The 122,681-nt window shown below is 41.6% G+C and overlaps 4 protein-coding genes and 1 long non-coding RNA gene across 10 annotated transcripts in view; 4 read left to right on the top strand and 1 right to left on the bottom strand.

Moving 5' to 3' along the window:
• Positions 1 to 10,062: 10,062 nt before the first annotated feature.
• Positions 10,063 to 63,691, top strand: cpne5a (copine Va). 2 transcript variants are annotated; one of them, XM_062564294.1, is made up of 21 exons: positions 10,063 to 10,897; positions 20,533 to 20,573; positions 21,373 to 21,419; positions 24,640 to 24,743; positions 25,815 to 25,854; positions 26,648 to 26,662; positions 26,816 to 26,892; positions 37,179 to 37,242; positions 40,168 to 40,271; positions 40,515 to 40,619; positions 42,123 to 42,164; positions 42,401 to 42,476; positions 44,773 to 44,826; positions 45,234 to 45,295; positions 53,462 to 53,508; positions 53,956 to 54,137; positions 55,070 to 55,197; positions 56,796 to 56,898; positions 59,361 to 59,418; positions 59,599 to 59,672; positions 60,511 to 63,691. In XM_062564294.1, the coding sequence occupies exons 1-21, from the start codon at positions 10,788 to 10,790 to the stop codon at positions 60,697 to 60,699; spliced, it is 1,722 nt and encodes a 573-aa protein (XP_062420278.1). In that variant the 5' UTR covers positions 10,063 to 10,787; the 3' UTR covers positions 60,700 to 63,691. The 2 variants fall into 2 exon arrangements, with proteins under 2 accessions (XP_062420278.1, XP_062420287.1); XM_062564303.1 differs by lacking the exon at positions 26,648 to 26,662.
• Positions 63,692 to 68,919: 5,228 nt separating this feature from the next.
• dclre1b (DNA cross-link repair 1B) lies at positions 68,920 to 73,086 on the bottom strand. Of its 4 annotated transcripts, none has more exons than XM_037479670.2 (5): positions 72,657 to 73,086; positions 72,370 to 72,583; positions 71,797 to 71,962; positions 71,456 to 71,638; positions 68,920 to 71,181 (listed from the first exon to the last, which is right to left on the bottom strand). In XM_037479670.2, exons 2-5 carry the CDS (start codon positions 72,565 to 72,567, stop codon positions 69,905 to 69,907), a joined length of 1,824 nt encoding a protein of 607 aa, XP_037335567.2. In that variant the 5' UTR covers positions 72,568 to 72,583; positions 72,657 to 73,086; the 3' UTR covers positions 68,920 to 69,904. The 4 variants fall into 4 exon arrangements, with proteins under 4 accessions (XP_037335567.2, XP_037335566.2, XP_037335568.2 ...); XM_037479669.2 differs by having other exon boundaries at positions 72,370 to 72,781; positions 72,942 to 73,086; XM_037479671.2 differs by having other exon boundaries at positions 72,942 to 73,086.
• Positions 72,472 to 93,021, top strand: LOC119222794 (uncharacterized). Of its 2 annotated transcripts, XR_009956874.1 has the most exons (5): positions 72,472 to 72,593; positions 79,312 to 79,410; positions 91,585 to 91,681; positions 92,080 to 92,369; positions 92,748 to 93,021. It is a non-coding gene; the product is annotated as an uncharacterized LOC119222794 (long non-coding RNA). The 2 variants fall into 2 exon arrangements; XR_005120828.2 differs by lacking the exons at positions 72,472 to 72,593; positions 79,312 to 79,410 and having other exon boundaries at positions 91,138 to 91,681.
• A 545-nt stretch (positions 93,022 to 93,566) lies between these two features.
• adora1b (adenosine A1 receptor b) lies at positions 93,567 to 98,113 on the top strand. The gene is made up of 2 exons (XM_037479672.2): positions 93,567 to 94,721; positions 96,108 to 98,113. Exons 1-2 carry the CDS (start codon positions 94,381 to 94,383, stop codon positions 96,907 to 96,909), a joined length of 1,143 nt encoding a protein of 380 aa, XP_037335569.2. The 5' UTR covers positions 93,567 to 94,380; the 3' UTR covers positions 96,910 to 98,113.
• An 8,760-nt stretch (positions 98,114 to 106,873) lies between these two features.
• LOC119222597 (uncharacterized) overlaps positions 106,874 to 122,681 on the top strand; it is a 19,181-nt gene continuing 3,373 nt past the window's right edge. Inside the window, exons 1-42 of the mRNA XM_062562440.1 lie at positions 106,874 to 107,075; positions 107,369 to 107,604; positions 107,738 to 107,886; positions 108,004 to 108,132; positions 108,245 to 108,418; positions 108,535 to 108,708; positions 108,805 to 108,978; positions 109,078 to 109,233; positions 109,325 to 109,538; positions 109,636 to 109,775; positions 109,866 to 110,016; positions 110,276 to 110,379; positions 110,500 to 110,555; positions 111,673 to 111,785; positions 112,866 to 112,885; positions 112,979 to 113,172; positions 113,281 to 113,557; positions 113,677 to 113,751; positions 114,062 to 115,162; positions 115,304 to 115,480; positions 115,598 to 115,762; positions 115,851 to 116,106; positions 116,200 to 116,377; positions 116,474 to 116,586; positions 116,670 to 116,688; positions 116,790 to 116,906; positions 117,573 to 117,649; positions 117,769 to 117,929; positions 118,029 to 118,252; positions 118,352 to 118,451; positions 118,975 to 119,063; positions 119,171 to 119,427; positions 119,514 to 119,628; positions 119,719 to 119,916; positions 120,202 to 120,344; positions 120,488 to 120,627; positions 120,766 to 120,863; positions 120,962 to 121,048; positions 121,146 to 121,229; positions 121,319 to 121,378; positions 121,461 to 121,566; positions 122,320 to 122,437. Coding sequence (XP_062418424.1) covers positions 106,938 to 107,075; positions 107,369 to 107,604; positions 107,738 to 107,886; positions 108,004 to 108,132; positions 108,245 to 108,418; positions 108,535 to 108,708; positions 108,805 to 108,978; positions 109,078 to 109,233; positions 109,325 to 109,538; positions 109,636 to 109,775; positions 109,866 to 110,016; positions 110,276 to 110,379; positions 110,500 to 110,555; positions 111,673 to 111,785; positions 112,866 to 112,885; positions 112,979 to 113,172; positions 113,281 to 113,557; positions 113,677 to 113,751; positions 114,062 to 115,162; positions 115,304 to 115,480; positions 115,598 to 115,762; positions 115,851 to 116,106; positions 116,200 to 116,377; positions 116,474 to 116,586; positions 116,670 to 116,688; positions 116,790 to 116,906; positions 117,573 to 117,649; positions 117,769 to 117,929; positions 118,029 to 118,252; positions 118,352 to 118,451; positions 118,975 to 119,063; positions 119,171 to 119,427; positions 119,514 to 119,628; positions 119,719 to 119,916; positions 120,202 to 120,344; positions 120,488 to 120,627; positions 120,766 to 120,863; positions 120,962 to 121,048; positions 121,146 to 121,229; positions 121,319 to 121,378; positions 121,461 to 121,566; positions 122,320 to 122,437 — 6,857 coding nt within the window. The 5' untranslated portion in view covers positions 106,874 to 106,937. The remainder of the gene's footprint in view (positions 107,076 to 107,368; positions 107,605 to 107,737; positions 107,887 to 108,003; positions 108,133 to 108,244; positions 108,419 to 108,534; positions 108,709 to 108,804; positions 108,979 to 109,077; positions 109,234 to 109,324; positions 109,539 to 109,635; positions 109,776 to 109,865; positions 110,017 to 110,275; positions 110,380 to 110,499; positions 110,556 to 111,672; positions 111,786 to 112,865; positions 112,886 to 112,978; positions 113,173 to 113,280; positions 113,558 to 113,676; positions 113,752 to 114,061; positions 115,163 to 115,303; positions 115,481 to 115,597; positions 115,763 to 115,850; positions 116,107 to 116,199; positions 116,378 to 116,473; positions 116,587 to 116,669; positions 116,689 to 116,789; positions 116,907 to 117,572; positions 117,650 to 117,768; positions 117,930 to 118,028; positions 118,253 to 118,351; positions 118,452 to 118,974; positions 119,064 to 119,170; positions 119,428 to 119,513; positions 119,629 to 119,718; positions 119,917 to 120,201; positions 120,345 to 120,487; positions 120,628 to 120,765; positions 120,864 to 120,961; positions 121,049 to 121,145; positions 121,230 to 121,318; positions 121,379 to 121,460; positions 121,567 to 122,319; positions 122,438 to 122,681) is intronic.

Genomic DNA, 122,681 nt, shown 5'->3' with positions numbered 1-122,681 from the left:
TGCTTTCTGGTCACACACTCATTGTGTCAACACACACAATCTTTAATCACATTGATTTTTTTATTCAAACACTTTTGAATGTAATTTCCCCCCCATCTCTTTTTCCTCATTTGAAATTGGTGAACTATTTGATTCCTTAAATGTCCTGCTGCTTCTAGGATTGCTTGTGTGTGTGTGTGTGTGTGTGTGCGCGTGTGTGCGAGAGAACATGATATCAAGTGTGAGCTGGACTCGTCGTTCAGATCCCCTGACAGACGAAATCCCGGTGAAATCCCTGCTGCTCCGACCAATACAGCTGCTATCGGTGCAATGACACCAGCTTCATGTCTGACTTGCACACACGGAGGAATCAGCTGGGGGGCAGGGACACACATGGCAGGGGGGTGAATCTCTTTCTTATTGTTATTCTTGAATCTTACTTTGATTGTGTGTGCCTAATATCAAAGCCCCCCCTGCCCCCGCCCCAGAGATCATAGAAAACATACCTAGGTTTTTAACTGTGATGTGAAGTGCCCTTTTGAAAATGTCACAATCAATATGTCTGTCAAATGGCCTGAAACGGAGGCAAGACACCACAGCTAAGTAATTATTTTACGGGTTGTCATGTCTTCACTTTTCGATTGTCTCTGCATGTGAGAGTGCATGAGGAGTGGCGCTCCAGCAGTTATATAACCTTGTAGCAGAAGCTAATAAAAGATTTTTTCTAAACACTAACATTTGGCGAGGCAGTGCTGTATGTGAGAGCTGTGCGGATATTCTCGCTGTTAATTGGACTGTTAAGGATCTCTGCTGCAGATCAGCTCTCTCTTCATGTCACTCTTCTTCCTCTGCAAGTTTACACTAGGGATTATGAAAGCCTTTGGTTTACAGCATCTCCTCTGTTTGTCTGTTTGTTTGTTTTTAATTGCATAATATACGTGTTTAAGTATGTTTAAACTGCAACATCTGGCAGACAATAAGCGGACAATAACATTTATATAGAACACTACACTAAGAAATGTATAGTGACATCGTATAACTCACTAATGTGTGATCATGAGTAAGTGGTGAATCCTTGAATCCTACAGTTCTTGTACTGATAGAGGAACCTTTTTAGGCTGAATGTATACTTCAGTATTCATTATGATGATACATAGTACATCCATAGTGGATCCAGTATACTTGTATAGTTAATATGAATATTTAGTGTAATTCCTTATTTTATAAAAAAAAAACTCTAGCAGCAGCATCACTGACACCACAGAGCACCCAGTGCTCCTCAGACAGGTTACCAATACACACTACAACATCCACAGCGTAATACTTCAATGGAATATGGCGAATTATAGAATTCAGTTGTATAATTCACCATCATTTTAGCATTTATAAGTCTCATATATGCACTGTAACATTTAACACTAATATTGTTTACATTAACACATTTTCCTATTTCCTTATCGTTGTGTGTAGCGTTTAACAATAATGTTATGACACATACTCCAAAGTTTATTTGCTAATTTCTTTACCTACATCCCAAACTCTACAAACTCTTGGAAACTTCTACCCTATTTCCCAAAACGTTGGATCACCGTCCTTCATGATATTAAAGTTTAATTGTTGTTCCTCTTAGATGTATTTCTGTTCAGTGACCATCAACAGCACACTAATACAGTGAAGAGAATTTACTCTCATGTATTTGGTTGTCCAGTGTGAACAGACCTTAAAACAGGGTCTGTGCAAAGCCTGCGAACACTTTTTGAAGAAGGCTGTTGAGATGAGCGGTATCCAAACAAACACTATTTGCATCAAACACTGACGAAACAGTGACTGATGATGACACCAGTTCATGTAAAACTGGGATGAGGGGGACTGGAATCGAGCTTCAAAGGTTGTTTCTGTGTATGCAAAGATATTTCCATTGAACTTTCCAACTTGCATAACATTGGGTGTCTCTATCTTTTCATCTGTGTGTTTTGTCTTCACTATATTCCCAACCCTATTAAATAGTATGTGTTTCTTTTTTGTTTGATGTTAAAAAAAGGCAAAATAAATCACTTCACACTGCGGTGGGTTTAGCCATAAACGGCTTCCGTGTTGCCCACAGAGACAAGGAGATGTGCTCCATCACACAGAGCTGTGGCTGCAGCTAAACACATGACAGCATGAGTGGAGATTTAATTACTTTACTGGACACTTGCCGACTCAGCACAAGTCTTCAATGTTCAGCTGTTTTAAAAAAAATGTTCCAATCAATGACAGGCAGTCGTTTGATTTCAAAATGAGTTCTTACGTCATCTGTTCTTCAAGTTGCTCATAGTACACACATGCTAAAGATATGTTATTCACGGGGGGAATGTGAAGCTCTGCCTATTAAGATCAAACTGTCAAACATTAGGTGGTAAGTATATGACAATAATGGAGGTGAGGGAGCTGTACTTTCTATGGAGATTATGACGTGGCAGCTGCTGCTGGTGGGATGATCAGAAATAGCCGAAGGGGTTAAAGACTGCTGGTGTTAACAACACCACAGTAAAGCCCGTATGGCTGCATACCCGGGCCCCCGTGATGAGGAAAACCATAATGGCCAATCCTGCTCGGAGCATCCTCTGTAATGACTGCACCAGAGGCCATGTGCATAGAGGGATGGGGGAGATGGGGGGGCGCTTCGGCTGGTAAGAAGCCTTTCTTCATTATCTAGATGTGAGCGCCATGAGGGTTGAATAATGCAGAGGGTGTGGAGTCTCATTAATCATATTGTCACATATGTACAGGGCTGCTGCAGAGACACGGGTTCATGCCCTGAGGTGCAAGTGCTCTGAGGATGACGACAACAAGTGTCCTCACTCAACCGCATCACAATTTAAGCACATGCCACAGGACTGGCACTCTGTACTTTTTCCATTTTGCTGACGGATCCCTTTTGATAATATTTTTGGTATTTGTGCTCCTTTGCAGCTCCGTCTCAGCGGTGCTCGTCTGCACTCTGCACCTGCATCTGATCTCTGTGTGGGAGGAACCCTGTTATTTCTCCAGAGAGCCATTGGTGGTGTGCTGTGCCTGCAGTGAGTCTTATCTAGCAATGTTCACATATAACTGCCGGTGTGTTCATTCCCAGCAGTACTGCAGCCAGTGCAGAGGGGATAAATCCCATGATTTGCATGGATATGGCTTTGAGGAAACCCTCTGCTGCCCACACTGGAAAGCAAACTTTGATTAGTGGTAGGAGGGAAACGTCTCCTAACCTCAAAGCATCGTAGGGGCAGGAGGCTGCAGGGTTGCAGCATTTACGATTAGACCCCACGCTTGCATAACAAATGAGGTCAAAATCCAGTGGGAAAGGCCTGCTTCTTCTTCTGTCCATAAAAGTGGGTATAATGCAACCCACTAAAGCACAGTTCTTGTCAGATCAGCAGTGGAGCTGCAGAGTTTCGGTCAAAATACAAACTAAGCTGCTTCAGTTAGCATCTTGAGGATGAATGATTAGTGAGCGTTTTGCTGCATGAAGAAGCTGAAATGGGAAGAAGCTGTGGCCAGGGATTCAGAGAATGATCAGATGATACATTTCACAACTCTGAGGTAATTCAATACACTTTTTTCATTGATTTGACACTGCTATAATTTAAAATATAACTTATGGGATAAGGCGTTTTTAGTGGCATATAGAATGTGAGTAGAAGGAAGTGTGCTACTCATTTTCCATCACATTAAAATGTAGTTGGAATCCCTTTTTTATGCTTAACAAGAAAACCAAATGTTTATGTTGGAGGACGAGGTGCAGTCTTAGAGTCAGGGGAACGAGGCTGTATGGTAAAGTATGGTAGTGCGGCAGCTGATACTTCTGTATCTCTTGCCAGATGGCAGTAAGTTGAACGGGCTGTGGCTGGGCGGGGTAATGTCTTTTAATATCCGTTGAGCTCCTCGCTGGCCCTTTTTTAATCACCGTCTGTGGGTTACTCCTATCCAGGGCTGTGCACATCCCATGCCAGTAATTTACGGTTTCCTGTCAGGATGCCTTCTGTTGCTGCGCTGTCAAATTTAACTAGAACTTTGCACAGAAATTAGCCTTAAATGTCCTTTTGGAATTATATTTTTTATATAAACCTGGATGGAGATGTCTGGTTGTTTTGTATGTTCATATTCACTGGCACCACCTCCCGGGCTGAGTGTTTACCTCCTTTTCCCTAAAATTAACAGTTAGCTTCCTCGTCATTTTGCAAGGTTGTTAATTTTTTACGCTATATGAAATGTCCTCATTGTTTTTGAATCCTGCCGATCGCAGTAGTGTCTTGTGCAGACGTCACGAGCTGATGAGTTTCAGGGGAAGCAGCCGTGGGTGGACAGCATGGGAGGGGGCTGAGCACAAAGGCGCTGGTGTTCAACTTGAGTTGAGGAGGTGTGGCTGCCAATCCAAACCTCCGGGGGTCTGTTGAGGAAATCTAATAACCAGGGACTCAAGCGCGTAATATCAATTATTTTCATGGGGGTAATTGTGTTAAGTGCTGAACTGAAATAGAACTGAAAAAGTTCTCACATTTATGTAATATTACATTTATGTCCTTGAAGCAGACAGCTTCAATCATGCACAATGTTTACTCTACCAAACATAGAACTAGGGTCCCTGTGAAACTCCTCCCAACCTTCATTTTACAAGTGACCACAGGTATGGAAGATGACAGTCAGCCTTGAACCTGCTCGAAAACGAATGCAGGAACACATAGGAAATTGTGGCAGGCAAGACAACCACAGCCCAATGAGCAGCTATTGGATGATCGCAAACTAATTAGAGAGTTTTCTCTTCTGCTCAAGGGGTTGTCTTATGATTGAGACAGCCCAATGAATATGTATATGTGAGCACAGGGATGGCTGGATCTAGGTCAGCTGCTGGTGGATGATGTGTTGCTGAAGCAAAAAGACGTGTGGCATGCACGCTATTCAGAGACATCCGAAAGAGGCTCACAGATGTGAGGCACCTTAACTTTTACAGATTATGTCTATAACTAATTTATGGGCCTTGGCATTCAAAGAGAGGCGGTCTCATAGCCTAAATGACTTCTCTAGGGACCATTCTGTCTGTTACAGCTTGGCATTTAAATAGAGCAACTGGATGCATTGATTGGTACATCCACTCACACTGCAAACAGAATATGAAACTGATATTTATAAAAAGAGAAGTGATGTCATATGTTTCTGGAGCTTAGACAGTCTTTCTTGTATATAATAAAGAGTTTGTAAAGAGAATATGTGTCATAGTGTGTGAACACAAACTCGGCCCGAAATAAATAAATCCAATGGTCTTGGGTTAGGTATCAAAACAACCCTTCCACGGTCGAAGCAAGAATGTTAAATGGTTGTTTAGGTGGTTCTGCAATCAATCTCTCTCTGGGATCATTAAAGCATCTGACAAATTGTACAGCTTATAATTTTGTAACCAACTAATTACTATTGCGACATGATAAGCATCTATAATGTAAATAGTCCAAAAAGATGAGCGCATGGTAAAAGTTGGCCTTGGAGATGATGTGGAAGAGAAAAGAGAGAAAAGTCAGTTGCAGCCAAGCTGCTACACAGCTGTCACACATGCTCAACCCGCCGATATGTGGGAGGATATGAGAAAAGCCCCAACTATTATATTCATTCATCAATGTGCAAGCTTCTTTTGGAAGACTTGCAATCACAGTTGGGAATCATAACGGGTTATAAACATGCATGACATCCTTGGTTTTTTTTCTTCTTTTTCAGGCAAAATGACTTAAATGAATTACCCCGTGTAGTATTAGCATTTCAAAGGGAAACCACAGAGCCAACTCTGCAAATCCTGCTTTTTTTAAACAATATAGTTGCATAACTTGCAACTCTACCTGTGACGATGATTCTCAGCGTTTTGTCAGAGATTTACACCACAAAAATGAACTCTGCAGCTGGTATCAGATACAAATCTGAAATATCTACAGTGTACTTTATAGTAATGAATGCCTTCCCTTTTATGGTGGTTGTGAATCTCTTTTTTTAACATAATGAACTCCCTGACAGGGTGGTGTCAGAGCTCCGCTGCAGTAAAACATGGCTGCTTCCTGTCACCACCACTGAAAACCGACACGCTCTGGTATTTTAGTGATGTGGGGCGGCTGACGACGTTATATTTCCTGATGCCCAATCAGTGTCAGTGAAGAGTCTCTGCAACACACACACACACACACACACACACACACATGCATGTATGCGTGATTAGCTGACCTGCAAAAGCACTCATGCCCTAAAAAAAAGCTCTCTCCTGTCACGCCTACACACCTTACAATTTTCCGTCACATTGAAGATAAATGTGAAAAATTTCACACACCCTCCCGCAAGCTCAATGAAGCTCCATCAACATCACATCAGTGCAGCTCAGTTGGACAGAGCAATTGAGCAATTGGACTAAACCCCACGTCCCTTTTGAGTTCAATTATTCTCTGCACTTCCCTGTGAGACTGTAGAGCCCCTCATTATCACTTGTACATCATCGCATCGGAGGGATTTAAGTCTCCCTGTTTCCTTGTCTTTGAGAAAGGGACTCGCTCGTCTCAAAAGTAGTTACAATTGTGTCTTTTCATCTTGACATCAGGGCATCGTTGAGAGAGAAAAGGAGAAAAGCAAAAGCCGCATGCAGTCAAACCTCTCAAAACGTTATCAGATGTAACCGCTGTATTCGAGCAGTGCAGAGTGGCACTGAATAACTAGCCAGTGGGGCGCGCACACACACACACACACACACGCGCACGCACACGCGCACACACACACACACACACACGCACACACACACACACACACAGCACGGGTATATTCATGCCTGTGCTGTGTGTGTGGGACTAAAACGCACACAAGCTTCTCTGTCTATCAACACTGAACTTTTTATAGTTTATCTAAAATCTTCAATGAAAAAGTTTTTTCTAAAAAAAGACAGACGAACGAAAAATGAATCGCTAGTAATGTTTAAAAAATCATCTGATGTTCGTGGGCTGCATATCTCTTTATTCTCAGAGGGAAACAGAATAAAATACAGAAAGTTACTTCAATCAGTCAAGTTTTATGCATTTTGTCACAGATGGCCAACTTGTCCTTGAAATATATCTGCTTTTCAAAATGTGAAAAACTGAATCAAAACAAACAAACTTACACTTTTAACAATACATCTCTGGGATAATTCTTAACCAGCATTTATTTCACAGTAAATTTACAGTATGTTGCTTCACAGATGTGAATTCCCAAATAGATGCCAGTTGTCAGACTGCACAGAAAATCTACTTTTTCCTAAAAACAGCAAACGACAGCAGCTTTAACAACACCTATTTTTTTCTTCCTTTTTTTCATCCTTCAGTGCAAGAACAATTACCCATACAGTAACTCATATGTCGCAGTACCGCCGGAGAGAGTGCTGTCCAAGGCTAATCTCACATTCCGCTCCACATAACTCCACATTATTCTAGGTGCCGAGTTGTAGCTGTATTCTCAAGAGCCTCTCATGGTTCTGGTGACTCCCACTCTCTCAAAACACCATTTACTGCCTGTCTTACGCTTTCATTGACTGCCTGCTCCACACTGGCCAGTTGGGGCCCGTAGTGATAACACGGCTATGTTCATTTGCAAACCTTTTGCAAAATGGGGAAAGCCATTTAACGTACGTCTATAGGGACCACTTCAACGGAACTGCACGCGCTGTTCTGCAGCCACAGACTCAGTCACCACACGTGGCAGAGATCTGCACTCTAGTAAGTGATCTGGTTATCATTCTAATTTATCAGATGACTGTGTCTGACAATGGGGAAGAGGTCTCTTGTAATGATTCACTCGATGTGATATTTCACTCAACTTTGCAGCCCAGGAGGGTACGTAAACTCATGGTTTTGGTTTCATTGCGCATTTACAGTAAATAAGAGCAATATAAGTTGTAGTAAATTATTTACTACATCCCTTTCTTGTCCAGCTGCTATCGGCAGCAGCGCCGTGCTCTCCCTCGGTGAAAAAGCTGTGATGCACTCATGGCCCTTATCTGCCCTTTGCTGTCATACCAGAGCTAAATATTGAGCTTTCATTTGTCAGGTAGCCAGTAACAGACTCCAAAGGAATGTTAATTGTGTCCTGTGAATACAATACAAGCTTTACAATATGACCACAGCCATACATGTATATAACCTTACCTTCCAGTAAAGCACAGAACTCTGTGAACCACATATAAAGCTGTTCTTTGTGCTGTGTTTATAGGAGAGAAAGGTAAAACTGTGGTGTTAAGTCTGGTTCTCAGAGAAATTAACCTTGTGTTTTTGTTGGCTTTTGTTTGCGGGTCTACAATGCTTGCCAGCTTTTTAAAATGTAACATTTACTTGTAAAGGCTGGTGGGAAATGAATTTTTGCAAACATGCAAAGTTCTGGAGAGAATATAATATAGAAAGTTTTGTGGTAAACGGCAGTGGAATAACTTAAAATGTAACACAATTTAAAAATGTTTTGAGTTGAAGTCCTTCATTTAAAATGTCAGTTAGCTGTTAGCCATGTGTATATTAGCAGCAAAACATACCTCAAGTAAAAAACTCAATTATGTAGAAGAATGGGACAATATATAATACTAATTATTATTAATAAAAATGATATAATTTTGATCAGAATATTAACCTGTGAAGTGACAAGTAACTCAATATTATAGATATACTAATGTAGAATTACAATGTTTTTGTTTGATATTTAGATATATTTACTTTACTTGTACCTCAAAATGTTTTTTGGGAGGGTATAAAGTACAAAGTACCCTCTCAAATCCGATTGCTCTATCCAATCCCTGTAATCCTCGATAAGACGTTCTTATTTTCAATGCCATTACTGGAGGTATTTGCCACCTGATTCAACCCCATCATGATTCACGTGTGACACATGCAGTGCTACTGTCCATCTTAATGAGCATTGAAGACTTTCATATGTTGCAATTACGACTGTTTTTTCTCCATGCTGGTGTCTGCATTGACAGGTGGCCAAGCACTTCAGCTTTTATCTCAGGCTGTCTTAATTTCGTTCTTCACACAAGTTTTCATTTGTATAGATAAGTGCATCCAGTGAATATAATAAATACCTTGGAAGTAACACACTTCTAAGCTTAGCCCAGTTTGAACAATATCATATTTAATATAATTTCATATACAGTATATATAAAATATATATTCAGAAAAATATAAAATGTTTGAGTAAATGTTTGTACGACTTTCAAAATCTTCACTTGTTGCCGTAGATTTCTCGTCGCAGCAGAACACCAGTGGTGTTGGGGTTTGTACCCTGTCATCTGGCCTCCACCCTCAGCTGATGCTGAGGCCTGCTGCTGAGCAGGTTTGGGTTTCATCACCGCTCACTCACAAACGGACTCCCCGCAGAGAGGGTCCATACAGTCATAATTACACTCCTGCCACAGCTACAGGAAGTGGGGCGACTGTGGGAGGGAACAGTGGAGAGCCTCACAGCAGGCGGCAGGGAACAATGTACCAAAGGGAGCTAAAAATCAAGCCAACCCAGGGCCACCACCGGGCCTAATTACAGAGAGAACATGATTAAGTATGAAGCATCACTCTGGTAGAGCTGTGTCCGAAATGCACTGACCTCATCAGCCTTGGTCTCACTGTGGGGTGTACAAATGTAACTATACCATTCAGTTAACAATAGACCTTCCACAATGCTTGCTGCTCAGGAACGAAATGTAATATAATGCTTAGACTATAAAATGCAGACCTCATTTCCGTTTAGATGGCTTGTGACCCATGGAACATATGTGCAGGTGTTTCAGTCTGAGGGAGTGGCGGCTGGCCAATAGCAGGAAATGGGATGTTGATTTCAGGTGACGTGGGGAGTTTTTTTTATTGTGATTTCCTAATAAGATAAACATCTTGCCAGAAACAATGCTTCTGTGCAAACACATAGAGAGGAGTCACACACACACTGTACCAATGTCTGCAGCATGGTAGCCGTCCTCTGTGAATTGGTTGAATTGACGAATGAATACTAATATTAGTTAATATCGGTGAAGCGTAAAAGGGGCATGACTGCATGCAATCTCTCAGAGATCAATATACAACAGGGCTGGCAGAAAAACAAAGCAGAGAGAAAAACGTTGTGACTGAAGCTGCACGAGTTCGAGGAGCTGTCCAGATGCTGAAAGCAACGTGCAGCCCTTCAATTAGTAATACAAGCTGGTGGCTCTGGAGGAACTGATGTGCTTTTAACATTATAGATGGAAATAAACTATTCATCCATTGCGTGTGACTTTAGGGTAGAATTTGAGGCGGCAATTTAACTCTGCAGAAAACCCCCAACCAAGTAAAAATTGTACTCTATATTCACGGAGCCGGGTGCTAATCTGATCGTTTTGTAAACGGCTTTGGAGCGAAACGACGACCCGTCCAGCCCATGGAGCCACAGCTTGAATCTGCAACGAGTTGTGTCCGTCGCAGCCCAGCATGTAGGAGAATGCAGACAGGAGGGGTGGAGTTCACAGCTTCTACTTCTCAAACGCTGCTCCGAAAGAAGAGCTCATTCTCTGCCTGGTGAACAGCGGAGTTGGCACTGATACGTCCTGGCATGTGATCCCACTTTCGTCAAATCCACTGCTTTGCTGCTGCAGCCTCCCATTAAACTTCCCATGCTGTTGCCCGTCCAGTGGACAGCACTTAGGAGGTTTGTCTGGACCGTATCTGCTCCCGCTCGCTCGCCCGCCGCGCTGCGGCTCTCCACGGTCGGCTCTCCGGGTTCGGAGGGACTCACGCGGCTCAGTGAGCTGGCCCGTGTTTCCTGCACACATGGAGGGAGACGTCATGGACAAAGTGGAGGCCACGGCGACGGTCTGTGACTTCGATCCCAACGGCGGGAGCATCCCGGCCACCAAAGTGGAGATCACCGTGTCCTGCAGGTGAGTCCACTCCGGGGCTGACGCTGTGTTTGGGGAGCCCCGTGCGCCACGGTGCGTGTTGCCGTGAGAAGACGGGACACCTTTTGTAACAAGCAACGCGTGCCTTTTGACAATGTAGATCTGAAAAGAATCTGCGTTAAAAATGTCAATTTGAATAATAAAATAAAACTTTAAAACACGGGAAAAATTACTCTGTGCGTAAAATGTTGTGTTGTAAAATGCTAAGTTCAGAGCGGACACACTGTGAGATACACAATGTGCTTTAAATCTGACAAACTCTTCTATTTTCATGTTTGTTACTGTGTCCTGTCGAGTTTTGTCTATTGAGATGCATCAACGTCTCTGTCAGCGTGTCTCGCGGGTCTCCAGCACTGTGTGTACGTGTGACTCTTTTTGTGTACTATCGACCCCCCGTAGTTTGTGCCTGGGGGGGTTCCCTCCTGGCTATTTGTTGTGTGCGAAGCCGTTTGACCGCTACAGAGCAACACACAACAACACTATTTTTAGTCACAGGAACACCAATTGTGACTAAATATTTTCTTCTTCGTTGTCCTTTGCGCTTTAATTGAATCTCAGCTCTCGTCGCCCCTCCCAAAATCTTAAATATCACGGAGATGTCCACAGCCTCGGCTGGATAGGGCGGGGCGGCGCTGCTTGCAGGTGGAGTCCCTTCAGTGTGCTTCTGCAACATAAAGGACGACGACTACAGTCGGTACAGTCGTGGAAATTGTCGTTCATTTGCATTTCCCGAGACTCCCTATAGCTGTGCGACGTTTTGCCATAATCCACAGTGTTTAAATCGTTGCCATTCCTGGCTGCTCCAGTTGTGGTCCCACTGCATCACGTGGAAAAGGGACACACACAGCAGTGGTTCTCAACCTTTTTTTAGTGATGTACCACCTAAAAAAATACTTCTTTCAGCCGAGTACCCCCTAAGAAAAGAATTTAAAAAGGATTTTTGAATGGATGCTCATTTTTAATTTATTTAAAAAAAAAAATCTCCCCCTGAAGTGCCTTCGTGTCCCCCCAGGGGTTCACCCCCCATTTGAGAACCACTGCCATAGAGATTTCATTTTATGTGCGTTGAGCCACCGGCGAGAGATTCATCAACCAAACGTTCTGCAGCCATAGTTTTCTTTCCTCTCTTTTTAAAATATGATATGTTCTTGAAATCTGCTTTCACTCACTATTGCTGCAAACGCTGCTGTGTCATCCATTTTGGCATTCTCAAGATTTTCAACAAACCCAACGTTGCGGTTGCCATCTAGGAAACCCTATAAACCGCTTTAGATATAAGTCATCATTCAGGACAAATTGGTTAACCTCTTTAGAGATGACAGGCTAGAGCACCTCCCCTCATAATGCAGCTGAGGGGAGGGGGGCTGCTTAAAATAAATTATCAGCAATAAACACAACTAAGGCCTGTGGTCTTGTTTTTGGGTAACCAAAACATATTAAATCAAATTGTGTGTTAAAAGAGTGTGTGTGTGTGTGTGGTGAGAACGTGTAAGGTTTGAGTATGGAGCTTTGGTTGTGTGTGGGTTTTTTTTGTCCATTTTAGTGCATGACCAGAGAATAGCTGCTGGACTCCCTGTTGGTACACACTTATTTTTTTAGCCTCTGACTTTTATTCTTTAATCTGCAGTTCCCTAGTCTGTCATTAATGTCCAAACAAAGGCCTGCTCAAGGGCACAGTTTGATAGAGCAGAAAAAACTCTTACTTTCATTGAGCCTTGAAACACTTTCTGTTTTGGGAGCAGACTTCAGGTCCTGTCCGTTCTGCTTCGTGACTTTCTGTGATATGGCTCATGCCGGACCTCACAGGATTTCTTCAGAGATCAAATGGCTTAAAAGTTCAACACATGGCCATAAAGATCATACTGATCTTCAAGTATTTCTGGCCCATCCGATAGAAGCAAATAGAAACAATGGGTGTGACGTGGGTGAGGAGCACGGGCCCCACAGCTCTGGGTAATTGATTTAGTAAGCTTGAGAGCTGTGAGATTGCGGTACACACGGAGTTGAATTGTGGCGTGCAGCCCTGCAGCCATTCTCATAACCCTCTGCCAATATTACAGAAAGCTCGCCGACAAACTGGAGGGACTCAAGCAGACAAAGCCTCATCAAAACAAGCGCATATCACTGTTATAGCACATTGTTCACAGTCTACAGCCGCGATTAGTTTTGCTCACAGGTCAGCCGGTGAGCATCCGAGCCAAGAGCTTCTGCTTCTTCGCTGCAAGCTCCAACTCTGCAATAAGATGGCTCTTCAATCTCAAGTGGCCTCTATTTCAACATCTGCCTTACCAAACAAATGGCAGCAAATACAGTTAAGGGGTTTAGGCCAGTGGTCCCCTGCGGTTTGACAAGCGTGATCACACCTCCTATGTGGCTGTTGTGAGTGGGTTCATTAGTTACTGTAGCAGTTCTAATGAAGTGTCTATATGGTTAGCTACATCATGCTTTAATTATGAGCAAAGCAGGAAATATGGGTTCTGCTGCTTTGTAAAATGTGCCTTTTCTTTATATCAGCTCACTAGACCGTCTCCGAGTTGCCCTGTACAATGACTGAAGGGGAACTGGGACTTCATTGTTTTCGATTCCACTGTGAGGCACAAGTCTGTAATGGTTGACACGTGGATGTTCAGTTCATGAGTAGTTCTTTGTTTCTATTATTCTCTGGTTTGTCACAGTTCCCTGTACAGGGTGTCAGTAACGATTTGTAACGCCACTGTTTACTTTATGTGGCCACAATGAGGGAGCAGAGCTGATAAGTCTGACAACCTCCCACAAAGGTTTAAGACCCTTGTCAGAGCAGAGCGAGGGGAAATGATAACTTCCTCCCGAAAGATAAGCTTTCGGTATGATATAAGTTACGAAATAGAAGAGATGTTGGAGTAGAAAAAAGCCCTGATTTTGACATTGTTTCACTGCAAGTACATGATAAACCCCAAGCCCAAGGACGTAGCTTCACATTATCATATCCCTCCTGCTCGAAAACATGTTGACAGAGGACATATCGGAAATTGATTGGTCCTGTCAAATCACACCACAGGTATACTGTTAAAAGTGCACAGCCACTCTGGACTTTATCAGTCTCCATTGCACATTTAATCAAGAAGAAGAAGAAAATGCAGCATGTCCATCTCCTCCTGTTCTCTGCGGTTGCTTCTGCACTCGCATTCATTTGCTGTGATAGATTGGTCAGAGTTGCACTGCATCCAATCAATGCGCTCCAGTGCTTGGGGTTGAGGGGGGGGGGGGGGGGTCGATCTAAGTCAACAGGGCCACTTTGCTCCAGAGGGATTCATTACCTTGTGGAAAACACAAGAGGTCACATGACGGCCAGAATTCTGTGACAAATGCTTGCATGAGAGGATACATGGCGGATAAGGCGCTTCTCGGGGGTCAATCTTGAAACATGGGGCATGTTTCCTGATCCGAGCTCTTCCGGCCGCCATCACAACGGAGGGGGGAAGTCTAATGAAATCATCAGGATTATTACTGTGTGTGGAATCGCTGCTCAATCTGTCACAAACAACTGCCCGAGTAGAGCAATTGGAGTTCAAGCTGTGCGGAAGCCTTTTTTCATTGCAGTGCTTTGTTATGGCCTGCGACTCTGCTGTTGTCGTTTTGTTACTTGCCGTTGTAGCCGTCGATCTAATTCAGTCTTGGTGACCCATTCAATCAAGCTGTGACCTTTGTGGTTGAAACATCCCGGTGCCTTTCTCTGGCATAAAGCAAGTTCGAATTGAACCTGTTTGCATTTTACAAGAGCATACAATGTTAATAAAAGTTAATCTCAAAGTAAAAAAGAAATTTCAATTTGCAGTGTCTTCACTGTGCTGCTCTTTTCATATCGTTTTCTGGGTTAAGACTGACCTGGGGCGAATTGGCAGCTTTTATCTTGCAGGAGGGTTTGTGTGTGCGCCGTGTGTTAGTGATGTATTGCATCTTTTTGGGGGATAAAGGCTGAGAGACACAAGGGTACCAGGAGGAGCTAGATTTCTTTTTTTTTCGTTCAAATTTGGGTTGTTAAGATTGCATGAGGCGATTCTCACAGGTCGATGAAGCGGATGATTATGCATGAACCCCTGACACAGGGAAAATGAGTTGGGATCACAGACACTTGGCTCGTGGTGGTGTCATTGTTTTTAAAATATTCTTATTTAGGATTAATGACAGCAGAGGGGGGTCCTTTGAATACACCGTTGTGATGCTGTGTCAGGGGTGTGTATCAATCTGCATTTTGGGCTGCCATGCAAGTCTTGATTGGAATGACGGGAAAAGTCAAGAGGGTGTTGCCGTAGTAACAAATAAAAGCGGCCCCTGTTGGTATACAAGTACGACGCTGTGGCAGATCCGTACAAAGCGCAACAATTTGCTCTGTGATTTTCACACCTTTTTGCTGCATATGTTTAAGTCTCATCTTTGTTTAAAATCTAAGCCACAGAGCTAAACAAGATACTCATTGTCAGGTTATGTCATTCATGAATTCATCTAAGGCAACATTTTTTTTTGTGTTCAATAGGTTCAGGTGGATGATGTTAATATTTTAGCCAAAGGAGACGTCTCTGTTGGAGAATATGTCGGGTGCATACAATTCATTTTCCTGCAGGGAAGTGGATTATCAATAAAAATGCTGGATTTATGCAAGATAAATTTAACCATAATCTACAAAATGATTCGAAGCTGTCAGTTATTGTAATTCTACTTAGGCTTTATGGAGACGAGAAGAAGACTTGATGTAACGTCTCATTCTAAAGCGTTCATATCTTGTTCATATATTGTTTGTTTTCAGGTGACAAATACACAAAGGCCTGCTTATAAATAATATATTCATTTCGGTCAATAGATCCCCTTTTTTCAATGATTGACGGAATATCAATGAACACAGCAGACTCCTACCCAATACAAATAACAAGCTGTGTCGGTATTGTCCCTATTGTGTCCCTATTTGCCCTATTCTATTGCATTTACCCTGTACAGTTTTATCTGTATCTGAATTCAGATTGATGAAGATTATCCTTCAGCCCCATATCAAGGCCTTAAATCTCTGTAAACCTCATAGGATGTATTTTCTGTCGGATGTGTTGTAAACCAGGCTCCGGACCTCTGGTTGCACTTCATCTCATGTTTATTTGGTGGGGACAGATTTAATATACATAGAGATCTGCTCTACAGTTTTTCATTACAATGTATTGCATTTATAGCTGCTGTAAATTTACAATACCTGTCCCTACACGGGCCTTTAAAAAAACAAATACACGGATGGCAAACACATTTAGACACATACCCGCATATACACTGCAAACACATAACTTAACCTAACACCCCCCCCCCATCCCCCCCCTACTCCCGCATGAGATACACATGATTGAGTACATGATTGTATTAATGGGTCAGAAATGGTTGACCAATGTAAAAAAAAAATAATAATAATAACTTATCCGACTATTGGTTGTGAAAATGCATAGTACATATGGAGCTTAAGCGGTAGTTCTAGAAGGAGGACTCCCTCTTTGCGTAATTTAGACACGCTTCAGCTGGTCTCCCAGAATTATCCAATCAGCGGCGATTGGCTGTGGCTCTAAACCAATCACATATTTGCTGTCAAACCTTTTAAGGGGTTCTCTCTGTGCTGCTGTCAGGTGTCATTTCAGTGCCAAACCGGATACGACTCTCCTCCACCCTCCTGCACCCCAGGCACCTCCAGCAGCTATCAGGCATTCATCAACTCCCTTCTTCACCACCACCACCAGTGTCTAGACCCCAGGGGGGATTCGGCCAAGCAGAACTCGGCATTATGGCCCCTTGATTATCCCGGTTTAGGATGGAGTCCAATCGCCAAAGAATCTCCACGATTGCAATATTATACGGTGTAATAAATGTTTGTCAATTTAGTCTGTCCTGATTGAAATATTTTTAGCCGAGTATTCACATGTGAGATGAGTTGAGTGAAGAGGTCTGTGGTCACGATGGCTTACCACCACTTAACCTGCTGCTTTCACTTCTGCTATCTCATTCCTCACTAACACCAATGAGTGTTTCTCTGAGAGCATTATTATAATGGACACATCGACTCTGCTCTCTCCATTCCTCACTTGACTGAATCCAAGCAGAGCTTACTTTTGCAATCTCAGGTTAATAATCAATTAGTCATTTCGAAGCCAAAAAACGTAAAAGATATTTGCAGCTTGGGTTTTCTAACAGTAGGCAGAGTGCTCTGCAGGGTCATGGCACACATAGTATCAGTGTGTGCATCCCCCAAAGGCTCCTCAGAAAAAAAGACCGTTCCCTGTGCATACCCTTGGCTGTCACACAATGCAATTAGTGGTGATATTCTACCCTGGTCAGACACCGAAAGCCACTGTAAAACAAGGAGTCACAGAGTACTTGAATTCCCATCTATTGTACCAGCAGCTTTACGACTGGGATTTTGTCACTGCCTCCACGACGGCTGACCAGGGAGTGCTGTCCTGTAGGTACTGTCGACTTGGAAATTTCCCAGGTTGAACAGAAACGGAATAATTAGACCGATGGAAAAGAAGGCACCTGGTGCCATCACAGTGAAGGTCAGCAGACTGGTCTGCCACTAACAAAAAGAGCAAGTGCACGTTGAATAAAAAGGACAAATCAACATGTGTGTCATTATCTTTCACTATTCAGGGGATTTACGTAAGCAAAGCAGGCAGATGTCAATTACAACATGAAATGCAGGAGGGCGTTCGATTTGATCACTTGTTGTTTTCATTTGTTTGCTTTAGTCCCAGCCGTAGTGCTCCCTGACACATGTACAGTATGTGATGGTGGATCCTGCATATTATAAAGTTATTTTCAAGAATTATAAAACACCCTCAATTCAGTCGAAATGATGGGATTCAGCCAGTTTGTAAAGGGTCAGCTAACCTCTGCTGCAGCGTATATCTCACGTGTTTGGTTCCCTGACCCCTGAGAGGCTGCTCAAGGCCTATCAGACAAATGTTTGACCTACTGCCCCTGTGGTGTGTAAGTGGAAAGCAAATGTCTGTCCTCAATAAAAAAAGGGGGCCAAAGGGCGATAGAGAAAGTGATGTGACGGAGCAGACTTGAGAAATGCAAACTGTCCTCAACCTTCTCCTTCCACAATCTCTCATTGTCTCTACTGCAATAAAAGACTTCCTCTAACCGGGTCAAAGACTTGACTTTCAAGCTTCTATTTGTTGTGTCCTTTTAAGACAACCTGGCGCCAGTGCATACAAGCCAGATCCAAGGCAATGCAATTCACATTTTGTACAATTTTAAGAAAGTGGAGGACTTCTGAGAATAAGGCACTGCAGGTGCAGCAATTATTTCTCAGTTTAATAATTGGCCACATGGACCAAGAAGCTGCTAAAATATCCCCAGGGAACTGACCAAGAGAGAGTGTCCCACATAACACTCTTATAAAATGGACTTCAGCAGCCAGCCATGTTTTAGAGGTCAAATCTCCTTTACTTTTGTCCTCTAGGGGAAATGCTTTGAATATTTAACATTTATTAACATCTATACAGCCTGAGAAAATTGCGGATTTGGAGTTCATGCATTGGTTGGGTGATATTAATTCATCATTGTAAAATGTTCCTGGAAGTGCCTTAATAATTAAAGTGTGCATAACCAATAACTACAAGCTTAATTTGCTAAAAAATAAAAAAGTGATTTTGCAGGGTATGATTAGACAGCGAAAGTAAGCGATTTAGAGTATGCATTTCTTATTTTCACGAAATTGTATTTAGTTTAATTTCTTGGCATTTTGTTTGTTCCACATTTAATAATGCACTGCAGACTCTCTCTTCACATTTGATAAAATATTAAATTCTCCAGTGACTTAAGGAGATTCTTTTTTTTCCACAGTTTTAATGAAGATGAGATCAAGAGGAATACGAATTGATGTTTGCCATTTTCATTCAAGTGTATCAAATGAGATGATGATGATGCTCTACAGTATGAAGAAGTATGACATGTGGATGAAAAGCAACTGGTCTAATAAGTAGAGTCCAATTACTTTTGTCCTACTTTCAATGAACTTTCTCTTCAACTTACCAGCTTTTGGGATAATGGTCTCTGCTTATCCCGCTGAGAATCATTACGAGAAGGAGTTAACTTTTGAAATAGGCAGTGAAAGCAGACTGATTATTTGAGATGTTAATGCCTGTTACGTGGCCCCATGTGACGAGTAAAATGGTAGGTTAATATGCCTTGGTGTGTAATGCTAATCATTTAAGGGCAAAGTGAGGTTCAGCAACCCAAATGAAGATCATTATGTAAATGCAAAAACAAGGCTTCAAGTTGTTCATTTAGTGCGTTCTGCGCTGAGAGACGGGAGGAGGGGATGGACAGGCTAATTGTTGCCGCATAATGGCTGCCAGGCGGTTACAGGTGGATGCAAAGAGGCAGTTAGTCATGGATGGCTCTGTTATCTCCAATGATAATTACCCTGACAATGTTCCAACTGTAGTCAGGTCAGCCCAAGGCTAATACCTAGCCAAGCTGCATCTGTTATCCGCTCCGTATCCCTGTGACAGAGATTGTGTCCAGGAATGCAGGATTATGAATGACGCCCCCCCCCCCCCCCCCCCCCTGCTCGTATTCAGTGTTCTGAGCTACTTGAAAGCTATATATTGACTCTGCTTGCAATCAAAAAATACATGTATAGACTCATCATGCTGATGTACAGATAAGATCTCTAAGGTCTTGAAGGAGTGGCAGATAAACGCAACAAAATAACCAGGGGGGGTTGTAGTCGTTGGCAACGGCAAAAAAACTCGCTTGGGTGGCGATCGGCCGGTGCTTAGGGACCATCTGGAAAATGTCCCACATTAAAAATGGCACATTAATTGATTGATACTCACGTGCATAAACAGCGGCTTTAGAGGTTGAAGTTAATATCTGCTTGGTTAGATCTTATACAGTAACAGAACGACACACTAAAGGGAATGACTTGAGTCAAAGAAACACACAGAAAATCCAGTCTGATAGCCGTTCTCTTATCTTGAATGAGAACAGTGTGCATGAAAAGGTGTTGGATGGTGATCAGCCTCAGGGAACAGCGATTAAGGCGGTGTTTTATTGCAGGGTTCGGAGCATGTGGCTGTTGTAGGTATCCTCTCTTTCGTAGAGTTTTTCTTTGATTGTTATTCAACGTGAGAGAACCTGAATGGAACTCGTCTGGATGTGTTTGACTGCCGGATCGGACTGATAATCATAATGCAATGAGCACACTTCCATGAAAACCCAACCTTGCTCATGGATTTATCTGATGGACCTGTTCGATGTATTGATCCAGGTTGCTGACAATTCTCAAATCCATCTTCATGTGTTATGACTCGTTGCTTTCTCAGACTCCTCATCTTCTCTCTGCAGTACCACTGAGCATCGATAGAGCTTTCCTCTATCTTGTCATGGGTATATTAAGAGATCACCCAAATAGTCCAGTGTTCGTTTTGATACAAGTTTTTCATGGGTGTCAGAAAGATTTATTGGCTCATATACAAGACAGAGAAAAGCTGAAAGCTTTCACATTTTAGATGCTGCTACACTCAAAGGTTTTCCACTGTTGCTTTAAATATTACTTACATTATCCGATTTTAATGTGTAACTGTTTCCCTCTCATACAGAAATCTTTTGGACCGAGACACTTTCTCCAAATCCGACCCATGTAAGTTCTCATCTTTTTACAATGCGAATTGCAGTACGAGTGATTCTTGCTCAAAAAATGGGAACTGACACCAACTTTGCTTTTGTAAAGCTATACGTTTTACTTTTGCTGAGCTTTACTTTGATTCAGTTTACTGTGCTATTTCAAAGTATTCCTTCAATGACTGCATATTATTTGCACAGTAATGTGACAACCTTTCCTCCCTAAAACCACCTTAATGCATGCAGGGTAAAAAAGTCAGCCTTTGAATACGAATGGGTATCTTTTGTTGAGACACATGGGGATCTGCTACAAAGGCATTTCTTTTGATACTCCCTGAGGGATAGAGAATGGATGAGACATTCATCTCAATAGGGAGGAGGTTCGAGCCTTGTGTGAATAAGCTACGGGGAAAATATCACACTGGTCCCGTTTTGTATTTGCCTAAAGATGAACCCGGAGATTTAAGATGGATCACCTCGTGTTCACCAGCCTCAGCTGTGTTTGAAGTTGCAAAATCAAACAAGAATCAGGAGAATCCTACGATTTGAGGACATTTTATTTTTATTGCACAGCTTCAATTGTCCTCCAGGAACGTTAAATTTGACTTTACAGCTTTGTGGAAATTAAACCCAGAATGTCACGCAACGCAGCGTCATCAACCTTGGAACTTAATTATTCTGTCAGAGCTTGGCAGAATAATTAATGACGAATGTGAGAAAAGATGGAACAGACCAAGCCCCATTTAAAGAAGCAGGATGCCGGATCGAGATTGTCTATTAACAAATGAACTATTTTGTTCTGTCTCCTCTCCTCTCAGTGGTGGTGTTGTACACGCAGGGCGTGGAGTCCAAACAATGGAGGGAGGTAAGAGATCACAGTCGACCCTCTGTCGAGACAACTCAGTCTTCTCTCCATGACCACTCTCCGTCTACACCCCTTTCCTCACCATCCTCACCTCTTCTCCCTCAAGGTAAATGCTGGGACTGCCAATCATTTTCAATTGATTGACTCGGCGGATATCCCAGCGCTGGTCAGAACTCTGTTAGCTGTGACTGATTCGCTGATTAAGGTGGCAGCTGTTTATATCAATAAAGATTTGCCTCTGAATCAGAATCCCCTCCTGCCTGTTGGCTTCTGAGCTTTAATTAGACGAGAGAGGCAGATTAGGTAGGGGAGGGCAGAGATTGCAGCAAAACAGAGGATCCCTTTGGAATTATTTGCCCATGTAATCTCACCGGATGTCAGACAGGAAAAGAATACATTTAAAACCATAACAAGGGAAATAATTGCTAATTCCAGATTATTTTTGGATTTATGGCATCCAGCCATTCTTTAAGAACATTAAACACTGAAAAGCTGAAAGCCGACAGTCAGAAATGTGTACAGCTCAAAAAATACTGACTTTATAAACTCTGCCTGAAGAGAAGGAACCGTCCAAACATTTTATGTTTTCACAGTCTGACTAAATCGTAGTGCTTCGTGTTTATGGACTCCACAGAGACCTTGGTGTCATGCTGGTGCACCGTGGTGTGACACACCGATGTGAGAGTGGGAAACACTCTGCTACAAGGTACAAAGGTTGCAGTTGATGATCTGTGTTTGGCTTTTAAAAAGGGAGGAGGGTTAAAATCAGCATTTAGCGGTACATAGCGAAGTGGATTTCATGATATTTATTTCATATCATACTAATATTTGATCTGCTTTACGCTGACAACCATCCCTGACATAATGTGCATTAACCTTAACTGTAACCTTAGGGTAAGGGGAGTTTTGCATTATTTTTGGGGGATTGTTTTTTTGTCTTTGGAATCAGCTGACTCACGGTAAACCAAACGTCGGTGCTGGTAGCAGCACAGTTGTAACTACTCCAGTTAAACCAGAGAGTAGTTTTTCCAGATCGTCAGGCAGTGTAAACAGCCATCAAGCGCAAGAGTTGAGGAAGGAAGAGAATCTTAATTCTGTCAGCGATCCGTGCGAGAGAGTCGAGCTGTGTCTTCAGCGCAGGGGACAGCTGACTGTCAGAGTCAAGCTGTTCAGCATTGATAAAGCTAAGCGCCTCTCTTCGCCCCAGTGTCATCTAATGCGGTTTTGTTCTCCCAGGAGTAGATGTGGCTGGTCGGAGCACCTTTCACGGTGCCGTCAACCGTCTCTAATCCCATAACTCTTCTGTGGGACAAACTCCGCCGTCGCGTGTGAGTCTTTCACATTAATCCAACAGGAGAATAAGAACAGAACTAATGGACGGACAGTGTTTTGATTCCTGGAGGATTGCTCCGTGAGCTCCACTCGAAACCTGTGCTCCCTTTGACTTCTATCTGCCAGCAGGCACGCTGACGGATGAGAGGCCATCTTTCACAGCCCGACTCGGAGAAAGTCGAGCATGCATTTGTTGTGTATTTTAAAATTCTTTGTTTGGGGATCCTCAGAACATCTCAGACACACCGTCAAACACCTGCAGATCTAAACTGGTCACAAAGTTAACATCTCCTCCATGTGCCCAGAGTACTTTCAAAGTCAAGTGAGGTGATAGTTCACTTTTCTGCTGATCTTGGACTGGCTTCAAAACAAACAATGCTGTTTTTTGTTCATGTGCTTGCGTTGTTTGTTGTTTTATGTAAAGTAGTGTAAATTACTTTTTGTAACTGTGTAAATGGTGCAATACAAAAACATTTGTTCTTAATTGAATCCATAGTTGAATAAATAAAACAATCTGCAGCCCATCATTCTCTTGCCAAATGAGTGTAAAGTCTTAATATATTCTCCTTCTGACTACCGCATTTGTAATTACACCTGTAATTAGCCCCAGTGCAAGTTAATTCTCTTTCTATCACTTTCACTTAGCTGAAAATGCAAGCAAAGCCTTGTAGTTCCACTTCTAGTCAAGCGCTGACACATAAATCTTTTTAACCAAGATTAATTTTCTGACGCACACAATTTATTCCAGACGGGTTTTTTCTGAGGGAAAAAAGTGCACACTGCCAGCGACATGAGAGCCCTGTATCCCCGTGCAATTTTTTTTTTTTGGGGGGGGGGGGGGGGGGAGGTTGACAGTGAATAGGGATCAAACTTTATACGTTGTTGGCTCCCTACTGCCGCATTAAACTTATCATTAAAATAACTGATTGCCTGGTGGAGAGTTCACCTCCTCTTGCACCTGCTGAATGTGACTTCTCACACTGTGACTTCCATGTGGAGGCTAAGCCAGAAGAGAGCTGCTGCTACTCAGCAGGTCAACTTTCAAAGGCTTAGACACCCTTTAATGTTTGATGGCAGGATACAATCGAACGAACTCACTGTCACTATCTTGAGCACAATCAGCTTGACCGTCTTAGCATTAGCACTGGCGTCCATTGGTCGACATGATTGTACAGCTTTATTGTTGTGGCTCCCCTGCTTATTCCCATGTTGCAGGTTTACCCCCCCTGGATGTAATCACAAAGGTGTTAGCCTGTAATCCTGCTGTTTCATCTACTCATTAAGCTCTAACACAGCTATTATTAGTTCACTGCTTTGGATTATGGTTACACTTTATTTTATTCATCTAGTTCAACATCAGTTCTCTGACTTTGAATTATTCATTTTGGATACAATTAAGGAGCTTGTGCAGGGGGTGCAACACTGAATCTCTGTTGATTTGTTTAGCTGCACTACACCTCGTCAGAATCTCGCTTACAAATGGTTTGTGCGTGTCAGTGTGGGCAGATTCCTTTTACAACCAGGGAACAGAACATTTTCGGTCTTTCTGTCATTGGTGCCAGTTTCCCTGTTTAAAGGCAAAATGTCAAAGTTGCAATTCTTCTCTGCCTTTGTCTCGTCAGCCCTTCCTGCGTCTGGTCTTTTTGAAGTGGCTGTAAAGCGACAGTAGCGTGAATTTGATATTGATTAAATAGGTGTAGTTGCAGTGTGTAAGGCTGGCTCAACCCCAGCGCAATGAGGAGAGGTGGAGGAGAAGGGGGTGGGGTGAGGTAAAAGAACGGCGCATGCCATTCCTGAGTGAATGCTTGATGTGTTTAGTCAAAGCTCTGGGCTCACTTCCTCCTCTTTCTGTCTTTTCCCTCTTTTTTTTCTTCTGGTTCTGCTCTAGTTTGGGAGAACAGAGGTGATAGACAACACACTGAACCCGGACTTTGTCAGGAAGTACATCCTGGACTACTTCTTTGAGGAGAAGCAGAACCTGCGCTTCGACGTGTGAGTTATTCTGTTTGATCTGGTCCTCTGGGGACTCACACCGAGGGCTGTGTGTTCCAGGTGCTCCGTCTTCTTCTAACCCAGTCCTCCCAATTATTTCCCTTGTTTCCACCGCAAGCTTTACATTGTCTCCCTCATCCATTCCAGATCTCTCCCCATCTATCTCTTCATTCCCTCTCCATCCTCCCCGTCTTCCCTCCCTTGGCACCAGCTCGGCTCTCCTGAGAAATTATTCATCGGTGCAGTGTCTCAGCCGTCATTTGTTGAAGGGAGATTGGTTTAGGGGGGGATAAATATTTTATATAAAGTTTTATTCTTAATCTCCCTGCTGCCAAGCAAAGAAAATGTATGAGACACAAGTCCAAGTCCCACACAACTCACAAAGACCCCTTTCCTCCCAGTCTAGCGAGAGTGTCAGGAAGGTGGATTTGTTATCTCCCAGAAAAGAGTCAGGATCCCACACCTCTCCCCCCACCTCTCCCCCCACCTCCCTCCTGAAGTAGAACAGCTATGATTTCAAAACTTTTTTATTTTGCTTTGCTTTAAACATGGATTCCCTAGTGGACCTCAGTGATGTATCCAGGACAGAGCTGCAGGCCTCAGTGGATTTTTAGACACATAATGAATGAATTTGGCATGCTCTCATGATTTGACTCAGGAAGAGGAAACAGAGGAGTGCATCCCCTCTTAATTAGTGCTGCTCATCTACATCATTCTTTTATCACAGAAGTGGGAGCCAGGGCCTAGTGAGCTTTAATTACTTTTACATTAAGTTTGACTGGCAAATGCTGGAAACTTTATCCACATAGATGTTTCAATGTGATCCCCGAAGCATGGTATGGAAATCATATTCATGAACTATATAATGACTTCCTTAATTATGTGCAACATTATTGCTTATGCCTTTCCCCCTTTGCTCCCTTGATGACCCAGGTGTGTGATTGACAAGCAGAAAGTGTCCCCTCTGCAGCTAATACTCTTTTTATTGAAGCTGTGCACTGGTTTGTCAGGTCTGATGATGTTTCACCCACATCTTTACCCCTGTGATTTGTGGCCTTTTTGTGATTTCAGGTATGATATTGATTCTAAAAGTCCAGATCTAGCAAAGCATGTAAGTGTACGAAATATTTTATTTGTTTGAGGTTTAAAAGGTTTGCTTTATATTTTAGACATTTGTATGAAATGTTGGTGTCTACAATATTAAGTTTTTATGCAAACAAAAGTTTGCATAAAAACATTCATTCATTTAAGACGGAATACGTTATACTTTTATTTATAACTAAAATATTGTTTAAATTCTTACATACATATAGTAAATCCACCACATTCAGTAAAAAACTTTTTTGAGTTCTGTATACTTTGATTACTTTTTTTAAAATGAGAAATGAAGCATTACACATCATTAAAGCTTACAAAACATTCCCTTTACCAGATTTTTGTTTGCAATTTGTATAAACATCGTATTTGAAGGTCGTTAGCGTCGCCATTTATGGTCAAAGCTTTGATAAAGGATCACTTACCCATTCTACATTGCCACATAAAGAATATAATTGCCGCAGTTGGTTTGCATGGAACCAAAATGTTCAGCAGTAATTGGGCTCTATCACTGTGATGCTTTCATTGTTGTGTTTTTTGTGCTGCATGGTCTGGAATCAAACGGTTTTTGAATGAAACGCGTTCGGCCTTCGTTGTTTTGTTCTTTTTCTCTTCCTCTGAGACTCTTTGACTCTTTACCCTCTGCTATTCAGCTCTTTCACATTCCACTTTTGCTCTTCTTTCTGGCACTTGGTTGATGACAGTCTGGTATTTGAGTCCTGTCCCTTATGTTCCATGATATGCTCTGTTGTGTCACTGCTCCTGCCTGGTCTTTCTCTCATGCTCCTCCTTGTTCTTCACCCCGGAAGCCAACCGACTTCAACGTACGTGTCTGCCTCAGATGTCTTAATTCATAACCGTACAATTCTTATAATGTTACTTAACTCCTCACCGACTCTCCTTGTTACCCCCCGTGATCACCTGAATGCCCCATCCTTCTTCTCTCTCCTTCCCACTTTCTGCTCCTCCCATGGCAGGACTTCCTGGGACAGGTCTACTGTACACTGGGAGAGATAGTGGGATCACCTGCCAGTCGCCTGGAGAAACCTCTAGGGTAAGTGCTCCATTTTACTGTGACTTTGAACAGTCGTTAGTGAGAAAACAGCACCCCAAGGAGACAAATTTAACAATATTACTATTGAAATCTCAATGCCACTAGCCAACCATGGTTTTCTTCCTGGATTTCAAGCGTTGCGGAAAAGATGAGGCGGTGATGAGTATGTCTTCTGGAGGCATCTGTATCGTACATTACACTGCAAGATTAGACCTGTGTGCTCGGATGAGAGAGTGGGTAATTGAATAGGACCGGGGGCTTCCTCGATGCAATTACCGTCTTTAGGAAGGCGGCATTGCACAGGAGAACGCATTGAAGTTAGCGTGAGACACATGGCCTGACAAGTCCTCCAATGTAAATTGCGAAATATGAAGCCCTCAAGCCATCAGCTCCAACAGACCCGCGTGTGGCTCTGTTTATTCTGTCGGCGGAGGACAAGGAGAGTTTTTTTTTTTTCTAGCCAGGAAGCTTGTTTTTCTATATCTGACACTGTGAAGTGTGCATGCCGCTCTGTAAAGCACTGAAGGAGGCGATACTGGCCCCGGGAGTGGGAGGCTTTGGTGTCGACCATGAACTCTGCTAGGGACTGGTGGCTGTGGATTACAGAGCTCTGTGCCCTTCGGTGCCGAATAAGAGGATGAGAAGGATCAAGAGACAGTGTTAACCAGTGCGCTGTAAACAGGGCTTCTCACATCACACAGAATGCTCAGAAGCCCCAGGCAGACACGATAGACAAAACTATTGATTCTGCAGCTCCAGCCGGTCACCTTGATCACCACTGACACTCTTCTGCAGCAGAGGGTGATGAAGATGATATGGGTGCTGTTACAAAAGGCGGTTTAAAAAAACTGCAGAAATGAGCCCTTATGAGACAGTCGGATGTGCTGCTGTCAGCAGTTTCAATGGCTTTTATGTCAGCAAGTAGCAATCAGGAAATAAAGGGAAAGTATCCGTTTCTTTAAATGTTCTGTTCCTGATAACATTCAGTTAAAGGAAGAATTGTATTCCTCCCCATCCTGTTTGAATAGCCAATCGGGATCCTGGGGGAATGGAGTTTTCCTCGCGTCCTGTGATAGATGATGGCTTAGAAGTCGTTTAATGCTAATGTGCTCCATTTCCTTGTCACGCGCCCCAAAGTGACATTGCCTCTCCGGACCAGAGTTGAGGAACGGCTCCCACAGGGACTGAGGAAATCTGTTAGCCATGCTTAAACAAGCCATCCCAAGGCACGATGCATCCAATGACCTGCTTAAGAGGCACATCAGCAGCCTCTTCCACCATTTTCCACACTTCGTCTCCCATTCATCCTCCCTCCATCCATCCACCAGATTGTATTTTTGTAACCTGACCCCCTTTCTCCTCATTGGTGTTTTTGGTTTCATTTTCCATTTTATCTTCCCCCAAACCTCCTCTCTCTCGTCTGCCTTCATTTTACTCCCTTCTTCAACATACAGATGTATACTACTTTACTTTTGAGGCCATTGCACTTACTTATCTTCTAATGGTAGGCACATACCTGCCAAACCGTTACATAAGAAGGAACACAATAATGCTTCTAATCTTGACTTCAAAGTCTGAACCCTTCTGTCTGTTTTTTATACCTTCACCATTACTTTGGGCCCAGATAGGTGTTGAGTCAACACATACTATGAGAGACTGAACCCACACTCACAACAGGTAGCTTCAAACATTTCTCCTTCAAAATACTGTTACACTTTACTCTTCATTTTATTTTTATTTATTTATTTATTTTACCTTTATTTTACCAGGTAAAAAGTCCCATTGAGATCGAGATCTCATTTTCAAGGGCGACCTGGCCAAGAAGGCAGCAGCACACGTAGTTAAAAAACAGCCATAAAATACATATACATGACATGAGTAAAACCACAATACAAATTTAAAGTTAAAAACTAAAATACAAAGAAAAAATGGTCAAAAGCAGAGGCACCGTTCAATATATTTTTGTTGTCTGTCCATTTGGAGACGTCGGAAAACATTAAAAGATACAAGTTGAGACAATTTCAGTTCAGCCTGGAGATTGTTCCATGTTGATGGGGCGGAAAAACTGAATGCTTTTTTCCCCAATTCAGTCCGCACTCATGGAATGTACAGGCAGTAAATGTCACTGGACCTTAAAGCGTACCGGTTTTCGGCTACACGGAGAAGTGAACATACAGTAGATAATACGGGACCATACCGAGGAGAGTCTTGTAGATCAAGGACAACCAGTGAGTTTCTCTCCGAGTGCTCAAAGCTGGCCACCCAGACGTCATATAAAGCTGACAGTGATGTGTGAGGCGACCACAGCCAGTGAAAAACCTCAGTGCACTGTGATATACAGTGTCCAGAGATGCTAGGCTTTTGGACGAAGCACACATATAGAGCACATCTCCATAGTCGACTAACGGTAAAAAAGTTGACGAGACAAGCAGTTTACACGCTCTCAAAGAGAAACCCAAGCGATTTCTGTAAAAGAAGCCAAGCCTTAGTCTTTTTTACCAGGTTTTCAATATGTAATTTAAAAGAGAGCTCCCTATCTAAAAGAACACCTAAGTGCAGTTTTTACAGAAGATACATTATCATTTGAGTAAGGAGCTTTTAAAAACACCATAATTTTTGATTTGTTGGCATTTAAAACCAATTTGAGGTTTTGTAGGCGGTCCTGTACGGCGTTAAAAGCAGATTGTAACAACTCAAATGCAAGCACAACCATGGACGCACAACAATAAATAACAGTGTCGTCAGCATAAAAATGATAGGCAGCATTTGATACATTTACACTAAGATCATTTATATAAATAGAAAATAAAATAGGTCCTAGGACCGAGCCCTGAGGCACACCTTTAGTGATCTCAAGTGAGGATGATGTGGCATTGGCTAATTGGACTGACTGAGTCCCGTTAGACAGGTAATCAGCAAACCAGGTGGATGCCTGGTTAGAAATGCCAATTTTTTTCAAGATACTAATCAACATCTTGTGGTGAACCATGTCAAAAGCTTTAGAGAGATCAATAAAAAGGGCAACACATACCTTTTTAAGATCAAGTGCTTCAAATATATCATTTAAAACTTTCAGGTTCATGCTTATGCTTTTCCAAGATGATTTTTTGAGAAATTCTCAAAAAATTATGAAAATATTGTGTGTGCCTGTCAACATGTTATTGACAGAGACTGTTTTGTGGACACCTTTACTGTGATTTAGAACATGTCTGAAGAAGTCAAGGGTGAATATTGGGGTGAGGTTTCACAAACAAGTAATCCCGTTGCAGGATGCCTTGTACCTACATTGTGATAAGTACGCACACACAGACACACACTCGCTTTCCCTTTCATGTTTGCAGAAATCTGCTACCTGAGTTTGGTTCAATAATCCACCTCAATCATTTTTGAATTTGTATGTGCTGTGCAAATGGAAGCAGATGTATTGCCGTGCCATTCGCTACAGAGCAAATTTTCTCCGACTGATTTGTCTTTCGGGAAAATAGCAGGACAGATGAGATGCATGGCTCTGCCTGTGTCTTTGTTAAGACAGAAATGTCTGCCAGTGGAAGGCAAGTTGAGCTATAAACAGCTGAACTGACGCAGTGTTACAGTTCATTTCTGTTTCTAATGTGTTTTTAATGAGATGCATGTATCCAAGTAATTTCTAGCTGAGGAAATGCAAAGCTTAATGATTGACTGATGCAGGTGAATGTCAACCTTTACACAGAAACAGTGTAAGCTGCTCTCTTGGTTGTGATTAGGTGTATAACCTCTACGAGGGAATCATACAATGGTTAAATAGGCAATGTGGAATTAGAGTGCATTATACAAATGGCATTAACCTTTTCTGTTGATGTGGTAAGATATACAACACACTAGAACTCATAAAATGCAGCACGACATTAGCATGTCGGAGCCATTAGCTCACTGTAACTGTGCCCTGCTGCTGTATGCTCGAGGCAGGAAATGAACCGTATGCAAATCTGCCGGGACCGTCGTGGGTGTGCTCACTGCACCCATGGGAGCCAAGGGAGGAATATAGAAATATAGCAAAAATAACCAAGAAAGCAGTACATGCTGAATTCAATATACTGATTCTGAGCGGTAACTCAAATCAGAGGCTCATCTGAACCACAAACCATGTTTGAAATATTCACACTTGTTCACCTCATGTGACTCTTACTTAGTTAATGTAAGAGGTCAGCAATACTGTCTCCAGTTACTGTTATGAGAAAAAATATTAGAAACTACCACAAGTATTTTTGCTGTTTTGTACCGTTTACAGACTATATAAGCCAAAAGCAGTTTATAGGAAGTTAAATGTGTGCTTCTGTTCTGTTGTTCCCAGGCTGAACCACGGAAGTTTGATGCTATATTGATTTTGTGCCTTGTGTTTTGTTATCCAGCGTGACGGTGGGTTACTGTGTTTTCTTTAAGCCTTAAACGTAAACCTGAGGAATCTTTATAGCTCCTCAGAGCCTGCAACACATCGGCGCTTTGAATGCAAACCTTCAAAGGCCAAGCAGGATCTAGATTTAGCTCGGCCCAGAAGTGGAACTAAAATAATAGATTACCAAAATAAGACAAGATAAAAGTGCAGGTAAACAGACACATTTTTAAATGGAGACATAATCTGATTATGAAGCTTCTGATTCAAACCTCAGTAGCTTGATTTGATAATAATAAATACTATGCGTGAAACATTAAATGTATTTCTGGTGTAACAAAATGTAACGAAAACATCATCAGAAAATTCTTCTTCCAAGATGTAGGGGAAACATTTCCCTATGAAACTATGAAGTTACCATTAGCCAAGCAGTTGCTACACCTTTCACCTAATTTACAATAATAGTTGCAATTAGTCAAAGGAAGGTTCTTGCTGTACACAGAATGTAATCTGAAAAGGTGGATGGGTCAAACACTGTTTACTTAATCACAGGAGACTGCTGCAGGTGTCCTTTTTAAAACCAATTAATTGTTCACACATTTTATTGTAGCTTTGTAACTAACTTACTTAGCGTACTTAGCTATAACACCAGTTTATTAGACTATTTTTCTCCTCAGCCAGGTAGTTTTGTGTAAGTAAACCTAAAAACAAAGTAAGAGCAGAGCACATTTTATAAGCCTTGGGCGGATTTTTTTAGGTTGAAGCAATTTGCATGCTGCCATCACCATGTTGATTTCACCTCAATGCACTTTGTTTAATTCAACACAATTCAATTCATGGTATGTATTGAGGTGTCAAATATATTTTTACAATGTCATTGTCACTTATGTACAACTTCTGTGTCAAGTAGCAGCGATCAGGCTCTCGGAGAAACACAAGCAGATGGCATCACTTGTTGTGTGTAATGTTGTGTGGCTTATTTGGAGCTGCACAGCGGTAGTTTATCCAATATGACATCTTTTTTTTTTGCTGCAACTAAAATTCCTGAATTTATGTACTCCATACGTACTGCACGGGTATTTTTCTTTGCATATTTAGCCTAATGATTTCCTGTATCACTGGGATTTGAAGGGTTTTAGACGATTTACAGTGTTCAGCATCCTCTGCCTTGGGACATTACCTCGCAATTAGAGCTTTTTATGCTGCTTCGCTAAATGCCAATTTGGGCTCCAAGCTTAGAAAACTAACAAGGGTCCGTCCTTCTTTACTAATGCGTGTTTCTGCTTATTGAGGAAAAACCCAGCCGTGCTCGTTCCACAAGAAACCTTATTGCCCGGTGAAACAAGCATTTAAAACGCTAACATTCTAGTTTCATGATAAGCAGAAGACTCAGTTCTCAGCACAACAGTTCTTGTAACAAACTGTGTTGAACTGCTCTGTTTATGGCTTTGAGGACTCTAAATAACCCCTCTTTTTGTCTCCCATAAAAAGAGGCCGGTCCTTCAGTGTTTTTTATAGCTCTGTGGATCACACAGCAATAGACTTTTTGTCTTCAGACTCATAATGGAGGCCTTAAGTTTAAGAGCTGAGGAGGTTTTTCCTTCAGATGAGCCCACGTGATTTCTCCGAGCAGTTTTACTATCGGTCGCATCTGAGGGAAAGGCACCCAAACAGCCTCTGACATGCGCTCTGCTGCCTCGGTTTAACACTCCCTTGTTAGTAATCTATTAAACAGTCGAAAGCGATCTGTCGACAAGCAGATTGCAATCTGAAGTCAGCATTCACCGGCACGGAGGAGAACAAGAATTCCATTACTTGGTACCCAGCACCAGGAGAGGAAGTCATGAAAGGCGTGGCCTTTGGTCACAGTGCGGATGTGGGAGTCAAGAATCATCTGTGATTTAATTTGAAACAGAGATATTAGAATACATTTGGATTAAATATATATATATTAAATATATACGACTGTATTAGATATTTACTGATATGTACTGTAATTGCCTCAAATAACAAGATGATTTTCATTCATTGAGGTTGCGATGGTGCTCATAATGCATCCGTGGGATTCCTGGTGTAGGTTATATGAGAAGGAAAAAAAATCGGCATGTTGACAATGTGGTTACGTGCCTTATACCTTGTTTCCACTGTTTAAAAAGCAGACACATTCTTTTTTCATATCCTTCCAACATTGGTATTTTTATCTGCTTAGTGCCCATTCTAACAAAGGTCCAAATAGCTTCGCACAGACACAAACTCCTCCTGCAGCACTAGGAGGCGATTATTTCTTTCCCCTCTTTTCTGGTGTCCTTTTAAATTAGCCGGTGCACTTCTCATCCTCTTTATTAATCCCGGTGAGGTGAGGGATTATGGATAGTTATCTGTGTACAAAGATCAAAGGGATTAGGGGAATAATCCCATTTGAACTCATGTAGATTTTTGGCAACCTTGTCTAATTCTATTCAACTAAGATCTGCACCAAACGGGGCCACAGAGTCACATATGATCCATCTCCTTTCCATCTCTTTTGGTCTCAAACCAGTTGGATTTGTTCAGTTACCCTTATCCCACAGTAAAGAAAAAAAGATTCACCCTGATTCTGTAATCAATGCAATCACACTTCCGCTTCCCAAATAATATTTTTTAATGTGCTTACCCCTGGGTGGGAAATTGCAAAGTATCAATCTTCTTAGCATAATAACACTGCAGTCATTTTTGTCTTGCAGGAAAATATGTAGAGGAGATCCACCCTGCAACAGCAGCAGTGTGAAGAAACAATTTTCTTCTTCTTGGACTCTCACTCATTTTGTTGGGCAGATAACCCTCCCCCACTCGCGTATGTACGACACGTTGCTGCGTTAGTTAAATACCAAGGCCATTCCTCATCCTAATGACCTAACGTGAACTGCATCAACAATTGCTTCCTTGTCTCTCTTCAGACTTTAATCTCACCAACCTCCACCCACCCTACCTCTGCACTGATAGGTAATGGGGAATACAGAAAATGTGGATCACCAAATCATGACAGCAACTGTATCTAGATGGGAAATTATAGGGGCCATGAATTGAGCCTGGATATCCAAATTATAATATGTAATGTGCAGTGATCGTTGACAGAATACTTGATTCAAATATGTTTTAGTAATGGAAAAGAGGCAATATCAGACAGGCAAATAATTGTAGTGATGATCAAATATGCTGCTTGATCTCTTTCCATTCAGTTGATCAATCAGGGGATCTGGCAAAACAGCTCCTTGTTTCCCGGGGAGGTTTCTTTCTGTGTAGAGGAAGCAACTCTGCTACATGGCAGTGTTTCAATTGTGTCTCTACTTGTTCTTTCTGAGGCTTTGTTTGATCCTCCGGGTTTCTGTTGAATAGACGGGGCAGCAGAGGACGTAACAGTATGCTAATTTTACTACTGTATCAATATTAGACCCAACGAGATATTCGGGCACACGTGCACGTCGGCGGGTGGCATTTGGATGAACATATGGCAAGATGTCTGTTGAGTTCCAAAGAGAGCCTTTAAGTGACTGTATTAATTAATGAAAGCTGTGAATGGTTTTAGGGTATAATGGCAAATTAGAATGGAGTTAGTGCAGTCACTGCTCACCTGCATTCCTCAGAAGCTGCAAGTCTTAGTGCCTTTTTATTCCATTAATCATTCACCGGACGCTACGTCGCCATGGACGATAAAAAGCTGTCGGCGGTCTTCTCTGAATACCTCATTAAAACTCGTATTCACGGGTCAGCTCTTCACACGCTAGAGTTAGATGTTGTAACTTCTTATTTAAGTTGTGCAATTGTATCTATCAGTTGAATAGTTAAATGTTTGAGCAGCGCAGAATCAGACAAAGAAACATTTACGTGACCAACTGATTAACTACTGTCAGTTCCTCACAGCGGTTGGACTCCACATGCACAGTACGGCAAGGAGGGAAGCAGGAACAACTGCAAATTTCACACAATTTCATCATCAAAGTGCTTTCCCGCTGAGCAACTATCCGCGAATGAGCACAGAGTGAATGAGTGATACGGGACGCTTCCTATCATCAGCAGGCACATTTCAGTGCAGAAGCTGTTACAAATGGCAGGAAAACTGTCAGTCTCTGCAATAACAACAAACGTATGCCACAGAAACTGTATTTATCCATTCAAAGCTTATTTTCTCTTCAGGTATAATAGGTACTGTCAGAAGAAATGCAGCCCTCAAGTACGGATACCTAATTGCCTAAAAGACTATCGCCCTTTACCTGCTCTCGCCTCAGCAGCAGAGATTAGATGAGGGTGATGCATCTAAACGTATCTGGAGCTGGTATTTTACAAAATCAATAGATCTCATTTCAATCAAGAGTATAACTAATTATAGTGACCTGAGAGGGATGAACTTAACCTGACTGTGCAGGGTTTACTGGCCTTATTAGTTAACCGTTTTCTGGCTCTTTGTAGCATCATACATTACACAGTAGTGACTTGAAGATCAATTGTTTTCAAGGGTATTTTATTTACCTTGAAATTAGTAGTCTTGGAGCTTGGGGATGACGTGTCCCTGCCCTCTCAAAGGGTGATGGGTTTGTTTTACAAATTTGCCTCATTAAAGGGCGACACTATTGAAGTTTTCTTGCACACACACCGGCTGGTGCACAGAATTTCCAATCAGATGCCTTTGGTCGGTGGATTTATGTGGATACTGGAAGGGCTGCGTTTATGGAGTATTAAAATGTATGTACCGTATTAAGGGCCTGGGAAACCTGAGGCCGATACTTGTGGAAGCATTCATCACCATTTCTTAGAAACAAAAGTAATTCCTCAACATGTGCCAAATGTAGATCTCCTACGCTTTACTGCAGGTCCAACTATTAGTAGGTTTGCACCACTGCAAGCTTCTACTGCTGTAGTCGTATTTTGCATTTAGCGGTATAGAATCCAGTATAACTGGCAGTCAGATTAACTGTCATAGCTTAATGAGGATTTGCAGCCTGTCTGACCTTCTAATGATTGCTTTCCAGCTTCAGCCACAGCAGGACTCCCTTGTAAGTTCCTTCTTTTCCGGAAAGATGACAGGAATGTCAGCAGCTGGAGTGATTCTGTGTTATGGGAAAGTAGCTATGCTGTCTGGCTCTGTGTTGAGGGGAAATGGGCTGTGTGGATGCAGAGTTAGAGAAACTGAGCATAAAAAAATAAAAAATGTAACTTTGCTTAAAAAAATACAGCCGAAATTGGGCTGTTGGGCTACTGAAGAGGGAAAGCATGAGATGCAGACACACAGGGACCACTCTACGATATTGCTACGATACATCTCGATCATCTGCTGGAGCGGGAATAATTGGTAAATAACTGCAGGCTGCGCAGCTTTAAACGCTCAGTCTAATGCTGGCAAACAGGGACGAGAGGACATGTGTTCAATGTTGTATCATTTGTGTAAAAACACAAAAGCCTGAAATTATAAGTGATTACAAAGGTGAAATGAAATAATATTTTATATGATTAAAGCTGCAAATGTATGTAAAGATACACTTGGTTAATCATCACAATTGAAAGGTGTGACTGTATAAAAAGCGTTAATAGTGATAAGCTATTTTCATTATTTAAGTTCCTGGTATACTTTGTGGGGTAAATAGATTCCCTGATTCACTGAAGTACTTTAACCCTCTTACAGAAGATAACTGGACCAGAAAAGGTTAATGCTGCAGCTAAAATAACTAAGCTATCCCTCCACTATTCCTAAAGTTCTCCCTCCATCACACATAGAGATCATACAACAGAGATCAAAGGGGGTGTGGGCCCTCTACTACACTGAAGTTGCAGAAGTCTTCACTGTGCCTTTTGATCTCCAAACAAGCCGGGGACGGGGATATTTGAGTGGATCTTCATCGTTGTGCAGCGCACAAAAGTGAATGAGTTCTATTGGTTTTCACAGCGGCATACCTGGGAAGAAGTGTGGGACCATCATCTTGTCTGCTGAGGAGCTGGGAAACTGCAGAGTAAGTTTTGATTATTTTAACCTCTATATTTTGTCTTTTGCTTACATAGTGGGTTTCATAATAAATGTTTTGCAATGTTCACTAAGCTGATTTGAATTGGGATTCTTAACAAAAGCACAATAAAGCGCAATCGAACATAAAATTGAGTTGAACTGATTATGGTGTGTAACTGAGAAATCGTTTGAGACACATCCTCTCATCCCCCTCATGCATATACTGAGCGGAGAGGTTTGTTTAATACCGTTTGCTTCAGCTGGATATATTGTGCCATCACAGCCCCCCCCCCCCCCCCCCCCTCGGAAAAACCAGCAGAATACGGCGTGTCTTTGTTCATGTTTGTGAAATGGTATACGCAGTGAACGGGCTTTGAGTTTGAATGCGTATTTAATGAGCTCGCTTTCATTCCCCTCACTCAAGCAGACTGATGTGTGGTGTGGTGATGCATGAGTCTGTGTTAATAAAAGGTGTCCAATGATATATACTGGCTTTCTCCCTGCACTGCTAAATGAAAATAGTTATCTCAATATTCTGCTGGCAGTAAAAGTATCAAGACTTATTAGCCAGAACAATTGGCCTCCATCAGAGGCTATAAACAGGCCTTTGAGCAGCAACTACTGCGTGGATGTTTTATGATATCCAAATGCATGTAGGCATCAAGTGGTTTAAAGGTTTGTAACTTCCAGTCATACACGTCGAGTACAACGCACCTGCGTTCACAGTTATTGTGCTTGACTTTGAGGACGTTTTATAAATAGTACTAAATAATACTTTACTCTAACCGGGGGTTAGAGTAAGACAGGTGAGCCATGCTTCAAATAAAACTGCCATCTACGTTACTCCTTTGGTTCTGGAAGCAAGCACAGTCATTGAGGGGCTGGTGTGAGTCACCAGGTGCAGTGCATCTGCAATAACAGAAGTTAGCATAATCACTGCAAAGCACCGCTTCAAGAAGGCTTTTGTAATATAAATGCAAATTATGATAACTGGGAAGAATTATCATTTCCTTTCTCCCAGACTCCATTAGATACAACCAGACTTGACACGTCACCCCATGTTTACACAGAATTTGACCTTGAATAGAACAACCTCATGATTAAGTGAAGAACAAGGAACTGAAAGAACACACTTACTGTAATTGAATAAAGCAAAGACCTGACTGTGAAAACAAGTCCCACACCTGTGAAATACAGCAGCTTGGAATTGCAAAGATCCATCTGGATAGTGTTTATTCTATAATTCCTGTGTGAGCAATAAATAGCGGCAGCTGAGCTGCTGCCATGCCTGAGGGAAACATTGTTTGGAGAAACTAAAACCAGCACAGTGGGAATCAACTGGGGAAGTTCTGCAGGGATTGTTAACTGAGAGAGTCTGTTTGGATCTCACCTCCGTGGTGGATTTGCCAGGTGCCACTGGAGATGGCAGTAGCCTCTGCGCGGTTCAAAGGCTTCCTCTTGGCTCCCGTTAACTGTGGCGCATGTAACATGTTGAGCAACAGCTGGCTGTCTCTCAGTTCAGCTGCAGCTCAGGCTGATTTAAATCTAAGTAAACCACACAACACTTCACATATGACAGGGATCTTTGGAAATGTTTGCATTTTCAAGTATGGTTTAGTTCATATTAAGATGTAGTTCTCACAAGTTTATTCATAGTTCAGTATATACACAACTCACTATTCTCTTCATAAACCATTCGTTCTTAAACACATCAATAAGCCCAATTACCTCAGACTTTTTGGATTGTATGATGTATTATATACTATTCAGTTCATCACTTCCAGTTTTTTGTTGCATTTTCTCTTTTTTTGTGCACATATAAAACTGATCCGGACATTGATGTCCTTCAACCTTTGGACTTTCATTGCTAGTCCGACTCTGAGTGACAGTGTGCGTGTGTGACACTGCGAAGCAGGATACACACTTCACTCAGTATTCCCCTGATGCTCTTCAACCCAACTGCCTGAAAATACTAATCTTGCTTTTCTTCACACTCAATGAGAGACCAAGGCACCAACGTGGGTATGTGTTTTTATTGCCATGATCGTGTGATTGCAGAGGCCATATTAAAGTGAAGAGGAAAAGTTATGGGATGGCTCTATATTTTTAAGGGTTTGGATGACCTAAGCAGACTTCAAATCCACAAAACAAGCCACAATGGGAACATACTGGATTAAATGTTCTTGAGGAAATCCACTGCGCTGATGAGGTTGACTTTCAGCCCCGTGGAGGGCTGTGTGCTCAGGGTTACCAAGAGGAAAATATATTCTCCAACTACTGAGTGTACCATTGCTTTATTTAGTTACCACTGCCTGTTTCAAACAGCTCTTTACTTTATTTTTGTCCTAACATTGGCACAGCATTGCTCAGGAACATTAATTGTAATCAGTCTAATTATTCCAATTAGCTCGATTTTTAGGTAAGCACCCACGTACGTAGTTACATCCAATTTTCTTTCTTAGAGGCTATCCTCCGTCCTGTCCAAGGCATTAAGTGATGTGATGGAGGTTGGTGCGAGACAGGTCAGAGGTCGAGCGCACCACACTGAATCAATGGTAACCCAGTGCCCCCCACACACATTCCTCCATATATATATATATATATATCCATCCAGCCTCTATATTGTTTCTCATACTGTTTCTATGATTAAATGCTGCACAACAAATTCAATTTGAGACCACTTACCCCGTTCACTGTTGTTCTGCAGGACCATAAATATTGGTAATGAATGAATGCATTTGCAGATTATAACTGGTTTGGAAATTAGCACCCACTGGCTGGTTTCACTCTGCTCTAGACAGAATACAGTAAGCAATTAGCTTTTGTTTAGTGCTTCGGTGCTTTTACATCTTGGCACACAGCATATATAAACAAAAGCATGGATTTGCAAATTCATTTTCTTTCTCTGAATTCCTGTTATCTTCGTCTGTAGGATTATGCCACCATGCAATTCTCTGCCAACAAACTAGATAAAAAGGACTTCTTCGGAAAGTCGGACCCCTTCATGGTCTTCTACAGGAGCAATGAGGATGGCACGTGAGTTGGTCTCTAGCATCTCAGCCTTTCAAAGACAGGTAGGATGGCATGGGGATCAAAGAGGAGGTGAACCAGAGTTGAGAAAAAAAATAAATTAAAATTCCTTGAACTTAGCGGGATTGAGATATATTCATGCTGGCATGGCCATGGAGCATAGCATAGCGGGAAGATTGTATCTATGATTCTGTTATCATAGAGCTTCTTCTTGGAGGATTTTAAATCCCTGTCTATCTGCGTCTCCAGGTTCACCATCTGCCACAAGACTGAAGTGGTGAAGAACACGCTGAACCCTGTGTGGCAGCCCTTCTCCATCCCTGTTAGAGGGCTCTGCAACGGAGACTATGACAGGTGAGATGAATGATGATGTACAATAAAGGCTTATGCAAGCTTAACACATTGGGGACTGCGTGATTTTCCAGCGGAAATCAAAGCCGTGGAGCGTTTCAGGATGCTGTTGAAAAAGTTTTTTGAGTGTCAAATTTAATTTTGTACCATTATTTTATCTGCTTTTTTTTTTTATCTACCACGCGAAGAGAAAAAAATTTCAGCCGTCATTTCAAGTTTCTGATTTGCTGCTCCAGTGGCATGTCCTATCTTATCTGCATCTCTTCAGAGCAAAAGTCCTGGTGGGATACCCGGGGAGCTTCAGCATTGGCAGGGAAATAAAAAAGAAGAGTGAGACAGTTTATAAGTCTCTGTGTGACTGGTGGCTAGAACAGCAGCGGAGCCCTGCTTTTCTGTGGGAGCAAAAGCATTAAAGTGCAGACTCAGACGGCCGTTAGAGTGTCTAGAAGTTGTCAAAGACCCTGTCAAACCTCGCCCCCTCCACCAGGCTGGGTGTCAAGTGAGGTTCTTCCCTTCGATCCTACCTCTCCTCACCTACCAGGAGAAACTAATTGGGTCAGACAGATGGAGTGGAAGCATGAAAGAAGCCTGATTCCCTTTGAGGATTTTGATGGCGAGGTATATGTTGAGCGAATCAGGGGTTTCCCTGACATTTCCTGTGAAACATCTGCAGTTTGCATTTTTGATATAATAGAAACGGGGTGTTCCCGGGGGAGGGCAGGATGCTTGGGGGACGGGTCAAACAAACACAGGAGACCTCTCGTGTCTAAAAGTGACTGCTGTGAGCGATTTAGCGGCAATTCTTCAATCATAGACTCTTGAGTTCTGTACATAACTCAATTAAAATGGGGAAACGACTGGCTTTGTCTCAGAATCAGGTTAAAATTTGAATGCCTCTCTGCACTAAATGGATTGCACACGTTTGTTATAGGAAGGGAACACATTGAGTGCAGATGGGATAAGTTTATGTCAGGATAACAAGGCAGAGCCCTCCAGCAGCCTGCCTCCTCCTGGACCCGCATAAACATGATTGACAGTTGCTTGTGGGGGAGCCACTGATCTTTCCATCAGATATAGAATAAAAGAGGAAGCAATTTCCTCCCTCTGATGTGAATTATCTCAGCCTCACTTATTTGGATTCTTGCCTTCCAACTTATTTCAGGAACTTGCGAAACATTCTCCCTCCCAAAAGGTTAGTTTTCTATCTTTGGCGTGTGCAGGGAAATGCTTTACTCAAACTTCTGTCAGAAACCTCAAATTCTCTCTTCTGTGAGAAACACAAACTAACTACAACAAGAATGATTTCAGTTTACTCTGAAAAGTTTTTAATTGACAAACTCACATGTGTTGAGTTGGTATTGGTCTCACTTCAGTTATTAGACTGAATTATTTGTTAGCGGTTATATGTAAACATTTGTTTAGCAGGCTCTTTTTAATAATTTAATTAAGCATTACTGAGCTTGACATAACTTTCAAGGTTTTCCTCTCTTTGGATGTCTTTCACAGGACAATCAAAGTGGAGGTGTATGACTGGGACAGAGACGGGAGGTAATGGATGGATGGACACAGACAGCATTTACAGTACAATGATATATCATGTAGTTCAAACTTTTCTCCCCATATCTTGCCCACTTTAACTCCTCAATGAGATACATTTTCATCACATTATTGTCTTCTTAATTTATATTCCCTTGTGCGTCAGTGGTTCTTCTTCCTCTCAGAGTTGTTCCCTCTTTATCTGAATGAACGTTGCATCATTCAGGTTTTATGTCTCTTTTCTCCAGCCACGATTTCATCGGTGAATTCACCACCAGATATAAAGACCTATGTCGAGGCCTGAACCAGATAAACGTGTACGAGGTGAGTCTGAGTCTCATTACTGGACTCCCGTCCTCTAATCACTAAGTCCAGACTGGGTTCGGATATTCTCCTAGATTCTGTGTGATGCTTCCTTCTGATGTTCCTCTTTTGACTTAGGTGTGAGCAAAAAAACACACACAATCCACTTTTTGGAACAAGTGTGCGAAACCATCTTGATTTAACAGCAAAACATTGCGCCTGTTTACCAGGCAAGAGTTGGGACTTTTTGAACAGCCAGCCCGCCGTGTCTGTCCTCGCCCTGCACCGTATTTAGCAATCTGAGAGGTTAAGTGGTGCAGCTGACCATATGAGGAAGGGTGAATTCAACTGAACCGTGCTGCTGATTAGCGTTTTTTTTTTCAGATTGTCCTTGCAGGGTAAGAGAGGGTATTACTGTTGGGCACTTGGGGACTTCTTTTGGTCCCTGCTCATTAAAAACCACTTGCCATGTTACATTAGACTCTGAATAAGTCATGGAGGGGGCTTAAGGAAGGAGCAGTCATTGAAAAGAGGGAGTGGGTGGAGGGCCGATGGGGAGGTGTGAACCTGAATGAGGGAGAGAGATTAGTGAGTATCATGCACAGTTACCTGTTCACACTGCTGATATGGCCGAAGCCGGTGTACCCGTTACCCTTCACCCTACCTTGCTTCTAATCAGAAGATGAGACACAGCCGACTCCTCGTGAACTCTTTACCAGGACACGGCACTCTATTTCTAGATATGGTCCAAAACTACACAATATCACTGTTATCACCACATCACTGTTGACAAATAAAGAAATTGAATAGGTCCCTTGTCACAGATTTTGACTTTTGACAGAAACCTGTTTATTTAACCCGACATGAACCTGCAAACCCGATACGTGCCTGCCAACGTGATTTGAGGTGACAGCAGGCTAATGCTTACAGAGGTTGGTGTAATTGAGGGTGATGTCTGTGTGACATAATGTGAGCCTGGCGGTGGTGAATGTGGTGCTAGAAAGCCTCGTCTGTGTCGGGAGAGTTGAGGAGGAGCATCAGAAACCACCGAGGCAGAACGGAGGAGGGAGGGACAGTGGGATAGCTTTTACTTCTTTGTGCAGCACTGTTTGCTCCGGGCTCGTGCTTCATGTGTGTGTGCAGACCCATAGAATAAGCACATTTACACTGCTATGGCTCATTGATGCACAGGTTTCTGTTACAAGGCTCCAAAAGTAACATTAATAGGATAGAATTGAATAGAAACTAAACGTAGTCAAAAGCAACTACCAACTAACAGCTGGGTAAGAATACCCCAATTTGACAAAACTGCTGAAACTCTTTAATGGAAATGCTGTCAAACTTCAAATTTGTCAGTCCCGAAATAACTTCCGTTCATTAACACACACACACTTAATGAAAAAACAATTAATAAGAGCTGCTGTTCAGCGAGCTGCCCCAGTAACGCTTGCACAAAAACAAACCCAGTTTTCTTTTCTATAAAACCAAAAGAGCTTGTAAAAAACGTTGAAAACAGACGAGCCGCACATCAACGCGGGAGTATCGGTGGGCTTCATCTAATGTTTGAAACATCATTAACAAAAGGTTTGCTCATCCGGCGATGGGTCAGGCCAGGCTCTCGGGATTAGATCCCACCGTTAGATTTGCTTTGTTGGCTGAGTTCGAGCTGGCGGCTTACAGAGGATCAGTGTTCTGAGCCCCTGGAGGTGGGGAGGACAAAACAAAAAAAGGAAGTTATTTTCTCATTTCTGCCACTTTGGATCCAATCGTCAAACGTTCTCTCTCCTGTTTGATTGTGGATTGGACGCTGCAGGAACGATCGCCTCTCGTCGAACACTGTTACTTCCTCGCTTTCTGTTGATAATGTTTTGACTTGGTTCCAACTTAAATTCTTGCCATATCTTACACGTTTTGCTTTTTAAAGTAAGGGGTACTGCAATCGCTCATAATTGGCTTTTTTTGCTCTCCGCTCTGTTTCTGTTTCGCTGGGTTACATATTATTACTATTTATCACAGGGTTTTGGTTAGAACGGACGTGTCTCCCACCACCCTCAAGCTTGGTAATGTGCATGTAAAATGTGCAACGCAGTCTGCTTATAAAACGCCCCCTGAATTACCTGCACTTGCTTGCTCCGGGGTATGATCAATGCTATCTCATTCTCAACTACTACAGTTATTGGATTCAGTCCCTATGCTCCATTACCCTTAAAGACAAAGAATAATGTTTTTATTACATGCCTGAGGGTGGATAAAAATAATTATTCTGCAAGTTTGTATTTTCACCAGCCTTCCTTTCTACTCCTGCCTTCGTTGACAGGTGGTGAATGCCAAGAAGAAAATAAAGAAGAAGAGATACATCAACTCTGGGACGGTGAGCTCCTGGCGCTCCTCCTTCCTCACCAAGTTCCCCCAAAAAGATTGTATAAGGCAATTTCGGTTCAGTTAAATGTTGTCGTTCCATCCCCAGTGAAGATGGATGTTTTTAGATGAGCTGGAGCTTTTGAGTACTTTGGCTGCTCTCTCCGTAGGCCTCTGTAATTAAAACCTGTGGGTTGTTTTCCATCACACTGATCATCCATCAGTGCGCGGCCACACTGACGTTCTCTCAGTGATTGAAATACGGATACGCTGCCCGAGCGTCAAAATCATTCACTGTGGATAAGTCGTTTTTTGGGTGGTTAGCCAGGAGGTCAGTGTTAATGTCTAGATTGGTAGATTTAGCTGTCTTTAATTACCATGCATGAGGTAATGTATTTGGACCTTTTGTTTCCCCCACAGGTGTCCTTGTTGTCGTGCAATGTGGAGTCAGAGCACACCTTCCTGGATTACATCAAAGGAGGGTGAGTCAAATGTGTGTCTGATAATGATGTTACTATTCATGTGCGTACACAATATTTTAATTTGTTACCTTTGTGCCAGCCTCCAGGGGCAATCACACAGAAAGTTTCCCTTCACCGAATTGTAACTTGCTTGCTGTTTATCCACTTGGATGTTTGAGCTTCAGCGTGTGAAATGTTGAGACATGAAAAGGGTGGTTTTCACATGAATCTACTGAAAAGGGGAAAGTTTCTCTCTGCTCACTTTTAATCACACGTACGAGCCTTCGCAACCCAGCCAATCATGGTCCAGTATTTAAATTAAAGAAAGGTTTACAATGGAAACATACTAAAAATTGTCTTCTCAGATAAATAGGATACATCTGGTTATCAGTATAGTTACATAAAAACGAAAAACAATTATTCATTATAATTTTGGGAAAAAACACACAGAGTTGGTTTACTAGTCCTAAAAATGTATGTAGGGGATGTTTAATTGCATCTATCTTGTTTATCATGATTAATAATACATCTCTCTGAAAAACAATGCGAACAGCAAACATATTATAAATGAGAGAACTAGATAATTGAACACATGGCAGTCCTTCACGCCATGTTCAAGTCCTATTGGAGTTATAAGAAATGAGTCTCTGACATGCTCTGATGAATGTCATGTGGCGCTTAATAAAACAGACTCTTCACATTGGCCAAACACATTAAATCAAATAAAACACAAATTGAATGAATTTTATGTTCTCGTGGAAAATTATTCTAATCCTCATTTGACAGACTTCGACATCTTCATGATGTGAACACTCGCATGTTTTTATCATGGAATTGATTCCATGAGATGCCATTAGACCATCCCAGTGTGATGATTTGTGATTTCCAGTCTGAAATCTATTACATCGTCTGTCGCTCCACTGGCAGCTTTGATGAACTCTATACCTTCTTTCACTACTTTCTTCTTACATACAAAGAAACAGTTTCAACTTATCAGTCTAGACTGGGAAATAACCAGTTAAACTAAAAAATACAAAACGTCAATCTGATAATGCAGGCCTATTATCAACTGATTATCATATACGGTTGTTTACTTTTTTGCTCGTTCATTTCTCCAAAAAGAAACAAGTATTATATTGTTTGGGAACATATCCTCATGTAGTTGTTGTTATTTAGACTTTGTGAAGACCCCATCTCACAGACAGAAGGGTCAGGAGGCAGAGGGACTGTTAAAGGAGAAAGATAGCGCTGCAAACATCAGAGTCCCGCCTCCCCCATCGCATAGGGATTAGATCTTATGTTGGTGCTCCGGTTAAACAAATATAGGCCTTTTTAAAATAGAAATGTTGTTATTCATGAATTATTCTTTATTTGATTACCACATTAAATTGGAAGAATGCGGCTCCTTGGATGAAATGGTCAACGGTATTATCAAGTTAAAACAGTTTCATAGCAATACAGTGGACATCAGCATGTTTTTCACAAATCACTCTGACTAATCATGTAAGTAAGGTGGGACATCTGTAACACAGTAGTTTTAAGAGCGGTCCGTGGTCTCCCCTGGTTCATCCTCTCTCCAACCCACTCAGCGGGTATTACTGACTGCAGTTACTCAGTGGCCTGGAGGTTTCCTTGTGTGAGTAAAGTGGGGCCCCCCCAAAAGGTGACTGTTTAGTACATATTCAAAACAATATTGCCCATGAATATGAATGAATGTGAAAATATAGAGACTGAGAACTCAATTGAAGACGGACAACCTGAGCCATGTGGGGATGTTCCTCAGTGGATCAGTGGCTGCCCTGGTTTTACTGTTCTGCTGCTTCACTACTGATGGCTGAGTGTCCCAGATCTGTCCCGTTGGCTCTCCAGCTCTCAAATGATCACACATACACAGACTTACATGCATTCAAGGTACCACTGTGTTCATCCTTTCGTTTAAAACATGTTGGCTTTTGATTTGGTTATTTGTTGGGAAGTCTAAATCACACCTTACTGCCCTTAGATTTATATTTCAGTTAATGTTTTTTTTAATCTCTCGGTTGCATCTTAACATCATTTCATATTCCAACCCAGATAAACACTCATCCAAGTTCTCTACAACCCACATGTGAGCACTGGGATTTAATCTCTTTATCAAAGATATCATCAGCAATTCCACACAAATCTCTGACAGATGCCCTCACAAATAGCAAGATTTCCTTAATTCTTCTAGCATTTCAACCAATGAAATCAATTAAACCAAAGAATAAATGAAGATGGAACTGTTTCAACCACACAGAACTTATTCATTTTTGTTGGTTACCTGCTCTGTGATTAAACAGAAGGCTTGCCTTCTCTAGTCTAATAGTAAACATTGTGTAAGTGAATGTTCTCCAGAGAAAAGCTGAAGACATAACGCAAGATGAAAATTATTCAAAATAACATTTAAGATGTTTATTGTCATTGTAAAAATATATAGCCAAATGAAGTAGGCGACTCATCATAACAGCAGTAACAGTCAAAAAAGAATGTATAAAAACACTGACGTCATAGCTTTTATTCCACCTTTTTTAATCCTTGTAATGGTCCTTATGAGTTTAACTACTGAGAGACTTAATTCTGATGATGTTTATATGTATCTGATTATTTTTACAATAAACGTAAATGTAAAATCTCCACAAAATTGAACTTCCCCGTAGAAGCTTCAATGTGAATACTCATCAAATTAGACTAAAATTTAACTCTAAACTCAATCTGAAGATTGAAACAGCTTTTTACCCGTCATGTTAATGCTAATCTTCACACAAAACAGTTCCAGACAGAAGTGAGAGCACGATTACACCATTAATTAATGTGAACTAGCATGGGGACAGAAGCATTATGTTCAGTGGTACTTTATACCAAGACAGATATTAAAAGCTTATCGTATAGCGATGTGAAGTATAAAAAAATTAAATCCCTGCGAAAATATTCCCTCTCACTTATATTCCTTCTTGAGGAAACACTTGCTGTAGCCTGTGTGCCTTCATTTGTCATCGTCTGCGTGTTAAAAGTCTCATACAGAGAAGCAAAGGGAGATTTTCCTTGAAATCGTCATAAAACATGACAGCTGCGGGGGATTCAGAAATATTACTCATCTCCTGGTCTCTTTGTGCTCTAAGTCACAGCCATCTCTAACATTTGCGTTCTATTTGTTGATGGAGCCTCTTTCTTTTTTTGCCAAATTATCTCTGAAAGAAGAGAGCAATTAAAACTTGTTTGACTGAGCTGTCAATGTAATTTATGAGTGATGTCAACATCCAACATGCAGGAGATTTAAGGCAACATTACATTCATTGTGTTAATTACTCATTGTAATTTAGAATTTCAATGATTCAGACCTCTGATTTATTATGTGTTAATGAATCTGAACCTTTGTTTATTGATGTTCTCATAGTTAGAAAGTATAAAATAAAATATGACGGTGATTCAAAGCAGCGAGCTCCAAGGTTGTAAAATGAGATCATAGAAATTGATTAAGAGTCCATCAAAAGGTCCTCCAGGACCTCTGTAATGAATATGTACAGTATGTCTGTCCACATAGTAGGAACCAGCAGAACAGAATTAATTGTTATAAATATACATGACTTGTGGCGAAGTAAGTACAAGCTAAGGGTAGCAAATGTGTAAAGATAAATATACAATATGCTGAATATAATCACATGTAGATGGATTTAAATGCAGTTTATTTGCTAAAGATGTATAACACTTTTAATGCAACAACCACAAAACAAATCTGTCCTCCATGAAGGTTATAATGTTTTAAAGAGGTGTTGACTTTATGATGTTTTGGAGGGTGACTGCATCATTCAGATGACTTTAGGGAATTTTGTGAGTTGAAATATTTGTTGATATGATTTTAGATACAAAGACAGTATTGGATGGCTGAATATGTGGCTTTCTCAATATTCCTTTTTTTTAGGCAGAATGTGTGCAGGTTCCCTTTGTAACATAACTTCAAACATCATGTCAACACGTTAAATCCCAATAATCATAAATTACCTGACTTATCAAGAAAGAAAAAGCTAGATATAATTATTTAACAGGTTTCATTGCAGTGTGCAGATTGTATGGCAGACTGGTGAAGAAAAAAAGGATCACTAGTGCTGGTATTGGATGGACAAAACAATGAGCTTGCTGCTTATCCATGATGGGATCCAGATTAACTGTATTTATTGAAAATAAAACACCAGACAGTGTTTAACTGGAGACAGTTTGTGAAAAGTAGCTGCTGTTTTTGTTTATTAAAGTGGAAAACTTAAAGGCAAGAGCCTTTTTTCACTGAACATTCATCAAGATAAGTTCATTTGAATAACCCTCAACGACGCTTACTCTGTTAAATGAAATTGATCTATTCCCACATAACAGCAACCCTTCGATTTGAAAAAATCTCCAAAGATCATTCGAAAAAATAGGATTTGCCCCACTGGGACGGTCATTCTGGAGAAGAAAACATTGTTATTTTTTCCCTTTAATAAATCTTTGGTATGTCCTAGTCTTAAATTGACACTGTCAAAATATGCATGACCGTAGTAGTGCTTTAAGAGACTGCTTTTCATCAAACCATTCAAATGAATAGAAGGTCTGAATATCTTCTAAAACCTGGCTCAGGCTTCAAATTGGGTCAAAGACCCAGATTTCTTCTATGGATTTCCCTTCTTTCATAAATGTTGGTTTCACTGCTCCTTTCATAACAGGTGATAAGTGAAATCATGCGTTTTTCAATGATTTTCTGAAGCAAAGGATAAAAAAAGCAATTTATTTTTGGGAAACACAATAGCACCCTAACTGGTTTCACAGGGAGTTGGTTTTTCATAAATTTTCATTAACGTTCAACTTGGGCAGAGAGACATAGTCAAACAGAGGTAATTAAAGTCCAAAAGCCACATGCTGCTCTGATTCTGAGAGGCTAATGAAAGATTTATATTCTTTTCATTGCATGTTGAAATATTTCTTTTTAAATTAAATCTGCAGTGTGATCTTCCGTGTAATTGCTCGTGTGGAGTTTCTGTTGTGTGGAGATCCTATTAAGGTTCAATAGTTGAATCACAAAATGTATTGTTGTCCTGATATGGGAGAAGGTGATGTATTTCCTTTTTCTATTTCATTAAGGTATGCTTTGTGTTTGAGAATGTAGTGGTATTTTTACCGCAGTACGCCACTTTCTTTCCTTTTGTTCTATTTTGTTGTGGAAATTGAAAAATAATTCTTCAATCTTCTGCCGCTCTATATTTCATTGCATGCTGAGTGGTTTGTGAGGTGTCCACTTGGGTGAAATACATGGAGAAAGTAACGCATGTTAAGAGATTCAGGTTTTGTGCGCCTGTGTTTTGTTCATAATTCCATCGTTGATGCTGTTTACTGGGAAGCAAGGGCAGAACACTTGAATTTAAATTGATCTGTGGCACAGTTTTGTGCAGGGAAAAGCTGCAACAAAAAACTCATGGCACATTTCTGCATTTGCAGTCTTACCACAGTAGACGCCTCTTATCCTTCTTTGTTTTAATGCCACTTCTACTGCCACAACTTAAATATCCAAGGACATGTTTCCATTGGGGGGGACATGTCAAACTAATTCTTCAGAATGCCACTTGCATTTCCCTTATAGCTTCAGGATTATTTCTTACTTAAATCTCTGAACATTGCGGCCTCACTGTCCTGTATTACCAAAGTCAAAAAGGAGAAAAGAGAAGATGCGACTCCCTAAAATGTGCTCACAACTTGGTAAATACGTTTAACCCGCAGCAAAAGGACTCTGTTTGTCCTGTGTTTTGTCTCTCAGGCTACAAACCAGCTGTGACTGTATGCAACCTTCAATAGAACCACAGGCTTTTGTTGCAGGTTAAGTAAAATAAAAAAATATTTATTTGTATACATTTATTGCAGAGAAACACAGTGTAAGGTATCAATGAATGAAACTAACCATTCATCTGAGTAGGGTCAGTGCATGAATAATACAGGGATCTACAGAGATCCAGGTATATATATATGTTTATCTATATATATACCACAGTAATACAAGCTATTGCATTTCATAACGAGGCAAAGATAATAAGGTATATTGTCTTCATTGCGGCCCTCCCCTCACCCCCCGTCCTCATCCCTTTTCTTTATGCTCACAAACATACACTTCTGAAACCAAACCAACTCCCTTGTGTTCATCTGCCTGCATGTGGTTACAGGGGGAAAGCACCGTGCCGTTCTGCTCATTAACGTGGCCTGTGTAGGGCAATTTAAAGCACATGCTGATGAGATCGTAGATGTACAGTAGAAACTTCTCTGTTCAAATCCCAGGGCAGCTGCAGGGATTGCACATCACAGAGGCTCCTACCATATGGTGTTTGTCTAGCTGAAAGCAGAAGGTAAATACGTTTGTATCTATTTTTAGATCTTCGCAGTAATTTAAGGTGATGCATCGAGTGGTTGAATTTTAGATGCCAAAAACACTGCGAGTACAGGAGATGCTGAGCTCGTTAGTGGTAATATGAAAGGACAGAATGAAGCCCATGGGGAATGATTGGACTCTATGTATGGAGCATTACAAGTGGACCCCACAAAAAACAATTGGTGAAACCAAGGTCACTCAACTGAGCACAGACCCATTTGGATGTGAGATGTAACTCTTCCTGCAGGAAGTCCCAGACAGCAGATCAATACTGATAGATAGATGCTTTTCAGGATCGTAACAACCCTGACTCCAACACTAGCCCTCTATGGGGGCTTGACATCTTTTAGGAAGAGACTGGTGGTCTTGTTGATGCTTGAGATAATGTGTAGAAATCGATTCACATCATTTTAAGAACCCAAACTCAGGACCAGTGCATTGATATTTTCTGATTTTTTCTAATAACAGAAGATTGATGTAATGTTAATTGTTGTTATTTTGTCAGTGGTTGTGGATTAGTTGACTAATAATTTAGAAATAAGAAATACTTATGTATTATAAAATTGTATTATATTGTGTTTTATATTTTTTGTTTAGTACATTTTGGAATGTATTGGCTTGTTGTACTGTGTGTCTATTTAATTTGCTATATTTTATTATAAGTAGTTCGTAATTTACTAATGCGGGATGTGCATTGCAAATGGGTTTTCAGATTGCTTTTCCTTAAAAACGTTTAGATAAAGTATAGGGTGATGTTGTGGGTTCCCCCCACATAGCAGAGTTTACCAGCCTCTGACTGAGGATGAATTTCCACGTAGTGCTTCGTTTGACCCTTTCCTGTGTGCCTAACACTAACTCACTACTTTGCTCTACTTGCTAAACTTCCCAAACCGACCATAGCAATCTGCAGGCATTCAATTGAGGCAGAATGCAACTCCCCTTTGTCAGCTGAGTGGTCCGACTCAATGCTGATTAATGGGCCGGGCCGGAAGGAAGCCGCCATTATCTCTGATATCGCACTTGTTTCTCCATGGAATCAAAGCCGGGAAAAGAAATCAGTGTTAATCATAACAAAAGGGCACGCGCTCTGATCTAACCCCCCTACTGGCTCTCTCTTCTTTTGTCTCACGTATGAATCCAGAAGTGACTGTTTAGTGTCTTTTCAAGGTCTTGTCTGTCATCGAGGCTTCATGAATAAAATATTTCTAGTAGTTATTTGACATTATGGGAGGCTGCCGTTTGCAGATTGATGCAGACCTCAAATTTTACAATGGCAGCAAACAGGTGGAGCCAAGACAAATGTGTGATTACAATGGCACTGAGGATTATGATGTCACTACAAAGGACGAGCAGTTCAACTTTAGACTTACACATTGTACAAGGTTGTGGAATGTTCAATATCTTAAATATCTTAAACGGAGGGTAAAAAAATGACCAACACTAGTATGAAATTGGGATTAATATGTTTTGTGCAGTTGTTTTATTGGATGTGTTCGTGATTTTACTGATATGCTGCTAAACCTTTGAATACGTGCGTTATTTCGAGAGCAGGGCTGTGCATTATATGCAGATTAAGCATGTGCACATGTATGCGCTCAATGTTTCATGAAATAGAATAACAAAAACCCGGAATCCATCCTATTTTGCCCAGACGTCAAAGGTGCATTTGATTATGTTTTGTGATCCCTCTTTCAGGTGCGTCGAGCACAGAGAAGCCAGGGAGAGCCTGATTAAACCTCCCTCTCTTTTGTTAACAACACCCTTTCCCTATTCATCTGTTTCAGGACTCAGATTCACTTCACAGTGGCCATTGATTTCACCGCATCAAACGGTGAGTGTTTTCACCAGCGTCGCCCTGTTGTGCTTCCATGTGTCGTCTCACCTATGACAGGTGAATTTGGCTTGAATCAAAGAAGGGGCTGGAGTTTCCTGCTTGTCTTTTTTTTAAAGTGTGTTATCTTTGCAAATGATCAATCTGTAATTCCTGTATACATTCAAACATTTCCATAAAAGCTTTCTGAAGGCTTTTTCTGCTTTAACAGAACGGTCATATTTTGAGTGTCACTGGCTCATGTACATCTAAAAGGTATAGTCCTGGAAACTAATCCCAAATAAGTGATACTGCAAATCACAAACGGGAAAAAATATAAACATGGAAGGTCTGTGTTGCAAATACAAAATTCCGAAAATCCAATTTTGTCTCATGTCGCTCGGCTTGCAGATGTCAGTTGAGCCTCAGTCTAAAGGTTTGCATCACTGACTTCTCTTGTCTTGGTAGGAAATCCGTCACAATCCACTTCACTGCACTACATGAACCCGTACCAGATGAATGCCTATGCCATGGCCCTAAAGGCCGTGGGAGAGATCATCCAGGACTATGACAGTGATAAGATGTTCCCTGCCCTGGGATTCGGTGCTAAGCTGCCCCCTGATGGGAGGGTTTCCCATGAGTTCCCCCTGGTGAGTAAATTAGGGGGTTAATTCAGACACTCTGGTTGGACTGCACACTGTGAAATGTAGACAAAGTTAACCAGACTCAATGTTAGTTGAGCTTATCTTTGAGTGTGGGCCATCATTTGGGATTTTATGCTCTCTCTCTCCAGCATGTATGGATTTCTGTTTTAGTGCAAAATGGATGTGTGCATTGTGAGATGGCTGCTGCTACGCCTCTGATATAAATAATTCAGAGATAATTTAATTTACCTTTTATAATGCAAATGAGGTTCCACGAGAAAGCTGAAGAATCTTCTTGAATCAATTTGGCTTCTATCTGCCAGCTAATGTGCTCTGGCTGCTGCATGTGCGGCCTAATGAGGAGTCTGGCTACCGCCTGACGTCTGCATCATTCCACGTTTCTATTAAAATGTGCAAATTGAGATTCATCCCACTATATGATTGAGGTCTCATTCATTCGTGCTCTGGTCTTAGAGTGCTTAAAAGTAAAGTATGATTCCTGGGTGAAATATTAAGTCAGAAATGTGCCTTGTAGCTGTTGAAGAACAGTTTGACAAGGAGATCTCTGGCGGCACCGGCTGTTTTACAATTGTCATTCAACCCCACTGCACAAGTACAAGGACCTCTGCGGGTTAAGATGCAAGTCCGATGAACCTGCACAGCCTGTCATCACAGCTTAAAACACAACCTGCAGCTGTATAACTGTTGGATATTTTATATATTTTGACTATTTCTTGACAAGATGCATCTGTATATAAGCTCTGGAAAGACCTTACAAGGGCAACTAACCAAAGTCCTCAACTTAAGAATGTAGTTTTATTTTATCATAGATATCACATCAAAAATAAGAGTTGTTCATATTAATCAAAAATGCAATTGTTATTTCAAGTCCTGTTGGATTCCATTCAGACGACTGTTCATGTTTTTGTTTTTCCCAGAACGGCAACGTTGAGAACCCGTTCTGTAACGGGATGGAGGGGATTCTCGAAGCTTACCATCAAAGCCTTAAAACGGTTCAGCTCTATGGACCAACCAACTTTTCTCCCGTCGTTAATCATGTGGCCAGGTACCAGAACAAATAGCTGAGCTGCTGAACGTCACAGAGCACAGTTGTCCTTTCTTTGAAAGTCAATCGGTAAATAATCCTCAGCGGGTAGACTCGCCGTCACACCTCGCCGAGGTATTAAGACAGCGAGTGATGGTTTCTCCATCAACTGAGCAGAGCAGGTGAAGGGAAAATAAACTGCCGAACTGAGCTGAATATAAATGTTAATCAGGCAAAATCAGGACCAGATGTTTTCGAGTGCAGGAGCTACATTGCTTTTCAGGGTTTGTTAAATATAATCTTTCTCGAGATACAAACAATAGTGAAATTATAAAAAAGTCAGAGGTAAACTCTGTTTTACCCCCAACCAGTGTTTTAACACTAGACTTCCAGACTGAAACTGGGATTTAGGTCTCAGTAATGATGACTCATAAGTCGGCTTGTACCTGAATATTGATGGAAAAACACTTTCTCAAGTTTGTGCACCGCGGTCATGTTCTTGAATTTTAGATTTTACTTTCCACATTTACCTGCATTTCTGATCTGTTAACAGTTACCATGAGGCTTTAAATAATCATAAATGTGCTAATATTCATATGAGTTGGAAATATTTAATTATATTCATTTGTACATATAGACAGACAACAAAGCTTAAATTTAAAAAGGTTGAGGAAAATGTATATAATAATAAAGTAATTTTAGGGCATTCAAATCTTGGTTGAAATCGATCAGAGACTAAATCATTTTACTTTTCCATGATCGCTGTTAGCCTAAAGGTCACCACAATACTCAAGTACGTGGGATTATTCACAAAGCTGTTACAGTGTCTCGACTGCAAAGAACAAGTGAAAAAAGGTAATTCAGTAACCAAAGGATGATAAGACTAAAGTGATGATTTACAGCACCAGAAACGGATCGTCCTGCCGATGCAGACAGTGCTCTTAAATTTGTTGATCCATAATACATCCGATAAGATAATTCATTTAATACTCTCATGTTCTCATCCATCATTATTAGCGTTACAGTTATTACTCTGCTAATGTGCTAGAATGTCTCCTCTGAGTGTGGCCTGCTGAATGCTGAGTGAGGAAGACAAAGGTATTTTTAATCTTCTGGTCACCAGTCATTGCCCTGGCGTTTGTCTCACTGATCACGCTCTCAGATTAACATAAGGGCTGACCCCTGACCTGCCCTTGGTTCTCACAAGGATTTGTCATGTTTTACCCCCTCACACTCATCAAGTGTTGTCAGTTGAGTGCCAGGCAATCGATAATGCTCTCAAAGTATAAGACTGCAGCACTTGCATAAACAGTTAAATAAATTATTCATGGAGCAGCCAGCGATGGGCGATTGAAACTAGGCCACGCTCCCTGTGCTGTCTCTGATGGCTTTCATAAGAGTGTCTGGATAGACCTCTGAGACATCAGTATCTATGCAATATGTTTCACTTCCTTACATGATTGTTTACTTTCTCTGTGGTAAACCAATAAACCAATGCCAGACCTGTATGTAAATCCATGAAAATGTTGTGTGCATTTGTTTTAAACTTTATTTTACTCTAACGTGGTTTGTGTGGAAGCGTCTTAAAGCACTCTGTGATGCTGATTTATCTATTTCAGGTATGCAGCAGCAGTGCAGGACGGATCTCAGTACTTTGTTCTGCTCATCATTACCGATGGCGTCATATCAGACATGGCTCAGACCAAGGAGGCTATAGTGAATGTAAGTGCTGCTCTAACACTGCCTGGAGGACATTTACCATCCTCTCTCTGTCTCTGTCTTTCTTCTTGCACTGGCATCGCAGGTCCATTTAGGTTGCTGCGGTACTTCCCTTTTGTTCTTGTTTATAAGCCAGTAACACCAGCATTTGAGGCTTTAAGGCTTGTTTTCTGCTCCACTTCCCCCCCCCCCCCCCTTGGGCTCTGATCCTCTGTTTGTCCAATATTTCTCCTCTTATATGAGACTCTAAGAAGGTTGAGGGGCCTGATTCAGTCTACAGGGTCACTGTATCAGAGGCCGTCTACCATCTGAAGCACAGCATCACGGTGCCTTGACCCCCAGCAGACTGGGTTTAAAGGGAATTTGCGACTGTTAATCAAACCAATCGAACAGCCACACCTTCCTTTTAAGATCTTGTCTGCTGCTCTGCAATGCTCAGCCCCAACACGGTGTGTTCTGCCGCCACCTCGCAACTCAGTTTGGACCCGGCTGCCCTTTCTTCTGCCCACAGAAAACAAGGATTCACTGACTTTCTTCACTTGGCATTTATCCTTCGCCCCTGAGAGACGAATCGTAAAGAAAGAGTTGTGTGCAACGCTCATCTCGGCATCTTTGGTTTCCTATTTGTTCCGTGATCTGTCTTCAGTGATGTTTAATGGTTGTACATAGCGATATCATCTTGTAATGTTGTAAATACTGCTGGTCAAACTAAACCAGCACAGCTTAGCCTGCAATGACTTGTCTTGTTTCTACTCATCTAACCTGTTGGGCACCTTTTTGATCTTTTTCTTAAAAAAGTGAAAAAGTCTTTCTCTGACATGGCACCGCTAAAATATAAATTAATTTGTGCCCAGGTGTTGGATTATGTCTCTGGTTGTCAGTTTGCTGCCTGGTCTCGACCATTAAACCAATCAACCAGTCATTTATTTAGGTTAGTCTATCTGTCCACGAGGAATCAACAAACCTGTCTGGCTGCCTGTGGACTGTGGACACTTCAAAAAGAGGAGATGCTTGCTACTGATTGTACAGTATATCTATACATGTTTTATTTCTTATTTTACAAAAATTCAGGCTGGCGCGTATTAACTCTATCCATCTCAAATCCGCTATAACTTAGATTTTTCTCACTGTTCTTATCACTGATTTGTAGCAACACATTATTCAAACCCAAAGAGCCCGGGAGATTACAAAGATACATGAATTATCCGGTTTGAGTTTGGGGAAATTTGTATCAAATCATGCATGAGACGGTGAGACACAGCAACAAACAACTTGGATGTTAAAGCGTTTGCTCTGAAAACATTCCAAACTATTGAGTGATCTAGTGCCGATCTTCTCCCCTTAACCATACGTCACCAATGCAACAAGAAAAGTCTAATAGCCCCCACCAGTAGTGTCTGTATGTTTGTTGTGAGAGGAGAATGTGTCCACACATCCTGACTGGTCCATATCCCCTGAGTGACTTTACAGTACAAGCAAAGTAACAAATGGTGTAGACTGAATAATTCAGTCCTTGATACAGCATCCAATCTGGCATTTATAGGTCTGTGCGTGTGTGGTCTCCAGCTGCTGGAAAGAAGCAAACAGAATTCATGTGATTAATGTCAGAGCAATAGGTCAAAAAAATAAATAAATGAGCCAGGTGAAGAGGAAGATGAAATGGCAGAGGAGATGGTGGGATAATAATGATAGAGAACATGTAGAGGATGGTCCTCTTCGGTCCGTAAAGTCTCTTCTGTGACAGGGCATCTCCCCTCAGGAGATTTGTCCAGGAAAGCTGACCTACTTTTACCCCTTTGAATGTGATTCCACCACAAGCATACATCATTCATTCACAACAGAGCTTTCACTCTCCACATCTGGACTATGGTTTGGATTCATCATGCCGTGGAGAAACCTGTACACCACCAACCTGAAATGTTTAGTATTTAGGTGAATGTGTGGCTCAGGTTGGTGTAAATAGGACATAGCAGTGGTGACACATTTCTTTATGTAATGATTATTTTACACTTACTAAGTGTGTAGGATGATCATTTCTGAATAAAGCTTTTTACTTTTTTCAATGTCCGTATGTACTGTTCATTATTTTTCTTTATGTTTTTTTGTATTTATAGTGACGTGTAAAGAACAACGTGTGACATTATTCACTAGGATATTACACATTGTAAAAGTGGTCTGCAAAATATGTGAAAGCTGAAAGATGATTATTTGCTGGATGTTCTACCAACCGTGGGGTTGCTTATTGTATTCAGATTTTTCTCAGTCCCACGATCATCCAAACTAGGCATCATCATGTGAATCAGAGTCAAGAAAATGCTATTTATTAATGTGTTTATTTTGTCTTTTGTCTCCATTATTGTTTATGTTCCCTGTAGACTAGTGCAGGCTGATACGGACTTTGCAGAGTGAGACGTGTATTGTAAATGTAACCCAGATTGACTGTTTGTTCTTCTTGTTCATGGCAGGCAGCTAAACTCCCCATGTCTATCATCATTGTTGGAGTTGGCCAAGCCGAGTTTGATGGTAAGAACAGTGAAAAGTGTTTTTTTATGGTGCACGTCTATAGAAATGCACAATAAAAACCAAGCCTTTGCATCAGAAATGGTTGGTCTTAGTCAAATTGACTTTGTAGGTTTGCCCCAAACTACTACTGTGAACATCCATATTTTCATGTGGGAATATTTCAATACATTTTCCCTGTAGCCATGGTTGAGCTGGATGGTGATGACATCCGGATTTCCTCCCGGGGGAAGATGGCTGAGAGAGATATTGTTCAGGTGAGACCTCTAATGTTTTGTCTATCTGTCTATTATTTTCAAAGGCACATTGGTGGAAAAAGGGTTTTTTTCCATTAGGGCCCATTCATACAGACAGTGATCTTGGTTATTGTTGTATTACAAAGCCACATTGTCTGTATGCAAGTGTTTGTTCGGATTCGTTTTAACTTTCAGTATAAGAATAAAAAATTCCATTAGGATGAACCCACTCCAAGAGGTTTCTTTCCACACAAAAGATATCAGCTGAATGGATTTTGAATACATTTATTGCTCATGCTCAAATGAATTAACTGTGCGTGATCTTCATTCTTAGAGGATCAACCACAGTGCTTTGGTGACCCTTTGTCCTTTAGGTGAGAACCACAGTAAGATATGTAAACTTTTCCTGAATTCATCATCACAAATCAGCAAAATTATCTTCATACATTCTCGCTTGAAAGAGAGCGAACTCTCGAGATTTGAATTAATTTCTGGACTTCTGTCTCGTACCAGCATCAGGTAAGACGGGGGGGTCTTCCCAAACCCTTTGCTAATACTGTGTTTACACCATTTGGAGTTACTTGCGGGAGTTGGATCACAGGTTTCATTCATCATGATCATCATCAGTACTGCACATCTGCACTGGCCCTTCAGGGTTCTAGATGAAACGTTTGCAATATGAAATGGTTCTGGGTTCTTGTCATAACCAGAAGAGGACCGTTCTGGATAGAGCCTCGGCAAAGGTTCTGTTGAGGACCAATACACCATAGAAGGGTTGTCCCTGTAACATCTCACTGGGAAAGTACGGACCTTAAGCATGTTGGAATTGCATTTTAATAAAGTCCCACATTTCTTACAGTTTGTCCCGTTCAGAGACTACATGGATCGCACAGGCAACCACGTGCTGAGCATGGCGCGCCTGGCGAAGGACGTACTGGCAGAGATCCCGGAGCAGCTCATCTCCTCCATGAAGAGCCGAGGCATCAAACCTAACCCCGTCCCCCCGGCTCACTCGCCTGGAGAACAACTCCAGACCAATCTCGTTTGAGCGCCAATAGCCATGGGCGTTGAGGTAGGGCAGCATCGTGGTCGAAGGGACCGGACTTCACAACCATCCTTTGGGAGAAGCTTTCAAGGCCCGTTCATGAATATTCATTTTCGGAAAAATTAGGTGATGGGACTCCATATTGTCTTGGAGTGGTATGACGGCTTTTGTTGAACCTGCTGATGATCAGGAAGTATTTTTCTTTTCCGAGTGCTGGAGGATGAGGAGGCTGAGGGGAGGATGGGGCGGAAGGAGGGTTTAAGTTGTGTTGAAGTGGTGATGTATTGGATAGCAAGTAAACTCATAGGGAGAGCCTGTTTGGAGGCATACATATATTAGAATGTTACAGTGTGTATCATGTTTGTGATACCTTTTGGAATCGGTGTTCGGTGAAGTAGGAAATCATATGTATACTAATGAATTTACCTATTTTTGCAGAAATCATTTATTATTTTTAAATGGTGGGGGATCAGATTAAAGTCCTTTCTCACTGTAGTTTTCCATCTTATGTTTTATGACTGTATTAAAAGAAATTCCCATTTCTACTTTGTTACGTTCTGGAATATAACCGCATGCGATGAAGCCTAATCTGCAGTTTATATATTGTTTTCACTGATAGATCATTTAATTGCAAGCAGTTATGTAGAGGTCCTGCTGTGAGCTGTTGCCATACTGATGTTTGAGCCCCATGTCTTTTACCTAGTTCTAGTATTTATAGAAACAGAATGCACTGATTACTGGCATATCAAAAAGCACAAAGGTTGTAAAAAAAAGAGATTATTCTGATGGCACAATAAAAACTAATGGAAAGGACCCAATGCTTTCAGCGCAGCTTTAACGCCATGCATTATTTTAAACAGAATGAAAGTCAAATAATGTTTAGAAAGATGACTATTCTGGTATATTAAAATGAACCTATAGTATCACAAAAACAGCATGTTTACAGAAAAATAGATGAATAATTCAAAGCACAGACTTGTTTGTTTGCAGAGAGGTAAATTATTAGTCATGCTGCCATGTCTCGTTTGTCATCCTGCTGTTTGTGTTTCTTTCCATTATATTTGTTTGCGTGTACAGTTTATTGTCTGGAAATTTTCTCTACAACCTACAAATTCATTTTTGAACTACTCATTGAGGATGAGGATAAGAATGCGCAACATCACAATGAACACAACATCACAATTTTGTTTTCAAGACAGCTGCCCATATGTTCATGTTGGTTTTCCACATGTTTTCTTTGCTACTGTGTACACAAGTCAGTTAACGCCACTGTGGCCAAGATGGCCAATATTTCCATAAGCATCCGTCACTCAATATCTCGATCCAAATGTGCCTATTGTATGGAAACATATCCAAATTACCCAGGTGTTTCTCTGCCAGCAGCAGCAGATCTCATGTTCAAGGTGTACACACAGAAAATGTTGGTGACAATACAACTGTTGCAAGATTAGAGGACTTTTTATACTTGCAGCTCTTCACTAATTGTCTTGAAAAAATGAGAATTAACAGTGTCGCTGAGCCTTGTACAATATTCAAAGTCATGACTTGTTTACAACTCAATTGTGGCTGCAGGATTAACAGCAAACATTCATTTAAAAATTAGTTTAATTTTGAATCCGCTGTACATTATTCACTCTCATTCTGCACTTAAAGGATGTTTCATTGAATGACACAGTCTAAACTAACATTCGCAAATGATTTTTCTTTGTTATAATTTGTTTTGTGCTACTGCAATTCCTGTGGTTTTACAATCTTTGTTACTGCATAATGTTCTTTGACTGCCATGGCTTTAGTGCTATTAGATAGGTATGATTTAATGGTATTGCAGAAACTCCAGAATCAGTGAACTGCCAGAGACCCAGATCCGTATTTGGCGTTATTCTTCTCCCTTTTTTAATTTTTAATTTGTGTTGACATTCATTCCTCAGATGACAAAGCAACGTTTAATCTGCTGCCAAATCCACGCGTTCACCAGAAATTAAATAAGGCCATTAAGTTTTATCACATAACACTACTTAATACCAGAATACCTCTACAAAAGCCATTCAATCCAAAAAGGAAATAATATATACGCATTGATTACAATTGTTATGAAATATCTATATATTGAAATTATAATGACTTACTCACACTCTGATATATTGACACATCTTTACAATTACTGAAAGACAATTTGGCTAGGTTATTTAGCAGGCATGTGTATAGCATCAGCATGCAGCTTATTCGCTATGAGTGTGAACAGGAGGTTGGGGTCAAAAGTTATGTGCACTTCTCACACATGCTTCATTTAAACAAGACAAGAAATGGCGCTTTTTTGGGGCCGGCCTACTAACATGATGGAAAGCTACATGCTTTTCTCTGAGATTTCCTCTGAGCAGATACCATAATCTTCAACCCTCAGTAGTGAACACATAATTAATAAAAATGAGCACAGCAATTACACTTATGCAATTATGAAACATTAAGTTATTATGAAATATATTTTTTTTTCCGAGAATATATCTAACTATTTTTTCTTGATGGGAATGGCTTTGATCATCTCCATTAGAGTTTTCTCTGAGGCTAAAATCTAATTATGTACATAAGACCCATATAACAATATTCAGTGCCAAAATGTGTTCAGTTGTTGAACTTGGCCTCTCTAGACAATGTGCATGTTTGTGGCAAAATGCTTGGAGGTTTGGTAGTGTACCTTCATTTCATTTGATTAGTGCATCCGCCATGTGCTACGTTTGTTATTTGGGGGGTAATTAAGAGATTTTAGCCACCTCGCATGTTGCACCTCTGGATTCTTTCCTTTCTGTTCCTATGAGACACATTCTCACCACTTCTCCTGTTTTACCCCGGGTTGTTTACATACCTCGTTTGCTCTCTGAATTGCATGCTGAACAATTTCCAAACCAGGTGTTGGACATGATATGGTTGTCATACTGTGTTTTGTGAAATTCTTTGTAATGGATTGCCTTAACTGATTAATAAAATATTGACAACTTTGGCAGACTCTAATCTTTTTTCAATGAGATGTATATTTATTTTTACGCTTTAATTTGAACATTTGGTTCTTAACTTTAGTGCATACCCTAAAGATTTAGCATTGCACTCGTATCAAAGGTTGAACTTATGATGCACAATTGTAGGTTGAATGGGGGGTTGCCGCAACCTTCTTTGCTTGAAAAAGAGAATATAATTGAAAATCAGACCGTGTGCAGTATGCCCCTGTAATAGTGTAGCCAAGATGATCAAAATAATTTACTAGTTCATATGAAACATTCTCAGCTATTTACATTTCTTTTATTATTTTACAATACAATTAAAAGGTTTTTACTGCAGATTTTCGACAATCAAGAAGATGGTTGGTTTGTATCTATGCATCTATCGAACTGAGGGCCTGGTGTCCAATCAGCAGCCAGCGGTGTTCCTCATGCAGAATGTGATCCCTTAGAATTGTGTTCTTTCTTCCCCCCCTAAATGAGATGCAGTGCTGACGCATCAAGTTCTCCACCTGGGGAGAAGGAGACAGCAGCTGGAGCCATAAATTACCATCCTAAGATAGATCCAACACCTCCCTCGCCCACCCACTTACTGCCTAAACAATAACCGCTGACTGGCAGCTAGGGAGAAAATCAACAGCTAATGACATAGAATTATACCTTATATGTAACGTTCCACATGTATAACGAGCAAAACACTCATGCCAAGATCTAATTGCACCGATCACTCTGGAGCTCTGGCAGGCAACATTTATCAGCCAAGTTAAATATGAAAAACCAGTTTCAATATAAATTAACCCCACTTTCCTCTTTCAACTCTCGGTAAGAATTTTATTTCTCAAAACAATTGGTAATAACGCATTTTACTGTTGACTGGTGGTTCTACCATCAGCCATGTTAACACACTAAACGTACCTCAAAGATACAGTTTGCCATTTAAGCCATTAAGCTTTCACAACCTCCACCAATTTGTACAACTCAGGCCAGGTGAAAACAAAGAGCTTTTAAAAAAAAAAAAATAGTATGAAGGCTTCGTCACATCTTTTACTCCTCACAGCATCCATTAACTGCACGGCACAACTGTCCGTCGTATCCTTTCTACTCTTTCTGTTCAAAATGAACTCTACTCACCTAGGGGCTGCACTCCCTCAGCAGCACAAATGCATTCATCACCTCACTCATCCTGCAAGAACGAGCACATTTTCAGTGCTTTGTAAGGCGGCCCGAGTGGAGCGGTAGGTGGTTCCTCGCCACCACTCAATACCCAATGGAGATCTGTCAGCTGGGGGAATAGGTCATGTGAAAAAATAATGGTGGCAAAAATAAACTAAAACATGTGATAATATTTCTTGTACCTGTTCCTTCGACATAGTAAAGCAAATTAAGGGACAGAATGGTGATATTTGGTTTGGAATAGTAATACCACGTCTTCCGCATGAAAGGAAAAAAATCTCACATTAAAGCTCTAACGCAGTGACAAGACACATTATTAACATCGGCAAATAAAGAATTGAGAAGGGCTGAATACGTACAGCATCACACTGCTAGTTATCATGACAGAGTGAGCCCTGTTTACTGTTTGCTTCAGCCTGGAACAGCCTGTTCCCCATGAAAATAAAAAATAAAGTGAAAAGAAAATATTATTATTCCGAGATAGAAAAATGCATATTTCTGGCTTATTGGACTGTTGTTGACAATTAAGTTGACCAAAACAATACAAGAAAAACCATCTTCAGATGAATTGATGATGAAAATAATTGTTATACGAGATGTATTATGACTCGTCATAAATAAAAGACATTTTGATGTTAGAAATCATGGCTTCCCATTTGCACTAATAATTAAAAGTATTTCATATAGGATCCGGTTCAGTGAAAATGGGTTATTTTGGACATTTCAAATGAGAGGTGTAGAAATGATTAATTCTGATTAAACATGACTATTTAAAGTGTTGGTCAAACAAGATGTGTTCGAGGGCCGATGGAGAAATCTTTTACTTTCATTAGCTCTTAGTGCCCTCCTTACGCCACTACTGAGCTGTAAGTCTTCCCCACTAACTCAATCTCACACGAACCAAATGGCCAAACATTTCTAAAGTGCTGATGCTGCCTGCAGCCATAAAGCGTCCCAGCGGTGAAAACCCTTCCCTGGTTGATGCGTCCCATTCAGCACAAGGCTGAAAAGTGCACACAATGCCCAGTTTCACAATCCCTGACAAGCAATAAAAGAAGACGTGGGAGATTTCAAACAAAGTAGGTGGTACCTTCAAGTAGTGCTCAGATAATACTTCCTACACTGACAGCTGCTCTATCGGCCCCTTTCTCTGCAGCATCCGCAGGCCTTTCACGCCACACCTCAGATTACCTCTTTAGTAGGACTGTAATCTGTGTGGCTTCAGGGGAAGGCGACGAGGATGCGAGTAAAAGAGAATCTACGAAAGTGAGGGGAGGGTGAAGGAGGGGGAAGGGGATGCTGATGGGGAGCTAGACGAGTTGTGACATTAAAAAATAGAGAGAGTGGGTTACCGGAGGAGGAGAAAAAGCTGGCAGCTGGAGAGAGGATAGAGACGGGGCTGGAATGAGGAGTGAAGGAGATTAGGAAGAGCACAGAGGAGGGAGACAGCTTAGCAAGGAGAGACAGAGGGAGCGAGCGTACAGAAGGACAGAACGAGAGAGGAGTCCCCCCCATGGGGAAGCACTGTCCTGTGAGTCATCCAGCAGCAGCTGGGCCTGTGTAAGCCAACCTTCCTCATATGGTCCTTTAAGGTATGAACGACTGCCTCTAAACGTCTCACCTCTTCCGGGCTACGGGATGTAAAAACAACGCGATTTTATACGATGGTTTGTGGGGCGATGTTTTGAAAGTGACAAACCAACAGTTACATTTTTCTTTTTTCTGCTGCAGTTTGGCAGTTTTCCACCATCATTTTGTCTCTTCTCTCCACTCAGCAGGGGTCTTTCGGGACTTCTGTGTTCATCTCATCGTTGCGTGTTTTCCCTCTAAGAGGACACACAAACAAATACATATCCATATGTGTGTGTGTGTGTGTGTGTGTGTGTGTGTGTGTAGCCCTCCCAGAGGCAGAGGCCACAGAAATAGCAGTGGACTGTGAACAGAAAGATAACACTGCTGCTCTGTGGGTTCGGCTCTCTGCGACAGTAAAGGGGGACAGAGAGAAACCACTAAGATGTGTAGAATATTATGTATATCACCAAAAGAACAAGCAGCAGGAGCTCATCTTCCACACTGAAAGGCGTCGCCTTTAACGGCATTATTTGCAATATTTTCTAACTCACTTAACCTGATCTTCACCTGAATTAAAGAAAGAAGACGAAAGATTGTCCCGGGTTACAATAAATGAATGCCACATGTATGAGTTGAGGCTTCGGTTACAGTAGTCAATGTTGTGATTGGATGCACCAGATTGGAAATGGACGTGTGTCCCCCTCCTCAATGCTACCAGCCAGATTGTATAGTTATTATAAATTCAGCTCAGTCTTTCTCCCTGCAGTATTAGTACACTTGTTTTATTGAGGAATAGCTGCTAACAAAGCTCTGTTAATAGATGAAGGTCCTTCTGTCACTCCAAGTTGTTTTGATAGAATGAATATAAAGTTGATTGAAAATAATTTCAAAAAGAAAAAAGAGGGACAAAAACCAAAAACAGAACACAATATATTACAGTCTTCTTTTAGTTCATTCCCGTAAACGTTGCTCAGAGGTGAATGACGCAGGGACAACTATAACAACTATATCAGAGTATAGAATTCAGATATAAACACCTGTACCTCTTCCTTTGGGCCAATTGAGCAGAGCCGGAGCATTTTCTTTTGCTCGGCCTCACAGCGCTCGGTCCAGCTAGTGTCTCATGCTCATTAAACGGAGGAAGAAGAAGAATTTGTTAGTTGCAACATTTACAACCTAATGATGATGCTATTCACATATTCGCACTGGGAGGTTGAATGCCGTCTCTTTCCTCATTTACTTCAATGAGGAAAACATTTTTTGGGCTCAAACTCCTGGACCTGGAATTATTCCAACGTGTGGCCGCTCTGTAAGATTTTCTACAAGATATCAGAACATGACATTGTTTCTTCACTGAAAGAGAAGCGCTGAAGGATTGTATCCATTTTCAGTTTAAACCCCCCTGGCTTCACACCACACATATCAAGGAGGGGTTCTCAGTTATCAGACTGACTTTGTTCATTTTATCTCCCAATGACAGATAAAAACAGGCTATTGTTTATTTATGACCCTGTCAAGTGCTGTCACTAGTGGCGTAATGGACAGAAGTATATTTATTTTTTATTGCAAGACGAGACCGTACATGAACATGTGATGAAGATGAGGTCGATCAATCACTATGCTGAAGGGAAATACTAACTCCTGCACTACTGCATTAGTCGCCTCATTCTAGAGCTGCTTTACTCCAGATAAAAATGCGTGGCCTCGCAGGTAGCAGCTTCCTGATGATTTTCACTTTGAAGTAATGGCATGGAGTAAGAAATCCATTACTTTAACCCCAGCAGCCTGCTGGGATGCTGGTAGGAGGATGTGACACTCCATTTCCTCTTGTGTTCTTGCGTCACTGCTACAGATGTAAACGTTTCTCTCTCCAAAATTCTGTTTCTGTCACAAAGACGTATTTGTTTTTGCAGCACTTACAACTAAATGTTGGGAGCTGCAGGGGAAAAGCAGGAATGTATACAATGTGCACTTTCCGTATGTGAAGGTTTGTAGAAATAATTGGGAGATGAATCCTTTAAGGAAACTATCGGTTACAATCCCAAATAAATAAGTAAAAACAGCTCTGCAAGCAGCAACAATGCAATAAAAGAGAATGGCAGACTTCTGTTCATTTTCTGAGTGAATTAGCGCTTTTCTGGATGCGCCAACTGTAGTAATACAACCTTTTATTGTCTTTTCAAAAACCATGGAGACACAACGGGAACATTTTGAGAGCTGAATGATTAGCACTCAGCATGCTTTTCCCGATCAAATATGTTTTTATTGCTGCTGCAGGAATTAGATACTGCAGCAAGCTAAAAGCCCCATTAAACGAGAAGCAAGACAAAGTAAAAGCAACATTTTTTTTTTTAAATAAACTACTGCCATCTTAGGGAGGAATGACCACATTGCAAGCAGCTGTAAATGCTTAGCAAACATTTAAGTCTTAACTTCTTTAGTCATCAGGCTGAAACAATGATTTTCAAATCGGGACACCACAGCATGCTCATTTGCAAATAAAAAGGGATTTTATTCAAGAAACAGTTCTCCTATAAGGAAATGTTGCTGTTCTACCTTTCCTTCACTCAATACATTTTCCGAGGGGGAAACTTTTTCCTTTTTCAGACAATTCTGCTCAGCTCATACTGTAAATGTGACATCAATACAAATGCGGCAATTTATCACATATGTCTGCTGTTAATACAATACGCAAGACACTTTTAGAGAAAGGGTTACATTGTAATGTTTCTTTCAGTAACCAGAAGCAAAAAAACTAATTGTTGCTACACAATGGGTCCCATGTTATTCTAAAGCAAAATATATATATATTTTTTGTGGGGTATGACACATATATTGACCTGCTGTTAAAACAATACAATAATAAAGCAATCATGCTTTTGAATTCACATGCATGTTTTCAAGAAAGGGGGTTTTGGCTCATGGACAATTATACTAGACAAGAATACAGAGGATAACAAAAAAAATCATTTATCATTAATACCTTGTTTCTCACAAAAAGAAATTACACCAGGATTGAAGATTTGATTCATCTTTGCCCATTACTCAAGCTCAGTGGTACAAATTAAGTTGGAAAAGGCAGAACTAACATATTACACATTTTTAACTACTCTTTAAATAATGAACGTAAAAGGGAGCGTTGCTACACACTAGGTGGTTCAAAATAAACAAACAACAAACAAGAGTAGTTAACTTTTCCATCTTTACAAATCATTGTAAACCACTGCATCTGTCCCCACCCCGTCGACCTGTCAATACAAGCCACTGGCTAGATTATTTTCATAGTTTTGAAACAAAACATATTTTAACCAAAGAAAGCCGCCCTGGCATACCAAGGCTACCATGATCAAATAAATTAGGAAATTACCAAAGACAAAATAAGGTTGGCTTTAAAGTGCTCTTGTTTAACACAAAAAGGCATCTAAAGCAAGGCAACAACTGGAATGTCAGGTTTTTGTCATTTTTTCTGAGAGCTAATCCTCTGGGGCATCAGAGAAAGGACAGAGAGAAAACTGTTGCACATATCTCTGCTGCAAGAGGCCACACACCTTCATGTCCTCCTCTGTGAAGCAGAGAGCCTTTAAAATACTGCTTTCCAGCTCCTCTATGTACTCCTGGTTTACATCAGTCTGCGAGTTAGATGAAAAGCTGGAATATTTATCAAGGCTGCTCTGCAATGTTGTCCCGACGTTGTCTATTTGCTCATTTGCCATAACGCCGCTGATCTGATCACATTCCTGTCCACTGTGCCGACTCATACCATCCCTCTCTGACAGCATGTGTTTGTTATGAACATTACCGGATCTGCTACACTGGCTACTGTCATTTTCATTTGAAGATGTGTTGTTCATCATTTTGGCATTGGTTTCGAAAGACCCTCCTGTCCTTCTGACCGACATCAAGCAGGGCTTGGTGTTTTCCAGGATCTTCATTGGAGCAAAGTTGCTCTGACTTAGTTGACTGAAGGGCACCGTCTCAGCCATCACCGTATCTTCAGACACTCTTTGGATGATATTGAGGCTCCACATATCTCCAGTCCCTCTTCGGGCATTGTTAGTGGAGAGTTCCTTGCTCATGTCAACAGAGATGCAGTCAGAGTCCTCTTCATTACTTTTTGTGTCGATCTCTTCCTCAGAAGCATCCTGCTCCCCCGGGCACTCTGCCTCCCCGGCTTCTTGGCATGATTTCCTGGATTCCTTTTCAGGAGTTTCAAATATCACCCCTTTGGGAACAAAACCCGGTAAACGTTTCGCGCGAAGGTTGTCGCAGAAGGAGGAGCCGAGTTGGCCCTCGGTCTGTCTCAACATGTAGCGTCGGACGGACTCAGGCACCAGGACATCATGGCGCTTTCTGCTGGGCAGTAAGGCAGAGAAACTTTCGGGCACATAGTTTCCTACAATGGGTACAAGGGATGAAGGTTTAAGTGCAGAGACAAAATCTTCCAGCTCTTGGTAAGAGGAGTGGTCAGAGTACGGCACCACATGGACATTGGGGTGAAAAAATATCTGGGGCCGGCTGGTGGGAATGATGGCCAAAGTAGGCTGTTCTCTGTTCCACTGCTGTAAAGTGGCTGAGCAAATCTGGGACTGCTCCACGGCTCGGAAACGGCCGGCTCCCGGCTCGGTGGTGAAGACGTCAGGCAGCCCCAGCACTTTGAGGGTCTCCATCCTCTCAACGCTCACCTCGATCCAGCTTTTAAACTCCTTGGCCAGCTCCACCAGCAGGGATTCCTTTCCAAGTTTATAGAGGCCTGCAAGGCAGCGCAAGAGAGCGTGACGGTCTGTCTCAGCAGTGTGCAGAGACACAGCAATGTCACATAAGTGAGTACAGCTTTTGGCAACTTGCCTAACCAAGATCCCAAATAGAAAAAAATGGTGGAAAGAGAATGTTACAAATAAAGTCAAAGGCTTGCAGACATGAAGAGGGATGACAGTATATACTTTCTGACATTGGTGGGAACCTACGACCATCCTGTTGAGATGAGGACAAAAGTATAGAAGGAATGTTTAAAATCGTTTAATTACCTATGACAACATTGTGGTTGGGGTATCTGCGGATGATCTCTTTGATTTGCTGAGTGGCTCGCTCTCTGGAGGGGAGGGGGCGGTTGGGATCACAGTTGGTGTTGTCTAGGTACAGGACATCTATAGTGGTGTTGGCCCTCAGGCACGGCTCACGAAACATGGAGGGAGTATATCTGAAGTCACCTGAAATAGATGTGTGTCAATGTTTACCGTTTGTTGATTCCGTACCTGCACATTTTTCATCAAATACATTAAGTAGGTAGTTATATGATGATAAAACCCTTTTGCTACATCACAGAAGCATTCGATAAAAGTTGTTGCCCATGTACTCAGACACTGACCGGTGTAAAGTATAGAGCCAAAGTATCCTTCGAAGAGAAACATGACTGCCCCTGGACAATGGTTGGCCTCTATCAGTGTGACTGTTAGTCTCTCCTTGCCGATGTCATCAAGTGGCAACAGGCAAGGATCACCCAGCTCTAACGGATGGATCCACATTTCTTTCACCTGAGGAAAAATTTAAAAAAAGCTCAGTAGAAGAAATCTTAAAACGGCTGGTTATTATCAACCCTGTGATGCTAATTTCCTCCTATGCAAAACATAACAAGGGCTTGGAATAGTGTTTATCACAACAAATATGTTGACAAAGTGAAAGAGAATATTGTGCTAACAGAAGAAGAAAAAGAATTGGGCCCTGAGGACAGATCAGGAAATATTACATTACAATAATACACCTTCTAGATGGTAAAGTGCCTTTGACGATTCAAACGAGAATGGGTAAGTGAGAAAATCAATTACTGTTAATAATATAACGTTAATATCTAACGGGAACACCTCCATATAGACACAGCACACAGAACTGTCCCGGATGAGGCCGATACGCGTCACCGCTCCCACCTTTGAGCGTCCCTCACCTGCAGCTTGAGTCGGAGCAGAGCGGCGGTGGTCGGGGAGCAGTAGATGGGCCGGTTGCTCCAGGTGGAGGTCAAACCCACCGTGTGGTCGCTGTGCATGTGGGACAGGAAAAACAGACGCGTGCCGGGGCACTTCCGCACGTGCCAGAAGTCCACGGCCAGCGGGGTGTTCGGGATGACTCTCCCGTTGACTGACATTGTCTCTGAGGCTCAACTGCAAACAGGTGAGCTAATGTGTGAGCTTCAGTCTTTTTTTTGGCTGCTACCCGTGTTATTTGGGGACTCACCCAGTAAGCTAACGTGAACTGATGACACTTAACGGCCGTGGAAATGACTCGTGGAGGTACGGTTCTTTCAGTGTACATGGCACAAGTAAAACACTGCCTTCACAAAATGTTTTGTGACGATGCTTCTGCGTTGAGCAATACAAAAAAACACAACTAACGTTAGCAGCTAGCGACCATTAACGTTAGTTAGTGAACTAGGGGCGTCGCTAAACACCATGTGCCTGGATGCAACGTTAGTTAACATTAAACACTTATTGTGCAGAAGATCTGTTACGTTATTCCAACCTTCGACATCACAAGTGGCCGCCGTTACTTGCTCAGTATCGGTGCTGACAGTAGTTTATGGACCCCGCCATTTCTGTTTCCAAGTCAACGGTCCTATGCTTCGTATGACGTATGCGCCGCTTCCCTCTTTTCTTCTTCTACGGCTTAATAGTGTAGCTTGCATCTAAGTTGTTTTGTCTTACCACCTCCTAGAGGTTATATTGTAGCACAGCGGGTCCAGTGGACAGGTAGCAAATTTATAGAGAAGGGGCCGCTTTAAAGACAGCAAACTCTAAAATATCTATAGTGAAGAAATATGAGACAGCTGCTGGAATAAAAACAAAAGAGATGGATAACCACAGATTGGATCTACATTTATTTAGTTTCTAATTTTAAAGTTTGAGTTTGAGTTTTTGAAATGTTTTTAAATTTATGTAACCCTCTCTATTTGTCTTCAAATTAATAAAACCAATCGAGAGATAACAATCCACAATGCCACCAATACGGACATTCCTGAAGCACATCTCTGATCTGCAAAAAGGTGGTTAATAAATGTGAGGAGCATCTCCCTCAAATTTATTGAAATGTATTTTACTCTCCAGAAGATGGCGCCAACAGAGAGGAAACGGTTTTGATTTTATTTGTTTTCTTTTTGTGAAATAAAAAATTACCATATGACATATTCATAAAAAATATATGTAAATTATATTTAATCCTAAAAAAACATAACAATGCATTATTCATTTTGATCACTTTGTTTAGAAAACAACAGGCATTTTTCTTTGTACTAAAAATCCACAGGATAGCATAACTGTCACTGTATATGCGAGCTTGTTGTGGTCTATCAGCAGTACAATGCATGAAATGCATTTCATCGGATTGTGATACTGGATTGCTTACACTCCAAAACGTTGGCTGACTCATTTGACATGGTGGTTTTCTAAACTGATATAATCTGTCCGAAACATTATCTCATACAGCTATTTGTATATTTGTAAATCTTTCATTATACTAAGAGAGATTATTGGGGGCGTTGCTATGGTGAGTGCAGTCCATATAGCCGTCACTAACCCGACATTTGCGTATCAGGATTACACCTGGGATTGCTGCTTATTCCTGTTCTTCTCTTTCACACAGCTGTATCCGGATGCACATTTATCATGCTCTGCTTTACAGTTAATTATGTATCTTCTCAACACACACACACACACACACACTGTGGATACCGCATGCTATAAAATGGTGATTAATTGAACAAGAGAAGGTTGAGTGTACCGCTGTACTATTTGCATATAGTTCTTTGTGATGCCCCTTAGATGTTTGCACACTGTGTAGGGGAACTGTACAGCGTCTCAAGACAAGTCTGCAAAGGATTGATTGCAATGTTAAACCTTGCTGCATTTAAGTTTTTTATTTGCAACATTTGTAAATTATTTCTCTTGATTGTGCTACATATCTTGTGATTGGACCATATGCTTTTGGCTTTTTCTGTATACAAATCAAAAAGGTGCAGTACTTTAGAATTCTGAATTAAATTAATAAGGCAAAGTGGTAAAAACCGCATCAGCTATTTCTTTTTGTCAAAGCAGTGCTTGCAGAGGTCAGGAATACGAGTTGTGTTCTCTATCTTGTTGTGCAGAGGAAAAACAACAGTGCTCTCAAATAGCAGCAGTGGTGCTGTGAAGACAGATGGCCGCACAGTCAGTGATCTGCCGCTGTCGTTATTAACAGCAATATGTTGAATCCTTCATATACGCTTTTACTGACACCACTGTGACCTTGTGATTATCACTTGGGTATACCAATCTGTGATATTCTCATGAGTTGCATTGAAGACTTAATTGATTTTGGTAACATTAAAATGATCTCCTAAATCCACAAATTTACACACACACACACACACACACTTTGTGGATAATTCATCTTTTGCATCACAATGTATTGATCCCACATTCTGATCATGATCAATGTGAACTATATCCACACATCCCCCATATATGCAAGTCAACACGTTTGTACAGTGAAAAGCAATAGCAGCGTTATTTCTTACAGCCCTCCGGGGATGATGCGGTGGTGCTAAACACTGAAGGGAAATTTATGGACGTGTGCGAGAAAATGTCCCATGGGGACCAAGAGCAGGTAACCGGCTAGAATGAGCTGGTGAATACACATAATCACATTTTGGCATTCACGTTGCCTTATTTATTTTCCTGCTCTATTAATCCCCTTTCCCACAGGGTATCTCTCCCTGGATATGTGCTTGTCATACTTTCTTGACTTCACCCACTCTGTCATCCTCAATGGGGTTTTCATAGGTTCTCTTTTTGTGCGCTTGTGGTTTGCCATTTTGACACACGCTCGCAGCACAGCAGCATGACTGCTGTCTAAACCTCTTTACAGCCGGTCTTTGCGATTACCCTCTTTTTCTCACTGCTGTAACACCTAGTGTCTGTAAAAAAGTGTGGGGAATGAGAGCCAGTTCATACCTCCACTCCTCTGATTTGATTGGGTCCGTTCTTTAGACTTTGAGTAGCGGTCTGTGTGGTGCGGCACACAGTTAGCCTGCTGAGGATCCCCCACGACAAGTGAAGAGTGCAGTCTTAAGGGCTGCATTATGCATACTGCGCATGTAGATTGCTGTCAGCACAAAGGCGCTACATGCTGAGGGAAAGATCACTCTAATTGTCTTCCTGGAGGGCTCCATGTATTTTTAAATTTCTCTTGGTGGGACACAGGCGAATGTAAAATCATTGCCACAGAGAGCTGAAAGCTCGCTCAGATTGTGCCTTCCTAACAAGAGATGAGTTGGGCTGGATTGAGTCATTTACTCAGCCTCACTAGGAGCGGAAGTTGACCCCGGTTTGTATTTCAACCCTTAACGTCTCAAACACGCAATCCCTCATAATTTAAAAGTTTGCTGGTCTAAATATTCATGTATTCATATATATCCTGATGACTGTGATCAGGCTCCTTACATAATCACTGACCTAAAGAAGAACTTGCTCATGCCATTAGTGCCCTCTGCATTAAACTGTAATAAAAGATGAATGATGAACAATTGATGGTTGAGGCCCCAGAGAAACTGCACTCGCAGGGCAGAAACATGCGTTGGTATGTCAATGTGCATGACAAATTATACGTTGGCTGATGCATTTACAAAGTGCTTCCCTTGTGAATAATACACTTAAGGAACAGGACCTGCATTTACTGCAGAAGAATGGTTCAAACGCTGTAACAGCACTCATGAAGCAGCAAGAACAAAGAAACTGGACTGGCTGCTTCCCTTTTTCGATTCACACGTTCCTTCTCACTTTGCCCGCTGGGAGTAGTTCGGAGAAATGTTTTATTGGTGTGGGTGTCTGTAGAGGTGTGGTGCATTTTGTTGGTTCGTAGCTGACAACAACCTTGAAGGGGCAATGACCTCGTTGAGGCCTGTAGCAGTCTTCCTGGTAAAGCCGTCAGAATAATACTTTAACCTGGCGCTAAGTACCACACACACACACACAAATACAGCAAGCCTGAAGCCCAGTCGGACTGTGTTAACTTGATGCGAGTATTCCACATCTCTGGGCAAAACAGCGGGTTGGAGGAAGCATCAACATGTCAATCTGTTCAGTGGGTTTCAATTCCTCACTAGCTGGTTCATTGTAATCACTATGTGGCAAATCCCACCTTTCCACCTCAGCTCCCATGAACCTGTTACTACAAATTGATTTGCAGTCAATGAAACCGTAGCTGTTTTCTCGCGGGATTGCAAGATAATCAATTCATGGTCTCTTGATTAATAATTTACTGTAATAAAAAGATGTAATTAGTGTCAGCACATTTTACAGCAACAATGAGCAGTGAAGGCAGAGGAGGTTTCTTTTTATGCTATGGAGCCTCGCAGCCTTTTATTAGAAATGCCCTGGACAGGGTTCAGCGTGACCTTTTGTCTGCAGGTATTTCAATCACTTAAAGTCAGTAAACATCAAATATGAGCTCAATACCACTCACTTTGATAGCAGTTTAACTCTTCTCCCCCCAGCAGGATTAGGCTGCTGAGTAGACTTCCACAGAACGGGGGAGAAATAGAACAGGTGATTTATGGTTTCAGTCAGTGCAGCTGTCGCGTACTTCATCTCTGTTACAACAGTCTTCAGTCAAAGTTTAAATGTTGGCAGTTGTCACCACATTAGAGCTGCAGCCTCCTAGCGGATAAGTGGCTGTTTCTTTGGTGTTGAGAAGGCTGAAGGCAAACTAAGTGATGGCATGGTTTTCAGCACGAAAAATAGTGAAGACAACAGGAGGAAATCTCTGGCTTTCTGGCTAACCCACTTTTTGTTAAGCCGAAGTTCTAGTTTACAAAACTGTGGATTCACACTGTGCAATCGAAAAGAGTTGAAATTATTTATGCATCTCCAGTTGGGCCGACATAAAAGACACTTTTATGGCATCTCTCCCTGTCTTCCCCCCGTCCCCCCTCCTCTAATGACTGTGTTGTCTTTTCCAACTGCAACCTTTTTCATCCGGTTTCAAATTGTTACGACTTCTAAGACCAAAATTATCATATTATCATTGTTCCAGCATCCTGATCTACACAATACATTTTAATTGTATAATGAGCACTAACTAACAAGACAAAAACACAAACAAAGCAATATACTGAATTTATACAAAAGGCTCAAATGTTGTATTGCTTTTTTTATATGAACAAACTGTTATTGACATACGATTCAATTAAAGAGTAACGCAATTTAAAATGATGGTAAAAGTGATATTGAAGTTATTAGTAAGAAAAAGGCAGATGTACACAAACGGCTCAGGTAAACATCCGAGAGAGCTACCACCGCTAAAAAAAGTGCTCTTTTGTTTCATCTCTCTCCCTCTTCCTGTGCCCCAGGCAGATGCTAATTCATAATGCTTTTGGACGTCCTGTTCAGCATCAGTTACAGCCACTGCAAACTGAGGTGAATTAGTGCACATGTTAGGGCTCTGTGGCGGACTGAGACAGCTGATACGACAGTTTTAAAGGTCACACAGTGAGGTTTTCATCTGGCAAGTACTGTACAGTCATTGTACTTGACTGCAGTTGACCTTAAACCTAGTGAATCCTTCATATTCCGACAGACCACTTTAACTGCTGAATCTGTAAAAAGAAATACAATACTGTAGCACTCCGATATCTATCCATCTTTGTGGATATTATAATGTTCATTCTGCGAGGGCAGTGTGCAGAGACGAGATGATCCAACTCTGAGCTCTATTTGGTGGTGTTCTGCGGACTCGACTGTATGGAAAGATGTTTCCAATTTATGTTTATTGGCATTGAACAATGCCACATACCACAGCGTTTATTTGCCTAGGCTGGTTTGCAACGCCTGTCTACTTTTTTGTGTTAACCCCTATTTAAACAGGGATAGACAACACATAAATTGTCTTTAATTACGGAAATCAACTCCCCCCGACGTGTCAAAATGTTTTTTTTATTGCATTAGAATGTTTATCCAACACTCCTCTAAGTGACTCTATACGTCATCCAGATGATATGACTCCAACGTGAAGCAGACAGATGTAGCTTGAATGAATAAGAAGACGGCAGACGTTCCCTCTGAAGTCTCTAAAGGCACACAGCCCAACATTTATTCAGAAGAGAGATTTCCGATAATGAGGCCGAACAGCAAGACTTCATTTGTCTTCATTACCTCTTGTCTGGTAAACAGACTTCTGAGACAGAACTGGAGTTAACAATCCACTGAGGCAGTGCAGGGTTCAGCAAAGTGCTCGCATGACAGCGGATCACACATTAGTAGTTGTATAGTAGCGGCAATGCTTTTTGAATAGGATGCAAACCTAAAGATATGAGAAGGTTTTTCCTTGCTGTGCTTTAAAAATGGCAACTTAAAAGTTGCATGAAGTATGGAGGGGTTTCCGTTTAAAGTAACTAAAAGGAGGGAGGAGGAAAAAGAATATTGCACTTGAGTCGTAACCGAGAGATACATTTTTAGGATAATACTCTAAAAGGAGAAAAGAAAAACAAAAGTTTTCCATACCCCGTTACAAATATAGAAAATGGGGGCGTTCAAACATTTTGATGCAAAAACAAGTGAGGAATGGACCATTCAGCTACAAAGTCCAGAAATTTAGGTCATTTGTTTATTGTGTGTTTTGTCCGTTTTTAATTGGCAATTAAATTGCATTCCAACTATGATGGCAGTGGAGAAAGAGTCTAAATGTGGCTGTATACATATGTAACAGCCTCATGACAGCAGGTCCGAGCCGCTGCTGTGATTGATTATTTACACATGTATCAGACAAACGGGAACATCTCATTCATTTGTAGTCATGTTTGTGTACATGAATGTGAGTCCATCATTAACTTTCCTTCCTTTTTTTCTCCCAACTCGCACAGAAGATATCTGACTTTGGCTGAGGGGAACTGCAGAGACCAGGTGACGACTATGAGGGACTCCTTTTACATACAAGAAGTCACCTATTGTCATACAAAAAGGTATTGTAGTGCTCTAATTATATTATTAAAGTGAGCAGAAATCATTGTTATGAACTACTGAAATGCCCTGATTCTAGTTTACAGAGAAAGGAGTTTGATTATATGCGTCAGAGCAGATCACCACATTCTCCTTCACTGAGATTGAAAATATTTGATCCACATTTATCCCTCTCCATCTGCTGTGTCAGCTGCCCCTTTGGATAAACACACAGTCACTTTGATGCTCTTTTGAGATGTTTGCTCTTCACTTTAGCTGGATCACAGGAGCTGGAGCTTTGGAGCTCACGTCTTTGGAGTCAACGAATCACCAATCCCCAAATACTCAGGTTATGATAAATGAGTATGCTGCTTTGTTTTATATCATCAGCATACTGTGGCCCTCAGTGTCAGGAGAAGAAAACGTCCATTCCTCAGTGAATGTCTTTTATTTTGTGGACATTGAGCCAGAGACAACATAACATATTGTCCAGAATGCAGATTTTTCCTTTCTGTGTAATTGGAATCTAATCTCGTTCTGCTACCGTTGCATCAGCTTTAGCTGCGCCTATCTCATTGTCAGCAGACAGCAGCGTTCTCATTATCTTTTGTTGGACCCAGCTGGGTCGCACAAAAAGTTGGGTGCTCTGTGCCTCGACAGTTGTTGGAGTGAATTAATTTTAAAAAGGTTTCCAAGCTAATTTTAGTATCTTCTCGGGCTGCAACTGCAGCAACTGAATGTCCAGAGCTCAAAAAGGCAAAATGTTCGCTCAGACCTGCAGAACTGATACAAGTTCAGGATCAAGAACTTTAACTTTTACTTCATTGCAATTCTCCTACCAGGTACATATCTTTTAAACCGGCCAAACTCTGCAATCAAAACAGTTGTTTCCCGATCAGGTATCATCAAGGAAAAAAACCCACCTTGAACGTTTGTATTGACTGCAGCCAGAAAAATCAATACAAGTGGGAAACTGAAGCCCATTTTACATTCAACAGCTCAGTCTTTGTTTTCGGTTTAAACTGAATTGCTAAAAGGAGCAATATATTTTAATCAGACCCTAACGAGTTTTATGGAGCTGGTCCCTGTTGTGGAAACTGAGAGTATTTATCATCAAGTTGTTGATGAATTACTGACATCAATGAAACGACTCATGCCGCTGATATCCTTCTCAGGGGATCAGTCCATCATGGACTCGCAGATATCTTCATCTTGCAAGAAAAGAATAAGCCTACTGAACAGAGAGGGGAAGACCGGAGGGGGAATGGTTTGCCATCACTTTTAAAAGGGCTGTTAACCTTATCTCTGTGTTCAAGACAGTGGGCGAATTGTTTAAAACTCACTGAGCCAGTCATCATGCCGACAGACGCAGGTCAAGTTAAATGCAAACAGGAGAATTAAGATAAGCTTTTTAGGGAGGTTGACATTTAAAGGCCTGCAGAGGCAACATTTTCAAACGGGTCCGTCTAACAAAGTGTGCAACCGATCCTCTTCACATTCTCACAGCCTCGCACCATTTGACTGAAGGAGCTCTCTCGCAATTAACGTCACATGAAGGCAAGCCCGCAAGGGAGGACTTAATCAAAAATCTCTTTGCTTTAATGTTTTCCTTCGGGCAGGGATTTTCTCACTGAGGGGGGCTGTGAGGTAGCAGAAGCACAACAAAAACAACGGCAGCCTTGGTCTTCTTTTGCATATCACCTTGTTTCTATTTTCACAAAATTTGTATTTGTATCACTTTTTTTTGACCGTTTCACTGGGTCCAAAGGGACCCTCTGGTGTCAGAATAAGCTTGAATGTTTTAATTTATTTTAGTGCGTCAGGGTTTTGGATTGAAAATGACTACTATGACCTGGCAGCTTTTGATTGAAGCAATGAGAGATGTAATCCAATATTCTGTATCCTCCTACGGACATGCCGTTTTGACTATTTTGAGAACAGCATGAGTGGCCATTCATAATTCATGTGATGAAGAACGTTTGCTTTACGTATGCATTTTAAGAATAGACATTTCATGTTTGCAGCTGTGCAAAATGTTGGATTTTGTAAAAAGACATACCATTGTAGAAGAAGCGAAACGTGTTTGAGATCACGCTTTAACCATTTCTTACCTCCTCTTGCAGCACATTTCTCATTCAGCTCACAAAAATCTTTCAAACCTTTTAGTCCGCTCATGGATTTCCTGCAAATAGCTGCAGAAAGAGGTGATGACATGCTGCCCTTCGGCCCTGAGATGTTTCCCTGCGTCTCCACAGGGAGCAAGGGTTTTTGTAACGGAAGGTTTCTCCAGGTTAGAGAGACAAGCCGGGTGACTCTGCAGAGGAGACAGTAACATCTCTGAGGAATGCTGCTCCTCGTTACACTCGCCATCGTGTCAGGGTTGAAAATGTCAACTATCTGACAGCTATTGTCGAGGGGACTGGACATAATGGGCAAATAATGGCATTGAATTATGAATGCCACATACACGCATCCACACACAACCTTAATGTGGCAATTTTAAAACCGAGCGGAAGGAAGCCTTAGAGTTGTGGAGAATAAATTTCACCGTCAAATTAGCATTTCACTGAAAGCATGTCAGGGTTTAACTGACGGCTCCGTGGTGTGCCGTAGTGTCATCCCTCATTATGTTCTGATTGAGAGGCCGCTTAGCTTCCTGCTGCGAGCACCCCAGAGTTTTTATAGTCCGGCATACTCGTGCCAGTGGGAGGTTAATGCTAACACCGCGGGGCCACCGCTGGTGAACTATAATAAACAAGGTGTAAACATGTGTAGGAGGCTGGTGTGGGAGGTGGAGAACTAATACAAGAATGTACAGTATATGTGGTGTAGAGTGGAGAAATGAAAAGATTGGGCGCAAATCAACGTTCCAAATGGGAAATATATTAATAGGTTACAGCTGATATAAGGGGAAGTATAAATAATAAAGAGAATGGAAAGAGACTGCAGTTTCTGCCGTGCTTCATCATGAATTCAACTGGCTGGCTGTTCGGCTCAGGGCTGTCATGACTTGAAGGCATGCGTGACCTTTGATCGGTAGGAGCGGTGGGCTGAGATTGAGGCTTCGGTCCGCAAAAGGCGAACCTCTGTTCGAGGTGAACTTGTCTCGTCAGAAACAGAAAGTGATAAAAAAAGAGCAAGTGGAGACAGAGGAGATGGATGAAATATTCATTTTAAATCCACTGCTCACCATGGCAATACAGAGCTTGGTTTTTTCTCTCGCTCCTCTCTCTCTCTTCCCCTCTCTGCCTCTTTTTCTCTCCTCTTCCCTTTATTGCGTAAAGAGTCCTCCATTAAGAGAAACTTGCACTTTCAGTTGTCCATGTCATTTATAATTTAGCGGGTTTGTGCAGTTACTTCACAGCGTCTCTGTCCGTGGTTGGAGGAGAGGAGTGGTCCTGTCAAGTACCCTTGATTTGATTTCACATCCGTTGTTCCCTCAAGTGCTCTGCGCTGTAACTTCTGATTAACACAATATGATCTTTGATTATCGAAGGTAGAAAACTTCTGTGAGAGAACAGCATTTGATTCTTACTGTACATGAGCCCTTTCCAGAGAGCTGTTGAAAACAATTCATGTCTAACCTCTGCACAGTTGTGCTTCATTAGAATCTGTAAAATAATAGTAGAGTAGCGGGTGAATCTTCCACGCTGATGCAACAACTTATAACAAGCCTTTTACCCTTGATGTAAATGGTTCGATTCAAGGTCAAAGGTCGACCTTAAATCCCAGCTGTGCTGACTACAACAGTTCTGAAGGGGTTAAATGTTAAATACTGCCTGGATTTTGTGGGGAGGTTTACACACTACATGCAAATAGAGTTTGCCAGTATTTACCTATTAGGAAAAGCCTGGTGTGAATGTCTATTTCTTGTTACTGGGTTTGTTTGTGGAAGATTGTTTACTGTATAATCAGTATTCACAGAGGCATGATGCTGATGTGCTACCCTTGGGTAAGGACAGGCACACTAAAGTCGAATTGATAGAATTTGCCTTGGCATGTATTATTCATGTGCACTTTTTGATTTTATATATAAAAAAGCGGGTAGTAAAAGCAAACAGTAGGGAAATACACATTAATGTGGCTTAGGAAAGTAATAATAAAAGTCACTTGCCTTACAACTTTTCAGGTCAATTTTAAACAATGTTAACACACATTCCTGTTTTGTTTAGATACTCATTTGAGGATTTTACACCTCAAGCTTCATTACATCTGTGCACTCATTTGTGCATAAACCACGCAGCAAGAATTACACCGAGATGATCTTAATCCCCCTTACAGGAAAACTGCTCGCTCGGTGCACAGTCACAGTCAATTTATGATTGATAATAACAAAATAAATGAAACTAATATGTTACCCACTATGTGCTGATTCATATGCTTCACGTGTTTTCATAATTTCTGTGGAAAGTGAATGTAAAATGTCTTTGTTTTAATAATTTGATATATAATTGAAGGCAGCATGAATGCTTGGGTTGCAGCAGCAGCTAGTTTGTTTTTAGTTGAAAGAATGAACTCACATGAATATGCTAATAGAGGAGAAAGCTGCTACGGGCTCTTTCACAGTCTTGTAACACCTTGTCTTTAGGAACACGGTCAGCAGTCAGTCGGCAGCTGGTACGCTGCCAGCATTGACAATAATTTAGATTTGAGTTAGCCACCCGAAAAGCAGCTATTAACAGAAAAAGTTGTTCTTCTCGGGGGCAGGATTTTGTTTTATAAATGTTAAGCGCTTACTTTTTTTTCACATCAATTCAATTGTCATGCATTTCTTTCTATTGTAGCGGCAGTCTGCAAATGAGTTTTTCTCCGGCCTGAGTAGTCTAAAGACGGCCCAAAGCGCCGTCCAGCTGTTTGCAGCCACATTTCCAGAAGCCTTGGTGAAAGAATGAGGGGAAGATGCTCACTGAGTGGTAATGCAAAAGCAGTCTCATCTGTTGTTTTAGGTGTTTACCTTCCCTGCTCCTTTCTAGAAAAAACCACCATCTGCTCGACTTCCTTAATTAGTAAGAGCTTAGTGTGTGTGTGTGTGTTGGTGTGTGCGTTGGTGTGCTTACGTCACTAAACACAAAATGTTCTCCCCACCGCACATTTTTAGAGTGCCTTAATTATGGCAATGCTATCTGTTGCCATAGAAACAAACATGAATTCCCAAATGCAGGGTGGTGGATGATGGAGTGTGCATACATTAGTGGAGAATAACCTGATTTGGCTCCAAAAAAAAAAAGCTTTTGCATTTGCTTTGGGGGTCACTGGGTCAAGATTGAATTTCTCATGAGGATGCGAAGCCATAAAGCCATAAACCAATCTGTATAGTAAAGACCGCATCTAAAAAGGACAACATACTATATACTATGTATATTATAACCTACAAGCACAGCCACATCAATCTACTCCGGTGACAATCGAATTTGTAAATATTCATGGTTGATGAAAGATTTAAGAGGGAAGGAACTGAACTGCCAATGACAAAATTACAATTTGTGAACAAATCAGCCACTATCAAATCAATCAAAAACTCAATCAGATCCACTTGATGGATGGATGGATTGCTTGCTTGGATGGACAAATGTATTATTTAAAAGGATGGATGGATGTTTGTTTGAAAGGATGGATGAGAGAATATTGCCAAGTAAGTCAAAACTAAAGTACACGATAAGTTTTATCGACTACATGATTGTTTCGATCTCCCAAATTGGGCCGTTGTGTCTTAATAAAACTCATTTACTTCCATTTTCCTCTATTAAAATTTCCAGTGATTTAAAAGCCTACATTAAATCCCCCAAAGCTAAACACAGTGATGCCTGTATCATTTTTAAGATGCAGGGCACAGTGCACAACACTGATTGCTTTTTATAATTAAATCATGACAATGCAAATTAAACACTTCTTAATTTAAAATGAAACGCTACACGTTCTAATACTCATTAGCTTCTGACTGTTGATTATGTATTCACATATTTCACAGCGCTCTAACAGAAGCACTCACGTGGCAGAACTCTTTCCAGCATCCACACACAAGCTAAAATAATGGCTTTCACATTTCTATAATTATTTCCGGCCTTCACCGGACCAACATTCTCCAAATGGTGCTTAATAATTCCACATCCGCCAACAATTTCTTTGATTTGCAATATTGCCCCTAAATTGAAATGGCGAAGAGTCGTAGGGTGCAGGGCTTTATTCCATTAATAAGCCATCATGCCTCCTCTAAGGCTGCTGTGAAACGCAGGGTGGCCTGAGGCAGGGCTCCCTGCAAAATTCATTTGCAGTTTCTCTTTTGGAGAGTTCAAAGAAGGTGAACATGCTGTAAACCAATTGAAGAGAAACATGTCTGTGGGTGAAGCAATTCAGAGAAACCTCTTTCCCGCTTTTTTCTGACTCATTCTCTGACTGTGGTATTTGTTTTCAAGTATTACATAGTAATATTATGCCGAGGTAGCATTCTGTCCACAATCTAACCATGCAGCTATTTATATGTTCTTCTGCCTCATTTATTCTGTGGGAGGAGCAGATGTTGGCCTTATCCTCATGTTGGTGGATGTTTTTGTTTGTTTTGTGGAGTGTGGGCAACATATGTTATAGCCAAGGGATGATAATCCTTTAGAAACATGCACAACAAATGTCATGAACAGCCAGGAGTTATTTTGTCCAGAAACGTAAATGGATGTACTCAGGCAACCACCAGCACGCCTTTCCAAAGCTTATTTCATAAACACTGTGACGCATTTGCCAATCCATGCAGAATAAATAGAAAACATCAATGAGGGGCATAATGTTGTGCCTCACTGTAGAGAACCCCATTCATACACATGACAGAGGCTATGAACAATTAGACAAACAGCGCGGTACACACGTTAGAGGAATCAGAATAAATTAGAAGATGGAATGCCTCCCACCCATCTATATAATCTGTTGGTGCACGATGCAGTCTGCCAGTGTGATTAGCAGCATCCAAACTATTCCTCCTGGTAGACCAGTGTCACAGCCCAATTTCATTTGTGTGGCATGGTGACGGGAATCCAGATTTCACAGTCTGAATACTAAATATATCCTGATATATGGAATTCGGTTTCATTTATTACTTATTTATTTTACGACCCTGGATCCTGACAGCCTCCAAAATCACAGAGCCAACATCAAAGGCGCTGAGCACAACGTGTTCATCCACAGAGAGCTCAAACTACCAGTTTGACCCAGTTTCCTCTTACTCGTCGTGACGTGCTCTTCCACAGCATCTTTTCAAAGGAACATGGCGGCGAAGTGCGCCGACAACAGCCGAGACTTCAAAAGACACATTCTGATGCGATAAAGTCACTAGAGGCTACATAAAGTCCTTTCATCTTGGTTTGACCCGTCCTCTTAAATACATTACATTTAGTTTTTGTCATTACCCCACACTCTCTCATCGAGTCGCTGTGCACAGCCCTAACTGATTCCTCTATCTAATTATATTCTCATCTGGCTTCCTCCGTGCTGCCTATGTACTGTATGCATTCGAGACATGGATTTTACTAATGTAGTGGATAACAAGACAAAGTGGCTAATTTCAAAGGGATGTGCTGACTTTGATCCAATTGTGTTGTATAAGACTTAATAAGCACTTATGCAGAACATGCAATCAAACCAATGATTAAGTCCCATAATTATCACCTCGTTGATAAATGGCCTATAATATATCATTTGAGTATACAATATGATGATATAATATGTACAAGCTGTGATCATCTTACTCTACAGGCTGCTGTCAAAGTGCTTCCAAATGTGCAGCATTAATAGGATCACATAAATATTCCCTATTACTATCTGAGGCTTTCAGATACGCAACAGCATGTAACCGTGAGAAGAAATCTAAAAGTCTATGTGCTGTGTATACATTATTTTTCAACATTCTTGACATCAGCTATCAAAATGTCACTTACATTTTTTATCAAAATTAGCCCTAAGAAGCACAACACAAAGCACATTTAAAACACCCACCTATAAAACAGGATGTGGTTTCCTCTCTTGCTTTGACACAATTTCTCACAAATAGCTCTGAATTTATTTCTATAATTGGCGTGTAGGCAGCTGGAAAGCGTTTTCACAGTCGTCCGTGGGAGAACCTGAAACATTGTATCTCTGGTCAGCTGCTCATCAGTCAGAGGGGTGGGCGCAAAACCATCAAGGTGTGAATTGCATATTTAACCTTGACGTTTAGTGAGAGCCAGTGACGGGCAGACAGGCCATGCTGTGTAAACGAGTGGGAAGAACTGTGGGAGCTGCAGTGGAACATTTGGAGAGGCTCAGTGTTAATCTCATTTGGGGCTGCTGTTGGATGGCCAACTTTTCCATACAGATATATAATAGTGACAAAGAAATATGTTGAAAATGTCCAAAGAATTCTCATTAATTTTATTGCCGAGACTTCTAGGAGAAGATCCATACCGCTCTCATGTTTCAAGGTTCATGAAGCTGCAGCCACCGGGTGCTTAGCTTTGCATAACAATTGGAAACGGAGACGGAGAGAAAGAGCTCGCCTCCGTCCAGAAGCTCAAAATCTCCCCAGCAGCCCCCCTAAAGCTCAATTGTTATCCCGCTACACACACACAACAACAAGAGATTATAAATGATGAGCGCAAAAACAAATAAGAACCCATACTTTCAAACCACTTTTTTTCAAGTCTCCCTGTTACTGTACAATCCTTTAATGCAATTAACTCACTTGTCACTCGTCACTTTGTTTAGCTGGTGTAATTTATCTTTATTTTTATTCCAAATTTTATCTTATCTCCTCTAACTTACTAACCCATAGCTTTAGTTTTTAGAGTACTAACCCATAGCTTATATTTTATTATACTTTTATTTTATTTTTATCTTATTTGAACTATGTCGTCATTATTGTACTGTCTTCTGTCATGCACCTACCGCCAAGACAATTTCCATTTATGTACAACATATTATGGCAATAAACGTTTCCTGATTCCTGATTCCTGAACTCACTTTTTCCAGAATCTAAGGCATATTTTGCTTTTTAAATAAAATAATTGAAACCGTTCTTTTAGTATTCGATACAGGTAGGTTGTCCAACATTCTCGTGTCCTCAGTATTCCTGGGCCCTGCCAGAACCTCATCAGCAGCCCAAAATTGAACCACTATCACCTTTCAAATATCCCAGTTCTGCTCCAGTTATGCCAGTCTGCCCGACAAGCTGTTGACGTTTTTTAATTTTCACCTCCTTTCAGCTCCGGCTTTGAGTGGGGGGCAGCGTTTCATCTCATGCGCAAGGAGCAGGAGAACAATGTCGTCGGTCAGCTGGTAACTCTGAGAAGAGGTCTAACACCAAATGACAACGTCCAAAGGTTTTTTTCTCCGAGTAAAGAAGAAAATGAAACAACCGCAATCTCATTTTGATCTACACGTAAAGTACATTCTGCTTCAGATGATCTCACTCTGCCGTGCGCAGCTCTTTGCTGACCTCAACATCAACTTAAATCCAATATTTATTCCAATTGCAGAGGAAATGAGCAGACCTCATTGTCGTAATTGTGTGAAAACAGATTTAATGGGAGAGATAATCACAATAAGAAAGATCTGTTTTTAATTTGTCTCTGTGATGTAACATTTTCTGGAGAATTTCCATGGTAAGGGGCCATGTCTGTACCAATGAGCTATGGAACTTTAAAGGGTTTGTGTGCTAGTTTGCTGCATCCGAAACTGAAACTGAAAAAGACTTGGCTAATACGACAAGGTTCAAAGTCTTGTCAGTTTTAATAACGTTTTATTGCAGTCTGAGTTGGTTCAGTGCTTTTTTTTGTTGTTAAATGACAATTTGGCATAATTCAACAGTTCAGCCGACAAGCAACTGGGTGTTATCTGATCTTTCCTCATTTGATCAGGGAGCTGAAGCCTTCTTTTAAATGCTGCGTTTAAATGATGCGCTGCACCAGCTTGTGAGAGCGTCACGTGGTGCTTGAGCGCATTGGTGGGCCTTCTAGTCGTCTATCAGGATGATCTGCGTTTGATGCAGAGGCTTTTTGTTGCGAGCCGTTAACATCACGTCTGAACATCAAAAAGCTGGCTGAAGGCCATGGACCCATTGTAGACATGTTGTAACTGCTGAGCTATCTTTGATTCTAAACTGGACGAGAGAAACGCAGTGAACTGTAGAATCTCATAAAAGTGACGCACCCTGCACTTCACTGGTCGCCCATCCCAAGATGGAATCAAATGACCATTGTTCACTGATGCGTGTCACAATGTCCTTAATCTGTGGATATAGCAAAAATATATTTTTTTTTTTAGGATTGTTCATTCAAACTCCTCCCCATCGGGCCTTAATAATGAGAAAAGGACATTAAAGGAAGTGATACAGGGACCGTTTCATACTTCACACATCGTCAGTGTGCCTTCATGTCCCTGGTGAAAACACTTAAACACAAACTGAGAACAAGCACACAACACATACAAAGCACTATGAGGTCTGCACCGGCCATGTTGGGCATGTCTGTATTCCTGCTCATTCAACATGGATTATTGCTACTTTAAGGATCAATTTGGTTCTCATTTGTATATTGATTGACACTTGGTTAAAAAGGTAGAAGAAAATGCAACCTTGACAGTGTAAATTGTTAAAATCAAAATGTTCAGAATCTCTATTGCTTGTCAGCCTAAAAAGTGTTAGTCCACACAATGTGTTCTGTACAATGTACTTCTTATGCATCACTACCACGATTATGTTGATTAAAAGATCAGTGAAAGAAGCGGGACTGGTGCCAAGCGCCATCAGCCGACCATATGGCTGCTTCCCTCATCATCGGTGTGTGCTGGCTGGTGCCTACACCCCACACTGATATCTCTCACCATGACGCTGATCACAGATAGGACGGCCTTTAACAAGCTTCTACCATCTCACACTCACTCTACGTGCACTCACAGTATTGTCTTTTTGGTTTTTGTGTCTTATCTCTTGACGCACATGCCATCTGACATCCAGGACTTCCACCCTGCTTTCATCTATTAGTCTACATTGTCAATTGTGCACCGATGTGAAATTGGAGATCTTGCCATGGTCAGACGGCTCACACAACAGCCTGACGTAAAGCTTTGAACCACAGCGGACGGAGCACAAGACGCCGGCGCTGTAGTTGACTCCTATATCGCTATTTTCAGAATGCTTGGTTCAGTGAATATCGAAGTGTTTCTAAGAAAGTGGCAGGAAGGTTTGTGTAACCTGAAACCTGCTTTTGAATGATCAAAGTCAGAGGCAGGAAATATTCCTTTAAGGCTGATCAATAGATCTAAATCAGTCGTACCGTTTCCCGTCTGGGTGTTATGGATTTAGTTTGGAGGCTGGCCACTATGGAGGACAAAAAATGACTGAAGTAGAAATAAATAAATACAGGAATAAAAAAATGAATGCGTAAATAAATGTATAGATAAATAAAATGAATGCTGTAAATAAATAAATAAAATAAAAGTTGATAATCAAACAGCTCATAAACAAATACATATCATATATTTATTTCTACATGTATTTATGCGTGTGTCTGTATGCTAATGAGGTGGGAGGTCCTAACCTTTGTCTGAAGCAGGATTGGTCAGAGGAGTGTGATCGATCCTGGTCTACTATTTCTGTCTTGAAGTTAGACGTTGTTGTCAGCATTTGGCATCATGGTATTTTTACAAACCATTTCCAATCAATTGCGATCGTTAGCATGATGATAACTTTGATGAACTCATTACATGGTTGCTATAGAATAAACTCAGTATTTCAGATCATTTGCAACCCTATTACTGGATGCAATGAAGTTGAATGGAGTCCGATTTGACACATTTTGCATCATTTTAGCACAATTGCATCATTTTGACCCTCATCGTATTGCTGCATTCATAAACTCAACAAGAGAAATATTTTTAACTTAAAATATAAATTGCATGGAAAAGGGATATGGCCGATGTCTTCAGGCAGCAGGTTAAAGCTCTAGTTACACTTCATTTATTTCTACAGCACATAGCTGGGTTCAGATTAACATAGGAACACCCGGTGACTTTGTTTCAGATTCATTTAATTGAATGAATTTAATTAAATTTTAAACTGCAGTTTTTTACATATTGAAGTGGACTTGTGGTCAACGTATGCTGTTCACAGGCCTTTGTTGTCTTTTCTGACATTTGTCTTGTTATTTTTGATGACCACGACCTATGAACTCCATTAGAGGACAACGATTTGGACTCAAATTCTGCAGCAACATCCCAATGCTGGATACCAAATGATGGTTGGGCATTTGAATGCACAACACACACATATACAAGGTAAGTGACAGCAGTCATTTTTTGTTTGATTTACTTGTGCCACTATTGACTTTTAAACAGTAATCAGCTGAGATTCCATCAGGGGTAACCTTAGACTAACCTTCTATTTCTATTGTGAAGTCTGAAGGAGAGCTTTGCTAAAGTAGATTTTAAGTGGCAGACCGTCATCTTATCCTTTTTAAGATTTTAAGATTAACACAGACACGTGTAATAAACAGTCATTGTAGGCAGACTAAATGATTTATTTCCCCATCAGGATAGAAAGGCTGTGGAGAAACGTTTATAACGACGCACTTGATCTCTTCTACACCATCTTTACCAACCTTGAGGGAGAAGGCCTTCTCAATCCTGACAACGAAATTCATCTCCATGATCTGTTTGTCTGTTTGTACGTACAGAAACACCTTCACGTTATCAAGGATGGCAGGACCTGCTGCAACTACGCACCGAGGGAAACCAGTCCCACTGAGAACCAGGAAAACCAGTCCCACTACGCATGAGGGAAACCAGTCCCAATACGCATGAGGGAAACCAGTTCCACTTTGCATGAGGGAAACCAGTCCCACTATGCATGAAAGAAGCCAGTCCCACTATGCATGAGGGAAACCAGTCCCACTATGCATGAGGGAAACCAGTCCCCGCTGCAACGGAGTCTCCATGAAGACGAGCACAGCAGGACCCAGTACAGGTGTGAAACCATTCATTTTATTTTTACTATGACCTTACTGTCCTACATGGGACAAGGTCAACATGAACCTCCCTTATCTAACATTACACTGTTTTTTTTGTTGATGTTGTGATCAAACGAGGAGCAGTGTTTTAGAGAGATCATCATACATCGTAGCTCTCTGTTTCCTATATATTAATTAATCGGCTCTCTGGGATTATAATCCATCTCTTTCTGATGCCATAGCTGTTCATGGCTTATTCGTGCAGAATCCAAGGCAATTATAAAGCAAGTGATATTTACAACAAGGTTCTAAAAAATGAATAACTCCTTTCTGTAGACCATGAGAACTTAAACATTACTTTTGGTTGAACAGACCCTGAACCCTTTTAACTGCAGGTCCACATGGTGTTTGGAGTGGACTGGACTGGACCGTGTGGTCATCGTCAGCCTGGTGTTCTGGTCCCTGAAGTTCAGCCGCAGCGCTGATGGCCCCTGGTCCAGTGTGTTGGATGTCTTCGTACAAACTGTATGCTTAATATCAGAAATGCTCCAGTAAATCTCAGTGTCACCAGCTGCATGATGCAAGTTAAATAATGTTTTCACCATAGATCTGAAATCAATGTTGAATTGCATTCTTATTTCCCAAACTTCTCTCGAATAAATTAAAAGATCAACCCAAAAGCAAAAAGAATGAAACTGTGGTGTGTGTATTATATATATATATATATATATATATATATATATATATATATATATATATATATTATGCTTTACTGAACTTTTCAACATTATTTATAGACCTAACACTGAACAGATCGCCTCCTTGTCGTCCTTCTCCCTTCAATGTATGGACCAAACAGCTAGAATCAAGTGAAGAGGAGAAGCTGGAGAATAAGGATGTTGGAGTAGAAACTTGTTGGCTAACTAAATCCTACACACCTTACAGGACTGATCTATGCATGCATAGCATTTATAAATAAATCACTCATTACGGCGATAGTTATCCACGAGGGAAGACTGCACATGTATTTTGAATGACCTGAATATATTTCAATTTCAGATTTATGTTTCTCTGAGGTAATGTGAATACAATTAATGATTTGTTTGCAAAAAACTGTGGGATTTACTGTATATTGTGTGATTCCATCATTTACTCTCTTTTAGTCTTTTGTAGGGAATACTTTATGATCTCTGCCGTTTTCAATAGCTTTATCTGTCTTTTTATGTGTCAGCTGTGGCAGTTCACCGTTCGCTCTTATCAGGACAAACGAGCAAGGTCCATTAGCATTTGAATGTGCGCTGGGGGAGGCTTGCACGGCACAATACGGAAAACGAGAGTCCGTTCAAATCACCACTGCATGGGACGGTCCCGTAGAAGCCGCAAAGGAAATCAATATTGACTTTACAGAAGCAAAGGCAACACATCTGAATGGAACAAAAGAAGGCGTGAAAATCTCGCAGCTATATTTGGAAAACTGCATTATTGGTCCTACTGAAAGCACAGTGGAGGAGGAAGAGGAGGAGGAGGAGGAGGGGTGTCGGACCCGCCTGCGCAAGAGCTGCAACTGCGCGCGCTTTGCTCCACAACACAGCGTATTTCCTCTTTAAAACCCGCTGCGCCGAATTCCAAACGTAGGCCGATGAAGATGAAGACGAAACGCCCCGTCGGATGAATCCGAAGGCTTGTGGAGGATGCTGCTCTCACCAGGCGCAGGTGTCTTCATCCAAGTGGACGCGCAGGTCACAGAGCGGCAGCGACGCACAACAGCCACCGGACCACAACACCTGCTCCAAAGGGAAACCCCTCGTGTTCCGATAACTGCTGGGTTTTTGCCTTCAAAACAACTGGATGTATTGCTCATTGTGTCTCATAACCACGAGAATGTAGGGACCGTGGAACCGACGGACGCACGGCTCATTTGGAAAATACTGTAGTGACAACAAAACAAAACGAAGACCAAAGACTCCTCTGCCGGCTTCTTTTCTGAAATCAATATTGTGCTTTTCAAGGACATAATCATCTGCCAGGATGCCCGGAGCACTGACCCCAGCGCAGTCGCTCTACATAGGGATGGAGGTGGTGATTGCGCTCGCGTCTGTCATCGGGAATGTGATGGTCGTTTGGGCGGTGAAAATTAACAGATCGTTGCGAGATAACACGTTTTGCTTCATCGTCTCCCTGGCTCTAGCGGATATTGCTGTGGGAGCTCTGGTCATCCCTTTGGCCATTACCATCAGCATCGGACTCCAAACTCACTTCTACAGCTGCCTGCTGGTCGCGTGCACGGTCCTGGTGCTGACGCAAAGTTCAATCCTGGCCCTCCTGGCTATTGCCATCGACCGCTATCTCAGGGTCAAGATCCCAACCAGGTAATAAAGGAATTGTCACAGCCCAATGAGGAAGCCACGTGCTCTTCTCTCTATCTCTCTGCCATGTTGAAGCGTGACAGCCATGGTGGTAAGAATGGTGTTAAAGATGGCAGTGATTATATTTGTTCACACACAGCAGTGACCACGGCTGCTGACCCGTGCGCGTTCATTTCCTCATGGGTCTTGTTTCACACAGTGTATCTGATAAACCAACAGCTTTAATTTGTTCCTGGGTCCTTAAGGTATCTATAGGCTACAGGGACAGAATAAATGTTTTATGTGTTCCTTGGGGGCAAAAAAAAAGTCAATTGTGCTTTCTATACGTGTAATATGCCTCTTGGTATGTCACGGGTGGTTTATCATCGAAAACAAAAGACTCAGCAGTGGTACTGAAAGAAGGAAAAGACAATCTGGGAGTTTTTAGTCTTAAGATCTCGTCAGCAGAGATTGGAGGTTGCAAGCCACCACAAACTCTTCATTGGTTTTATAACAGTTCAGGATTTTTAGCTATTTAAGTCCTAGTCATTTAAAACCATCCAAGTATCCTCTCAATTTAAAATCGACCCATGTGTAATTAAACAAAATAATTCTGTCACTAGAGAGTTCAACTGCCCCTCCCTTCCTGATGCCACTCTTTTCCCACAACTTCTATTAGGAGAGAGACGTTTCTCTCTCTCTCTCTTTCTCTCTCTCTCGCTCCCTTGGATTAGCATCTGATCTTTTCTGAGCAAACTCCCAGGCTTAGTGCCTGAATAACGATCTTCCGAGATGTTGCAATGGGCTGACTTGCAGGGTTTTCTATTTTGCTTCAGGCTTTCTATGTTGTAAATATCTGTCATCAGTAATCCAAAAGGGAGCGTTGGTTGCTGTACACACGTTTCAACACGGGAGTGATCAGATAACGGTTTCCCTTCCTCTCAGCAAGTATCAGTCTGAGTTTCTCTGGGCCATTTCTTGGTCATAGCACAGCAGCGATAAGATTTCACAGCCTCTGCACATTTGACCTTCTTCCACCGCCAGCCTCTTTTCCATAAAATACTAGAAACAATGAAAAAAACGCATCTGTTAAAGCCTTCAGCTTGCCAAGTTCTGCAGCTCGTGTCCACTGTACTGCTGCAGTGATTTATTAGATAATCGTAAGCCTATTGTAAGAACCATGGGCTAGTTTTTTTTTCCCTGAACAAAAGGAAAAGCGGCAGTTCTGATAAAGGTTTGCAGGCACTGTCCTGTACATGTGGAAATATGTGCCGCGAGGAAATGGGTCCAGGGCCTTGTGGTCTGAATGGTATATTTCTTTCTTTTCAATCGCTCCTTTTCTCATTCCGAAGGCACTGACAAAGTCCTGACACTCACAAAGTGCTGACCTGAGGCTGTGTTGTTTTGCAGGTACAAGCGGGTGGTGACCCGCCGGCGAGCAGGGCTGGCGGTGGTGATTTGCTGGACGGTGGCCTTCATCGTGGGGCTCACCCCAATGCTGGGCTGGAACAACCTGAAGCGTCTCCAGCAGAACGGCTCCATCAGCGACGATCTCGTCATCACCTGCCAGTTCGAAAACGTCATCAGCATGGACTACATGGTCTACTTCAACTTCTTCGGCTGGGTTCTGCCGCCGCTGCTTTTCATGTTGGTCATCTACGCAGAGATCTTCTACGTGATCCACAAGCAACTGAACAATAAGAAGTTCACCACCAGCCACTCAGACCCCAACAAGTACTACGACAAGGAGCTGAATCTCGCCAAGTCGCTGGCCCTGGTTCTTTTTCTCTTTGCGATCAGCTGGCTGCCGCTCCACATCATCAACTGCATCACACTCTTTTTGCCCGAGTACGAGAAGCCCATAATCCTGCTCTACATCGCCATCCTGCTCACACACGGCAACTCCGCCGTCAACCCAATTATCTACGCCTTCCGCATCAAGAAGTTCCGCACGGCCTTCAGGAAAATCGGGCAGCAGTACTTCTGCTGCAAGGACACACCAGTTCTGGAGATTCAGCTCAGCGACAGGAAAGAGATGCCCGATGCAGAGCCACCGTCTGCAGCACCTCCACAGGCCCCTGAGAAGGAACATCTAGAATCTGATCCACTAGAACAGCAGCCGTGTTCGCCCGGGCGGGTGCATGACGGGAGAACCGAACCACCTCAACCAGCGAAAGAACATCCGCCCTTATTCGACCAAAACACAGTCTAAGCCAAGGAGCGCAGCGGATGGATTGCTGGGAGAATAACGATCAGTGTTGTTTTACTCATTTGAATGCAGTCTCATGAGGAGTATGAAGTGCTTGGACACCGTAGGGAAGCAGGGGACTTGCATTGTAAATCTAAAATACTGGAAAATCATTCATCTTTACTCAGGAGGGATGGATTTCATAAACGTTTGGTCAAAACAAAAAAAGAAAAGCAAAAGGGTTTTATTTCTTGCAATAATAGAGGTCCTTTTCTTCCCTGTTTTCATTATATTCAGTTGGTGTGAAGTTTACAAAATGTGCAATATCATTTTTTCGTGGTTGGCGGATTATCAAACGTTGTACCTTGCTATAGAAAGAAAGTGTGTATGTTCAGTAGAGCAAGTTCATTTTATTACTGTGTGCTTTTAAACAGCCTGTAGCTGAAGAATATGAATGTAAGTAAGTGACGGCACAATTTTGAACGCTCGTCTCTTCCCTCCTCTTGAGCGCCGCCGTGGCAGAGCAAGTGGCACTAAGGGAGAGCTCCTCGCGGCGTGTAGCCGCGTGGGTGTGCAGATTGAAGGGTTTTGTAATCTCTTAACCTCTTCTCCACTGGGGTTGAGTGACTCGTAGGGTCCAGCAGCATTGATCCATCGCAGAGGAGATGGACAGTGAGAAGACAGACGCCGCTGGGTCGAATGGCTGGTTTTAACCTTTTGAGAAGCTGTGTGCAGGAGACTCGCCGCTGCAGGACGACATCTATTCTCGTGGGAGAGATACAAGATGCACTTAAAGCTGGTGTTTATCCAGCCTCCATCACAGCTGGTCGTGCGAAGCTGTGTTTTTCCTTTTTTTCACAACCTACCGCGGCTTCCCTGGCCTCATTCAGTATTCCAATTAGTACGGACTTTGCTTAATGGTGTAAAAATGGTGTTAAATGCCAATGACAAAAAAACTGAATGAGAATGTAGAGTCATTGTGTGTTTTTAATTGGAAAGACTCAGAACTTTGGCCAAGACGGTTTACTGACTGACTCTCCTGAGTGGGTGACAATCTCTTATGTGTTTTCTATTGCAGACGGTCTGTCGACATTTTGATGCTCGGATGACCGAGAAGGCAGAAACTTTAATGCAATCCACACCAAAGTGTATAGCCAGATGTACTGTATATAACACACACAAGGGGAAGGAAAGCAGTATGAATAAACATATGCTCCAATGTGCACAATGCTGATTTCAAGATATATCATGAGTTTTGATTAAAATAGAGTAGTGAAATATACATATTTGGGATAAATCCGTTGATAGGTTGATGAATGACCTCTGATGCAAACGGGACTACTGAGCACACAGTGTAACTCTGTCTCAGAATTATGTTGAAAAGCCAATAATGTGCAACAGTAAATGCAGTTTTGAAGGATACCTAATGCCTCAAAAAACAGGCTTTCTGTTAACACAATGAGTGCATGTCAAGTCGCAAAAATGTTTATATTGAAATATGGGTTTCACTGGAATTGGATACAGGAACTGGATGATCAAGAACCTCTTTCATCACTTGATTTGACTACATTTGAGTTTTGCATCCCATCTATGAGATGAGCTGAGATGACCTAAAGCAAAATTGTTGCCACTGAATATTATCCAGGAATTATAGTTGTCCCCACAACACAATCAGGAAACCAAATCAGTAATTTATTAACGTAATTTCAGGGTTACAGAGTCAATACAAAGTGGAAAAGGGTTTTCATTCAATCATTTAAAATTGTCCATCACACAAAAAGATCACCTGATGATTTGTATGTGAAAGAGGTTGTTACAGATGACGAAGCCCCTCAAACCCACCTGGGTGCTGAGCTGAATTCATGTTTATTGCTTCCAGCCTTTAGCTCGGGCCAAACCCACCTTTATACTCAGCCTTTATTCTGATCTCAACTATACACCTGTGAAGTCTAGCACTTAAAATGTAAAAACATGTCGAGCATCATTGTTGCAGCTGCTGAAGGAGAGTTATTGTTGGACTTTTCATTTCTGTGTAAATAAGCAAAAATTTGCTTCAATGTTTCCATATTAACTTATAAAATATGCGTTTTATGTTTATGATTTTATGTTGTGTTTACCGCTGGTCTCTGCTTCCCAGAGGTTGCCAAAAAAGAAAAGAAATCTATTTTGAGCCTGCAATCTAATTTGAGCCGTTATTAATCTGTTGCTTCCATATAGAATAAAATCTGTATGTTAACAAAGGTATGCAAACTAAATTAAAGTCACCAAACAAGGCTTTTTTGTATGAAGTCGTTTTACCTTCCCCTTCAGTTGTAATTATTCCACTGCAAAGCCCAAGATAACTCTCCGTTGGTACCTTGGATGGGGGGCTGTGAGAGTTCTCATTACTGCGGCAATGATGCAGCGAGCAGCTCTAGATAACAGTCGAGAGTTGTCACAGCTCTGAAAACCCATTTTTCTCCCCGGTGTTAGAGTTCCTTTGATATTCGCCATGGCGTCAAGTCCCTGGAAACACAATTTTCTCCTTGTAAGGAATGCTTACTCCTGCTAGGTCTCCAATTTTCACTTCCATCTCTCTTCAGATGTAATCTGTCCCGAATCCATTAACAGAAAAATAAACAACACGTGCACACTTCCAAGTGATATAGTGCTGTGCAGAAAGGTAGTAAATCAATTCTCTGGTTTAATGGTAGTAATGTTTTACATTCAGAGTAACATCTGTAACTGAATCTTGGAGGTGATTGTTTTCATCTTGGCTTGGTTTCATTGGATAAAATGCTGAGATCAGGGAAGGATTAAATATCAAGTTGAAGGAGACTTCAGATAAGAACGGCAAATAAGAGGGAAGGAAATACTGGTGTTTCTTAATGGGACAACAGAGGTGACCTTTCCCCGCAGCGACCTGCTGTCCTTGGGGCTAATGTGGGTGCTAACCGCAGATTACGGGAGAAAGGGAGGCTCCTACCATCACAACATATTCCCATTCTGCCATAAACCATAAAATGGTCAGGGTTTAGTAACCTTGATGTTGTGACATATTTTTTTTTACATTTACATTCAATTAAAAAATATGACATGCACATTTGCAAGGGAAAGGATGTATACGGACACGAAAGGCAAACTACTTTCGGAGTATTTCAATCACAAGAGAGCATGCAATGCATGTTTTTGGATCAATATTTGTTCAGAATGGTTTGTTTCAACCATGTTTCATGTCAATATTAAGCCCTGTATATTACCTGCAGATCTAACCAAGTGACCTTCCAATCTTCCAAAGACTCGCTTCACTTGGTAGGCTGAGAAGAAAGAGCATCGCTATATTTATATCCCAGAAAATGTTTTTTTTTTAATTCAAAATGGAGTGGTTTGATCTACCTGGGCTCTGATCAAGCTTCATAAATAAGCAAGCATGGTGTGTCTACGCTTCATATCAAAACATCTGTCTTTGGGACCAGCTGCATTACAAGACTAATGAAGATCTTCGAAGGACAACGTTTGAATATGAGAAGCACTACAGTACGATGGTGTTACACAGTAAAGCCAAGGGTAACATCCATTGATTATTGGATGCATGGTTTCACAAGAAAGCAATCGGTCATAAAAACGAGGCCACCGATTGTGCCTTCAGTTGAAAGAGCATCTGTGTGATGATGCAGCAATGTGGGGAGAGCCGTTCCTTGTTGGCCTGATACACATTAAAATAAAAAATAAAAAATGAGTGGATGCACGCTTGCAGCAGATGGAATATTTGCACGCTGCAACAACTGGACACGGTTGATTAAGATTTAATGATATGCATCATATTTTAGATAAACATCTACAATACAGCAAATATATTTCACAAAGGGGATCAATTTACATCACCCTTTGCTGCTAATTGAACCTAAAGGTGGGATAAGATCAAATCAATCAAGCGTCTTTTACAGTGCTTCAGAAACGAGTTCATCTCGCTCAGTGAACGTCAGAAACAGCAATAAAGGGTGAGAAAATCTTTCAATAAAACAGCATTAGGGTATCTGCAGATAACACTAACTAATTTCCCCAAACAATCAATTATTCACCCAGCAGGCTTTCAAAATTTGAAATCTCTGCCTGAGGAGGTACTTTGTGAAACAGCTTAAAGGTGTAAAACACAAAGGGAGAGTGACTCCTGTGTGAATCCAGAGGTTAGAGAAGATGCACAAACAAATTCATCGGATTTCATTCGGAAAAGGCCAATGTTTTTGAGCAGAGGTGTGGTTTAATGCTTTGTAGCATGCATCACTTCCCTGATAAAATAGGGTTTATTCACAGAATTGTCTGTTGAGGCTTGATGTTGTTTTTCTCCCCATTAGAGCGGTATTTCTAACCGTCTTTTGTTGTCATCCAGAGGTTTATCACAGACTGCCACCTGCTGGTAAGTATTATGTTAACAGGTTTGATTAAAACTCAGCAGTAGGTACTCACTGTACTCACCGGCAGTCTGCTGACTGGTGCTAATTGGGTCACATCTGGTTTCTTCATTAAGAATCTCCCACAGGCCCTGATGGCACTTACGGCATCCATCGATTTTTTTTTAAAGATATTTTTTTTAAAGCAGGTTTTTGGAGCAGACATCAAAAGGTCTTAACCAGATTTCCACTTCCAGATCTCCAAAAATGCTAAAACAAGCACCACATCATGATCTTTGTTGTCCATTGTTTAATATATGCTTGATTAAGTTGGAAAAACTAAAAATATAATGTGCAAGATAGTTTGCAATCTATTTTTATCATAAGCAAACTTTTGTTTGAAGTTTTTGACGGTTCCCTCATCCACATAAAGGCACCCACTCAGTTCAAAGTCAATAGTAAAATATACTTCAAGTTACAAAGTAAAGTACACACAATCCAATTCAAAAACATTTATATTCTAAGGCTGGATTGAAGCTATTAATTCATTGATATATAGATGCGTAGTTTACACTGAAATAATACATCATAACCTTTTAGTTCATACTATTAAGTTACTAAACTTTTCAAAAAACAGTAATGGATTAAATATCACAATTCAAATATCAACAAAGAAGAAGCATCTAAATGGATATTAAGTAAATATACTTTTCTTGGATGAATGTACTTGCATTAGTTCACTTGTACATTAGGTTTATATTTCAGTTCTGTTTTCATTGTGCGTTCCTCAGGCATTTTAAACAATTTGGTCAAAAGGCTTTGCTGTTGTGCTGGATTTATTGCTGACCACTTTTTAGATACATGCCGAGTCATCAGTAAATATGTAACGACTAACAGTAATGTCAGGGTTCAAGTTTTTTGCTGTATTACCGGAACCATAGAAGGTAAATGTTATGTTTATCATAAGCCACGCAAATTCAAACTCCGGTAACACCACATGAAGTCAAACGCAGGGACAATTACCTGCCTTAACAAGTCCAAACTAGAGTGTGATGAGGCAGCAAAGTGCTGAGCCTGACTCACCTCCCGCCTGCTACCAGGTGCTTTCCTCAGGCAGAAAGGGGAAATTCCCATTCTTTTTCCCATTTTCTGTTAGTTTTTAAAAACATGGAGAACTCACTTCTCCATCCACGACTTTATTGTAACACAAAATGCCCATCCATAAAAAGAAGCACTGTTTTGTTTTACAGGCCGCAGATTTTGAAAACAACTCTTTTAAAACGTTACGGAGGCGTTGCTCCATGTGCAGTTTAAAAGCAATAATATTATTTGGTGTAATCAGAGCTGTCCCTCCCTTGTGGCTGCGCGTTGGATGGCAGAAGATGGAACAACTGCTTATGACTGGCAGTAATTAGCCTTTAACTGTGGGGGTGAAAGTCGGCTGTCCATAAAGTCAACACAACCCCGCCTGCCTGCACATGCTCAGCAGAAGCAGCCCACGCTCAGCGGGCCCAGTCTACTCTACTCAATGGCTCCCGGCCAAACGTGACGTCATTCCCCATCTCTCACTCTTCTCGTTTCCTGGCACCTATCCTAAATAAAGCAGTTAAAATGCAGATATGTGTTGGACTGTGTACTTCACTTCACATGATCATTGCTCACGTCGGTGAACCAAGGGCACAACTAAGATTATATGTTTTGTTCTCATAAAACCACATGTAAGTCAACAATGTTGCAAAACCAAATCAAAGTCATTGCAAGTCATCATTACGGAGGCCTTTAGGCCTTTCTGTAACTTCCTCTTACACACATAAGCAGAAAAGTGTCCCAATCCTGTAGAGTACCTGAGTTGGAAGCTCAGTAAATGCGCATTATTGGTTCTGTGGTGGGTACTAAAGCGTTGGTGCTAAAGCAATAAGAGAGAAAACAGCAACAAGCAGTAAAGGTTTATAAGACATGCATCTTTAAACAGCTTGGATCCCCTGCACACGGCACTGTGCTTTGATCCCTGGCTGTGTGGTTGAACTTCATTTCTCCACATTAGGATTGAGAAAACATGTACTCAGCTCAGACAAGCTAAATAAAAAATAATTCATTCATTTTTTCATTCACATTTAGTTTTGGAGTAACCTCCTTCAACCCAACCAAGTATTTTGCATTGTGAGATCTTGAGCTGGATGTGACATGGATCAGAGATCCCTATAAGGATCATTGTTATCTCTGTCGCAAGTTATTAGATTGTTACGCTCTGTTATTGTATGAACAAAGGTAATATAACTAGTAGCGCTAGATGAAGCAGAAGCACACTTCCAGGGAGACATGAGTCAAAGCTGTAGCCCCTTGAGCCCCCACACGGCCACTCCTGTCAAATTATTTCTGCCGAACTTATCACGCTGTCTTGTGACTCATCACAGACAAGTGGTTGTATGAGTGACACTAGTGGGCTTGGAGACAGGATATGCTTTATGCCCTGACAGTCGCTTGTTTTGGTCCGTTTTTATTTTGGCTGCCATAGGATAGTTTCTAATACCATGAGGATCTCACAAGCATGGATAGCCTGTTGACAATTCAAAACAGGCTTTTCAATATAAACAGACAATACATTAGACATTAAGTTTCATTGATATTTTGAAAAGGGAACGACATAGAATTACCAGAAATAAAGCAAAGGGAGCACAGACGTAAACTTCTTGGAAAGCCCAAATAAACCGTTTTGAAGAGTTTAGTAGGTTATAAAAACAAAGCTTTCCCGCAGAATAGTTGTGAGGCAGAGCAGAGTCAGCACGGCTTGGTAAAGTACCTGGACGTGATGTTGGAGTAATGCTGCGTCCACATCTAACACAGTCTCTGTGTCCCACCGCAACGTCAACAAACCAGTTTTCAATAAACACAGCGCAGCTGAACGAGCACCCACATCAACTGTGGCAGACAGGAAGTGATTTTTTATTTATAACGGTCCGCTAGTAACATACATTCTTTAACGAGGCAGCGTATAAACTGAACGGGGCAAGTCACAATTAAGAAACTTTCTGTACGGCGCTGAACTGCAAACACTAAAGAACGTATACCAACAGCAAAGGAATATGAACATCAAAAATATGCTGAGTTTGGATGAGAACACAGTGCATATGATCATGAGTTTTCGCTCTGAGCTGTTAATGTCCCATGCAAAGATTTAGGCCATTTCTGTGGCATGCTACTGGGGTGATTTCCTCTGGTTTTGCTTCACTCAGCCACGTCACAAATGACAACCTTTTATACTTTGTGTCTCTGTTGATGCAAGGTTAATCGAATCATAAAGATCCGTGAACTGTGAGGGTCTCGCTGGTCCACCGTGACATTATCCAGGCCCTGATGACGCAGTTGGTCGCCTCATATGTTGATGGTGGTGTAGGCCAACAGGCTGTGCTGTGGCTAAGAGCAATTTTAGGAAAAGTGTGCCACACAAAAATGTGTATTTTTTGAGTATCTGTTCCAGACGTCTTTTTGTAAGTGAAGTGGCAAAAGCAAAGGAAATTTGTTAATGTGCAAGGAGCCGTTTTAATTAGACCTTTGACGCCGTTTAAAATCAGTGGCAGACGTTTTGAAAGGAGACGTGGGGATCCACTGACGAGCCACATATATACAGAAATAACCTCATGATTGTGTCTGAATGACCATAAAAAGGAAATAGGTGTTATGTACCTAGATTGCGACTGGTGTTCTGTATTTTTTGTATTTTTAGTGTCAATAAACACAAAAAGACAATTTATAGTTGAGTTGGGTGAGTTGTGTTTGTTTTATAGAATACCCTGTGAAAAGGACAAGCATGGTTAAATAAAGGAAATTGGCCTTTTTAAATCCTTTTTACTGTGTTTTGACAGGTCAGCATCATTGTTAACATCTGGAGAGGTCCGTTTGTTATCAAGACCACAACTTTAAAATACATTGCGAAAAAGGGAAGTACTTCATTTGTGTGGTAAATGACTAAGTGCTTTAGACACGTCAGCAGTAGAACTAAGGGGGTAGAATGACACACGTTGAAATGTGTCATCATCAAACTAATTTTGAAGCCATAGATTGAAATATACAGGAAGGATACCAGAGGTCCAAAACATCACACCTTTATTAGGACATTTCCGTAGACCACAAAAGACAAGTCATTTGTGTTGATCTTCTTTCTTTTCAGCTCTCCAAATTGATAAAGTCTTTGCAGCTAACGCTTTCTCCACCTCTTGGAAAAATAAATTTCAACATGGACATGGAGGAAAAAAATACATATTTATTTTCCTACACTTGAAAATCCAGGAGAGCAACGCAGTGAACATGTTTGCACAGAAGAAAAGGCTGTCAGCAGTGTGCTCATAGAAAAAAAGTCCCACATCTACAGCTTTGGACATTCATGTGGGAACGTAAATGAGTCATAAGATGCTGGCTGACACACATCCTGGATCCCAACACCTTGAAACTCATATACCTTGAAATACCTGTACTTAACCCGCCAAAACAAACTCCTTCATGTAGTCATCTCAAGATTATAGATCTGCCAGCATAGAATTTGTTCTTTTGAATACCAAACGTTTTGTTTTATGGCTCAAACTGTTATGTAACAGACATGTGCAGGAGACACAGAAATGTAAGATCCGCTTTGTAAAAAATAAAGACGTATTTGGCGCGACGCTTATTGCCAAATCAGAATTTTGTCATTACTACTTGGTTCATTTTGTGAGCCAGTAAAGACGTTGCATTGATGACGAAGCTTGTAGTTCCCAAAAATCTGCCAACAACAATAATGCAATACTGCAAAAAATTACGTTTAATACAATGAGATTTCATAATCACCTCAACTATTAGAAAACATGTTACATTCAGACAAACCATGTTTACCATGTTGGAAAACAAAATAGCAAAAAAATAATCTGTAAGAATTTTCTTTGTGTCTGACTTACTGATATACAACTACGGGTAAACAGGAAATAAATCTATATTTATGAAAAGGCTGAAAGAAGCTTCTAAATAACAGAAGTGTCTGGCTGGGTCCCATGATGAGTGTGCTGTTCTCGGGTGAAAATAGATGTCAAGAATAATAGAATGAATTATACCGACGACAAAGACAAACTACACCAAGAATCTACACATGTGTTTATGCTCTCCCTCTCTCAATTCCTGTTTTTGTTGCGTACATTCTTAAGATGTTGAGTAAATAACCAATTTGTAACCTGGTTGATAATTTGTATGGGTTTTCAGGCCAAGTGATTTAATCTATTAACATAAATTGAATGCGAACCATTATAGGGTGCTATAATCGTTCTCATCCACTACTGCATTTCTTCACCCCCTCCAGCTTGAAAACAAGAACTATTACCTCACGACTCACTGGCTGTTAGGAAAGGGTAAATTTGGACATTTTGGAAAGCCCCGTGTTCATTTAACATCTATTCTGTCAAGATGGGAGTGGGAGGGTTGAGGTTGGTGGTGAGGGGGGCGTGGTCAAGTGACTAAGATTTTACAATGCATAAAAACAAGGTCCAGAATCAAGAGCTCATATCAGAGACGACCAGAGCTCCCATTCAAAGCAAAGAGGGAAGCCAACGCTGCAGGAGAAGCACTGCTTTTTAGTCCTTTTTCTCTAACTGAAAACTGGTTCACTCTGAGGCTCTTAGTACATATACATTTTTGCCGAAATCTAACATAGCTCTCATCATGAGGTGCTGTGTTTTAGCTGTGACTTTAATTTTGGCGATAAGCATTCATGATGGATGGAGCCTTCCCCTCAAGTCCGTCTTTGTCACCTTCCCAGGAGACATCCTGAAGAACATGACTGATACGGAGCTGGCAGAAGTGAGTAGCAGATGGTTCATTTTGTTTTGGTAGACTGAAATTCCCTGAACAGCGTTCAATCACGCTGTGTGGAGAAGTAATTACCTAGACGGAGACCTCTATTGTGATGTTAGTGAAAACAAAAATTGTTTTTTCAGAGTTCAAGCTGTAAGAGAGTGTCAAAGTGAGAACAAAAACATTGGGATAGTATTTTCCAAGGTTGTCTCCATAAGGACCCAATCTAACCTGCTCATCACTTGTGATAAAATCACAATCTGGACTCATTATTGTGGCTTCTCGTGTTTTCCTGCCAGGGTTATCTGAACAAGTTTGGCTACATGAACACGTTACAACGCAGCGGCTTCCAGTCGATGTCCACCTCCAAGGCTTTGAAGAGGATGCAGAGGCAGATGGGGCTGAAGGAGACTGGAGAGCTGGACAAGTCCACCCTGGAGGCCATGAAACAGCCTCGCTGTGGGGTTCCTGATGTTGCCAACTACCAAACATTTGACGGAGACCTCAAATGGGACCACTTGGATGTCACATATAGGTGAGTGTGCAGAAATAATCTCTTAATGCGCTGGAGACATTAAGTTGCTTGTGATTTGTAATACAACGAGTATCTCACCGCCATATGTCCCCAGGTTTCTCCACTTACAGTGTCATTCTTCTCTTCTCCACAGAATCGTTAGCTATACTCCAGACTTGGAGACCTCTTTGATCGATGAAGTCTTTGCCAGAGCCTTCAAGGTGTGGAGTGATGTGACCCCTCTGACTTTTACCCGCCTCTTTGATGGGACAGCTGACATCATGATTTCATTTGGGAAAGAAAGTATGTGTTTTTACTGTTTTCAATTCATGTTCTTCATATTAATGTCACATGTTTGTACAATGATTTTGATCTAAACACAAGTTTACAAAAGACTGACCTGTTTTAATTTCTGTTCAGACCATGGAGACCCATATCCATTTGACGGTAAAGATGGTCTTCTGGCCCATGCTTATCCCCCTGGTGAGGGTTTGCAGGGTGATGCCCACTTTGACGATGATGAGTACTGGACCCTGGGCGCAGGACCAGGTAATATAATATTTACCAAAAGTCAGTTCTCCAAACGGGCAAATCGTGTGAGGTTGTCTCCTTCTAGTGTTCACTTTATACATTACATCTATGTTCATTTCTATAACTTAAGCTGTCAAGACGCGCTATGGGAATGCGGATGGTGCCATGTGCCACTTCCCCTTCACATTTGAGGGCAAATCTTACACCACCTGCACCACTGATGGACGTTCGGACAACCTGCCATGGTGTTCCACCACAGCTGACTTCAGTATTGACAAGAAATATGGATTCTGCCCGAGTGAACGTAAGCATGACAATGTGTTTCTACGAGGAAAATCACAGGTCGGAGGTCAGCCAGATGCATTTGTGGCATGGTTACTTCACCCTATCATCCTCCACTTGTTGTTGTCATCCTGACAGTTCTGTACACATTTGGAGGAAACTCGGACGGAGCCGAGTGTGTCTTCCCTTTCGTCTTCCTGGGGGAGAAATATGACAGCTGTACCACGGAGGGCCGCAGTGATCGCTACCGCTGGTGTGCCACTACTAGCAACTTTGACAATGACAAGAAATACGGATTTTGTCCCAGTCAGGGTGAGTGATAGGATCCACAATTCCTGAATGCTGAGGATTACTGCCACAATGGCTTGTAATTTCACAGTTTTTATCATGTCTTTTTTTATTTTACAGATACCGCTGTAATTGGTGGAAACTCTGAGGGGGAGCCTTGCCACTTCCCTTTCGTGTTCCAGGGTAAAGCGTATGACTCCTGCACAAGTGAGGGACGAGGAGATGGCAAGTTGTGGTGCGGTACCACTGAGAGCTATGATGACGACAATAAATGGGGTTTCTGTCCTGACCAGGGTGAGTAACATGAACACAAGATGGAGAAAATGGAGAAGAGAAACCCGTCATGTATTTGCCATTGGGATTCATTAACATTCCTTTGTGCATGTGTTCCAGGTTACAGTCTGTTCCTGGTGGCAGCCCATGAGTTTGGACATGCTCTTGGCCTAGATCACTCCAACATAAGAGACGCGCTCATGTACCCCATGTACAGCTACGTGAAAGACTTCTCCCTTCATAAAGATGATATTGAAGGCATTCAATATCTCTATGGTGAGCTCACGATAAAGTGTGTTGTACAAAAATCCTTAAATTTCCGACTTCACAACACTTTAACTCAACCAACACAATTGTGTTTTTTCAGGAAGAAAAACAGGCCCTGATCCAACCCCACCTGGACCCAACCCACCCACCACTACCCCTTACCCAGACCCCGATGAGACCGACCCAACAGAAGACCCCAGGGAACCCACTACCACCACTACGCGGCCTGTGGATCCCACCAAAGATGCCTGCAAGTTGACCAAATTCGACACCATCACAGTGATTGAGGGAGAACTACATTTCTTTAAGGATGGGTAAGCAATGGTTCCATTATTCTTCGTAATATCAGCAACATGAACTCAAACCAGCAGTGCAGATGTGTTTATTGTGTGTAAATGTGTTGATCAACAGCCACTACTGGAAGATGCCCAGCGAGAGCAATGGAGAGCCCCAGGGACCGTTCTCTATTTCAGAGAGGTGGCCCGCCCTGCCAGCAGTTGTCGACTCTGCCTTCGAGGACATTCTTGCTAGGAAATTGTACTTTTTCTCAGGTAATAAAGCTGCAAACAGTGTGTAGGCAACCACTTACAGATAAGCCAAAAATGAAAGATTTTTTTCTAAAGATGATGTTCTTCCTGTAGGGAATCGTTTCTGGGTGTACACAGGGAAGAGTGTCCTGGGGCCCCGCAGCATCGAGAAGCTCGGCCTCCCCAACAGCATTCAGAAGGTGGAGGGAGCCCTGCAGAGGGGGAAAGGCAAAGTGCTGCTCTTCAGTGGGGAGAACTACTGGAGGTGAGTAATAATTGGGTCTGAAATCAGGATGGGAAGCATGTCTGTCTCTGGGTAATTTCCCGCTCAACTTCAACCCTGTCAGCTCATATTTAACTGCTATTATTCTTTGAGCAAGCCAGTTCAATCCCTCCTCCGCTGTGGTTTTTCAGTTTATCTGAAATTTGCTTATTTTTCTTTTACAATATAACCAAAGAATGTGATTCAATACATTTGTTTTTCTTCTTAATTTTAATGAAATCCTGTGCTATTATCACCACAGGCTTGACGTGAAAGCCCAGAAAATTGACAAAGGCTACCCCAGATACACAGATGTCGTTTTTGGTGGAGTCCCAAATGATGCCCATGATGTGTTCCAGTACCACGGTAATTATAAACATTATACTGTCATTATACAGACTAAATGAGAATAAACGGTAGACTGTTGCATGAAATAATATTTTTTTTGGTCTTGTGGTGATTCACATTTCTATTTTTCTGCTTTAGGTCACATCTACTTCTGCAGAGACCGCTTCTACTGGCGTATGAACTCCCGCAGGCAGGTGGATCGTGTCGGTTATGTGAAATATGATCTCCTCAAGTGCTCAGATCCTTCAAGCACTTAATACTGAGGAGATGCACAGGGATGGGCTGGAAATCGTATTCAATGTTGTAGCACCTGCTTCTCTCTCATGTGCAGGTGTCAGGGAGAATGTGATGCAGTATTTGTGTAAAGTGTATGATGTGGAATGTGTTTGCTAGATGTTGGCTGATTTTCTATCATACACCATTGACCCAAAGTGAAAGCAAAGCCAATTGATCTTTGGCACTGCCTTTCCCTCAGTGTGATAATCTGTGAACCAGTTGGTTTATGTGGTTTAAAACACGTAACCACAACTAAAATATTATAAGCTATCTGGATTCCAGATTTGCTGTTTTTTTGTCTGACAGGTTCAGACTTAAAAGTATTAGATTATTTTGATATTTATAGCAATTTCTATATATCTATTTTTGTGTCCTAAAGATTTTTTGTTTTGTATAAATATATTTGGGTTTTTCCGAAAAGACTTGCACTGGAAGACAATTTATTGTCTCCTTCACTGAATTATTATTTATGTTTTGTATTTGTAATAGTTCATGCTTTTAATGCAATAAACATTCTGTGATTACTCCATCCAATACCTGTTTTCTTAGTCCCTCACTGCAACAATTGATTAACTGATTGATTAACATGGATCCTGATACCATCCTGCTCACATGTTGTATTTCTATACATGACAATCCATGCACACCAAACAGAAGCCCGTGCAGTCTACATGTAACGAAGATGCACGGACATAGAGATCCCCAACGTAGCCAGTAAGGACAACGATTTAGTGATAGAGAAACTAATTTAATTCATTTCTGGAATACGGATTATCTAACATTAAGTCTCTTGAAACAACGGACCTAGTGAACGCATATTACTCCGCATCTAATCGCATGATGCGCCTGCCTCTAAAAGCAATAGTCCCCTATGATTAGAATATATTTTTCCGAATATGTGAGACATATAACTACCACTCTATCAAGTAAATAAAAATGGTTCAAATAGATAAATATAACAACGTTCGCTTGAACAACGAGAGTTCTGGCGTTAAACAAAAACAATAAATAAGATCCGGTTGCACGGACAGGAAGCAAGGAGAGTCTCATGGCGCCCGACTAGAAAGAAGCAACAATTTTCCGTCGCTAATTCCTGTTCTATTTAGCGCGTCTACACCAGCGGATACCCTCCTCCTCGAAAATACAAGGTAAGAAAAAAGCGCAGAGCTTCTTGTGTCGGGGAAGGAAAACATTTTCATTTTCTTCAGGGAGAGCATTTGGGCGGTCTGCCGCAGCTGAAGCCCTCGAGGTCCCCAGTAGAGCTTCCAGAGTGCCTGAGTGTAAAGCGGGGCCACTAGCTGCAAAATGGCGACGCTGAGCAGGCAGGATCAAGGGCAGCTGGGCCCGTCCAAAACATCTAACTCACACACACACACACACACACTCCCGCAGTGTTGGACACTGTGGTTACGGTCGACATGCTGGCTTGCATACGAACTGTTTGTTCGTCATATTCAAACGTTAAAACGGCCACTGGCACCATTTGAGTTGTCTTTCCTTCTTCAACGAAGAAGACAACGAGCTGACAACAAAGCCCGTTAGCCACCTGAAAGCTAATGCTAACTGCTGTGGCTCTGAAGCTAACTGCTCGTGAGCCAACGTTGGTTCCTGTAAACCTCACTGCTGTCCAGGGCTGATGGCAGTCGAAGCGTTTACACCCCAGAGCAGATACCCTATGTACCCTGATTGAAAATACTTTATTACTTGGCTATCGTTTATTAACGCAACGTCAACGACGTTAGTTCTAAGCAGAGGAACTGGTTTAATCAGGTTTAAGTCGACATAACCGTTTAATAAAAACAGTTCTGTGTTTATCCCCAAGACCTGAAATACCAACATCACCACAAACAAATTAACGACATTCGGTGCTGTAGAGTTAAAGAACTTTTTTTAGAAAATAATACGTGTCAACAAATCAGTAAATGTACATTTGTTGTTTCCCACCTCTGGATAGAAATGTTACCTAATAAAACTGTTTCCGTGTTAGCATTTGATATGAAGGAATTTACATTTCCACATACTTGTCACAGCATCAACATCTAAATAAATACTGAACACTAAATGTGAACTGAAACATGAAGAGACTTTGCGAACCGATCACTAAATAAAGAATATGGCTTTTTATTGAAATTGGGTTACCCTTTCTGACACGTCCTTTCACACACTTCACACTTTCCGTCTTCCGTCCAAGATCAGGGCAGTTTTTCAAAGTTTGTGTGACAACGAAGTGACAATGTTGCAGAGACGGGTAGATTTTGCAAGAGTTGTTTTCATCTTAACACAATGAACTTGCAGTAATGACCACACTCATTTTCCCTTTTTGTTGAATTTTTCTGGATAGCCATGGATTCGGAGGAGAACGAGGTGGAGAGCAGCAGCGATGCAGGCCCCGCAGGCATGGAGGAACCATCTGAAAGCGGCATGGGTATGGAGTCATCAGAGGCCATGTCTGCAGACAGCAGTGATGCAGCTGCCTCTCATGCACAGGCCCCAGAATCTGACTGCCATGTGGGACAGAGCTCAGAGGGAGTTGTGGTAAGCTTTTTTGTAAATTTTGGGTAGGTGTGCGTATAAATCAGATTAGCATTTCTCCTTTTGTCATTAAAGTTTCTTGCAGTCATGTTGTTGCTCCTACCCATCAAGGTGTTCGTCCCAGAAACCAGCTCCAGTACAGACGTCAGAGTTTCCTCCGTCCACCTCCCGGACTCCTCCTCAGTGGCCCAGTCCACCAGCGTGTCCAGCGTATCCACAGTAACTCAGTCAGTGCTTGTGTCCGAGTCGGCCCAAGTGCTCGTCCACTCAAGTGCTGCGTCTGAAGGAGCCATGATTGTTTCTGACTCAACTGCTTCTACCTCGTCAGACCTTGGGTCTGCCATTGACAAGATCATTGAGTCCACCATTGGCCCTGACATCATGAATGGTATTTCCTCTTGACACTTACCTTTCGGATATATCCTATGCAGTAAAGCATTTATGTTGGTAAATTTGATTATTTTACCATAATGTAGAAGATATCTTCTTCTATGGTTCTTGTGTTAGGTTGTATAGCTGTGACCAGCGCAGAAGACGGTGCAGAAACAACCCAGTATCTGGTATTACAAGGGCCAGATGACGGTAAAATTCCGCTGTTGTTACTGCTAACTCATTAAGTCTCCCCCATTTAAACCATTGTAAAAGTTTCTTAGAAAGGTATGCACATGTTATTGTATTATAACAATATACTTAATACTTACTCAGACAGCATTTATTTATTGAGTGGATACATTAAGTAACTTTATACTGTCAACTTTGATGAGCCAACTTTATTCTAGTCATCTAACAAGTGGGGTTTTTTTTGTAATTCATAATCCAGTTACATTGACTACACACAATACCTGAATACTAGGATTTTCAATTTGTCTATATGTACTTTTTTCTGCTATAGGGGCTCCGATGGTAGCCCAGATGTCATCTTCGGCCTTCTCTGATCGTATAGCCATAGAAGCTCTCGCAGAAGGGCCCACGTCCACCTGTCGAGATCAGGGAGACCTGCAGGGCAACCTTGAACCCGACGAACAGCCAGGCCCCTCTGGTTACAGTATCAGTCAGCCTGACCAGCCCCAGCACTCCCACCCCTCCCAGTATATGGACTGCAGTGCAGATGGTCCAGACCAGACAGGAGAGTCTTCATCTTCCTACGTGGAGTGTTCAGGCGAGGAACCCGACCAGACACGCTCCCAGTCAGGTTTCCCTGACTACAGCGGTGATAATAGTGACCAGGACCTGCCTGGATATGTGGAATGCAGCGGGGCTGACTCAAACCTCACCAGCCGAGGTCACTATGTGGTGGACTGCAGCACTGGGTATCTGGAATGTGAGTTGGACGAGGGAGCTCAACCGCATCATTCACGCAGTTACATAGACAGCAGTGAGGACCACCGGACCCAGACAAGTCGGCAGTATGGGGCGGAGTATGGAGGAGAGTGTGTCGCAGCAGACTCCGAGCAACCAGGTTGTTCTCAGTATCAAGCGAGAGACGATGATGACGAGCGGAACCAGGATCCAGACCAGCCACAGCACTCCCAACAACAGCCGCAACACTCCTGTTACTTGGAAAGCAGCAACGGTCCGGAGGCCTCTCTCTACGCCGATGACAGCTCCTCATCAGACCAACCTCTGGCCGACACAGCAGGTTCAGGTGGACTTCCCGAGGCATTGGAGTGCAGCGAGAGCCAGCCTGGGCCCTACATCAGCAGCAGTGGGACGTACACCGCCAATCCAGAGCCTGAGCTGCCCCAACAATACTCACCAAGCCAAGAGGAGCCCCAAGGCTCTCAGGGGCCTCAGGGTGAAGCTGTGCTCAGAGAGATGGAGACATCAGCAGTGGTAGAAGGTTCTGGACACAGACCGCCTAACCTGGCTGAGTTGGAGGAAATGATGGAAGTAGTGATTGTCCAGCAGTTCAAGTGTAAATTGTGTCCATACAAAAGTGCCTCCAAGGACACACTGATCAACCACATGAGAGACAAACACTTCAAATCTGCAGGTACGGTGGATTTAGGTTGATTTAAGTATCACAAAGACAAGCACCTTTAACCTAACTCATAAAAAATGTTTTTCCCATTTTAAAAATATGTAATATTATTAACATTAATAGACCTTTCTGTGGTATTGTGTCTGGTTTCAGGGGATATGTCAAAGAAGCGTAAACGTGGGCGGCCTCCAAAAAGTGAAATGTCTGCCCGCCGTCAGGCAGAGAGGGAACAAGTTGAAAAGAGGAACGCAGCAGAGGCTGCTGAGCCCCAAAAAGCAGAGGAAGAAGAAGATGATGTTGTGGATGCTGGTGCAATTGATGATCCTGAAGGTCAGAGATGAAGATATTTTCTTTGAACCCAGATGCTGACAAAAATAAATTATTTTCTGATTTATTGAATCAGTATTCGAATATACACATATCCCCTTTGCCTTTGTTTATCCTCAGAGGACAGTGACTACAACCCTGCACACAAGGACTGCAAAGGAAGACCACCTGCCATCAGGAAGAAGCCCTCTCCTCCGATCTCCTCCTCCTCTCAAGGGCGCCCTCGACGTAAGGTCGGCCGTCCAAGGAAGTACAGCCTTGTAGAAGAAGGTTACAACAGCAAAGGTTGGCTTTCAGTTTTGACAAAGTAAAATGAAAACCGTCTGTCACTGCACAGGAGTCCTACACATTCTTCTCTCTTGGTTCGTTACAGAAGCAGAGAGTATTGCCAAGAAACCCAGGGTGAGTGCAGATGCTGGTGTGCCTGAAGAGGCAAGCTCTTCGGGGCTAAACAATGCTCCCGCTGAGGAGACGGATGGAGACACAGCCGAGGCAGCAATAAGCCAATCTGACTCTGAGAACAAAGACCCTTCATCGAACTCACAGCCAGAGGAATTTTTCGAGAGGAAACGCGGCCGACCATCAAAGCGTTTTCTTCGCAAGAAGTATAAGAAATATATAAACCGAAAGTGAGTATAAAATTATGAGTTAAAATGTTACAAGCAGTATACAAACTATTACAACAAACAGCCTGTTGCCTATTTCCTTTTATTGTCTTACAGTCGTTACTATAAATCCCTGAAACCGCTCCTGAGGCCTCACAACTGCTGGATCTGTGGCTCACGCTTCCTCACTCAAGAAGATTTGCACTTCCATGTGGACTCCCACGAAGGCAATGAGCCAGAGCTCTTCAAGTGCCTGCAGTGCAACTATCGCTGCAAGCGCTGGTCTTCCCTCAAGGTCAGTCACAATAAAGCAGGTCACAACATTCAGGTTTACCTCTGTTTACTTGCATGTTTGCACAGTGCCCTGGAAGTCTTGTTCGCTGTTTTGCAGGAACACATGTTCAATCACGAGGGCACCAAACCGTTTAAGTGTGACGAGTGTGATTACACGAGTGTCTATAAGAAAGATGTAATCCGCCACTCAGCAGTCCATAAGAAAGATAAGTAAGTAATTCAGTCAAAGTGCAGCAAATCATTTGTGCTAAAGCATGCGTTCCGAATTAAAAATGTTGATTTCCCTCCTTCAGGAAAAGAAAGACTGAATTGGTAAGAAATTACAGTTTTTCAATAGTTAAATGCTATTTACTATGCCAATGATCTAAAAATAATTGAACAGAATTACTTGGGTTTTATGCTCATTCTTGCAGGTACCAAAGGTGTCCGAGTTCCTCTGCCCTGTGTGTCGCAGGGTTTACCCCATGCAAAAGAGACTGACCCAGCACATGAAGACACACAGCTCAGAGAAACCACATATGTGTGATAAGGTCAGAGGATAAAGACTTTGAAATATAAAAAATAAAGAATTAACACTAATGTTTGAAGAAGAAAAAAACATGGCTCAGACTATTGTATTGTAAGTTCAAGTTGATAATATGAAAAATTCCTTTTACAATGTTCCTGGCAAAAATAATTGTAACCAAGACTTGAACAGCACCTAACCTTGTATTTTGGTTAATATAATTGGTAAACTATCTTAAACAACTTAATCAAAAATCTTGAAACTTCTTTACACGATAATTATATTCTATTTTCACAAATATCCCAGTTTTAGAAACTCACAATTGTTTAACTGTTTACTATTGAAATCCATTTCGCTAGTTACTTGTGAAAACTACCAGTAATCACTGTTTCCTTTTATGACAAGCAATTTTATTATATAACATTTTATTGTGCTCGTGTTCACTAAATGAGTGTACAGAATATTTGGACACCAGTATTAAGGATTTCCTATAAAGATATTCTTGAAAAGGTCAATAGTTCTAGTGATTGTTTCTCCAGTAAGATACTTATTTTGTCTACTTTTCCTCTTTTAAAACACAACATTTTACTCAATGTGTGCACAACCATGACATTCTTTAGAGGAAGTTTAGGGCACTATTTTTATTTATCTTCTTGTAAAACTTGTGGAAAATGTGTTTCTGTCTTTGTAGTGCGGCAAATCGTTCAAGAAGCGGTACACATTCAAAATGCACCTGCTGACTCACATCCAGAGTCTCGGAGACAGCAAGTCAGTATTTGTGTTCCATCTTTTATATTTTGTCACGTATCGGTGTTTATTTTACAAACATGGATGTCAGTAATAATGATAATATCACAACGATTAACTCTTGAATGTGCATGTGCAAGGTTCAAGTGTGAATTCTGCGATTATACCTGTGACAACAAGAAGCTGCTGCTCAACCATCAGCTGTCTCACACCAACGACCGGCCCTTCAAGTGTGACTACTGTAAATACTCCACTTCAAAAGAGGAGTTCCTAGTCTCCCATCTGGCCATCAAACACACAGGTCTGTGTGTCAACAGAAAGGCTTCTATTAATTTGATTTAAGACGAGTATGTTCACTTCATGAATGCAATACCTTTGCAACTAACCCTTTTTTTTACAGGGGAGAAGCCGTTCTCCTGCGAAATGTGCCACTTCACCACCAAGCACAGGAAGAACTTGCGCCTGCATGTACAGTGTCGCCACCCTGAGACGTTTGACGAGTGGTCTGTGACCCACCCCGAGGAGCCAATCAGGAGGCGCCGCGGGCCCTTTACACTGCAGCAGATTGAGGAGCTCAAACAACAACAACAACCTGATGACACACAGGATTTGCAGAACACAATTGTGAGTTTGTTGGATGTCTTCTGTTTTTCATCTTGATCCCAATTAGGATTTTAGTATGTGTTTATGTTTATGTGCGGTATTCACACCTCCCTTCATTAGGTTGCGGTGGACTCTGCTACACTACAAGCCATGCAGGGAATGGAAAATGCCTCAGTGTCCCAGGACGCAATGGGAAACACCACCATCATCTATGAGCAAGGCCAGTCCTCTTTTAGAAACCTTTCTTGCCATATCGCACTGTTACTTATTATTCCAATTTCATGACTTAGTCAATTAGTTGGTCCCCGATCATTGTTTTCTGTTTCTGTATTCATATGTGCTTTTTAAATATACCAATATATTGGTCAAAGACACTTAATTCCACTTGTGCAATTCTTGTAGAGGGACACATTGTCGGAACCGCTCCTCGATCATTGTGTCAAGGGAAATGAAGGAGAGATTGGTTGTATATCAATCATCCAGCAACAAACATGTTATGGCCTGTAAAAGCTCAACAATCTCAACCAAGTCTGCGTAGCACTCTAAACTTTTTCTAAAATAACATAAACATTTTTACTCGGATGATATAAAATACATCACTAATTATGTGTAGAGAGAAATAGGTTCACATTTTGCCATGATTATGGTTGCTCTTTACAATAGTAATAACAAAAGTCTTTGTTTGTCAAATATGTTGGTAGGACGACGGAACAAATGCTGACTTTTTATCGTATCCTCTTTAGTCGAATCCAGTGATCAATCTGCCCAGAATGCCCTTGACCTGCTGCTGAATATGAGCAATGCCCGGGAATTGGTTGGAAACGCCTTACAGGTTGGTACTCATCAAAATATTTATTTTGAAATACGAGGGGTTGCATTCATTCGAAAAGTATGTTTGCCTTTAAATTGTGTTAAAAGTGAATTAATCGTGCTCCTCAGGTGGCGGTGCTGAATTCAGAAAGCAAAGCTTTGGAAAAGGGCACGTGGAGTACGGTGACCACAGTACCTGGCCAGGCACAAAAGGTTGTGACTTTCCATGTGTCTGAGAACGGTGAGACGGTGCTACAAGAGGCCTTTGAGGCAGCCACCTCTGAGACGGGAGAGCTGACCCAGATTGCCATTGAAGCCTACGAGGCCGCAGAAGACTTTAGTGTCGTGGAACAGGCGGTTGAAGAGATCCACAGCCCTGGATACAGGTAACCCACGTGTCAAAGGTCGAATTATTGATGACCTCTGGGGTCTCGTCGCAATCTAAAATGTCTTAAAACGCTTGCCTCTGCAGTAACAATGATGGCAGTCCTTCTCAGGCTGTGGAAGCATGCGGGTCAGAAAACCAGAAAGGTGACAAGTACTACCTAATGTCAGCTCTGCCTGATGGTGTTCTGCAACAGGTGGAGGTAACTGCAAGCGATCAGTTGTTTGTAACATAAATATCCATCTACATGGCGTACCGCTCCTCTCTGACTGTCTCCTCTGATTTTTGTCAGTTGAGCAGCGAAACTCCGGCCTCTCCCTCCGCCGCCGGCTCTCCCGGTCTGAGCACCAAGAGGTTTTCCTGCCGAATATGCATGGAATCTTTCCATGGCCGTTCTGACATGGAGAACCACAAGAGGGCACACGTAGACCCCAACACATTCAAGTGTCCCGATTGTGATTACACCTCCACATCCTGGCAGGAGGTCAAGGTGAATCTTTATATTTACACTAAATAGAAATCTAAAAAACATTTGTTTTTTTATGACAAAGTCAGACAATAATTGCAGACAACAGTTAGCACTTCAATATCCTGCCATGAATTGACCCCAGATTTTTAAAAGCTGGCAGTAATGACAAGTTCATGATTAAATAATTGCTAATCAAATAAAGTTGAAATATGGCGAAAGAAGGCATTTGGGTATTTTGACCTTAATGTATAATGTAAAGTGTATTTTAAAAGCACTTTTGTTTTTGTTGGGCTTGACTCTTCTTAGGCTCACATGGAGCTGCATTCCTATTTGCGCCCTCACAAGTGTCCAAGCTGTAGCTTTGCCTCCAAGAACAAGAAAGACCTGCGGCGACACATGATGACCCACACCAATGAGAAACCGTTCTCTTGCCAGCTGTGTGGACAGAGGTGGGTTTGAAAATAATTCCTACGAAACGTGTATTTCTTGAACACCTTGCTACACCTTTACATAAAATAATTTGTATACATTCACCGAAAGGTAGTCATGAACAACCACCGATGTCGACGTATTTTCTTGCCCAATATCTTAGGTTTAACCGTAATGGGCATCTTAAGTTTCATATGGAGCGTCTCCACAGTCAGGATCACCCTGCTCGCAAGAGCCGCACCCCGACGTCTCAGCAAACTGTCCTAGTGAATAGTGATGAGGAGGCCCTGGCCACACTGCAATGTAAGGAACACGAAGGATACGAATATGTTATTATAATAATTATAGGCAGAGGTTTTATTGAGTGGTAAACAAGATCTCAAACTCATTTTGTGTGCTTTGATGTGTGTGTGTGTGTGTGTGTGTGTGTTTGTGTAACAGCCATACAGGCAAATCAGACAGTGCTCACTCCTGAGCGGATGCAGGCACTAGGACAGGAGCACATCATTGTAGCTCAAGAACAAGCTCTCTCAGACACGGTACTGACAGTCACACAATGCTGCACAGACCTTTTTTGCCATCAGAATGGAGGCAAATTTGTTAAGAGACTAAATGCATTAAATTGTACATCAATTAGGAGGAGGCCACATATATCCAGCAGATAACCACCATAGATGGACAGACAGTTCAGCACCTGATGACAGGAGAGAACCAGGTGACTGAGGTAAGAGCCATTTAATAGATTCTGCTACAGAATATATATTTATATTAGATAACTCCTTATATATTCAAGCTTTCTCTACTCCTTTGTCCTGTTGCAGGTTCAGTATATCATCTCGCAGGATGGCGTGCCGCACTTGATCCCTCAAGAGTATGTAGTAGTAGCTGATGGCAACCACATACAGGTCGGCATAAGAAGTCACAATATCTGATAACTACACGCAATGTTTTAAGGGGAAAATGTCATGTTCTAACTGCTCATTTGTTTCTTTAGATGGCAGATGGGCAGATCATCCAGTATGAGCATGACGGGACCTTTCTGCAGGAGCATCAGGTGAGGCTGAGATTTTGATCACTCCACAGTTCGAGATTGAGCTCGACGAAATGTCCTCACTCCACGTTCTTTGTGTGTTCAGATTGCTGTAAGCCACGACGGTCAGATCCAGTATCTTCCTGTGAGCACGGAGCAGCAGATTGTTAATCCTGAAGATCTGGAGACTGCTGCCCACTCGACTGTCACAGGTTGGCTGTCTTGGCAAACAAATTGCATTTCCCCTGTTTCCATATTTACTCCTCCACGAGATTGTTTCATTACTGATCAATTAAATCCCACGCCAGTGTTCTGCATCTATCATATTCTAAAGCACACCACGCATCTCTAGTTTTATAAATTACATTTCAACTGTGACTTCCCCTCCGTTCACTTTGATATTTGGAGGGTCTTTCAGAATCGTTGTTTGCTTGTTGCCTCCACAGAAGTGAATAAGTATACTGGTACATCGAGTATCCAGCAGCAATACTCATCTGCAGCCAATGAGCCGCCGCCTGCAAAGGCCTGCAGCAGACACTAAGTCCCACTGCTGCATAGAGAGCTGTCAGTTGGTTTATTTACTCTGCTAATATTACATTATATATGATACACTACAGCTCCTTGGGTCCCCGGCAGTACACTTGCCAACTGTGGAGTAGAATTGATTTATAGTTTTTTGAGATACATGAACCACACACACATGGTTTGGATGAAAAGAATACAAAAAAACTTGATGTTTGTGTTGTCTTTATCACATAACTAAGGAGTCTGCTGATTTAAAAAGTCAGTGAAATGACTTTATTTTTATATATATATGCTGTGGAAATTGGTAAACCTATATCCGTTATACATAATGTGCTAAAACCTTCTAGACCTCATCTAAATCGAATGGGTGACAAATTTATGATCTCATTCATTTAAAATAATAATAAGCTTGATGATAACCACCACCTTTGTTCTTGTAGGCGTAGAAGACTCCATGGCTCACACCCAGACGGTCTACACTGAAGCTACGGCTGAGCAGCTCGAGCAATTGCAGCAGCAAGGCATCCAATACGACGTCATCACCATCACAGAGGAATAGGGGGCTTCTTAACCCTGCCTGGATACGAATGACTAGAAACCACTAGGAGCAAGTACAGTGACCTCAACGTATTTATGCATTCAGCTGTGAACTAAAACATCCTCCGAACTGTCGCCTGTCTGCTGGCAGTTGGACTGTTCATTCAGATCATTATTTTTATTTGTATTTTTTTCAAATTATTGCTCCTAAAATTAATCATGCGGGCTGTGTTTTTAAGAGTTCATTTAGCAAGGTAGGTCTCTT

Source organism: Pungitius pungitius, chromosome 1, assembly GCF_949316345.1.
Source record: "Pungitius pungitius chromosome 1, fPunPun2.1, whole genome shotgun sequence".
In the NCBI taxonomy this organism is placed as follows: domain Eukaryota; kingdom Metazoa; phylum Chordata; class Actinopteri; order Perciformes; family Gasterosteidae; genus Pungitius; species Pungitius pungitius.
Note: the sequence above shows the minus strand (reverse complement) of the source record. Positions and strands in the feature narration are given on the sequence as shown.

Coding starts and splice junctions, on each gene's coding strand:
- cpne5a (XM_062564294.1), top strand. CDS start 10,788: ATGGAGGGAGACGTCATGGACAAAGTGGAGGCCACGGCGACGGTCTGT. Junction 40,620..42,122: donor TGCAACGGAGACTATGACAG/GTGAGATGAATG, acceptor TGTCTTTCACAG/GACAATCAAAGTGGAGGTGT. Junction 42,165..42,400: donor GACTGGGACAGAGACGGGAG/GTAATGGATGGA, acceptor TCTTTTCTCCAG/CCACGATTTCATCGGTGAAT.
- dclre1b (XM_037479668.2), bottom strand. CDS start 72,567: ATGTCAGTCAACGGGAGAGTCATCCCGAACACCCCGCTGGCCGTGGAC. Junction 71,639..71,796: donor TGGCTCTATACTTTACACCG/GTCAGTGTCTGA, acceptor CATCTATTTCAG/GTGACTTCAGATATACTCCC. Junction 71,182..71,455: donor CAACCACAATGTTGTCATAG/GTAATTAAACGA, acceptor GCTGCCTTGCAG/GCCTCTATAAACTTGGAAAG.
- adora1b (XM_037479672.2), top strand. CDS start 94,381: ATGCCCGGAGCACTGACCCCAGCGCAGTCGCTCTACATAGGGATGGAG. Junction 94,722..96,107: donor AGGGTCAAGATCCCAACCAG/GTAATAAAGGAA, acceptor GTTGTTTTGCAG/GTACAAGCGGGTGGTGACCC.